Source organism: Simochromis diagramma, unplaced genomic scaffold, assembly GCF_900408965.1.
Source record: "Simochromis diagramma unplaced genomic scaffold, fSimDia1.1 OVJJ01000317.1, whole genome shotgun sequence".
In the NCBI taxonomy this organism is placed as follows: domain Eukaryota; kingdom Metazoa; phylum Chordata; class Actinopteri; order Cichliformes; family Cichlidae; genus Simochromis; species Simochromis diagramma.
In genome coordinates, this window is record NW_024386994.1 from 2,103,285 (window position 1) to 2,225,180 (window position 121,896).

At 39.4% G+C, this 121,896-nt stretch overlaps 15 protein-coding genes, 2 long non-coding RNA genes and 1 pseudogene across 28 annotated transcripts; 2 read left to right on the forward strand and 16 right to left on the reverse strand.

Moving 5' to 3' along the window:
- The first annotated feature begins 1,685 nt into the window (after positions 1–1,685).
- LOC120739051 lies at positions 1,686–2,768 on the forward strand. The gene is made up of 3 exons (XM_040040700.1): positions 1,686–1,750; positions 1,823–2,167; positions 2,258–2,768. Exons 1-3 carry the CDS (start codon positions 1,708–1,710, stop codon positions 2,623–2,625), a joined length of 756 nt encoding a protein of 251 aa, XP_039896634.1. The 5' UTR covers positions 1,686–1,707; the 3' UTR covers positions 2,626–2,768.
- Positions 2,769–2,975: 207 nt separating this feature from the next.
- Positions 2,976–3,597, forward strand: LOC120739084. The gene is made up of 3 exons (XR_005697120.1): positions 2,976–3,079; positions 3,179–3,210; positions 3,306–3,597. It is a non-coding gene; the product is annotated as an uncharacterized LOC120739084 (long non-coding RNA).
- A 701-nt stretch (positions 3,598–4,298) lies between these two features.
- LOC120739184 lies at positions 4,299–6,191 on the reverse strand. Its single transcript, XR_005697133.1, has 3 exons — positions 5,396–6,191; positions 5,280–5,302; positions 4,299–5,132 (listed from the first exon to the last, which is right to left on the reverse strand). It is a non-coding gene; the product is annotated as an uncharacterized LOC120739184 (long non-coding RNA).
- A 522-nt stretch (positions 6,192–6,713) lies between these two features.
- On the reverse strand, positions 6,714–7,928 carry LOC120739094. Its single transcript, XM_040040758.1, has 3 exons — positions 7,580–7,928; positions 7,163–7,507; positions 6,714–7,072 (listed from the first exon to the last, which is right to left on the reverse strand). Exons 1-3 carry the CDS (start codon positions 7,716–7,718, stop codon positions 6,714–6,716), a joined length of 843 nt encoding a protein of 280 aa, XP_039896692.1. The 5' UTR covers positions 7,719–7,928.
- An 8,783-nt stretch (positions 7,929–16,711) lies between these two features.
- LOC120739148 lies at positions 16,712–21,042 on the reverse strand. Its single transcript, XM_040040842.1, has 4 exons — positions 20,208–21,042; positions 19,390–20,088; positions 17,885–18,134; positions 16,712–17,768 (listed from the first exon to the last, which is right to left on the reverse strand). Exons 1-4 carry the CDS (start codon positions 20,260–20,262, stop codon positions 17,729–17,731), a joined length of 1,044 nt encoding a protein of 347 aa, XP_039896776.1. The 5' UTR covers positions 20,263–21,042; the 3' UTR covers positions 16,712–17,728.
- A 111-nt stretch (positions 21,043–21,153) lies between these two features.
- LOC120739146 (immunoglobulin kappa light chain-like) lies at positions 21,154–24,834 on the reverse strand. 2 transcript variants are annotated; one of them, XM_040040838.1, is made up of 5 exons: positions 24,484–24,833; positions 23,660–24,361; positions 23,422–23,538; positions 23,290–23,333; positions 21,154–23,180 (listed from the first exon to the last, which is right to left on the reverse strand). In XM_040040838.1, exons 1-5 carry the CDS (start codon positions 24,581–24,583, stop codon positions 23,064–23,066), a joined length of 1,080 nt encoding a protein of 359 aa, XP_039896772.1. In that variant the 5' UTR covers positions 24,584–24,833; the 3' UTR covers positions 21,154–23,063. The 2 variants fall into 2 exon arrangements, with proteins under 2 accessions (XP_039896772.1, XP_039896773.1); XM_040040839.1 differs by lacking the exon at positions 23,422–23,538 and having other exon boundaries at positions 24,484–24,834.
- A 5,679-nt stretch (positions 24,835–30,513) lies between these two features.
- LOC120739147 (immunoglobulin kappa light chain-like) lies at positions 30,514–32,476 on the reverse strand. The gene is made up of 5 exons (XM_040040841.1): positions 32,219–32,476; positions 31,397–32,098; positions 31,177–31,299; positions 31,040–31,083; positions 30,514–30,951 (listed from the first exon to the last, which is right to left on the reverse strand). The coding sequence occupies exons 1-5, from the start codon at positions 32,316–32,318 to the stop codon at positions 30,856–30,858; spliced, it is 1,065 nt and encodes a 354-aa protein (XP_039896775.1). The 5' UTR covers positions 32,319–32,476; the 3' UTR covers positions 30,514–30,855.
- A 7-nt stretch (positions 32,477–32,483) lies between these two features.
- On the reverse strand, positions 32,484–35,074 carry LOC120739095. Its single transcript, XM_040040759.1, has 4 exons — positions 34,203–35,074; positions 33,992–34,117; positions 33,865–33,905; positions 32,484–33,738 (listed from the first exon to the last, which is right to left on the reverse strand). Exons 1-4 carry the CDS (start codon positions 34,942–34,944, stop codon positions 33,619–33,621), a joined length of 1,029 nt encoding a protein of 342 aa, XP_039896693.1. The 5' UTR covers positions 34,945–35,074; the 3' UTR covers positions 32,484–33,618.
- Positions 35,075–44,073: 8,999 nt separating this feature from the next.
- Positions 44,074–45,337, reverse strand: LOC120739149 (immunoglobulin kappa light chain-like). Its single transcript, XM_040040843.1, has 2 exons — positions 44,956–45,337; positions 44,074–44,867 (listed from the first exon to the last, which is right to left on the reverse strand). The coding sequence occupies exons 1-2, from the start codon at positions 45,107–45,109 to the stop codon at positions 44,158–44,160; spliced, it is 864 nt and encodes a 287-aa protein (XP_039896777.1). The 5' UTR covers positions 45,110–45,337; the 3' UTR covers positions 44,074–44,157.
- Positions 45,338–51,071: 5,734 nt separating this feature from the next.
- LOC120739145 lies at positions 51,072–55,410 on the reverse strand. Of its 4 annotated transcripts, none has more exons than XM_040040837.1 (6): positions 55,241–55,410; positions 54,455–55,153; positions 54,248–54,373; positions 54,118–54,161; positions 51,797–54,015; positions 51,072–51,712 (listed from the first exon to the last, which is right to left on the reverse strand). In XM_040040837.1, the coding sequence occupies exons 1-5, from the start codon at positions 55,296–55,298 to the stop codon at positions 53,902–53,904; spliced, it is 1,041 nt and encodes a 346-aa protein (XP_039896771.1). In that variant the 5' UTR covers positions 55,299–55,410; the 3' UTR covers positions 51,072–51,712; positions 51,797–53,901. The 4 variants fall into 4 exon arrangements, with proteins under 4 accessions (XP_039896771.1, XP_039896769.1, XP_039896768.1 ...); XM_040040835.1 differs by having other exon boundaries at positions 51,072–51,354; positions 51,555–51,712; positions 54,455–55,410; XM_040040834.1 differs by having other exon boundaries at positions 54,455–55,410.
- A 3,748-nt stretch (positions 55,411–59,158) lies between these two features.
- On the reverse strand, positions 59,159–62,418 carry LOC120739020. Its single transcript, XM_040040629.1, has 5 exons — positions 62,024–62,418; positions 60,376–61,083; positions 60,153–60,278; positions 60,059–60,081; positions 59,159–59,963 (listed from the first exon to the last, which is right to left on the reverse strand). Exons 1-5 carry the CDS (start codon positions 62,175–62,177, stop codon positions 59,859–59,861), a joined length of 1,116 nt encoding a protein of 371 aa, XP_039896563.1. The 5' UTR covers positions 62,178–62,418; the 3' UTR covers positions 59,159–59,858.
- A 1,623-nt stretch (positions 62,419–64,041) lies between these two features.
- On the reverse strand, positions 64,042–67,719 carry LOC120739192 (immunoglobulin kappa light chain-like). Its single transcript, XM_040040895.1, has 5 exons — positions 67,296–67,719; positions 66,442–67,149; positions 66,231–66,353; positions 66,106–66,146; positions 64,042–66,006 (listed from the first exon to the last, which is right to left on the reverse strand). The coding sequence occupies exons 1-5, from the start codon at positions 67,444–67,446 to the stop codon at positions 65,887–65,889; spliced, it is 1,143 nt and encodes a 380-aa protein (XP_039896829.1). The 5' UTR covers positions 67,447–67,719; the 3' UTR covers positions 64,042–65,886.
- Positions 67,720–74,417: 6,698 nt separating this feature from the next.
- LOC120739022 lies at positions 74,418–77,349 on the reverse strand (annotated as a pseudogene).
- Positions 77,350–82,672: 5,323 nt separating this feature from the next.
- On the reverse strand, positions 82,673–84,670 carry LOC120739048 (immunoglobulin kappa light chain-like). Of its 2 annotated transcripts, none has more exons than XM_040040695.1 (5): positions 84,610–84,670; positions 83,796–84,509; positions 83,556–83,690; positions 83,442–83,473; positions 82,673–83,356 (listed from the first exon to the last, which is right to left on the reverse strand). In XM_040040695.1, exons 1-5 carry the CDS (start codon positions 84,662–84,664, stop codon positions 83,243–83,245), a joined length of 1,050 nt encoding a protein of 349 aa, XP_039896629.1. In that variant the 5' UTR covers positions 84,665–84,670; the 3' UTR covers positions 82,673–83,242. The 2 variants fall into 2 exon arrangements, with proteins under 2 accessions (XP_039896629.1, XP_039896628.1); XM_040040694.1 differs by having other exon boundaries at positions 83,442–83,476.
- Positions 84,671–90,282: 5,612 nt separating this feature from the next.
- On the reverse strand, positions 90,283–92,248 carry LOC120739049 (immunoglobulin kappa light chain-like). Of its 3 annotated transcripts, none has more exons than XM_040040698.1 (5): positions 92,130–92,247; positions 91,316–92,029; positions 91,076–91,210; positions 90,961–90,992; positions 90,283–90,875 (listed from the first exon to the last, which is right to left on the reverse strand). In XM_040040698.1, the coding sequence occupies exons 1-5, from the start codon at positions 92,182–92,184 to the stop codon at positions 90,747–90,749; spliced, it is 1,065 nt and encodes a 354-aa protein (XP_039896632.1). In that variant the 5' UTR covers positions 92,185–92,247; the 3' UTR covers positions 90,283–90,746. The 3 variants fall into 3 exon arrangements, with proteins under 3 accessions (XP_039896632.1, XP_039896630.1, XP_039896633.1); XM_040040696.1 differs by having other exon boundaries at positions 90,961–90,995; XM_040040699.1 differs by lacking the exon at positions 91,076–91,210 and having other exon boundaries at positions 92,130–92,248.
- A 7,810-nt stretch (positions 92,249–100,058) lies between these two features.
- On the reverse strand, positions 100,059–100,886 carry LOC120739178 (the record flags this gene model as incomplete). The annotated part of the gene is made up of 2 exons (XM_040040877.1): positions 100,059–100,204; positions 100,310–100,886. Coding segments are annotated over 2 exons (708 nt in total), but the record flags the coding sequence as incomplete, so codon positions are not given.
- A 3,526-nt stretch (positions 100,887–104,412) lies between these two features.
- On the reverse strand, positions 104,413–115,072 carry LOC120739191 (immunoglobulin kappa light chain-like). Of its 4 annotated transcripts, none has more exons than XM_040040892.1 (5): positions 107,251–107,404; positions 106,437–107,150; positions 106,204–106,338; positions 106,088–106,119; positions 104,413–106,002 (listed from the first exon to the last, which is right to left on the reverse strand). In XM_040040892.1, exons 1-5 carry the CDS (start codon positions 107,303–107,305, stop codon positions 105,889–105,891), a joined length of 1,050 nt encoding a protein of 349 aa, XP_039896826.1. In that variant the 5' UTR covers positions 107,306–107,404; the 3' UTR covers positions 104,413–105,888. The 4 variants fall into 4 exon arrangements, with proteins under 4 accessions (XP_039896826.1, XP_039896825.1, XP_039896827.1 ...); XM_040040891.1 differs by having other exon boundaries at positions 106,088–106,122; XM_040040893.1 differs by lacking the exons at positions 106,437–107,150; positions 107,251–107,404 and adding an exon at positions 114,202–114,985 and having other exon boundaries at positions 106,088–106,122.
- Positions 115,073–118,098: 3,026 nt separating this feature from the next.
- LOC120739190 (immunoglobulin kappa light chain-like) lies at positions 118,099–121,015 on the reverse strand. Of its 2 annotated transcripts, none has more exons than XM_040040888.1 (5): positions 120,899–121,015; positions 120,085–120,798; positions 119,854–119,979; positions 119,740–119,774; positions 118,099–119,654 (listed from the first exon to the last, which is right to left on the reverse strand). In XM_040040888.1, the coding sequence occupies exons 1-5, from the start codon at positions 120,951–120,953 to the stop codon at positions 119,541–119,543; spliced, it is 1,044 nt and encodes a 347-aa protein (XP_039896822.1). In that variant the 5' UTR covers positions 120,954–121,015; the 3' UTR covers positions 118,099–119,540. The 2 variants fall into 2 exon arrangements, with proteins under 2 accessions (XP_039896822.1, XP_039896823.1); XM_040040889.1 differs by having other exon boundaries at positions 119,740–119,771; positions 120,899–121,014.
- Between the last annotated feature and the right edge of the window lie 881 nt (positions 121,016–121,896).

Below are 121,896 nucleotides of genomic sequence, written 5' to 3' on the forward strand. Positions count from 1 at the left end.
AGAACATAAAACATTAAAAACTTCTTATTTAATTAACCCACTCCGCGCTAATGATGATTGTGTTCATATCTTTGAGGGAGAGAGAGGTTGGTGGTGATAGGGACTTCCAGCACTGAAGATGTGTTTGACTTTAATGCTCTGTGTTCATTGATATAATGGGAAAAGAAGGACTTCTTGATAGATCCCACAACTTCTCAAAGTTTTAATCCACAGGGAAGGCCTTGGAAGTCTAGAGAAGCTGCAATCCACCTGGAAATGATCCAAGCCACTGAATTGCTAAACTGACAGGCTGCTGGAGACCGACCCAGAACACCTCCAGGCATCCCAATTTATGCTGTCTATTCTTGTGTAAAGCAGAAGAGTGGACAGGCTTTTGGTCTCAGTGTAGAAACACAGGACCTTATGAGGATCTCTTTGAACCCCCAAAACCAAATTAAAATAATTTCAAATTTTCTGATGTTTGCGTGTTTAGCTCAGAACGTGAGTGGAGTGTGTATACAGTGGTTTGAAAAAGTGCCCGCCCCCTTCCCTTACACAGCACTGTAAAAGACTGATTGCCAGCGAACGCTCGACTGCAGTTGTTGTTGTTGTTAAGGGCGGCCCAACCAGTTACTAGGTTCATTAGGTTATATGGGGCAAAGACGTTTTCACAAAGGACCATGTAGGTTTTCTGTTCTTATAAATAAACACCTTCATTTGGAAAAGGCATTTTTTGAAGTTTGTGTTATCTAAAGTTTTTGATGATCTGAAACATTTAAGTGTGACAAACATAAAAAAAACCCATAAAAAATAAAAGAAACCACAGATGGAGTATGTAATTAGCTAAAAGTACTCAAGATATGCCTGGATTTGCTTTGTGTTATGAATGACTGGATTACTGACATAACAGCAAGTCCAGATTGTGGGCAGTCTCCTGCCTCTGAGCATCTCTGCTGAACTTCTGAACTGTCTAAACTGTTAACCTCTTAACATCGACAGTTCTGTTACATTTGAACATTCAGTCATATGTGAATAAGCTTTGCTTTATATTTCATTCATTTTAGATTTCATTAGAGCATTCACCTTAGCATATTCCTTTAATCCAAATACTTTTTCTCTTTAAAATTGTGTTTGCCAATCAGAGCTTACTCAATACAATCTCCTTTTTAACGAAATCATGAACTTGAAATGTCAGATATTCAGAGATCAGAATATACTGTGTGCACTCTCATGTAGTCTCTCTCTCCCCTTTCTTCATATTCATATTCAGCACATGAATAAAAAAGATTAATTATGGCTCATGTCTACACAGAAAACTCTAAACATTAGACATTTGCACTACTTAAACTGCATTTCTCTGCATGATCACTTACGTTTTTAATTTATTGTTGATTAAAAAGAAAGATGATTGCCATACTAGTAGATCAGGAAAGGCTCTTTTTTAGCACTCTGAACTTTAAAAAAAAAAACGTTTTGTACACATAAGGCTGAATGTCAAGTCCTTTTACCCCCTCAGCTTTGATGGCAGGGGGGGGGGCAGGGGGACCTAAATCTCTCTCGCTACGCCACGTTACTCGAGAGAGCCAATCATGTTGTGAATTGTGATGGTGATGAACCAATCAGACCTGTCAGATGTGGCAAAATGTAGGACAAGCTGGCTTTTTTAAATCTGAGAAGTATACTGCTGCTTTATTAGGTGTGGACTGCTGTACTGAAGAAGGAGACAAGATGAAGATGTTCTTTGTGAATGTTTTCCTGATCTGCTCTTTATGTAAGTAAAACAAATTTACTTGTGTAAACTTTTGATCTTCATTTGTGTGAAACTGAGTCTGAATTATTTCAGGTGCAGCACAGTTAAGTGACGTCTCTCAGCCTGAATCTTTGAAAACAGTGAAGATTGGCGACTCAGCTACTATTAAATGCTTCATAAAGAGCGCATCAAAGAAAACCGTGTGGTACAAGGTGACTACAGGGAGGAAACTACAGCTGGTAGTAAAAACAAATTCTCAGTATAATGTGAGAGAGTTCAGTGATGAATTTGTTAACTGTTCTTCAGTTAAATTTGACATGACTAACAATCATCTGACCATAAATAAAACATCATGGGAAGATGTTGGAACATACTTCTGTGGAGTCTTACACATAAGTGAGGTTCAGTTTGGGTCAGGAACATTTCTGATGTTGACAGGTATGTTTGGACATGTTTGCATTTCAAATAATTTCAACTGAATATGAACACAGTGCTAACAATCACAGTCCAAATGGTTTGTTTTCCAAGGTGCAAAGACAATCAGCGACTCTGTCGTCCAGCAGCCAGAATCAAAGTCAGTGAGGTCCGGAGACTCTGTGACTCTCAGCTGTTCTCTTCACTCTGCTCAATGCACAGCAGAACTCACTAGTTTCATGTGGCTGAAAAACTCGGATCGTTCTGCTCCAGAGATGATTTATTGCTCTGACAATAAGAACAACATCTCCCAGAGAACTGACAGAGGACGAATTACCTGCGAGTACAACTTTGTCGTCAGGAGCCGGGATGACGCTGGGGTCTACTACTGTGCTGTCAATGCATGTGGACAAATACTGCTTGGAAATGGGACAAGAATCAATAATGGTAAGACACTTGCAGTACATTTTTCAACTTTTTAAGGCTTCCACTTTAAGGTTCAATGGTTTTTAAATGTGTTTCTTTAAAGTGTCGTTTCCAGTCGATTAGATCCAAAGACAACAAGTTTGTGAAACTTTGCCAGATTTGTCCTTTTTATCAGAATGTCAGATCTAATTAAACCCTCTAAAAATACCAGCCCCCAAATACAAATTCTGCTTGGAAATGGGACCAAGATTGGTTGTAAGTGTAAGTAACTTTGCAGTAGAAAATCATGCGTTTAAAATTTCCAAAATGCACGTATGATGATTAACTTTTTAAGATCTGTTTTGCTTTTTATTTTATACATTAGAAGTTGCTTTGAACTGAACTTCTTATGCCTCCTTCTGTCTGCATTTGCAGACAGCATCAATTATCATGAGACACCAATACCATGCATCATCATCATCATCATCATCATCATGGGTGTTTATCTGGTTTTCGCTGTGTTCATGATCAGTAAGAGAAACCGCTACCACTGTACAGTAACCGATGCTGTTGATCTCTATACTGTGTGTTCCACTGAGCATAACACCAATCACTTTGCCTGCTTTTCAGAGTTTAGCTCAGGACTTTCACCTCTGTCCAAGGTATGTGCTGTTTAGTTGAATATTTATATAATCATTACACCATCCTTAGTGGCTCATAACTTTGATTTCATTCACATTATTGTACTTTTTCTCAGGTTCGAGGTGAAGAAAACCTCGAAATCAAGAGATCAAATGAACAGAGAGATGGTATCTGGAGTGAATGTGTGTACTCCAGGGTGAAGCTACACTGAACTGAAGCCGTTACGACTTTGATGCCAAATGTCTAGACATGAACTTATTACTGTAGCTTTGAAATGTTTAGGCTGTCCTCTAGCTCTTCCTAACATTATCCTGCTCGATCGGTTTAAAGCCTGCTCTTTTTTTCTTTGTTTTGTTCTAAATAAAATTTTTATTATCTATTCTGTAAGACAGAGGCGTGTGAGATGAAAGCTGACATGTTGATGTAATCTCTTGCTCACTTTCTTTCTCTTTCTGTTATTTTTATATGACAGACCAGTTTCTTTATCATTAATAAACCCAAATCTTGACTTAAAGTAAAGCATTTTAATCTTTTCATGCATCGTATCTCAATTTTTTACTGTTAGCACCGAGGGGGTAAATTGGGTGTTTTTAAACTGTTGGTCTGCATCTCTGGCCTTGTGAAGTCTTTCTTCTCTTTGGGGTTGTCTTTTGATCAATTATTAATTAATTCATGTTTAAACTTAAGTTTGAGTTTTCATATGGGAATATTTTCAGTTTTGTTAACTAAAATTTTCAAGCTTTTTTCTTCCAAAACATTGATCAGCAATAACTGCAGGCTGTATCTTTCTTCTTGCTCAACCTGAACTACTTCCAGTTGATATTTTCTGCAGGCAAGTACGTACAGAATGTTTTACAGAAAGGTTCAAAATTATGATTCCCTGACAATTACAGAAGCCCTGAGCAAATTTAAAGTGCATGACAGCAGGTAGTAAACAAATGAGCTTCTTTTATGGCTGGTCTCCTGGTGGAAACACACGTTTTCCTATATCCTGCTTAAGGGTATACCTCTCATGGCTGTACACACTACATCACTGGATCTCATTACTGTCAAAAACCAGCCAAGGACTGGTCAGGGATACAAACACAGTCCTATCACTGCCATCTTAACTTTCTGTATCTGTTCATGACTCTGTTTAACTTAAAATATTATATTGATTATAGAAGAAGGGTGTTATCGTTGGTGAGTGTAGGGTTTTTCCAAACATGAACATTTTTATTGTAAAACATTTTACATAAAAGATGCTCACTTAAAACATTCATATTAATCTGAAGAAAAAAGAAGGGAGGAATCTACATTTTAATATATTGTCATGTATGATATAAGTCACAACACATTTCTCTGAATTAAAAGATTTTTTTTGTTACACTAGTCAGTGTAATTTCGTAACCAATAGCCTTGCTGCCAAATACAAACCTACAGCAAACATCACATAGCAAAGTGTTCTGCAGGACAATTTGTGAAATGGAAAGTATTTCAGTCCAAACATATCAAAGTATATCAAAACAGTACATTTGGTTTTCACAGTGCAAGGCAGAGTAAATAACTGAAGACTTATACATTCCATTAGTGAGAAGCTGGTTGTTAAATGTGACAGTCCATGAAAAGCATGCTGGTTTTAAAATCCGAAGGATACAAAAATATGAATTTAGCCTACAAAGAGGTGAAGTTGAGGAAATGTTCTAAACTTCTTTGATTATAGTTTGAATGCTTCTATGCACCACTGAACAGAGATATACTACCTATGAGGGTTGCAAGACATCCCTAAGCCATTATTTGTCATAGCTTGGTCGTATTCCCCTGATGAAACTTTGATGTTCTGTTGTCAGGGTTTGAGTGTAGAGTAAATTACAGCATCTTTGTTGGCTTTTACTGTAGGTTGTCTGGGCCTGATACTACTGTGAGCCAAACACACAGATGTATAGACGACTGTATCACCAGTCTGTGAAAAAAGGAAATACCAATAAATAAATATATAATAAATATAGTCATGTCCTGACAAACAAATTAAAATATGTGAAATAATCTATTGCTGTTTGATGACTGGGATAGGCTGCCATGAGGTGGATGGACTAAGACAAACTCTCACCTGACCGCCTTCATCGGCCGCTTCTGTGGAAAAACAAGCATTAAAAGATACCTATAGTTAGTAGTTACTGCAGAATAACAGAATGTGGATCTCATCCTGCATAAAGTTTTACACACCTGCAGATTTCTTCATTCTTGTCTTGCAAAATGTCACTACAAGGAGGAGCGTCACAGTTCCAAGAACCATGTTTGACAGCATCAGTGCAATAACGGTCGGACTCAGTGATATGCTTTCAGTGTCTGCTGTCAACATGATACACGATTTAACATTTAATAAACACACATTTACTGATTTAGACAACACTAATTGCGATTAACTGGATTTAATGTAGAATTTGGCTACTTACTGTTACCACAAGCATTTTGTTTTCTACACAAATGGGTCAACAAAGTCAGACAGCAGTGAAACAGATAAAGATAAATGAAGTATATGGTATATTTAGATTTTTGTTTTTTTTACCACTTGCTGTGATAACCTGGTGCAAAGTGAAAACCTTTTCTCATCTCTGATCTCTTCAAAGCTACCACATTTTCTTGACAAACACTTACATGAAGAAGATGATCTGCCACTTGACTTGGATGGGTGGTTTGTGGGTTTTTTATTTTTAATGCGTTTAATTAGATCTGATTTTTGTGGATACCGTACGTGTCACGGCGAGTGAGAAGAGCCGTGTGGAAGAAATGAAGGAGGATCCAAGCGCAGGCAGTCGTGAAGGTGGTTTATTGAATAAATGGCAAACAAAGACAAACTAAACTACACTGGAAAACAACCGAACTACAACGCAGAAACCAGAACACGAACATGAAGGAGGGCGAGCAGAGGCAGACGATGGTAGACAGCAGGGAGAACACACAGGTGCGACATGGTGGATACACAGACGGACCAGCAACTACAATGACAGAGGACACGACTTAAATACACAGAGAAACACAGGGGAATTACACACAGGTGGTGGACACAGCTGGGAATAATCAACAAGACGAGACAGAGGTAAAACTGAACACACTCACATGAGACGCAGACCTTCACAATAAAACAGGAACAAGAAACCATCACACTAAGACGCAGACTCGACACTGAGAGACAGACAGAAAATGACACATGGAACTTGAACTACAACCTGCAAAAACATGACAACTCAAAATACTGGGTCAAACTGACCCAGAACCGTGACAGTACGTACTTCACATTGCCTCAGTTAAAAATAAAAAAAATTTAAAAACTGAACTGATCGGTTTTTCACCCTCCCATTTATATATGTTAAGGTAAATACTTTAAAAATATTTTTTTACAAATAATCAGGTGGCAAAATAGTTTTTGAAAATTTGGACTTTCTGTTTCAGTGAAGGTTTTCTAACTTTTTAACAATTTGTCAACTGCACTTTGAAGAAAAATATTTCAATACCTTTGAACTTTAAAGTGAAAGTAAAAACTTTAAAAATGCACTGCTAGTGTCTTACCATTATTGATTCTTATCCCATTTCCAAGCAGTATTTGTCCACATGCATTGACAGCACAGTAGTAGACCCCAGCGTCATCCCAGCTCCTGACGACAAAGTTGTACTCGCAGGTAATTCGTCCTCTGTCAGTTCTCTGGGAGATGTTGTTCTTATTGTCAGAGCAATAAATCATCTCTGGAGCAGAACGATCCGAGTTTTTCAGCCACATGAAACTAGTGAGTTCTGCTGTGCATTGAGCAGAGTGAAGAGAACAGCTGAGAGTCACAGAGTCTCCGGACCTCACTGACTTTGATTCTGGCTGCTGGACGACAGAGTCGCTGATTGTCTTTGCACCTTGGAAAACAAACCATTTGGACTGTGATTGTTAGCACTGTGTTCACATTCAGTTGAAATTATTTGAAATGCAAACATGTCCAAACATACCTGTCAACATCAGAAATGTTCCTGACCCAAACTGAACCTCACTTATGTGTAAGACTCCACAGAAGTATGTTCCAACATCTTCCCATGATGTTTTATTTATGGTCAGATGATTGTTAGTCATGTCAGATTTAACTGAAGAACGGTTAACAAATTCAACACTGAACTCTCTCACATTATAGTAAGAATCAGCTTTAACCACCAGCTGTAGTTTCCTCCCTGTAGTCACCTTGTACCACACAGTTTTGGTTGATGCGCTCTTTATGAGGCATTTAATAGTAGCTGAGTCGCCAATCTTCACTGTTTTCAAAGATTCAGGCTGAGAGACGTCACTTAACTGTGCTGCACCTGAAATAATTCAGACTCAGTTTCACACAAATGAAGATCAAAAGTTTACACAAGTAAATTTGTTTTACTTACATAAAGAGCAGAGCAGGAAAACATTCACAAAGAACATCTTCATCTTGTCTCCTTCTTCAGTACAGCAGTCCACACCTAATGAAGCAGCAGTATACTTCTCAGATTTAAAAACGCCAGCTTGTCCTACATTTTGCCACATCTGACAGGTCTGATTGGTTCATCACCATCACACTGCAGAACATGATTGGCTCTCTCGAGTAACATGGCGTGGTGAGAGATTGAAGTCCTCCTGGCCGCCCCCTGCCATCAAAACTGAGAGGTGTAAAAGGACTCGACATTCAGCCTTATGTGTGAAAATAGAATAGACTAAACCTTTATTATCCCATCAAATTTGTTGAAAAATGTGTTGTGTAAACATCAGAGAGCTACAACAGAGCTTTTTCCTCCAGTTTGTTGATCATCTTTATTCTTAGTTAAAGACAAATAAAAAATGTAAGTTATCGGTATGCAGAGAAATGCAATTCAAGTTTTGGAAATGTCTGTTCTAATGTTTAGAGTTTTGTGTGTAGATATGAGCCATAATCAGTCTTTTGTATTCATGTGCTGGACTGAGAAGATAAGGACTGTGTTGCCAATCTGTCATTATACTTGTGAACAGGGTTAAACACAGAATGATGGTTGTGTTCAATAGTAATCAGAAAATATTTGGTTAAAGATAATTATGTTTAAGTTGACAATTTTACATTGTGAAAAAATAATTATTATTTTAAGGACAGGCTGTGCTGAAAGCCTGTGTACAAAATGCCTCCAGACATGTTTGTGTGTGTGTGTGTGTGTGTGTGAGAGAGAGAGAGAGAGAGAGAGACTAAATGAGAGTGCACACAGGACATTCTGATCTCTGAATGTCTCACCTTTAAAGTGTATGATTTAGTAAAAAGGGGGATTATATTGAGTAAATTGTCACTGAGAAACAGTTTTCAAGAGAAAACGTATTTGGATTGAAAAGGATTACGATAAAGTGAATGTGAAGAATGAAAAGTGAAGCTTATTCAGATATGATTGAATGTTCAAAAGTAACTGAACTGTCCATATTATAAGACATAATAATAATAAAAATAATAATAAATTTTATTTAACAAAGCATCTTTCAAAAAACTCAAGGACACTGTACACAAGCAATAACAAATAGATAAACAAATAAATAGGGAATATGGAAATAGAGAGAGAATGATAAGGTGTGGCTGAAGATCAGTTGAACTGATTGGTTGACTAGATATTAGAGAGAGAGAGGTGGGGCGAGTGGGCACTTGACAAAGTCTGCCCATGACGATCCTAAACTGATGGCCTGGAAAGTGGCCAGCGACGGTGAGGTGCAGGCCGTTCATGTGCAGGCTGTTCTGGGTGAGGACGTGGTCATGGCCGTGGACTCATGGACAGCTTGGCTAACAGCTGGTATGCAGGACCAGACGAGACGGGACCAGAAGAGGCAGGACCAGACGGTAGCATGGTGTTTGCAGGTGGTAGCACGGAAGCCGTGTATGGTGGCGCTCACAGTGGTGCTGATGGCTGGATGGGCTCGCCTGAGCTCCCAGCAGGAACAGAAAACAACTGGGTGGACTCTCCAGAGCCCCCAGTCAACACTGATGGTGGCGTAGAAGTCACAGATGGCTGAACCGACTCCTCGGAGTCCCCAGCAGAGACAGACAGCTGGCGCGGCTCTCCAGAGCCTCCAGCCGGAACAAATGGTTGGACAGACTCTTTGGAATCCACAGCAGAGACAGACGGCTGGTGAGGCTCACCTGAGCCCCCAGCGGGAACAGAAACAGAGCCAGCAGACACAGAGCTAGCAGGTGCGGAGACCCCTGGCTAAGACAAAGCAAGGTCACCAGGTGCAGAGACCACTGGCTGAGACGAAGCTGGCTGGAGCTGTGCAGGGCATTTGCTTTGCTCAGGCAGAGACAGCAAAATGAAGTCCTCAGCTGGCTGAATAAGCTCAGCAGAGCTTCCAGCAGAGGATGGAGGTGGCTGGAGTGGCTCACCAGAGCCATCAGCGAACACAAGGAGGTGCTGGACTGACTCTCCTGAGCCTCCAGTGAGAACAGGCAGTGGGCCACAAAGTGCAGAGGCCCCTGCCTGAGGCGAAGCAGAGCCAGCAGGTGTGGAGAACCCTCCCTTAGCTGGCGGCTTAGGAGGTGGATGAGCAGAAGACTGAGCTAGCAACTGAACTGATGACTCAGGTTGTAACAGAGTACAGGGTGGGCCATTTATATGGATACACCGTAATAACATGGGAATGGTTGGTGATATTAAAGTCCTGTTTGTGGCACATTAGTATATGTGAGGGGACAAACTCCTCAAGATGGGTGGTGACCATGGTGGCCATTTAGAAGTCGGCCATCTTGGATACAACTTTTGTTTTTTCAATAGGAAGAGGGCCATGTGACACATCAAACTTATTGGTAATGTCACAAGAACAGCAATGGTGTGCTTGGTTTCAACGTAACTTTATTCTTTCATGAGTTATTTGCAAGTTTCTGACCACTTATAAAATGTGTTCAGTGTGCTGCCCATTGTGTTGGATTGTCAATGCAACCCTCTTCTCCCACTCTTCACACACTGATAGCAACACTGCAGGAGAAATGCCAGCACAGGCATCCAGTATTGTAGTTTCAGGTGCTGCACATCTCGTATCTTCACACCATAGACAATTGCCTTCAGATGACCACAAAGATAAAAGTCTAAGGGGTCCAATCGGGAGACCTTGGGGGCCATTCAACTGGCCCACGACGACCAATCCACTTTCCAGGAAACTGTTCATCTAGGAATGCTCGGACCTGGCAGCCATAATGTGGTGGTGCACCATCTTGCTGGAAAAACTCAGGGAACGTGCCACCATGGTCACCACCCATCTTGAGGAGTTTGCCCCCTCACATATACTAATGTGCCACAAACAGGAACAGAGGCAAGGACTTGATACTGAACAGAAGGAACACGGAGTACAGGGAGAGGAGTGACATGAGACACGACAAGTAAATGTGTTTTACTTACATAAAGAGCAGAGCAGGAACAAGTTTACAAAGAACACCATCATCCTGTCTTCTTCTTCAGTACAGCAGTGCTGCCTTTCTGAACTGCAGCAGCTGACTTCTCAGATTCAACAACGCTAACTTGTCCTACATTTTGCCACATCTGACAGTTCTGATTGGTTCATCACCAGCCTCTTACAGAAAGTGATTTGTTGATTTGCACTGAAAGGAAAAATCCCTTGTGGCCTATTTTGAATTTTACATCATGAAACTGTCAGTTTTGCTTCATACTTTCCAGAACAGCAGAAGACCTAATTTTTATGCATTACACAAATGCCCCCAAAGCTGATAAAGTATGGAGAATAGATTGAGTATAAAAAATACTCACTTGACTGGACCAGTTAGTGATAAGCAATTAATTTATTGAAACAGAGCATTTGTGCCTATATAGCCACTCCACTTAGCCCTTAGTTTGTATCATTAATGATACAACAGTAAATGTGATTCAGAACAAATGTAATATTTTACAGAGTTGAACAGCATCATTATCACATCATAAACTATCTAAAAACATTTTGTGTTATTTACAGATGTGTCCATAACATAGACAACATAGGCACAGGGTTATTTTGTTGGCTTCAGTCTTTTTTTCTGGTGTAAGACTTAAAGTGGTGTTTAAAAGTAAAAGTAAATACTGGATAAATACTTATATTTAAGTTTTTATTGTTTCACAAAAGGTTAGAAATGGAATGTCCACAGTTTAGAGTTTATTTGCAGATGTTTTTCTTTTTTAATAAGCTTGGCAGAGGCAAATAAAAAGCAAAAAAATAAAAAGACTAAAGAAAAGAATAATGAAATCACGTCAATTCTATTTAATTAACCCACTCTGAGCTAATGATGAGTTTGCAGTGAGGTGGAACACATCTTCAGTGCTGGAAGTCCCTATCTCACCACCAACCTCTCTCACTCCAAAAATAGGAACATAGTGCAGATCAATTAAATGCATCACGCTTATATCAGAATATATCAGTTCTCCCTGAGCTGCATCTTCTTAATCTATATTGCGATGCTGTTGTAGAAACCTACAGTGTATCCAGAAAGTATACAGCGCTTCACTTGTTCCACATTTTGTCATTACAGCCTTATTCCAAAATTGATTAAATAAAATTTTCACCTCAAATTTCTACACACCTTACCTCATAAGGACTTGTTGGTGAGGAAGTCTCCCCCCCTCACAATGACCAGACTCTGTGTCTGACCTCAGCTGATGTGAGGAAAACTCTTCACAGAGTTAACCCAGGGAAAGCTGCTGGTCCAAATAACATCCCTTGGAGAGTACTCCGAGAACGCGCAGACCAGCTGACAGATATCTTCACTGACATCTTCTACCTCTCCCTGAGCACTGCTGTCGTCCCAACGTGCCTCAAGGCCACCATCATCGTTCCTGTGTCAAAGAAGTCTTCGGTGTCCTGCCTCAATGACTACCTTTCAGTTGCACTCACACCCATCATGATGAAATGCTTCAAGAGTCTCCTCATGAGTCACATTAAGACCACGCTGCCACCCACACTGGACCCACTGCAGTTCACGTGTCGCCCCAACCGGTCAACAGACGACACCATCGCCACCACCCTACATCTTGCCCTCACCCACCTGGACAATAAAGACACATATGTACGAATTCTGTTCATAGACTTCAGTTCCGCATTCAACACAATCATTCCTCAGCACCTGATTGGAAAACTGAGCCTGCTGGGCTTGAACACCTCCCTCTGCAACTGGATCCTGGACTTTCTGATGGAGAGACCTCAGACAGTCTGGATCGGTAACAGCATCTCCAACACAGCCACACTGAGCACTGGAGCCTCTCAGGGCTGTGTGCTCAGCCCACTGCTGTTCACTTTGCTGACTCACCACTGCGTAGCAGTGCACAGTTTGAACCACATCATCAATTTTGCTAATGACACGACTGTGGTGGGTCTCATCAGCAAGAACGAGTCAGCATACAGAGACGAGGTGAAACCGCTAACAGACTGGTGTAGAGTCAACAACCTGTCTGTAAATGTGGACAAAACAAAGGAGATGACACTCTTCACCCTGCGCTGTCTTCTGGAAAGAGGCACCAGAGCATTCATGCCCTCACTGCCAGACTGTGAAACAGCTTCTTCCCCCAGGCTACACACACACGTATCGTTCTGTTCTGTCTGATGTTGCACTTTTTTTTGTTTTTTGCAATTTTTGCACCTTGCACATTATGTAGTCATGTGTTTATTGTCTGTTATATGCCATTTGTAGCGCCATGGTCTTGGAGGAACGTTGTCTCGTTTCACGGTGTACTTTACCACTGCACATGGTTGGAATGACAACAAAACCACTTCACTTCACTTGACTTGATCACTACCAGCAGCCGTGACTGTCGACATGAGGCAAGTTGGATCCATGCATGCAATGCTGAAAGACAGTCAACTTTAACAAAAATAAATGAACAGTTAACAGTCTTTAAATTGTTAGATTTTATTGTCTTATCAACTTTTTTTATTAACTTTTTTAGTATTTCCGCAACGATTTATAATGTTTCACAACATTTTTTGGCACATGGCTGTGTATTGTAGAACATGAATAACACTACAACAGCAAGACAGTGCGTTTTTAAAATTATCATTATTGTTTTAGCTTTAGACAGTTCCTTACCTTATCTGATTATAAAACCTGCTTTGAAATATTGTTTTTAAAGGGATATTTATTCTGTTGACAAAATGCAATTCCCCCCCCCCCCCCCCCCACGCACACACACACACACACTTTATTTCTATGTGTACCTGAGGCAACCTTCTTTAATCAGAAATGAAAAAAGCAAAAGTCACATCCTCCAGGATTCCATTGAATAATTTAATTTTTTATAACAGTGAGTAAGTGTGATTGTGACAAATGGGACTATTGCTGTGAACCAACAACACGAGGCCCAGAGATCTCAAAGTAAGTAACTGTCAGAACAACAGTTTATTATAACAGTGACACTAATGGATCATTTCTGGATCATCTCTTCTGTGATGAAGAGAAGCCCCTTTACATCAGCCATTGAAATGAAGAAAACTCTGCACAAAACAACCACAAAGAGTATCATTGAGTATAGATTATTATCTATAGGGTCTAACTTACAATATAAAGCGCCTTCAGGCAATGGTTGCTGTGATTTGGCGCTGTATAAATGGAATCGAATTGAACTGAAAGAGAAGACTTCACAAGGTCACATACGCAAACCAACAGTTTAAAAACACACAATTTATAAACTCAGTGCTTACAGTAAAACAGTGAGATACGCTGCATGAAAAGCTGAAAATGCTTTTTGTAAAGGCATAATATGTGTTAATGATAAAAAAAACCTATCATATACAAATGATAGAAAGCGAGCGAGAAATTTGATCAGCATGTCAGCTTTCTCACATGCCTCTGTCTTACAGAAAAGATGCTAAAATATAAGTAAAGTCAGTTAACAAGAAACTTTACACTTAGAACAAAAAAAACAGAAAAAAAAGAAAGAGCAGGCTTTAAACCGATCGAGCAGGATAATGTTAGGAAGAGCTAGAGGACAGCCTAAACATTTCAAAGCTGCAGTAATAAGTTCATGTCTAGACATTTGGCATCAAAGTCGTAACGGCTTCAGTTCAGTGTAGCTTCACCCTGGAGTACACACATTCACTCCAAATACCATCTCTCTGTTCATTTGATCTCTTGATTTCGAGGTTTTCTTCACCTCGAACCTGAGAAACAGTACAATAATGTGAATGAAATCAAAGTTATGAGCCACTAAGGATGGTGTAATGATTATATAAATATTCAACTAAACAGCACACACCTTGGACAGAGGTGAAAGTCCTGAGCTAAACTCTGAAAAGCAGGCAAAGTGATTGGTGTTATGCTCAGTGGAACACACAGTATAGAGATCAACAGCATCGGTTACTGTACAGTGGTAGCGGTTTCTCTTACTGATCATGAACACAGCGAAAACCAGATAAACACCCATGATGATGATGATGATGATGATGCATGACAGGGTTCTCTCACGGACACAAAAACTCTCGTGATCATTGATGTCGTCTGGCAATACAGACAGGAGACATTAAAATTTCATTTCAAACCAACTTCTAATGTATGAATTGAAAAAGCAAGAAAGAGGTTATAAAAAGATAAAAAGATTTTCTACTGCAAAAAAATCTTAAGTAAATTGTACTCCAAAGTTACTTATACCAATCTTGGTCCCATTTCCAAGCAGTATTTGTCCACATGCATTGACAGCACAGTAGTAGACTCCAGCATCATCCCGGCTCCTGACGACAAAGTTGTACTCGCAGGTAGTTCGTCCTCTGTCAGTTCTCTGGGAGATGTTGTTCTTATTGTCAGAGCAATAAATCATCTCTGGAGCAGAACGATCCGAGTTTTTCAGCCACATGAAACTAGTGAGTTCTGCTGTGCATTGAGCAGAGTGAAGAGAACAGCTGAGAGTCACAGAGTCTCCGGACCTCACTGACTTTGATTCTGGCTGCTGGACGACAGAGTCACTGATTGTCTTTGCACCTTGGAAAACAAACCATTTGGACTGTGATTGTTAGCACTGTGTTCACATTCAGTTGAAATTATTTGCAATGCAAACATCTTGAAACATACCTGTCAACATCAGAAATGTTCCTGACCCAAACTGAACCTCACTTATGTGTAAGACTCCACAGAAGTATGTTCCAGCATCTTCCCATGATGTTTTATTTATGGTCAGATGATTGTTAGTCATGTCAGATTTAACTGAAGAACGGTTAACAAATTCATCACTGAACTCTCTCACATTATAGTAAGAATCAGCTTTAACCACCAGCTGTAGTTTCCTCCCTGTAGTCACCTTGTACCACACAGTTTTGGTTGATGCGCTCTTTATGAGGCATTTAATAGTAGCTGAGTCGCCAATCTTCACTGTTTTCAAAGATTCAGGCTGAGAGACGTCACTTAACTGTGCTGCACCTGAAATAATTAAGACAGACTCAGTTTCACACAAATGAAGATCAAAAGTTTACACAAGTCAATTTGTTTTACTTACATAAAGAGCAGATCAGGAAAACATTCACAAAGAACATCTTCATCTTGTCTCCTTCTTCAGTACAGCAGTCCACACCTAATGAAGCAGCAGTATACTTCTCAGATTTAAAAATGCCAGCTTGTCCTACATTTTGCCACATCTGACAGGTCTGATTGGTTCATCACCATCACACTGCAGAACATGATTGGCTCTGTCGAGTAACGTGGCGTAGCGAGAGAGATTTAGGTCCCCCTGGCCGCCCCCTGCCATCAAAGCTGAGGGGGTAAAAGGACTCGACATTCAGCCTTATGTGTTAAAACTTGTTAATAAAATTTAGAGTGGTAAAACAGATCATCATCTTCATTTGTAATCAAAGACAAATAAAAAATGTAAGTGATCGTTATGCAGAGAAATGCAGTTTAAATTGTGGAAATGTCTGTTCTAATGTTTAGAGTTTTGTGTGTAGACATGAGCCATAATCAACCTTTTGTTCGTTGGACTGAGAAGATAAGGACTGTGTCACTAACCAGTCAATATACTTTTGAACAACAAAAACAATGTTAAATGTTGTAAACGTCAAACACTGAATGATGGTTCATTGTCATTGTGCTGACAGTTAAATGTGCTCAATACTAATCAGAAAATAATCAGTTAACCTTAATTATGTTTAAGTTTACAATTTTAATATTGTGAAAAAAAAAATGACTTTAAAGACAGGTTTAATCCAGGCTGCGCTGAAAACCTATGTAGAAAATGCCTTGAAAGAGATGAGTGTGCGTATGTGTGTGTGTGTGTGTGTGTGTGAGAGAGAGAGAGAGAGAGAGAGAGAGAGAAACAAAATGAGAGTGCACACAGGACACTCTGATCTCTGAATGTCTCACAGTTAAAGTGCATGACTTAGTAAAAAGGGGGATCGTATTGAGTAAATTGTGACGGTTTGCAAGAGAAAAAGTATTCGGATTAAAAGGGTTCATGCTAAAGTGAATGTGAAGAATGAAAAGTGAAGCTTATTCAGATATGATTGAATGTTCAAATGTAACAGAACTGTCTTTGATAAAAGAGAGAAATAGAGAGAGAATGATAACGTGTGGCCGAGGATCAGTTGACCTGGTTGATTGAGTAGATATTAGAGAGAGAGAGAGAGATGGGGCGAGTGGGCACTTGACAAAGTCTAAACTGGGATGTATGGAGGTGTTGTCGGTCTGTTCCCAGCGGTCCTGTAAGATTAACAATTTAGATCATTGGATCTCAGAATTCCAGCAGAGATGCATAGAGGGAGAGAGGACTGCCCATATTCTGGACTTGCTGCGATGTCAATAGGCCAGTCATCCATAAAAACAAAGCAAATCCAGGCATATTTTGAATATTCTTCCTGAGCTAATGACTAGTACAGCTGTAGTTTGTGGCTACATGCATTCAGTGGTGTGATAAAGCATTTTAGACCATCAAACACATTTAAATATTAGACAAAGATAACACATATAAACAAACAAGGGAGTTTCCAAATGAAGGTGTTTACTATTAAGAAGAAAAACCCTACATGGCCCTGTGTGAAAAAGTGTTCACCCCGTAAAACCTAATAACTGGTTGAGCCACGCTTAGCAACAACAACAACTGCAGCGTTTGAGGGCAATGAGTCTTTTACAGTGCGGTGGAAGGGAAGGGGGCGGGCACTTCAAACCACTGTATTCACGCTCCACTCATACTCACGTCTGATCTCAACACACAAACGTCAGAATATTCAAAATATTTTTATTATTTTGGTTGAGAGGGGGGAGGGACTAAAATTCACGATGCAAAAAAAAAGTGATCATTATTATCATGATATTAAAATACAAATACACATAATTCTTTTATATACATAACAGACACTTTTAATAGTCTGAAACACAAATGTCATTATTGTCCATGTTAAATTGTGGTGTGAGGAAATGAATGAAATAATAACTTATAAATGTCTTTTATAAGGGAAGTCATGCTTCAAAGAGAACCTCACAAGGTCCTGTGTTTATACACAGAGACCAAAAGCCTGTCCACTTTACTGCTTTACACTAGAATAGACACATTTACTCCAGGTGTTGTCCATCTGCATTTCTGATCTGTTCATCTTCATGTCCCTCAAAGGTTTGAAATAGAGGTAGCCTCCTTCTTGGTCACCCTGGGGATGAGAAACAGTACAACAGCTGAGTCACTTTCACATTTATTAAAAAAAAACTAACAAACATGGATGGAACGTAAAACTGTGCTTCTTCTTTAAAAAGAAAATGCACTTACATTTGCTTTGAAAAAGGGGGAGTTTTTTGCTGGATAATCTGGAAAACAGAAAACTGTGTCAATATAATGTCAAATTCACCGGAGGATAAAAAACAAACATAAGGAATACTAAACCACTTGCCTGTGTATGTGCTCCTGTTTTTCTTTCTTGTCATGCACATTAAGGAAGCCAGTAAAACACTCAGGACGCTGGTGAAAGCTGAAACCCCCCTCCAGAAATACAACAAGAGAAGAGTGTCCCCTTCATCTACTGAGATAGTAACCCAACAAATAAAGTTAACACAGATGTTGTCTTGTCAGCAAAACTGGCTTGGTTGGTAAAATGCTAAATGGCCTGTATTTGTATAGCGCTTTACTAGTCCCTAAGGACCCCAAAGCACTTTACACAACCAGTCATCCACACATTCACACACTGGTGATGGCAAGCTACATTGTAGCCACAACCACCCTGGGGCGCACTGACAGAGGCGAGGCTGCCGGACACTGGCACCACCAGGCCCTCTAACCACCACCAGTAGGCAACGGGTGAAGTGTCTTGCCCAAGGATGCAAAGACCGAGACTGTCCAAGCCGGGGCTTGAACCGGCAACCTTCCGATTACAAGGCAAACTCCCAACTCTTGAGCCACGATTGCCCACTAAACAGACTGATTCTTATAGAGCACTTTTGTACTCTCCAGGAGCACTCTATACAACATGCCTCATACAGACAAGCACGTTTTTTCTGTTTAAGTGTTTTCGAATTTCTGTAACACACTCACACATTGACGCATCAGAGAGCAGTTTGGGGTTAGTGTGTTACATGCAGACTGAAGCAGCCGGGGATTGAACCACTCATACACCCACCTCATACAACACAAACTGTGCCATAGACAAACAGATGTCGACCATGTCTGGTAATACTGATGACACTATTTTTTTTATTATGGGTCAATGTCTGCTGCAAGTAGCGGACAGAGATTAACAATACTGCATGGACATTTTTAAATGTATTTATTGTTAAACAATTCTACCTAATAACATGCGACCATTTAAATTTACCATTTTAAAGCGTGCTGGATAATAAGCGTATTTGTCTGTACTGTTAGAAAGGCTGTCTCCCTCCTTATGTCAGCATTATAACAGCGTTGTCTAGCCTTATTTGTGTCTTAATCAGTTAAGTTATAAAGCAAAAGGTCATTAAGCTAGGCACCTAATACGTATTTACTTGTAAATGTCTGAACAATATGTTTAAAGGTTTTCCCATGATTATTTTTATGTTGGCTGGAAAGAAAATATTTTTATTTTCCGCTGTAAGTGCAGCTTAGTGCAAGTTACTACAACTTCTGCATGAATGTCCATTTCATGCTTTGGAGAGGCAAAGTGGGAAATGCTTTACAAAGCAAAAGGTCATTAAGATAAGCAGTTAATATGTATTTACATGGTGGACTGGCCTGCCTTTACACACTTTGACATGATAGTGAGTTGTTGTTGTTCAGATAATAAAACCTTTCCCAAAATTACTTACCCTCAACATTCAGCTTGGTCCCATTACCAAACAGTAAGCGTCCACATAAAGCAACAGCGCAGTAGTAGGACCCAACATGAGAGACATTCAAGTTCTTCATTGGCAGGCTGTACACACAGGTGTGTGCTTGTGCCTCTGATTTCTTCTTACACTCATCATTCCTGCCTCCATGGGTGTATATGAGCCCTGGATGAGATTCTTCGGAGTCTTTGAACCAGTAAACCTTGTGGTCTTCATCACAGGTCCCAGTGCGGACTGTACAGTTCAGAGTCACAGAGCCTCCTGGCTGGATGGTCTCAGATAGTGATTGTAGGACAAAAGTCTGGATGTCCAAACTGGAACCTTTTACATTGAGATATGTTTCTTTGGTAAACTCTAAAATAAAAGTAAAGCTTGTTGCGCAGTAGTAAGTAGCTGAATCTGAGACACGCAGATCTGTTATTTTCAAGTGATTCTTACTGATGCCAGTAACTAACGTAAAGCGTGGATTACTTTTGAATTCATTATAAAATATGCCATTTCCCTCATATCTGTAGTAGGTAGAGATGAGCCTTGGTTTTTGTCCCAGAGTTTGTTTGTACCAGTAAAGTCTTGCAGCTTCACCTTCGTAAGAACAGTGCAGAGTTACTTCGTCACCAATATCAGCAGAAACAAAATCAGTCTCTTGATGAAGAGATGAGTGCGGTTCAGCTGGCTGAGCTGAAACAAGATACAAGACAACGCACACACATTTCTTTCATTGCATATATATTTAGTGCAGTGGACATCTGAAACCTAATTGAGAAATGACATCTCAAAACAGCAAAATTAGAACTCACCTATTATTCCTACGCACACACGTATCAGATAAACTACAAATATTAAATGTGTCATTATGGTAAAATAATTTTTCTGCTCTTCAAAGAGGAAATTTCATGTGACCGGCCAACCACAGATTATGTGTAATGTCCCGTAAAGGAAACATGCTCATCGCTGTCATGTTTAGCGCTTGAAAAATGAAAAACCACAGACATCCTTGGTTGTGCAACGTTGTGGACGTAAAATGGGTCGTGCTTTCTTTGAAGATTTGCTTCAGTTTCCATTTAGAGAAAGAAAACTACGACGCTCATCTGGTTTGCTTTGTTTCAGATGTGACACTGTGTGGCATTAACATTAAAGTGGTCCTGTCATTACTAATTTCAAACTCAACTCTATCTATCTTCTATTCTTTGACTCGCATAAAATAGTTGGTTATTTTGACCACCTGAGATTAGTTTAAAAAAGTTGTGGCGCTGCCGTGGTTTAAACTCGGCCTCCCTATTGGTCTTTCTTCCTGTGCCTAACTCATACTTTGCCTTCTGCAGCAGGCTTCTCCCTGTAATGATAAGAGCATTAAAATAACACAAACACACCAGAATTTATAGACATGTTTTCCTCTAGGTTATCCTCACACCTTAAAGTTTCTGTGCCTTGCTGCGTCAGGACACCATCACCCCATATTTGTGGTGATGGTGGGCAGGCTGTGAGACAAAGCTGTGTGAAAGGTACAGCCACGTTGCTCGGGTGATAGCATAATAGCCTGTTTTAGCTAGCTGAAATGTATTGTTTGGGGGCAAATACGATAGTGTTAAAAAATGCTTATATATGAATATTCAGTCCAATACACCTAAAACTATGTTGAGATCGTGAAATGTTGGCATAGAACTATGGCGCTACTCGAAGCCTGAAAACGTCCCACAAAAACTGAGCAAACAGGTTTTTTTTAACCTTTTTTTTAAACTGTGCTGCAATTAATTACTGCACAACTAATTTTGACTGCATCTCCACACAGGATATGCTTACGAAGATGGAATATGGGGGCGAGCAGAAGTTCCACAAAGTGATGAATGGAGGACATGCATATTGTATTGAAGAAAAGAGTAATGAACATGCTGTCATTTGCATTGTCCAGCACACCTATGTCAGACCCTTTGATAAACAATATTCCAATGAGAGCGTGTACACTGTTCCATGTTTTAGAAAATGATTGAAAATTGCGGTTCACAGTTCAAAATAAATGTTTTTCAGAAAAACATTGGCTCTTTTTAATAAATGTGTATTTCCCAAGGAATTTCTGAAAGTTCAGAAGAGTAAAATTTAAACCTTTTAGAATTAATTAGAAGAAAACTCTTATGTAGTTAAAATAAAATACTCTGTGAGACTTAATATCTTAACTCTTAACACCTAGTTAGCATTAATAAGTGTTAAATTATCAACTCCAGACAGATTTGGTATTTAACACTAAATCTGAGTTAAGATACCAACTCTCCAAAAAGAGTTAAATTCACACTCTTTGGTGTGGACCCATATAGACACTTTAATAGTGTTGAAATCAAATCTGACAGTGTTAATTTGTGTATACTGGATTTGCTGTGTACCAGGTACTTTTTTAGTACATGCTCGCCCGGGGTTTCCAAGAGTCTGACTAAAAGCCACAGACTGAGCAGCATTTATATTGTTGCCTCAACGGTTACCTTTGTGGTAGTGTTCCCATCACATATTAATTACGACGCCGGACTTGGTAATCTAGAGCAGAATGATCAAAATTTGACAGTTTCAGGCCTGAGCAGAAGAGCCGAGGAGGTGAAGCTGTCGACTGAGGCAGAACAGCGTGCATTGCAGAGGAGAAGCTGCCGGGTTAATAGTCAGGCAGATGTGGATGAGATGATAAACCCTGACTGTCGTCATTTTATAATAATCATTTAACATTTTAAAACCAGCTGTAAGGTCAGTTTTAAAATAAAGCCATTCAGATAGTTGCAAATAAAATAAAGATGGTATAAAAACAGAACATTTATTGTGAAACAAATTCCACACATTATTCAAAATCAATTTTGAACTTTTCATAATGTTCTTCTGCAAAAATAACATCTTCAGATGTGTTAGCTGTGGTGTTTGTATACCGTTTATTTATTCTATTCTAATTTTAATTTTACGATCTATAATAGAATGATCAAAATTAGTGATAAAACTAACAAAACCTCCAAATACTTAAGTACTTTTTTGTCAAATATTATTATACTCATACTTATACAAATATTATCATTATTATTATAAATAAGTATAAAACTTGTGGAAATCAACAACTTAATGTTGGTTGCTCAGATCGATACTTTAATAGAAACTGTTTGTCTTTGACATGAACTGTAATGATATTCTGTACAACTTGATACAACTCTAACTGAACACTCAAAGCACTTTACACAACTTGCCTTATTCACACATTTACACAATGTAAATGATTTCTATTTAACATTCACACACATTCATACTTCAGTGAATGCATTGGGGAGCAACTTGGCATTAGTATCTTGCCCAAGATTATTTGTTACATATATTTATGTATGTAGCAAATACTGGATATTGACATAACAAATTTCATATTAAAATGATACCGTTTTAGTATGTCAATAATTTATCAGCCAAATAGACTCTGTGAATAAAGAAAGAAAACAAGCATTTAATGTTCGGACATTCAGCAAATATGCGATGTTATAATCAACTTTTCAGTTGTAATTTATATTAGCAATAAATGAGAAAAAGAAGAGAAATACAGCAACCAATGTACTTTTAAACTAGTCATATCTGAGAGAAAATTACACATGACACTGCTACGCTTAAGCCCTATTACACAGAAGTAAACATGTAAAGTTTTATTATTTGATACTAGAATATAGACATTTATCCTCTGGATTCTCTCTTTTTCTTGTAGATCTGCTGGTCTTTTTTACCCTCAAAGCAGCATAATGAAGGGTTTCTTCAGGTTCACAATTCTGATAATGAAATAAATCCACAAATCACAATATGGCACATGTTATAAAATTTTAAAAATGACAGATATTTGTCATAATAACAAAATGATTTAGAATTGTATTATTCTACCTCTGTGTTTGTTATAGAGGAAGCTGAAAATCTTGCATTAGACCCTGAAACAAACACACAGACACACGAATCATATTTCAACCATACTGGATGGTAATTTTATATAAACAATATATGAACAGCAACATTTACCTGTACACTGCCGTCTGCTTATACCATAAATTAAGAAAGCCAGTATAAAGATCAGGATTGTGGTGAATGCCAAGGCAGCAATTAAGAAATACACAGAGAGAAGAAAAGTCTCCTGAGCTGCAGTAACAAATATGACAATAAGATATTATGTTAGCAGCTTTTCCAATTTGTAATAACATTTTAATTGTAAACAGAACTATTCATCAGTAAAAGAAATGTGTGTTAAGCTTCTACTCACACCCAAAATCCAGCTCGGTCCCGTTTCCAAAAAGCATGTATCCACACGAGGCAACAGCACAGTAGTAGATCCCAGCATGAGAAACATCCAGGTTCTTCATTGGCAGGCTGTACACACAGGTGTTTGTGTGTGTCTTTGGTTTCCTCTCACACTCATCATTCCTGCCTCCATGGCTGTAAATGAGTCCTGAATGAGACTCTTCTGAGTTTCTGAACCAGTAAACACTGTGTTCTTCATCACAGGTCCCAGTGTGTACTGTACAGTTCAGAGTCACAGAGCCTCCTGGTTGGATGGTCTTAGATGCAGACTGCTGAATTAAAGGCCGGCTGTTCGAACCTGAACCTTTAACACTCACAGTGATTCCTTCTGCAAATTCAAAACTTACCGAAAAGCTACTCGCGCAGAAATAGGTAGCTGAGTCCGAAACCTGCACATCTGTGATCGTCAAATGGTTTTGAGCTTTTTCAGTAGACAGTGTGAAGCGTGGATTGTTCTCACATTCATCATAGAAAGTGCCATTTTTATCATACGAATAGAAGCTAGAAATGAGCCTTGGCTTCTCTCCCAGTGTTTGCTTATACCAGTAAAACCTTGCTACCACTTCACCTTCATAGAAACACTGCAAAGTTACACTCTCCCCGACATTAGTGGATATAAAAACTCTGTCTTGACGAACAGACGAGAGTTGATGACTCTTCTGAGCTGAAATGATAGAAGGAAAAAAACAAAACAAAGAAAACTGATTTAAAAAAAGTAGAACTCATGTCACTGAGTGACCTTAATCTCTAAAAGATAAAAGTTACTGTGGAAAAAACACAACTCACTCATTTCCCCAAAGAACAACAGCATCAAATAGAAAACAGATGGTGGAGATATCATCATGTTCAAATCCGTGACTTGAATGGAAAGAATCTTTCTGTTCATAGTGTCTTCAGGGGCAAGACTGTATTTGATTGGCTGATTTAAAGTCACACTGTATGCAAGGAAGCAGCTTCACATTCACAGCAAAGTGTCAAAACGTGATGAGAGATTCACATGGACAACAAAGTGGCTCTTGAACTTTCCACTGAACTTCAAGTTATTGAAATTTAAGTGACCACTCAGTCTTACTCGGATTGCACTTCACGGATCTCACGGATCAAAATATTATTTTTTAATATCTAGTCTAGTACAGGAAAATGTAGCAACTTCAACTTAGTGTAAGTGTTGTTTGTACAACAAATAGCTCAGTGGTGAAGGACACTGCTGGCAGTACCAATTTCCTTCGCCACTGCCTAAACTTATAATCTTTACCCTTTTCTGTGTGCATGTTCTTACATGTTGTTATTGACATTTTTTTGTAACTAGTTCAAATCAAGAGAGGAGGTTCATTGGGGGAAAAAAATGCATATTAAACAAAAAACACCTTGGATCAAATAAGAGCATAAGGAAACTTTCAGATAAGCATGTCTGAAGTGACTTTGGATTTGCACTAGTGGCTAATAATAATGTATTTCTATCACCATCTTTACTATATAAGAAAGTGATCAATTCGCCACTCTTACATGTAACCTACATATCAAGGAAGTGTACAGTTTCTTTATTCTATTCATAAGTAAACTGAAGGTTATTTTTAAATGCATTTAAGAGATTTAGAATTTTTTTCAGTTCTTCATTTCCTTGAAAAATGCAAAATATTTCACGCTTTAACCTGCAATATTTTGTGTATCTTAAAACCAGCTTATTTTTTAACAGGGTTAAAAATAAATCCATACTGGTTCCAGCAAGATAAATCATATTTATCCACAGTTATACATGATGACCAATTTTATCAATGTTTTTTTTCCGATCTTTGATGCATTTGTCAAATATTATATTAATTGACATTACTCTAAAACAGTGAGTATAGTACTGCTAGATGTTAGGAGACGAGTCAAAGAAAGAAATTAGAACGAGGAACTGAAGAAGTGCCATTTGGGAAATGTCACTGTATGATCCTGTGGTTTTTTTCTTTGTGCTATTTACTACACTGTAAAAAAATATATATAATATAAAAATATAAAAGTATTTTACTGTGTATTTTACAGTTTTGTACTGTTTTTTTTTAGAATATCATTAAAATTACATAAAGAAACTGTGATTTTACATTTCAAATGTAAATTAACATAAAATCAAAAAACAATTTTCTTGTTTTTTAAACGTATTTGTCTGTACATATGCATATTTAGATTGTTAAAATACATTCACGAATGTATAATAATTTCACAAATATTTGTCCGTTATTTCAAAGATTGAAGTGTTAAATTCAAATGAAATGCTATGGAAAAATATATAACATGATTCTAACTGATGATTAAATGATTGTAACTTTTTTTTACATCAAATAATAATTATTATTATTGTTATTTAGGGCGATCGTGGCTCAAGAGTTGGCAGTTCATCTTGTAATCAGAAGGTTACTGGTTCGAGCCCCGGCTCGGACCCTCTCGGTCGTTGCGTCCTTGGTCAAGACACTTCACCTACCGCCTACTAGTGATGGCCAGAGGGGCCGATGGTGCAATATGGCAACCTCGCCTCTGTCAGTCTGTCCCAGGGCAAGCAATCCATTATTATTTAAACCAACTGTTAACTGTATATTTCTGTACATTTAAGTATTATTATTCATATTGCCGCATTCATTGACCTTGTTTATAGGTAATTTCATTGTTTAATCACATTAAAATGTTCCTAATTTAATGTTTAAAAGAACGTGAAAAAGGCAAAATCCCATGTAAAATTAGGGCAACAAACTGTATTGTCATTACTGAAAATAACCGTATTTTTATGAGAAAGTTATTTTCTGTTATTTTAAGGTATTATTTTGGCGCCCCAGCTGCCAGAATATTACTGTTTTTTTAGGATTTTTTTTTTACAGTGTAGTGTAGATCTGCAGAACCAGCACCCCAATGCAACATGCCTGTGTCGGCTCTCTGTTTAAAGCATCCCATCCTCTGACCCTATGAGTACTAGCCAAGGCAATGCAGAGTTCAGATCGAACTGGTGTGGGTGAGAGGACTCGCCCAGTTCTCACTGCCTAGAAGTCCAGGTGTGTCTTCCCCGTTTCATCTGATAAACCACACCCATTAGCAGGAACTCCCCTCTCAGTCGTGGTCCTTGGAATTTCTGGGCTGATTTTAGAGGCCTGGATTTGTATGGCCATGGGACTGTTATTTTTAAAGGGCTGGTGTAGGATTCATAAGATTCACATTTTTACTTTTACTTGGAGCAAGCTTGGAGGAGAGAGCACTAGAGATGTATTTTATCTCATCGTTCAATGTTAAACAAAATAATCTAACAGGAAAGCAGGACTTTGTGGATATTCAGCCCTTCAGGAATACAGTGGGATCCCAAATCTTCACATAGTTGGGAAAGGCTGCGAGAAGCTTGGGAAGCTGCAATCCACCATGTAAGCAATGAAAGTACAAATTCTTCTCAGAAATACAATCCAAAACACCAATGATGATGATGAGCAGAGCCAAAGTCCAATTTGGAAATTCACCATCTGGGCAGCGAATGATCCCACTGGCATCTCTGCTGGAATTTCCAACTGCTCATCTTACAGAAGGCGCACGGAACCGTTCAAGAATGTCTATGGGTGCTTTAATGTATGCTCTGTCAAGAGCCCACACACCTCTCCCCCTTATCTAGACAGACAATCACGTTGTTTACATGAAATCTTTCAGCGTCCAGCCAAACCCTATCATTCTCTCTCTCTCTATTTCCCCACATACATGTTTTAAAACAAAGTTTAAACTTGAAAATCGTTTCATCCCTTTTTTCATCACTACTTCAATTAGATTTGTCTTTATATCTGAGATGACAGCATAGCTACAGTCTTTCAGTTGTGGTGAGAATGTTAATGGAAGCCAACATCTGGAGTTTACTTCCCAGCCAAATGCCATTCTGTTTATAGGTACTGGCTATAGCTATTATTAATGGACTACACTTAATTGTGAACAACAACAACAATGATAATAATAGTAATAATGATGTGGGAAGTATTTGCAAATCCCAAACACAGATTTCCCACAGCTGTTTTAAATGCACAGACTAGATAACAATAAGCAAACATTTTGTTTTCTCTAACTAATGTTGAACTAGTGATGGTAAATTTGATTCTTTTTACTGAATCGAGTTTTAATGAGTCACTCACCAAAGTGAATCGGATTTTTGAGTCATTTGATTCACTGAAAATCATTCATCTTAGCAGTGGGATTTACAGAGAGTGCAAAAAATTTACATTTTCACTCAAACTTAATTTGTTTCTCTTTTCATGTAAATCCCACTGCTAAGATGAATGATTCTAAAAAGAAACAACTATTTTATAGAGCAAAAAAGAGCAAAAACATTTCTAAAATTAAGCAATTTCTTATCAAAATTGCTTAATAAACATTTATTTTGTTTATTTTTATTTTATTAGTATTTTCCTTAAATGTGTTAAATATATATTTTCTCATCTAAATGTCCACTGAGCTGTGAGCCAGGGGGCGGTAATGCGCCTTAACCTTGGTTGCCAACCAAGAAGAAGAAGAAGCTGTGAGCCAGGAGGGAGGGGGTGAGTGAGTGAGTGATTTGTTCGTTCGCTCTATGATTCAGCACAGGAGGGAGGGGGTGAGCGAGTCCTGAGTGATTTGCTTACGCTTACGATTCAACACAGGAAGGGAGGGGGTTGTCACTACCCGATCCGTACCGGAAACCTGATCGGTACCCCGCATGCGCGAAAGGTGTCTACTTCCGGTCGTAGCATTTTACGATAGTTATGGGTCAGAGTATCTGTTAAGATGTTAAGAATAATAAGTATATCTTAAAATGTTTGCAATAATGAAGCATTTCAGTACAATGTAGACAAAAACGAAAAATAAAAAGATACTTAAGGATCGGGACTCCCCGATCCTCACTGCGCATGTGCAAAGTCGGACCGTACAAATCGGGTTTACCCAATCCGTACCGTGCATGTGCAGATGTTTTCTTCTTCTTCTGTTCGTTTAATGGCAGTTTACTCCCCAGTGTACGAGGATACTGCCACCTGCTGACCGAGCGAATGAACCCTATTGTAAACTGAATTGGCGTCATTACAAACGTGTGTTAAATTTGATTTAGTGATAGTCGAGTGTGTTTATGCTTGTCTGTGTGGAGACGATTGACTGGAATAGTGATGATGATGTCCGCTATCACTGTCAATTGTCAGTAAACACTTAATCCGGCTGATGAATCTTCACGTGACACATTGCTAAGTCAATATTATTAAGTCTGTAATTAGGCGCCATTCTTCTTATTTTACGGCGCTGTTGTTCAATCGGGGGACGCTCTCTGTTGAGGAGAAAAGCATGAATTTGTTTGTATACGGAGGTGTCCATTGTTTAAATATCCCGGGCAGTCGAAAAGGAGGCAGAGCTGTTGAGAAATGCTAGGAGCTAACTGGGCGCTAACCGTATCATTCAAATATATTGAATGTCGCAATGCTGGCAAAGAGAGGAAGTGACATAAGATTTGCGCATGCGGGGTACCGATCGGGTTTCCGGTACGGATCGGGTAGTGACAACGGTGAGTAGCTCAAATGTGCTGTTAGCATGTTAGCAGAGCGATGCTACTGTGAACCGAGGAGCTATTTTCTTGATGTGAGCTTCTACTCAGGGTTTTTTCTTCCAGTTCAGAGCAGAAATGCTTTTGTTAAGAAACTGGCTGTTGTTCCCCCCCCCACAATTTTAATTATAAGCTAGATATATTTCTACTAAGCGAATTCGTTTGCTAACCGAAACAGGGATGAGTCAGTGAGTCAGTTGGGCTTGTGAATCATGATTCACGAGTCAGTAAAGTGATTCTCGAGTATTGAACGATTCGTTCACGAATCGAACATCACTATGTTGAACTGATATTGGTTATTATAGATGGTAGTTAAAAAGGTTTTGTTTAATAAATCACAGCATGTCTTGAATGTTCTCTCCAACTTTAGGTAAAATATAATTAAACCATTATGGTTGTTATGTTTTTATATCTTATGAAAAAACAGAACATGAAATTGTTTGAACATAAATTTTTTTCTCTAAAAATGGGCATAAATTAAAAGTACCAAAGAAAATCAGTCTTTCACCTTTCACCTTTCATCTCAGGCAGTGCTGTCATACAGCTCCTCTCCTGTCAATCTTTTACATTTCTACCATCATTTGTCCATAGTCAGATTTGTTGATGAAATCTCCGCTATATTCATAGTGATACATTCAAAATTGACTGTAATGACTGAGGTCAGCAGCTTTTTTCTTGTGGTTTGTGCATGTTCATTGTGCAAAAACCGCTTGTCATTCAAGGTAAACTGATGGGACACCAGCATGCTAGGCAAGCTGGGAATGGCTCTGTTTCCAGTGTTTTTCGATCCATGATCTGTGCTTTGTGTTGCATTAGCATTAGCAACTGAGGCATCATCATAACAGATGAGTTTCTTCTTGCCAATCACCTTGGCCAACATGTCTGATGTAAAGAAGCTGGAGGGTAAAAAAGTTGTTAGTACCTCCTTTAGTATGTTTGCAAAGGAAGCTGAGCGTGATGGAGAGCGGATGGCTGGTCTGGCTGTGTCCAGTTTAATAAAACAGACACGTTAGATTAGCATCTATGAGAATGTCTGAATGTAAAGTGTTTAACAAGCTTAATTTTTTATTTTGTCCCCTGTAGATTTTATCCATCACACACTGTTCAAACCATTTCATTCAGCTGATTTTGTTGTTATGTATATATTTTAATAAACTCAAAATCCAGGTCTGTGTTTCTGAGCTCATGAAAGCAGTCAGTGGTGGTCCGCCTGTAATCATCATGCTTAGCTTTCTGTAATAGTCACCACACACTAGCATTAATCATACATTTATTCATGTCAGACAGGGTATTTATACATTTTAATTGATCTGTACCTCAAAATCTGTTGTATACATTTATGAGTCTTGTGAAGGCCTAGAATATAAACAGCATGTAAGGCAGCTCTGAAGGCAAAAAGTTGTCTCCAACTGACAAGTGAGTGAATATCAGAAATCCACTTGTGTTCATTTTTTTTTTTGAAAGGTTTGTTTAATAATTTTTTGACGCAAAACTCTACAGTCATCACAGATGTTTGAAAACTTTACCATGATATACTTTAAAATGAGAAAGCATGATCTCTTGTTCTGTTAAATACAGATGAAACATTAGTTTTACTAATTTACACTGAAGTAAACACATTCACTCCAGGTGTCATCCCCCTGTCTTCCTGTGTTGTTGATCTTGTTCGCCCTTAAAACACTTTCGTAGCCCTGGTTAAGAAAAGATGAAAATCACAAATGTGGTTAGTGGGAAAAACAAAACAAAACACAATTTCCCATCAATCCAAGAAGACATTACCGTTTCATTTGTCATGGTGAGATCTGAAAATCTTCTGTGAGATTCTGGAAAGCCAAAGAATAGATTTGATATCAAAGTAACATGAAATTCAGTGTATATGCATCTTGTATATATGCATACATTACAGCACAAGTTACCTGTGCAGAGACAGTGTTTTATCTTCTTCAAACTCATTGAGGAAATTAGAAATACAATCAGGATTGTATTGAATGCGACTGCTCCATGTAAGACATACGCCAAGAGAAGAGAGTCCAGCTTGTCTACATATTCAAACAGCAGGAGACATTACGGAGTTTTCAACTTTGTTAAAATATTGACTTCAAAGTGGGAGTAAAAACTTTTCTTAACTGTACTTACCCTTAAAGTCCAGCTTGGTCCCGTTTCCAAAAAGCATGTATCCACACGAGGCAACAGCACAGTAGTAGATCCCAGCATGAGAAACATCCAGGTTCTTCATTGGCAGGCTGTACACACAGGTGTTTGTGTGTGTCTTTGGTTTCCTCTCACACTCATCATTCCTGCCTCCATGGCTGTAAATGAGTCCTGAATGAGACTCTGAAGAGTCTCTGAACCAGTAAACACTGTGTTCTTCATCACAGGTCCCAGTGTGTACTGTACAGTTCAGAGTCACAGAGCCTCCTGGTTGGATGGTCTTAGATGCAGACTGCTGAATTAAAGGCCGGCTGTTCAAACCTGAACCTTTAACACTCACAGTGATTCCTTCTGCAAATTCAAAACTTACCGAAAAGCTACTCGCGCAGAAATAGGTAGCTGAGTCCGAAACCTGCACATCTGTGATCGTCAAATGGTTTTGAGCTTTTTCAGTAGACAGTGTGAAGCGTGGATTGTTCTCACATTCATCATAGAAAGTGCCATTTTTATCATACGAATAGAAGCTAGAAATGAGCCTTGGCTTCTCTCCCAGTGTTTGCTTATACCAGTAAAACCTTGCTACCACTTCACCTTCATAGAAACACTGCAAAGTTACACTCTCCCCGACATTAGTGGATATAAACCCTCTGTTTTGATGAACAGACGAGAGTTGATGACTCTTCTGAGCTGAAATGATAGAAGGAAAAAAGCAACGACAGCTGATTTAGAAACACGTAGAACTCACATCACTGACAGTGACCTTGATCTCTAAAAGATAAACGCTACTGAGGAAAAAACACAACTCACCCATTTCCCCAAAGAACAACAGCATCAAATAGAAAACAGATGGTGGAGATATCATCATGTTCAAATCCGTGACTTGAATGGAAAGAATCTTTCTGTTCATAGTGTCTTCAGGGGCAAGACTGTATTTGATTGGCTGATTTAAAGTCACACTGTATGCAAAGAAAGAGCTTCACATTCACAGCATAGTGTCAAAATGTGATGAGAGATTCACATTGAGAACAAAGTGTGTGACCTGAGCGGCGCATAGTGCATGAAGGTTGCTAATGCTCTACATAATCAAGAAGAGTTTCAATCCTCGTCTAGCATTAATGCTGACAGAACAAATGCGTACTGGGAGTTTTGTGGCATGTATTTCCATGGATGAGCAGCTCCTGAAGCAATGTTTAGTTGGCCCCATATTTGAATCCATATAGTGCATATAAAGCAATATCAATTCCTAAATCTGAATGTTAATGTGGTAAAAGTAATGAGAAAGATTGTAGAAGATTACAGTTCTAAAACACAATGTCAAAAATTTATTACATTCATGCTCTCAAACATTGTGTTTAGCAGCTTTATGAAAACAGTGTTAAATGGAAATATTTTTTTGTTAACTGTATTTTTACATTTCTTTTAATAATTCCACTTTTGAAATGTAAAGAAAAACATCAAACAAGCAAAAAGAGAGCAGAACAAAACTGCTCACCAGGCTTAATAGAATAAAATGCACATGTTCAATAGCTGATCACATACGACATACACCAACGCCAGTATAATCAGTGCCCAATGTAACCATGTAAAAAAAAAAAAATCCTAAATTTGGGAAGGTTCTATTTTCATCTATGTAAAAATACAGGTCATGTATAACAGTAATACCTTCAACTCGTCCATGAACTTTTCGTAGTGAAAAATTATCATCCTTTTTAAATATATTTTCCAATGCAAATGGATTTAAGTCATGACTATGAAACACTGCCCGATGCAGATTCTCTGCACACATAACAGTAATTTATATTAGATTTTCTTAGTGTACAGACTGCGATCAGTCGATCTGGGCTCCTGCTGCTCTGACATTTACTGCTCTTTGTGAATACACATAACTGAATTTGTATCCTCTACACTGACACTTTTTATGCTGTATTTTTCTAGATAGTATAAAGTTGGTATAAGGGTGGAATTAAGTGAATGAATCTAAGCATCATCAGTTAAAAGTCATATTAACCTTCGCTACACTTGATGTGATCTAACTCTGACCTCCAGTCCAGCTTCAAAACTCTTACCTATGTTAAAAGCAAAAACTGTTTTGTATTTGGTAGAGACTGATACAGAGCTGGACTGCTCATCTTATGAACAGACAAACAAACAACAAAATGTTTTAAAGACATCTAAAGTATTGATATAGATAAGAAACACGTCCACTTCTATTGCTTTATGCTTGAGTAGACACATTCAGCCTTGCTGTTGTTTCTCAGTCTTCTTGGTCTGTCAGCCTTGTGGTGCCTCAAAGCGGCATAATGGATGTTTTCTTCATTTTGAGCAACCTGATTATAAAATATCAAATGCAAAATTATTTAAAATTGCTCAGAATAAATAAAAATGAAAACAAACTGAGTCCAAAATGTTCCAGTTATGTTAATATTTTAATGTTAACCTCCCAAAAAAATTACCTGTGCGACTGCTAAAGAAACAGGAATTCTTGAACGAGACTCTGAAGAAAAACAAATAAAATGTTCTTACTGTAAAGCTGTGTCAGTACTGAGTAGTTAATGTCAATAACAATAAAAGTTGCAGTACCTGTGTTTTTGAAGTTGCTTCTCTTGTGGGTCACATACAATAATAAAGCCAATAAAACACTCAGAAGTGTGGTGAATGCCAACGCTCCACTCAAGAAATACACAAAGACACAACAGTTCCTCTCATCTGTGGACAGACACCAGGAAAAATTATAGATCCTGTAGCTTGCTGCTATGTAAGATTGTAATATATAAACAAAACAGTTACTCACACTCCAGCTTGGTCCCGTTTCCAAACAGTATGTGTCCACATGAGGCGACAGCACAGTAGTAGGTCCCAGCATGAGACATATTCAGGCTCTTCATTGGCAGGTTGTAGACACAGGTGTGTGTCTGTGTGTTGGGTTTCCTCTCACACTCATCATTCCTGCCTCCATGGGTGTAAATGATTCTTGGGAAAGAATCTTCAGAGTCTCTGAACCAGTAAACACTGTGTTCTTCATCACAGGTCCCAGTGTGTACTGTACAGTTCAGAGTCACAGAGCCTCCTGGTTGGATGGTCTCAGATGCTGACTGCTGCACTAAAGTTGGGATGTTCGACCCTGAACCTTTTACATCAATGACAGTACCCTCTGCAAATGCAAACATGTACCCATAGCTGCTTGCACAATAGTAAGTAGCGGAGTCTGAAATGTCCAGATTTGTTATCTTTAAGTCAATGTTGCCTTTTTCAGTATTCACTGTGAACCGTGGATCACTCTTGAATTCATCATTAAAAATGGCTTGATTGTCCACTGTGATAGTGCAAATGAGCTTTGACTCCTTTCCCAAATGTAACTTATACCAGTAAAACCTTGCCACATCGTTACCTTCATAGAAACAGCGCAGAGTCACATCGTCCCCAGTATTAGCTGATACAAAATGTCTTTCTTGATGAAGAGACAAGGAGAATTTGAGGTCATTTGTGTGAGCTGAAATAAAATGAAAGAACGTAAATGAACACTTGAGACACATGAAAGGATGGTAAAAGTTTTATACTGCAGTTTTAAAAAACTCACCCATTTCCCCCAAGAACAAACATGTCAGATAGAAGACAAACTGTGCTGATGCCATCGTGTTCACACTCTGGTGCTGAATGAAAAGATTCTTCAGCCTCACTTTGCTGTTCAAAGAAGACTGTGTTTGATTGGCCAACCACAAACAACACAGAATGTTCTATTTAGGGAGTTTGATCACGTGTCAACTGACGTCTATATGTTAAGCTCAGTGTCTGGACTGTTAGTAAACAACATAAATGATCGCAAAAGACTAGTTTGGTAAAGGAAGACCAATCTAGTCTTCCCTGGCAATCTAAAACCCATGTTCTAGTTGACCTTTGTTTCCATTATACCACCCTATTCCATGTTTTTTGCAGCATACTTTAGGAAAGTGTCATTTCCTGTTTGAAATATGGTGTTCAATACCGGCTGGTTTTCATAGTATGAACTTTTACCATATGACAAACAGCAGTTCCATGGTTTTTCGTTCAAAGACAATTTTTGTAGTTTACCTCTATAGTCCAACACAGTCGATTTTTAATGAAACAATTAAGATGTCATTGAAGTTCAGGATTACAACTTCAGCGTTTAAATGAAGAGTTTTTAAGGGTTTGTCGCATTAGCTGTAAAGGAATTAAATATATTTTTATAATATACAAATTCCCTATTTTCAGAGGGTCAAAAATAATGGATTAATTGACTAACAAGCAGTTTCATGTCTGTCCCCTTGTTATATAATTCTAAATTAAGCAGCAAATTAAGCAAGCAAATGTTTGTATATGGCAAGCATCAAAGTAAACACTGAACATGGTAGCTCTCCCAGAGCTAAAGCAGAGATACAGTTACAACCAAAGCACACTTAAGCTGCCAATATACCCTCACGTCACTCACTGCTGCACTGTCATTACACACATGCAGCCATTTATCCCCACCATCAAGGTGCAAGAAGCCACTTGCAGTTCATTAAATTTTTTATTTATACAGCACCAAATCACAGCAACAGTCGACTCAAGGTGCTTTATATTGTAAGGTAAATCACACAATAATACATACACAGAAAATCCCAACAATTATATGACTCTCTCTGAGCAAGCACTTTGGCAGCACTGGGAAGGAAAAACTCCTTTTTAACGAAAAGAAACCTAATCTTACAAGTAGAGATAGTGTATGTGTATGTTTCCTGAATCCAAACTGGAAGCTGATTCCATGAAAGAGTGGCCTGAAAACTGAAGGCTCTGCCTCCTATTCTACCTTAAAATACTCTACACTGTTAAAAAAAAAAAATCCTAGAAAAACAGTAATATTCCGGCAGCTGGGGCGCCAAAATAATACCAGAAAATAACAGAAAATAACTTTCTCATAAAAATACGGTTATTTTCAGTAATGACAATACAGTTTGTTGCCCTAATTTTACATGGGATTTTGCCTTTTTCAAGTGCTTTTAAACATTAAATTAGGTACATTTTAACGTGATCAAACAATGAAATTACCTATAAACAAGGTCAATGAATGTGGCAATATGAATAATAATACTTAAATGTACAGAAATATACAGTTAACAGTTGGTTTAAATAATAATGGATTACATGCCCTGGGACAGACTGACAGAGGCGAGGCTGCCATATCGCACCATCAGCCCCTCTGGCCATCACCAGTAGGTGAAGTGTCTTGACCAAGGACACAACGACCGAGAGTGTCTCAGCCGGGGCTCGAACCGGCAACTTTCTGATTACAAGGCGAACTGCTAACTCTTGAGCCACAATCGCCTAAATAGCAATAATAGTAATAAATATTTGATGTCAACAAAGTGTATAGGAATCATGTTATATATTTTTCCATAGCATAACATTTGAATTTAACAGTTCAATCCTTCACATAACGGACAAATATTTGTGCAATCATGATACATTTGTGAATGTATTTTAACAATCTAAATATGCACATGTACAGACAGATACATTTAAAAAACAAGGAAATTATGTTTTATTACATTACAGTGATTTTACGTTAATTTACATTTGAAATGTGAAATCACAGTCTATATATGTAAATTTAATGATAATCTAGAAGAACAGAACAAAACTGTAAAATACACAGTAAAATACTTTTATATTAGGACTTTTTCTCACAGTGTAGGAACAACAAGTAAGCCTGCAGTGCGAGTGTGAAGTTCTCTAATAGTGTATTATGGTACTATGAGGTCATTAAGATAAGATGGGGCCTGATTATTTAAGACCTTGTATGTGAGGAGCAGGATTTTTAATTCAATTGTGGATTTAACAGGAAGCCAATGAAGGGAAGCAAATATAAGAGAAATATGCTCTCATGATAGCTTTTATATTTTGCAACATTTTTTGTTGCATTTTTTTATGTTGCCTGAAATGCAATGGGGTTTTTTGAGCACCTATGAAAGTAAAAACCTTACGTCCTGTAAAACCACAATACTTGCCACACCTGAAAGAAAAAGAACAATGTATAGGGGGTCAGCAGATCTCAGAGTGATGAACAAATCTGCATATTGCCAAAATTGCCATATCTGCAAATGAGCTACAGTATATCAACAGAACTACAGAACAGAACAGAACTTTTCAGAGACATAACAGTCACAAAGCCTGAACAACATTTACAACACAATATCAACAAAGAAAGATGTTAAAAACAGAATTTAAGGTAAAAAAATAAATAAATAAATAAAATAAAGGAATATCAGCAGAAGGCCTGATTGACCAGGAAAGTTTTTAACTTTTTTTAAAAGACTCCACATCTAAACTGAGCTGGAGTGGTAAACTAAAAAGTGACATGGTTCACATTGTATGTTTCATGCATTTCATGCCTTTTTGTAATATTATGTTCTAGTTTGTATAATTTGGCTTTTGTTAGTTCTGTCGGAGTTCTCTGTTTTCTTATTTAGTTCTTGTCTGTCTAGGTTCCTCCCATGTCTTTGTCTTCCCTAGTATGTTGGTTATGGTGTCTTCAGTATGCGAGTCTGTCAAGTCCCCTGTGTTTTTGATCAAGTCCAATTTTTTTGTCTGCTTGTTCACACCACAAATAAAATGCGACAGCAAACGTGCTCTAGTGTGAACCCTCAAAGCGGCCCGCATGCGCAAAAGAAGACATCACACACAACGCTCTCTGTTTAGACCCAGAGCAAACAGTATTGTTTGACTGATGTCTCTTAATATAAAGACTTGTTTCGGACTTTATGTTTCCCAATTTTTCTTTAAGTTATAAAGTTATTTTGTTATTTACATATGGCCTAATAATTATCCTTATTACTGTTTTAGAGAGGAGCGGTGCTTCAAAGGATAGTTGCAGATTTCTGTCAGAATCTGCAGATTTATACAGTACAAATGTTCACGATCGGATTTGAAAATATCGGATTTTTGCTGTTCACACTGTCATACCATGATCGGGTATGGGTTGCATAGGGTCAGAAAAGTCAGATTTGGTGTGCTTTCACCTGCAGTGTGAACGTAGCCTAAGTCTCCCTCCCTTTGTGTCTCTCTCGTCTCCCCGCTCCCTTTCTCTCCCTCTGTGTCTCGTCTCCTCCTCTAGTTTACATGTGGGAAACATGTAAACCAGTGTCCTATTGTGTGTTCTCCCTAACCATCGTGCCCTCTGTATTTATTGCTTAGTTATGTCTGTGTCTCATGTCCACTTTCTATTTCCCTATCATCATGTCAAGTCCATGCGTCTTCGTCTGTGCGTTTCCTGTTGCACTTTCACAGACTTGTTTTATGTTCAATGTGTTCAGTTTGCTTCCTCCTGTCTTGTCATTATGTTTATTCGTCCTAGCTGTGTTTTCCGTGTGTTTCCTGTTCCCTTGTCACCCACATGTGTATTTATTAGGGGTGGGTTAGTGTATCGAATTAATTAGATACATTAAAAAATGTATCAAATTAATTAGATACTTTGTAATTAATTAATCTTGATTAACCACACAAAAAATTTGCCCCAAAGCACAAATGTTTTTTTTTTTTTAATTTAAAAGGGTTTTGGTCGGCGACAGAATCAAATAATTTACATGGACATGAATATTGTAAAATCCAGCTCTTTTAATATCTGAAAAAAAAGCATTTAAACTGCATTTTGATTCGAAACAGAGAAACAGTGAGAGAGAGAGAGTATGAGTGAGAGTATACAAAAGGATAACAAACGTAAACAGAAGTTTTCCCAACCCTACTAATGAATGCTATTGTCATGGTCCTGAGTCTGTCGACTCAGTGTTTTGTGTTTCTTTATGCTATTGTTTATTCTGATTAGGTATTCCATTATGATTCGCCATTTGTTAGGTTTCTGCTCTGTGCCTGCCCTGGTCCTAACTTCCGTGTTTCCCCTGTCTGTCCATGTTGTCATTATGTCTGCTTATGAGTCTGCGTCTGTTAAGTTCTGTGTCTCATCTAGGTCTCTTTGTCTGTCGTGTGCTTCCTGTTTTATTTTGTAGGCCTGTGTCTTATGTCAGTGCGTTCAGCTTTGTGCTCTCCCTGTCTTGTCATCTGTGTCAGCCGTGTCTCCCAGCTGCTTCCTCTTCGCTCCGTTCACCTCTTGTATTTAGTGTCTGCATCTCCCCCTACTCATTGTCGCGTCGTACCCTCACCTTAACTGTGTGTTCCGTCTGCTCGCCTGCCTGTTTAGTTCATTTCTGTATTCCCAATTATAATTTATTTCTACTCAGATTTTACATTTTTTGTCAGAATTTAGATCAATTGTACTAATATAGTATGTCTAAATGAAAAAAATGGTAAATGGCCTGTATTTATATAGCGCTTTACTCATCCCTAAGGACCCCAAAGAGCTTTACACATTCAGTCATCCACTCATTCATTCACTGGTGATGGTAAGCTACATTGTAGCCGCCCTGGGGCGCACTGACAGAGGAGAGGCTGCCAGACACTGGCACCACCGGGCCCCCTGAACACCACCGGTAGGCAACGGGTGAAGTGTCTTGCCCAAGGACACAATGACGAGACGTTCCGAGCTGGGGCTCAAACCGGCAACCTTCCGATTACAAGACGAACCGCCAACTCTTGAGCCACGATCGTCCATAAAAGAAATTCTATTTTAGATATTTGAGGTTGTGCCAGCTGTTTATCTTGCCAAACAAGGCAAGATAAACAGCTGGCAGCACCTATGGTTGGTACTTGGACTGCTAGCGCTAACAGTTCCCACAGTTTCTGTGTTCACTGCAGCATGTTTTGCATTTAGATGGTACCGTAGGTTGAAGTGCTTCAGTGCTATGGAAACTCCTTTTTGCACAGTTTGCACAAACCCATGCTTTTATCAAGGCTTCTGTCGAGTAGTCTTTTGAAATTAAATTTGCCTCCGATTAGTCCTAGCAACGCGCTTTCTTCTGATTCTCTGATGTAGTTCTAATGTGTGCGTCAGTTTAATTGTTATACCAGGAAATTGTGCACTGACAAAAGTTCCCCTTTGCTTGGAATGCAAGGTGAGATAAAATGCGTTATTTTTTAAAAATTAATTAATCGCAATTATCATGTTAAACTCCCACCCCTAGTGTTTATGTGTTTAGCTGTCATGCATTCATTGTCTTAGTTTACCTTGTTTAGGTTGTTGTTCAGTTTCTCCTTGGTTCGCCTTTGCCATTTTTGTTTTATCTATGCATCCGCTGACTGTGACAAAAAACTGCAAGATGCACAGGACATCTTTGGCAGTATTATCAGATAAATCATCAACATGAATGCTGAAGTCTCTGGCAATGATGATCGCGGACAGTATAACAGGCAGAATTTGGTGAGTGAATTTTATCAGCTTCATTATATTAAATATGTATTGATGTCTGCTATGCTTGATGTAACCTCACAGCGACCATCAACACCACCCTGTTCTGTACAAGCTGAGTATAGTGCATGTCTGTAAACCTCACTACAGTACAGTAATTTAAACTTGCCTGCATAGCTGTCAACCTTTGAACAACACCAAATTAGTGTACTACAGGTTGCTTCAGAAGTTATCTGCAAACGTGTTTCTTCCTAACAGGCAAGACAGACAACAGCTCATGGCCCAAGGCCAGTGTGTGGACCTGAGGACTGACAAACTTAACCAGCAAGAAAATATAATGTGTTCAACTCAGCTAGCTGCGGTGCAAAAGACTGTGTTGTGCAATAGAAGTGGCGATGCAATGAAACAAGAAGAATGTGCAAGAAGACAATCCTCTGAGACAGGACTGCATCGGATAATATTAACCTGAATAAGAAATCGGACTGGAGCCTCAACAATGATGCTCTTTACAGGAAGGGTCAGAGCAGACCTGCTGAGGCGCCTGAGGTCATTTGGAGTCCAGGGAGTGCTTTTAAAGACCTTCCAAGACTCTGTGGTGCCATCTGTCATTTTTTACAGTGTTGTATGTTGGAGCAGCAGTTTATTGGCAGCTGAGAGGAAGAGGTTGGATAAACTCATCAGGAAGGCCAGCTCTGTTCTGGGATGCACCCTGGACCCAGTACAGGTGGTGGGAGACAGAAGGACTCTGGCCAAAATAACATCTCTGATGAACAGTCTCCCACCCCATGCATGCACATGTTGCTGAACTGCAGAGCTCCTTCAGTGACAGACTGCTGCATCCTAGATGCATGAAGGAGCATTTCCGCAGGTCCTTCCTCCCTGCAGCTGTCAGACTGTACAATCTGAACTGCTCCCAACAAACATAGAGGTTTACATCAGCGCTGTATATTGCACTATTTTATCAACTGATTCACACTACAACCTGGATTTGCTTCTTCTCTGTATTTAATTTTATTTAATTTAATAACTGTACTGTACTCTCTGTATATAGTAACCATTGCCCTTGATGTAAATATGTAAAAAACGTGTATATTTCTGTTCTGTGTCTTGTGTACTGTTTGTTTGTATATGTGTCTTTCTGGCTGCTGTTACATCCAAATTTCCCCTTGTGGGACAATTAAAGGATTATTCTATTCTATCTGGGGTCTTAGTCAAGGAGGTGACCAAGAACCCAGTGGTCACTCTGACAGAGATCCAGCATTGCTCTGTGGAGAAAGGAGAACCTTCCAGAAAAACAACCATTTCTTTCAGTTCATTGCTTAGACTATGCTGTAATTATATAATATGAAGTTTTCATAATTTCACAGAAATTAAAAAAAGAAGACTTTCATAGCCGGAGGTGGAAAAACAAAATGTTATGATTATTAATTATTAATTATTGTGGTATTTTGAAAATGTCTATGGGGGATCTTCTAAGAAAAACCTAGGTTTTTTGCCCCTTAAGCACGATTATATAACAGAATAATTAATCTATTTTCTTTCAAGAACATACCAAAAAAAAATTGCTCCCAAAGTAAATACTGTTTTGTCACTGTGTATGTGATAAAATCCTCCATATAAATATAAAGCTGAGCTGTATTAGAGGTCAGTAAGCCTGGAAAAACTAAAAAAAATAAGTAAATAAATAACCCTTAAATCAAGTGAAAGCAGTGTCAATTGTAAAGGATTGAAGCATTCTGCTTGGCTGGATGGTAAGACATATATACAAATATATACAAAATTACACTTCTAAAGCATAATGTAAAAAACAACAAAACAGTTTTCTTTTTCTAAATTCACACTCTCAAATTTAGGAAGCATCTTTGCTTAAAATTTGTGGTTAGCAGCTTTATGAAAAGAGTTTGAAAGGAATTTTTTTCCTTAACTGTATTTTTAAATTTTTTTATTTGAATTTTTTATAATTTCACTTTGAAAAAGTAAACAAAGACAAAAGACAAGGAAAAAACAGAGCAGAACAAAACAGCTCATTGGGTTTAATACTGCCTATATGCAAATTATACATTACTATGTGATCAGCTATTGAACGTCTCATTAAAGAGACAACCCAGAAACCAGCAGATAGTCACGTAGAGAAAATCTACAGTCATTTGTAATACTCACACATCTAATTTCAAACTAGTCCAAAAGGGTCCATCCACTCCACAGATGAAGCAATTGCTCCCAATGCCATTTGTGAACACATACAAATCCAGTATAATCAGTGTCCGATGCCCAATGTTACCATGGGGAAAACCCCCTAAACTTTATTATATAAATATAATAAAGTGTGTCATCTATTTTCCAGACTGGTAGAAATACGAGTCGTGTATAGCAGCCATTTTGGAAAAGCCTGTGTTACAAAGTAATACCTGTATTTATTAGCTTTTGTAGTGACAAATTATGAGCCTTTTCAAATATTGTCATGGAACTGAAGTCATGAATATGAGACAGCCCAATGCAGATTCTCTGCACAGCATAGTTAACATTGTGTCATGTACTTTCCCTGTTTTACGTCTGAGAGAATAAACAGTTTAAATCACTCATCACTACTTCACAACTGCTACAGTAAAAATAAGTTTTCATTAAAAAATGGATTTAAAGGTAAATATGGCTTCACTTCTGTGTATTCAACTTAAAAATGCACTGCAAATCTTTGATACCTGCCCAGATTCGAAACTCTTACCTATGATAAAAGCAAAAACTGTTTTGTATTTGGTAAAAATTTAACTAAGGTTAATACAGAGCTTGCCTGCTCATAATATGTACAGACAAACAGAAAGGAAATGTTTTCAAGACATCTAAAGTATTGATATAGATAAGAAACACGTCCACTTCTACTGCTTTATGCTTGAGTAGACACATTCAGCCTTGCTGTTGTTTCTCAGTCTTCTTGGTCTGTCAGCCTTGTGGTGCCTCAAAGCGGCATAATGGATGTTTTCTTCATTTTGAGCGACCTGATTATAAAATATCAAATGCAAAATTATTTAAAATTGCTCAGAATAAATAAAACTGAAAACAAACTGAGTCCAAAATGTTCTGGTTATGTTAACATTTTAATGTTAACCCCCCCAAAAAAAATTACCTGTGTAACTGCTGAAGAAACAGGAATTCTTGAACGAGACTCTGAAGAAAAACAAATAAAATGTTCTTACTGTAAAGCTGTGTCAGTACTGATTAGATAATGTCAATAACAATAAAGGTTGCAGTACCTGCGTGTTTAGTGCTGTTTCTCTTGTGGGTCACATACAATATGAAAGCCATTAAAACATTTAGAAGTGTGGTGAATGCCAACGCTCCACTCAAGAAATACACAAAGACACAACAGTTTCTCTCATCTGTGGACAGACACCAGGAAAAATTATAGATCCTGTAGCTTGCTGCTATGTAAGATTGTAGTATATAAACAAAACAGTTACTCACACTCCAGCTTGGTCCCGTTTCCAAACAGTATGTGTCCACATGAGGCGACAGCACAGTAGTAGGTCCCAGCATGAGACATATTCAGGCTCTTCATTGGCAGGTTGTAGACACAGGTGTGTGTCTGTGTGTTGGGTTTCCTCTCACACTGATCATTCCTGCCTCCATGGGTGTAAATGATTCTTGGGAAAGACGCTTCAGAGTCTCTGAACCAGTAAACACTGTGTTCTTCATCACAGGTCCCAGTGTGTACTGTACAGTTCAGAGTCACAGAGCCTCCTGGTTGGATGATCTCAGATGCTGACTGCTGAACTAAAGTTGGGATGTTTGACCCTGAACCTTTTACATCAATGACAGTACCCTCTGCAAATGTAAACCTGTACCCATAGCTGCTTGCACAATAGTAAGTAGCCGAGTCTGAAATTTGCAGATCACTTATCTGTAAGTCAATCTTTCCTTTTTCAGTATTCACTGTGAATCGTGGGTCAGTGTTGAATTCATCATGAAACATGGCTTGATTGTCCACTGTGTTGACAGTACAAATGAGCTTTGACTCCTTTCCCGAATGTAACTTATACCAGTAAAGCCTTGCCACATCATTACCTTCATACAAACAACGCAGAGTCACATCGTCCCCAGTATTAGCTGATACAAAATGTCTTTGTTGATGAACAGACAAGGAGAATTTGAGGTCATTTGTGTGAGCTGAAATAAAATGAAAGAACGCAAATGAACATTTTAGACACAAGGAAGGACGGTAAAAGTTTTATACTGCAGTTTAAAAAAAACTCACCTGTTTCCCCCAAGAACAAACACGTCAGATAGAAGACAAACTGCGCAGATGCCATCGTGTTCAGACTCTGGTGCTGAATGAAAAGATTCTTGAACCTGTCTTTGCTTTTCAAAGAAGACTGTGTTTGATTGGCCAACCACAAATGACACAGCATGTTCTATTTAGGGAATTTGATCACGTGTCAACTGACGTCTATATGTTAAGCTCAGTGTCTGGACTGTTAGGAAACAACATAAATGATGGTAAAAGAAGGTATATAGCTCAGTAAGGGACAGCAGGTTACTGCATTTTCGAGGACCTGTGTTTCTTGTTAACCATTTCATTCCATATTTTTTTGCAGCATACTTTTACTAAGCTTCATTTTCTTTTTTAGATATGATGTTCAGTATTGGCTGTTTTTATATAAGAACCTTTAAATTAAACAATCAACGTGTCATTAAAGTTTAGACTTTCAACAGGTGCAAGGCCAGGTGCATCTTCTGATGGGCTAACTCTGGCTAACCCTCTGTCTTGTTTTGTCACAATCAGTGTTGGTCAAGTTACTTGAAAAAAGTAATCAGTAACTAATTACTGATTACTCCCCCCAAATGTAATCCTGTTACTTTACTGATTACTTATTTTTAAAAGGAATTAATTACTTAGTTACTTTTTAAAAACATGATTTACAACCTGAATAGGTGATAAAGCGATAGATCTTTCAGCCCAATTCTACTTTTTCTGCACAATTCATCACATAAAATGTAATCAAATGGAAAAAAGTCTCTTTTTAAAACTTGTTTTATTAGTTTTAATCTTTTAACTTCATGCATCAAGCAATAATTTAATTATATGCAACATTCTCTGACTGGAAGAAATTTGTTTAATATTTAAACCTATTTTCTGCATATTCCTGCACATAACATAAAATAGGTTTTTGTGTTTGCACTTTTTCAAATAAATGCAAGTAAAACACAGCAGAAAATAAATAAAATCAAAGACTCAGCGGTCCTGTTGCTCTATTTTCACCGGCGGAGTATATTAGGCGGAGGTTTGCCCTGGTGCAGGTGTGCCGCAGTGGTCAGTGGAAGAATCCGCAAGTTTGTCTGTGAATTTCCCATTCCGTGGTAGCGTACTTGCTTGGAAGTTACGGGGTTTTTCGCTGTAAAAAGAAGTTTTCTTCCCTCGCAGTGAACAGCTGACGCTATGTTTTTGTCACTTTTTACGCAATCAAACTCAGTACTTCCACGCTTTAAAAGTTGCACTCTCATACTCTCTCCCACACTCGATATATTGTCCATTGTTGATCTGCACACAGCTGTTGCCACGAACGTCGCACTCGCTTACATCATTGTCATGAGACACTCTCACAAGAAAATCACGGTATTAGTAACACAGTAACGCAGCGTGCTTACGGGAAAGTAACGGTAATCCAATTATCTTTTCTAATCCCTTAATATCCTCGTTACTTGAAAAAAGTAATCAGATTACAGTAACATGTTACTGTACTCTGCCCATCTCTTGTCACAATAAGCAATAACATAATTAAAGGTTACATATTAATAATCCTAATCATTAAATCTCAAAACAAGCGGTATGCATCAACAAGTGCTCATACAACAAGTGGTACAAACTTCTGATCTAAAAGTTTATGTGTTACATAAAATTTGAATGTATGGGTTAAATGCAGTATAACCACTTCACACCTTCTCAAAGAATACGTTACTGTGTTAAGTGTACGCATCTTGTCAGTCTGTGTGTTTCCTGTTTTTATTTTGATAGTCTTTGTCCTCTGTCAGTAGAGTCTGCTTTGCTTCCTGTGTCTCTTTACATCTGATTAGTCCCCGCCATGTTTCCACCTGTTCCCCATCCTCTCGTTATCCTGCCTGTGTAGTTTAGTCCTCAGTCTGTTGTCGCGTCGTACACTCTGTCCGTGCTGTGTTTTCCCCCCTCGTGTTCCAGGAAATATCCTTGCTCTCACTTCGGGTTTGTTTTTCTCAGGTTTCCCTGATTACTCTGTGGTGTATTTCAGTCCTCCGTCATTCATAGCCTGTTCTCACGTCATTAATCTTCATACCCTCTTTTTGTGCTGTGTTTCAAGTCTGTGCGTCCTTGTGTCTAGTTTCCAGTGCCAGTTTAGTTTATGTTTCACACTTGAGGTTTTGGTTTATTTTTTTAAGTGTTTATTTCCATGAAGATCATCATCTGGCAATAAAGCTGCACCCTAAGTTCTATCCTTTGTTACAGAGTCCTGTATTTGGGTCCAATCTCCTGCCTGCCACACAACACACCCTGACAACAGCCAAGAAGAAACATATCAGAAGGCAAATCGTGCAGATGTCATTTTACTTAAACTGCTGTGCTATATGAAGAAATCCTTAATACTTTTTTCGCTTTAAAACTAAGACTGACTGGATAACTAGAATTGACACGATATGCTTTTTATAAAAAAAAACTTGACGATGCCCTTCTGATACTGTTAAGCTCAGACAGACAGGCATAATTCTGTTTGGATATTTGAGCGCTCACACATAATATAGTTTATTTACATTGGTTAGTATCCATGCACCTTTTTTTCAAGCCTTTTTGTCATAGTCCTCAAATGTTTGAGGTTGAGGACAAGAGCTGTATAAACTATGACCACAACTGTGTGTTTGTGTGTGTGTAAGTCATAGCTAGTGCTGTCAAAATTAATGCGTTAACACAGATTAAGCCGTCATCATGAAAAATGTTAACACTATTAACGCATTTAGAGTGCAGAATGACTCGAAATCCCTCAAGTGTTTATGTCAACGCGTTTTGGACAGTTTGTCCAAGTAGAGTTACCTATGCACATGCGCAAATGGGCAGCTGATCTGGTAAATGGTAAATGGCCTGTATTTGTATAGCACTTTACTAGTCGCTAAGGACCCCAAAGCACTTTACACATCCAGTCATCCACCCATTCACACACTGGTGATGGCAAGCTACATTGTAGCCACAGCCACCCTGGGGCGCACTGACAGAGGAGAGGCTGCCGGTCACTAATGCCACCGGGCCCCCTGAACACCACCGGTAAGCAACGGGTGAAGGATCTTACCCAAGGAGACAACGACCGAGACTGTCCAAGCCGGGGCTCGAACCGGCAACCTTCCGATTACAAGGCGAACTCCCAACTCTTGAGCCACGATAGTAGTGGTAGTGACGGGCAGGTGAACCAATCAACTCAATATGGAAGATGATAAATGCACATTGGCCCTCTTGATGGGAAATTTGAGTATTAAAAAACAAGACTGAACGGTCGACCGGTATAAAGTATTACGCACATTGTGTAAGAAGGAATTTTCTTTTCACCAAAGCACTTCCAGCTTAAAATATCCCATTGATGCGAAGCATACTTTCGGCGGGCATGCTGCTAGGACTTTGGCTAAGGCGTCACCCAGCTTGCAACAAACCACTCACGGAGCATTGGGGGCTCAATAAGTACCTCAGACATGTTGACTGACACAATTGCCAAGTGGATTGCGACAAACTGCAGCCATGTTAATTTTTTTGAGAACACGCGCTTTACATATCTTTGGTTCCACGTTTCTAGGACTTTTCTAGGATGCTTTCTAGGACTAGAAGTGCCTCCAAGAGTGACAGAGAGAGAGGATAAATGTTTACAGAGTTTTTTGTTAATATGAATGTTCAAGATGTTCAATAAACATGTTAAGTGCGTATATTTTCCCTTTTTTCTTGAGTCTGTTTGCTCATGTAAAATGAAATGTGATTAATATAGAATAAAAATTAAATGATATTTAATCGTGATTAATCAAAATTAATCCACAGTAACCCAGTGATGAAGCTGTTAAAAAATTGTAATTGTTTGACAGCACTAATATATCTTATGCCTATTACCTATTAGTATATAAGTTTTTTTTTAAAGTTGTATTTCACAGGAGATAACCTGTGTTAAAAGATTAAAGAAAATTATTCAAATTCTCTTTGACTTTAAGCATACATTCTTTGTGTTTATTCTCCATGTACTGCATTATACAATGGCTTGCAAAAGTATTCGCCCCCCTTGAACTTTTTCACGTTTGGAATCATGTATGATTTTCGTTCCACTTCTCACGTGTACACCACTTTGTGTTGGTCTTTCACGTGGAATTCCAATAAAATTGATTCATGTTTGTGGCTGTAATGTGACAAAATGTGGAAAAGTTCAGAAGTTCCAAATACTTTTGCAAGCCACTGTATTGCATGAATGTCAGTTACAAGCTTAAGTATAAAGTTGAAAAAGTGTAATTGCAGCCAGGCTATTGATCAAGTAATTGAAATTAATTGCGATTAATGATAGAAAATTGTGAAATTCATTAGTTTTTTTTTTTAATTTATTGTCAGCACTAGTCATAACATAACTTACCTATATTGCCAAAGATAAAACATTTCAGATTTATGCCTGGCAATGTCACTGTGTTGCTGTGTTGAAAGAAAATAAATTTTACTGCCATTAAATCTTTACACAAGATAGTTAGCTAATCGTGCGCCCATATAGAAAATGTCACGAGTTTACTCACACCTCCAGTGAAGCCCCCCACATCTGCCACACTAACAGAAGAAAACAAAAGAATGTTAAGGGGGTTAGCAGGTCTCAGTGAAACAAGACGATGTTTCTCCAACACCATGATGCTACATATGACATATAACAGACAATCAACACAGGACTACATAAAGTGCAATCTGCAAAAATCGCAAAAAAACCAAAACAAAGACAGTGCAAAACCACGTGATACAGACACAACAGTGCAGTAGAAATGTGCAAAAGACTGAGTATTGTGCAAAAAGTCTTGCTTTGCGGATGCAGCCGGTGCAATAAGTGTCTGTGATGGAAGGTAGAGAGGCTCCAATGAGCTTCTCAGTGTTCTCACTTTCCATTGTAAGATATTGCGATCAGGAACTGAATTCTTTGAAAGTCTAAAATTTGTATGAATGGACATGCATAGTAACAGCAAGATGACCACTTCACATTTGGCAAACATCAAGTAGTCTTTTTCTGGCAGCTTTCTGTGCATTCAAGGTAAAACACACAGTGGAGGCTTGTTCTTAAAAGTTACTGTATATATTGTTAGCTTAGCAGTCCATGCAACAGATAATCCATTTTTTCCAATCCGCACATTTTCCATGCTCCAACAGTAATGATCCTGCCTAGTTTAATAGTGGAACATAAAGGTTCTTGAAAATCTGAGAGAAAAGAGGTAGCAGACCCAGATGGACAATATTAAAACACTTTACAAAAGCTCATTGCTTCCAGTTTTAGTCATTATCATCCCAAAATTGATATAAGAGCTTCTGAGAACAGTGTGGCATAAAAATGTCTTTTTAAAAATAACAGCAGTTCTGCCTCAAAATGAAGCGTCTCCAGGACACAGTCCTAAAAGATGTGCAACTTCATTCTCACGCTGCCACATCTTAGAGATAAAAATAAAATCCAACTTCTCACGACAGAACAAGTCATTTAAAAGAAAGGACTTGTTAGCAATACAGCATTAGTCATTTTAGCAGAGAAGTACAGTGAAGAAGCTGGAGCGAGGTAAGGTGGCACAAAAGCGAAGCTCCCGTGAATCTGTATTTTCATAAACCCACTGAAACCAACAAAGTAGGACAAGAAAGCCGGCTTGCTTGCTCAGCTTTTCTGTCGACGTTTCTGAAGTGAAGTCGGGATCCTGACTTTTAGCAACAGAGGTACACTGAGGTCTGCCGCATGCTCTAACCACAGTGGAAAAACAAACTTGTTTTGATGAGTCTGGAAACTACCCATGGCAAATGTGATTGCTATTAGTGAATGGTACTCATATGTCTAATGATTTGAAGAGGCAACCTTTTCATATCAGTGACTTTAGTCTCTGACACAGTTTTGTTCTATCAAATCAAATCAGGAGTTTTTAAGAAGCTGATGGTCTTGTCTGCATGTGGTCTTTAATTTGAAATATTCTCTAAGACTTTCCTGTGTCCTTCTTTCTGCCCTCCTCACCTGTTTTGTGTAGTTTGGCCCCCGACACTATTTTGTGAAGCAGAGATTTTTTTCTGAAACATTTCTAGTTCTGCAGTGGAGCTGGTAGAGCTGCAAACACTTTCTTGAGTAATACAGTTGCACCCAGTTTATTTCAGAAGTTTTTATTTTTTCTGTCAGTATCAGAAATCCTGAGGTAAATATAAACTGCAAACACACTTGTATGAATTGTTTAAGAGTTTTATTGAAAAGCAGCAATCTAAAGTCATCACATTTAGCTGAAATCTTAAAAAATAAAACTTTAGAAAAGTCATGATAAACTTTAAAAAGTGAAAATATTAGGTTCTGCTCTGTTATAAAGAAACAAAGATGAAACATTTTCAGTTTTACTGCTTGAAGCTGAAGTACACACATTCACTCCAGAAGTCACCAGTCTTGCTCTTGTTCTCCTGGTAACAACAAAGTACAAAGATTGAATTACACATTCGATGGTAAATGCAGCTCAGAGCGCTTTTTATACAACATGCCTCACTTACCCATTCACACAAGCACCTTTTTTCGATGTTCAAGTGTTATAGTTTCTAACATTCACATATTCATAATCTGTTGTGACTTATGAAACAAAGTTGTTTTTTAACCCAAGAGTTACCTCTTTGTGTTTCATGGAGAAATTTGAAAAGCCTGGATGACATTCTGGGCAGCAGCAGCCGTTTATCTTGATGATCACACACAAAGTGGAAATCAGTGATATAGTCAGAACGGTCATGAATGCAACAGCTCCTTTCAAGACAAAGGAGTCCATGTTATCTGCAGATAAAGGAGGAGAAATACAATTGTGTTCAGCTGTAGGAATTTAGAGTGGGAGTAGATGTTCTTCTTGAATGTACTTACTTTCAAAGTCCAGCTTGGTCCCGTTTCCAAACACTATGTGTCCACATGAGTCAACAGCACAGTAGTAGGTCCCAGCATGAGACAGATTCAGATCCTTCATTGGCAGGTTGTAGACACAAACGTCTGCTTGTGGGTTAATTTTCGTCCTACAATGATCATTTTTGCCTCCATAAGTGTAAATCAGTCCTGGACGAGATGCTTCTGTTTCTTTGAACCAGTAAACACTGTGTTCTTCATCACAGGTCCCAGTGTGTACCGTGCAGTTCAAAGTCACAGAGCCTCCTGGCTGGATGGTCACAACACAGTGAAGGACACTTTCCACCCCTCACATGGACTGTTTCCCTCCTTCCATCTGGCAGACGGTTTCGCAGCATCAAAACCGTAACGACCAGACACTGCAAGAACTTTCCGCCCCCAAGCACTCAGAGCCCTCAACTCACTACCACCAAAGGACCGAAAAACACAAACAGTTTTACAAACACGTCATAAAACTCACCAAAAGACTCAAAAACAACACAAAATTCCACAAATTTACTACAAACTGGACGTGGGAACAATATGCTTATCTGCACACCTCAGTCACATAGTTACTGTCGTTGTGTATTGTACATAGATATAGTTAGTAATAGTACCTTTTTAGCTCTTATTTTATTATAGTTTTATATCTCTTGGAGATAATTTGTTTTATATTCTCATAAATGCACCATGCGGGGCTTGGGGTGAAACGGCATTTCGGTACGCTGTATACTGTGTATATTTTTGTACTGACCATAAAGACCTTAAATCTTGAATCTTAAATTAATGACTGAGATTAATGAATGCTTCCTTTGTCCATCCAGTAACCATGGACATGACCAGTGTCCAGCACCAGTCTGCCCAGCTGGTTAATCCCTCTGTTGTCCCTGCTAGAATTTCCAGCAGTGAAATTCTGGGATCCAATCTTCTGAACTGCTCATCTCGCAGAAGACGAAGGGAACAGCAGAGTGTCTCCGGACGTTTCAGTTTATACTTTGTCAAGTGCCCACCTTTCTACCTTAAATATCCAGTCACTGATCTTCAACAACACTTTATAATTTTCTCTCTTTTAACATGGAAAATTTCATTACATTAGAACATTCAGTCATATATGATTAAGCTTCACATGACGATTTATCCAGTTTAGATTCCATTAGCACATTCACTTTAGCATAATCCTTTTAATCCACATACTTTTTCTCTTTAAAACTGTTTGTCAATCACAATTTGAGACTGAATTAAGCCTGTCTTTAAAATCATTCGTAACTTTTCGCATTATTATATTGCTCAACTTAAACATAAATCAGAGTTAAACCATTGCAACATTTAAAACTATTCTTTTTGTTCAAAAGTATGGGTGATGCTAGGGTTGGCGACACAGTCCTTCTCAGTCCCAGACATGAATAAAAAGTTAAACTGTGGATCATGTCTACACACCTAAAATCTAGAAATTACAGAAATCATTTCCACTACTCAATCTGCATTTCTTTGATAACATATTGAGCAGACATATATTTTTGATTTATCTTTGATTTAAAAAAAAGATAATCTACATAGTAGCAGATAGAAAAGCTTTGTTTTAGCACTCATTTTCATTTTTAACACGTAAGGCTGGGTGTCAAGTCGTTTTACCACCTCAGCTGTGATGGCAGGGGGCGGCCACGGAGATTTCAATCTCTCACCCACTCAGCTGTCCAAAAAATCTGGTTAATCATAGTTAATATGTTTGTATTGTATTGTAATTTGTTGTATTTACTTAAAAAAAAAATCTTTGACTAATGTTAAAAGACTAACGCTAAAAGAAATGAAATCAGGAAAGTGGCAATTATTTTTTATGACACTGTTTATAAGCATTTAAATCAAATGCAGAGCTGAGTCCAGGATCTACTACATATAAACACTGTGAATTTCAGATTCCAGCACACAGGCTAAAAACTGTTTTGTTTGGAACAAAATCAAACTCATCTTAATATAAAGTTGCAAAACTCATATCAGGAAGTTCACAGACAACAAATGTCTTTGGGTCTTTAAATGCTGAAGCCTGTTAAAAATAACAAAAACACAAAAACAGATAAGAAACTCATCCAGTTCTACTGCCTCATACTAGAGTAGACACATTCAGCCTTGCTGTTGTTACTCTTTCTTCTTGGTCTGCCAGCTCTCGGATCCCTTAAAGCCGCATAATGGATGTCTCCTTCATTGTGCTGATAATAAAATATAAAATATATACAGTTGCATAAAATTACTTAAAAGACTGAAAATAAATTGAGTCAGTTGTTAACATTTGAATGTCGACACAAAATTACCTCTGTGTCTGCTGAGGAAAGAGGTGACGTTCTTGGATGAGACTCTAAAAAAAACAACGGATGAAGTTCTCTAACTATGATGCTGGGTTGATTGAGTTTATATTGATAGTAACAATAGCAGTTGCAGTACCTGTGCACGTGGTGCTGTTTCTCTTGTGGGTTACACACAATAAAAAAGCCATTAAAACACTCAGAAGTGTGGTGAATGCCAACGCTCCACTCAAGAAATACACAGAGACACAACAGTTCCCCTCATCTGTGGACAGACACCAGGAAACATTAAAGATCCTTGACTATACTATTATGTACTTTATAATAATATTACCTAGTTACTCACCCTTAAAGTCCAGCTTGGTCCTGTTTCCAAACAGTATGTGTCCACATGAGGCAACAGCACAGTAGTAGGTCCCAGCATGAGCCGTATTCAGGCTCTTCACTGGCAGGTTGTAGACACAGGTGTGTGTCTGTGTGTTGGGTTTCCTCTCACACTCATCATTCCTGCCTCCATGGGTGTAAATGATTCTTGGGAAAGACTCTTCAGAGTCTTTGAACCAGTAAACACTGTGTTCTTCATCACAGGTCCCAGTGTGTACTGTACAGTTCAGAGTCACAGAGCCTCCTGGTTGGATGGTCTCAGATACTGACTCAGGCACTAAAGTTGGGATGTTCGACCCTGAACCCTTTACATCAACAAAAGTACCCTCTCCAAACTCAAACATGTAGCCATAAGCTCCACAGTAGTAAATAGCAGAGTCTGAAATTTGCACTTTTGTTATCTTTAAGTAGATTTTTCTTTCCTCAGTAGCTGCTGTGAATCGTGATTCATTCTTGAATTCATCATGAAACGTAGCATTGGTGCCGTACTTGTACAAAGTAGAAATGAGCTTTGGTTTCTGTCCCAAGTTCAGCTTGTACCAGAAAAACTTTGCCACATCGTTACCGTTATAAAAACAATTCAAAGTCACACTTTGCCCAGTGTTAACTGATATAAAACGTCTTTCTTGATCAACAGACAATTTCAAATCATTTGTGTGAGCTGAAATAAAATGAGAACCAAGTAAGTACACAGGACACATGAAGGCATGGCAAAAAGGTTCAGACGGTAGTTTAAAGAGAAACTTACCCATTTGCCCCAGAAACAAACATGTGAGATAAAAGGCAAACTGTGTCGATGTCATCATGTTGTGGTGAATGGAAAGAGTCTCAATCCTGTCTTCACTTTTAAGAGAGAAGAATGCATTTTATTGGCCAACCAGAGATGACTCAGCATGTGCTATTTAGGGAGCTTGATCACATGTCGACTGAGACCTATAGTGTTAAGCTTTCATTCTGGATTGATGAGAAACAAAGTTAACGCTTTTTCATTTGAACATCAAATATTTTATTTACAACTCCAACTCCTGTAGTGTGATTTCTTTATACAGAATCACACACTAAGACATGCAAAAAGAAGATAATAGTATTTTAAATGAAACACAGGAAGATGTATAGTTATGTAAAGCTGGACAGATTTTATATTTTTACGTGACCACTTTTTAAAAAAAAATTTAAAAAAAGGCTTTAAATAAATGTTATCTTTACTCTTAATTTGTTGTTCAAAATATTGGTTTTGAATAAAATATTTTGAATCTTCACTTAAAATTCACATCTTTTTGCAGCATTATTCATTTTGAATTATTTTACATGAAATACATATGTTTCACATATGTGCGAACTAGAGGACTAATATGGGTGCAGACTACAACTTCATGAGGTGATGGGTGCATACAAATTTGTCTACAGTCAGGACACAGCCATCAGTATGTGGGACACGCCCTACCAGGTGAGTATGCTTGGTGAGGGATTCTTGATGACAATCCTGCAATACCCCCAATTTTACAGGTATTTTTTCAGTCTGTTCTAAAATTTTGAGTTCAATGACACAGTGTACCAGAAGAAGAGACAATTGTTTTCCTGAATTATCCATTATTCTTTACTTCTTTTCAGAATTTTCATTTGCAAGCACAATTCAATTCAATTTTATTTATATAGCGCCAAATCGCAACAAAAGTCGCCTCAAGGCGCTTCATAGGTACAGAGAAAAACCCAACAATCATATGACCCCCTATGAACAAGCACTTTGGCGACAGTGGGAAGGAAAAACCTCTGGCAGAACCAGGCTCATGGAGGGGCGGGGCCATCTGCTGCGGCCGGTTGGGGTAAGAGAAGGAACACAAGGACAGTTGAACTGTCATGAGCAACAATTGTGATGTGGTTATGAAAGCATGCTGATGTCAGCATATGTCCATCCATAAGCCAATTCAAGGTCATGGTGTCGCAGGCTGGCTCTCTCAGGGGATGGACCCAAAGGCAGGAGCTCCAGAGAGAAAGCAAGAACTCTGATGATAACTTTCAGTAATGGGATGTACAGTGGCGAAGCTTTGGAGTGTGTTAAATCCAGGAAGTCTTTAATGAAACATGTATTGACGTCGCAAACAGGTGAGCTTGATTGCTTCAGGTGCGTCCAGGAGGAGGATGGAGATCCCAGAAGGATTCCACCACACATCCATACAGACAGAGAGAGAGGCAGGAGGACTAGAGGACCATGACAGTTGGTGTGATTTATGAACATATATATATTCCTTCAAATTTTGTGTGAAAAATGCTGACACGTGAAAGGACATTTACCGTTCCAGGACCTGAAGCTCAGTAAAGCACTCCTTCGACAGCCACACCCATCTGTTCTCTGATTGGATTGTTAAAATTGGGATTGACATTACATTGACCAATCACCAGCAAGGAAGAAAAACTGGGTCAAAATTCATACTTGCAAGTAGTGATGGAATTTCCGGCTCTTTTTAGAGAACCGGCTCTTTCAGCTCAGCTCATTAAAAAGAGCTCTTCAGGTTGTTTTGTTGCTTTAATTAATTAATTATTAACAACAATATAAAAATATGCACAAAAGGAATTACTAATGTAAACAAGAAATCATATGTAGCCAACCTGAGTCTGCCGGGCAGACACGGGGAGCATGACAAAATCATATAATACAAAAACCAACTATTCACTAGGGGTGCAACTATACTCGTATCGATATTGAACCGTTCGATACAGTGCTTTTGCATCGAACAATACAACATTTTTAATGTATTTTATCAACTTTCCTTCTGACGATGCTGTCTGTGTTGAGCGCTCAGTGGATCTGCGCTCGACAGTGCCGCCTAGGCGGAGTAGTCGAACGCAGATTCACTGAGCGCAGGGCAAGCTTGCAAGACAGAAGCTAAGCTCTCTGTTGCAACATGGCAAATTGAACCTCCCCCACCCTCATTCAGATCTGGCGTTTGGAACTATTTTGGTTTTCATGTGACGTATGACCCTGAAGGTAAGCGCGTCACAGAAAAAAGTAAAACAGTATGTTGGATGTGCCACGCAATGCTCAATTACATTGGTGGGAACTAGTGTGTTAGCGCAGTTAGCTCGTTAACGTGTTGGCCGTCCAGCCCCACGCACAGGGCGATCCATGGTAGCTCGTTAACGGAGATTTGCCGTGTTGTGGCGTTAACGTCATTTCAGATTAACGCTGACAGCACTAGTGGGAACAAAATGAATATGACTGCACATTTACCCCGACATCATCCTAGTGCAAAGACAAGTGGAAGCAGACAAAAACAACAAGCATGCATGCTACAAACTTTACCCGAGTCATTTAGACAGCCGTTAGCACATGATTCTCCTTATGAGGACCTGATCTGTTTAATATGCTGCTGAGAATATAGCCCAGAAGAAGCGGATAGTATAGCTTTTATTTTGGAAAGAGACATTTCTCTGTAATAAACTCTCTTTTCCAAAGATGAGTGATTCCTCAATCAGATAGATTAATTTTTTTATTATTTTGTTTCAGCAACATTAAATTTAAAAACTGTACTTTTGAGTTAAAATACATATTTATAATTTTAATAAATGATAAATTAAAAAGGCATGAACATTTTTTTAGTATCGAAAAAATATCGAACTGTGACACCAAAGTATCGAACCAAACTGAACCGTGAATTTTGTGTATCGTTGCACCCCTACTATTCACATTTCAACTTTTAATTATTTAAATTTTCAGCTCTTTCCTTTGAAACAAATTTAAAGTGAAACAACACAAAACACTGCAAACCACAACACAATTAAATATAAATGAAAATATGAAAACAAAAAGAAGATGCACATTCTCTGTCATATAGGCCCGCATGAATAAACTTTCTGAATCCTTTATCATCTGCAACTGAAAATAGTTGTGGATGATTACTATACCTTTCTAATGTGACGTTGTTGTCCCTGGCTCTCTTTCTCTCTCTCTCCCTCCCGCTCTGCTCCTGTGCTACTGCGAGTGTAACTACCGCCCCTCCCCCCTCTGCCCAGTGCAAAGCACAAGGCTCGTGTGCGGAGTGAAGCGGAAAAAAGTGTGAGATAGAGGGTGAGAGAAAGAAAACAAAACCCCACGAGTCGGCTCACATCGTTCAGTTCAAAGACCCGGCTCTAGGGCTGTTTTGTTCGTGACCGACACATCACTACTTGCAAGTTGGAAGTCACACACAGCCAGGGAACTAGAGTGTGGAGTTTTACACATAGTTTTTTGCTATGCATCTGTAACCAGACCTTAACAAAAATAATTTGTAACTTGTGTAAATATTTTTTGCGAACACACACACACACACAAAGAAGACATACAAACAGGATGTATGTAGATGCACAAACATAACACTTTCAGTTTACATGGTTACAAAACTCAGTTCACGACTACGCATTTGATTTACAAGTACAAAATATTTATGACCACAGTTTGAGCCCATAGAGCGGCACCCCAAGGCAGATCAGCAAATATACTCCATAAACACTCATGAACGATGGATCCCAGACTAAATCTGTCCTACAACATCTTTCAATCTGAAGAGCACATGATGACCAAAACCCCCCTCTCTTTCCTGTTCAGGGTGATGTTGTGATGCACAAAAACAATTTAAATAAACAGGTTGGAAAGTTCGGGCTCATTATAAACATGTCATTATCAGGAGAACTAAAAAGACAGCAGCGGTGTACTCTTTACAGTCCTTTATTTTTATGATATACTGGAACAAGAGGCTTTCATTGACAGCTGATGCAAAGAATTGGAGGTAAAATTTTACTCTCCAGTACTGTTAAAAATATGATTGTTCTTACAGCCTGATATCACAGTTGCTCATTACATTATGGAAAAGTCAAATCATGGATCATCAACTTCATGAAAACATTTAAAGCGTGAAGGCTGATCTTTGTTATCCCGTAATTATTATTTTTTATTTTAATTTAATGTTGATGAATGACTACACAGGTATGATGGGTCACATGGAGATAGTTCTTAAAATCTGCAAAACCTCACAAAAAACGATCAAGCTTCAGCTTTTGACACTGAAACAAAGAATGATCCTAACAGCTCTATGTCGTTTGACAGTGTGCCATGCTTAATATTTAAAGTAAGTAGTTGTTTGCCAGTGAATAACAGTATTTGTGTTCATTTTTTTCTGTCTATAAAACAGTACCAGAATAGCTGGGATGGGTATAAACTGGAAAAGCACTTGCATGTTTGTTTTTAAAAAGCTTCTTCAGTAGATTTATTGGAAAGAACATCTCTACAGTTACCACGTTTAGGTGAAATCATAAAACCAAAACTATAGATAAAGGAATTCTGTACTTTGTCTCTGTATATCACAGCGTTTTAAAACAAAGATGAAACATTTTCAGCTCTTCTGCTTTACAGTAAAGTAGATGCATTCACTCCAGGTATCATCCCGCTGTCTTCTTGATCTGTTTGTTTTGTTCTCCCCTAAAATGTTCTGGTGATCCTAGTAAAGGGCAAAAAGTAAATCACAAATGTGCTTCTTTGAAGGATAAAAAATGCTGAACCAAAACAGAACAGAATCTTCATTTTTTTAGTTACCTCTGAAAAGCTTCCATGAGACTCTGAAAAAAAGAAGAAAATCTTTTTAGCACATGACATTCAATGCATGAATAAACTTTACAACAACACTTACCTGTGAAGTGGATGCTTTTCTTTTTTGTCATTACAACCAATACGGACATCAAACACAAACTAAGGACACAAGTGAATGCAACAATTCCATTCAGGACATGCACCAAGTAAAGAAATCCCACCTCATCTGCAAATTGAAAGAGAAGAAGAACATGCAGAATCTTCAGCTGTGTTATAGGAATGAGCTGAGAATGGAATTGAATATATTTTTGAATGTGGCTCACCTTCTAACTTCAGCTTGGTCCCGTTTCCAAACAGTATGTGTCCACATGAGGCCACAGCACAGTAGTAGGTCCCAGCATGAGTCGTATTCAGGCTCTGCATTGGCAGGTTGTAGACACAGGTGTGTGTCTGTGTGTTGGGTTTCCTATCACACTGATCATTCCTGCCTCCATGTGTGTAAATGATTCTTGGGAAAGACTCTTCAGAGTCTCTGAACCAGTAAACACTGTGTTGTTCATCACAGGTCCCAGTGTGTACTGTACAGTTCAGAGTCACAGAGCCTCCTGGTTGGATGGTCTCAGATACTGACTGCTGCACTAAAGTTGGGATGTTCAACCCTGAACCTTTTACATCAATGACAGTACCTTCTGCAAATGCAAACCTGTACCCATAGCTGCTTGCACAATAGTAAGTAGCAGAGTCTGAAATTTGCAGATCACTTATCTTTAAGTCAATCTTTCCTTTTTCAAAATTCACAGTGAACCGTGGATCACTCTTCAATTCATCATGAAACATGGCTTGATTGTCCACTGTGTTGACAGTACAAAGAAGCTTTGACTCCTTTCCCAAATGTAACTTATACCAGTAAAGCCTTGCCACATCGTTACCTTCATAGAAACAGTGCAGAGTCACATCGTCCCCAGTATTAGCTGATACAAAATGTCTTTCTTGATGAACAGACAAGGAGAATTTGAGGTCATTTGTGTGAGCTGAAATAAAATGAAAGAACGTAAATGAACATTTCATTTCATTCATTTCATTTATTTGTTCATTTCCAGGCACAACAAATACCTATATTGAACATAAAATGCACAAAACAAAAAACAAAAATTGCCTGAAAAAGGAGTGGGACGAAGAAAACTTATTAAATCCCACCCCTATACTCACTCATCAACAAAAAAACAAAACAATATACTTCCCGCAGCTACGCCCATTATTGCATACAGTCCCATCAACAGCCCCGGGCGCATACAAGCATCTAAACTGCAGCTCGCAAACAACAATTAGAGCCTTCATAACTGACTACAGAATATATAAATTATAAATTACATTACCACAGGTAACAGGCAGTAATAACTACAAGTAACAAACACACACATACACACATACATATACATACATATATATCTACACACACATGTACATATATGTACATACATACGCACAGTCTTTTTTTTTTTTTTTTTTTTTTTTTTTTGAATCCATACCAGCAATGGTAAGAGAACAGACATTACAGAGCACACTAAAAAACCATCATTGAGTATACTGTGACCAGACCAACTGTTTGTAGAGAAATTTAAATCTATGAATATTTTTGCATTGTTTCAGTTGTAAACTCAGACTGTTCCAGATTTTCACACCACATACAGACACACAAAAACCTTTACGGGTTGTTCGAGTTCTGGGTAATTTGAATTCTCCAAATCCTCTAACATTATAAACCTTTTCTCGAATTTCAAATCTAGTTTGTAAATTTGCCGGTAAAAGTTTAGTATAAGCTTTATACAAAATTATGGATGTATTGTAATTAACCAGATCCTGGAATTTAAGTAACTTTGCCTGAAGAAAGAATTTGTGAGTATGATCTGATCATTTGAGACACATGGAAGAACGGTAAACGTTGCATACTGCAGTTTTAAAAAAACTCACCTGTTTCCCCCAAGAACAAACATGTCAGATAGAAGACAAACTGCGCAGATGCCATCGTGTTCAGACTCTGGTGCTGAATGAAAAGATTCTTGAACCTGTCTTTGCTTTTCAAAGAAGACTGTGTTTGACTGGCCAACCACAAATGACACAGCATGTCCTATTTAGGGAGCTTGATCACGTGTCGGCTGACACATATATCTTAAGCTCAGTGTCTGGACTGTTAGGAAACAACATAAATGATGGTAAAAGACGGCTATTACATTATAACCTGTTTCTTTTGCAGCACACTTTTAGTAAACGTGAAATATAATGTTCATTATTGTCTGTTTTCATAGTAAGAACTTCTTTGGACGAATACAATTGTTTTGTACTTTTGCCTCTGAATTTTAAATTAATCCTTTAAGACGTACCATAGAACCAAGTCCACGAGAGCTTATATTGTATTTTTTACATGCTGTAGTGCCATTTTTGGGAGTATTTCAAGTTGCTATACATCAATACAACCATTATAGCCCGAATTTTAATAATATGTATTGCATTAAGTGCATAGTAATTACATAAATTGCAAAAAAAGACAATAAACTACAAAAAACTTGAAAATCGTTTTGGTTTTTTTAACATATATTTCTAGTTATAAGAGGTTATAAGAAATCTAAGAGCTTTATCCCTCAAAACTGTAAATACAAAAAAGTTGCACAAAATAGTTTTTATAGTTTTATTTTTAAAATACACCAAATTTTACATACTGCAGGAAAACTTAAAACAACTATTATAATGCAAATTTGCAAAAACAAAACAGCATGTGCAACAAAATAAACTATTTCCAGCAGTGCAATTTGAGTTCTAAGGATCCCAGAAACAAAAACAAAGTCATAAATTCAAACATAACTTTTAAAAACACCAGTACAGGCTTATAGGATCCTGAAGGTAAAAAACTACATTTCCGCGAAAATGACATAACGTCCGGTTTCGGGCAGGTAATAGCGGATATGCGATAGTTCTCGCTGACATCTATTCCAACATAGGAAGTGTTATGAACAGCTAATCGGATCAGCAAAGCGTGTTTCTGTAATATTATGTTTTTGTTACTGCAAGTACTTTTAATAAAATTTTTGCAAAGCTATATGTGGAAGGAAACCGTGACCTAGGAAAAGCTGATTGCATAAGATGTAAGTACAGCTCCTCCGGTTTCATATGCAAAAAAAAATTATTGCGCTAGCTTACGTGGTTGCAGTTCTACCAGGATTTTAAAATAGTTACACAAAACGGAGCGTGCCCGCTCCGACCGGCTTTAAAGGGTTAAACTTCAGTCAGGGTTTGCATTAACTGTTTAGGAATTAAACACATTTTTCTGTTCACTGTGTTCAGTGTTGAGTGAGTGGAAAAGTACAAGTTGTCACCGAGTGGGAGATGGAAGCATGTAAAAATAATAACTAATGCAGCCAAAAAGAGTGCCTGACGAGCGCAGTTGTAAGTAAGCTATTAAGACTCGACTGTACACTGTGTTCGTGTGTTCAATTCAATTTATTAACTTACCTCTGAGATGAAGTGCAGCTGTGAAGAACGCTACAGCAGGCAATGTGGTGCTCTTAATGTGTCTATGTTAATTTGAACTCCCTGAAACCGCAACAAGCAGGTATTTATGTTTCTACAATTTTATTTGCTGGGTTTAATTTCATAACAGCGTTATTGCAAACGATGTTGCATGATGGTTTAAGTTGATTACTTTCACTGAAGATGTAAGAAAAGCTAAAGTAGCATTATATTTTTATGTTTAAGATACAGTGACGTTCCTAAATGTAACTTCCTTTATTTTAATTTTTTCTCACAATGACGATGCTGAGCAATCCTGTTGGGGAACTTGGATTCCGGTCTTTTAGTCTGACGTGATTTGCCGTTTCCAGGCGTATGTACCTTAATCGAGCCATGTAATAACAACATGTGCTGGAACATAATAGAGTAAAAGAAACATGTTTATTCAGACAGTGAATGGACTGATTCTTATATAGCGCGCTTCTATTCTCCCAGTTTACTCAAAATGCTTTATACAACATGGCACATTCACCAAGTCACACACACTATCTCTAAACTCAGTGCTTCTTAAATACGTTCACGCTCTTGACACACAGACTGGAGGAGCCAGGGATCGACCCACCAACCTTCCGATCAGTAGGTGACCTGCTCTACCTCCTGAGCTACAGCCACCTAGTGGTAAACATGAGTAAACCCTCACTAGGTTTTGGATAAAGTGTACACTCAAACCTGTCAAAACTGCATTTGTAAGTTGGCTATCATAGCAGTATAGTATTTCAACATGGCATTTAGATCTTCTAACTAAAATAGGAACATAAACAGTGCCATAATTGCCAGCTTGATGCCAGAATCGACCCAGACCTGTTTTCTATAAGCCTGGGCCACATAAACCAAACCACAATCGGGCCAGATATGGCATGCAGTGCCATCAACACCAGGCCTGGCTCCTATCTGGATTACATACTACTTACCATGCCAGAAGTCAGCCAGTAGTGCCTGCTTGACACCAGATCCGGGCCACACCTGTCTGGTATGTGGGAAGTCTGTCATGTCTTAGGGTAGAGGCCTGACAAAGTGCAACCCAATTACATGACAAAAACAGTTATCCAGAGCACCTCACCCAATCCCCACCCCTTACCTGCCTGGATTGCCTCTATGTGCCCCCTTTACATTTCTGTCTGCCCCCTCATATATGCCTGTCTAGAACCAGCCCAGACCAACATGCAGGTAATGTCAGATGAAAAGCTTCTTTCATGTCAACAAATATCAGAAAACACCAAAACTGTGTGCAGTTTGTCGCATAGTATGTTGCTAGTTAAGGTCCAGCTGCTGTATTTCAGAGGGAAAGAAAATAAAGAGAGCCAACTTCACTCAGAGATAGAGAAAGATAATAAAGACAGAACAATAGAGGAAGAAGACAGGTTAGATTTAAAGGTAAGGACTGCACTGCAGCTGCCACACAGTGACGTGTGGGCAAGGCCTCAAGTAAACATACACTAAAGCTACAAGAAATGGATGTTGTTCAGATAAATGGAAGAAAGGGTCTACTGGGTACATAGTAATTGCCAGGGAACTCAATGTGTGTGTGTGTGTGTGTGTGTGTGTGTGTGTGTGCGCACACAGATGCATGAATCTTTTCTTGTGTGCATATGGCAGTTTGACAAATGAGGATGTGCCTGAATTCATTTATTTTACGCCAATTGTTTCCTTCCCCACTCATTTCTCATTGTTTTTTTTTTTTTTTTCAGCTAATGCCAAATTGTACAGATTTTGGCTAAAATCAGTGGCATCTTGATGTCATTGCTGTAGTGGATTGTAATTCCATCCATTTTCTTAGTAAAGTAGTTGTAAGCAGCAGTTATAAGGAGGTTTTGAACAGGAAACTGTTAGGTTAGGAACCAATACTTGTACTTAGTGACAAGATATGACCTGTTTGAAATAAGTGATAGAATTGGTTATTCTTTATGGTTAGTCTGTAGAAACAGTAGAGAAACTGATTCGTTTTTTTGTATTAAAAAAGTAAAAGGTCTGCTCATTATTTGTCCTAATTTATTGTCACTGTAAAAGTATTGTGTTATAGAAAGATAAAACACTCAAGAAAGCAACAACTTCCAACAGATACCATCTCATACAAATGCTTCAAAGGTTTAATCCCAGCACACACAGTAAAAAGTGTTTTATTTGGCGAAAAAACTAAACATGAAGTTACAGAACTGCAATGCTTATATCGTGTCAGTGTCTTATTCTTTAGCATTTAAAGGCTTTGAAGAAATATACTAAGTATAAAAACTACCAAGATAACTATAATACACAAAAACACACACTGATTTCTACTGCTTTATACTTGAGTAGACACATTCAGCCTTGCTGTTGTTTCTCTGTCTTCTTGGTCTGTCAGCCTTGTGGTGCCTTAAAGCTGCATAATGGAGGTTTTCTTCATTTTGCTTGACCTAATAATAAAATATAATTGCAAAATAACAATATACAACTTAAAACAGGCTAATAATGTTTTACAATGATAGTGTGCAAAAGTCAACACCAAAATTTACCTCTGCATTTGTTGAAGGCGGGGATATTCTTGAATGAGACTCTGAAAAGAAAATGATAAAGTGTTCTTACTATTATGCTATGATGGTTGACTAGATGTTGACAATAACAATAGCAGTTGCAGTACCTGGGCATTGGTGCTTGGTGCAGTTTCTTTTGTGGGCCATATACAATAAGAAAGCCATTAAAACATTTAGAAGTGTGCTGAATGCCAAAGCTCCACTGAAGAAGTACACAGCATTCCCATCATCTGTGGACATTAAGACACCAGCAAACATTATATATCTTCCAGCTAGCTCCTATGAAATATTATAATATAAGCCATCCGAGTTACTCACCCTTAAAGTCCAGCTTGGTCCTGTTTCCAAACAGTATGTGTCCACATGAGGCCACAGCACAGTAGTAGGTCCCAGCATGAGTCGTATTCAGGCTCTTCATTGGTAGGTTGTAGACACATGTGTGTGTCTGTGTGTTGAGTTTCTTCTCACACTGATCATTCCTGCCTCCATGGGTGTAAATGATTCTTGGGAAAGACGCTTCAGAGTCTCTGAACCAGTAAACACTGTGTTCTTCATCACAGGTCCCAGTGTGTACTGTACAGTTCAGAGTCACAGAGCCTCCTGGTTGGATGGTCTCAGAAGCTGACTGCTGCACTAAAGTTGGGATATCCAACTCTGAACCTCTTATGTTGATGATAGTGCCCTCTCCAAATTCAAACTTAAATGAATAGCTACTTGCACAATAGTAAGTAGCAGAGTCTGAAATGTCCAGATTTGTTATCTTTAAGTAGATTTTTCCTTTTTCAGCATCAGCTGTGAATCGTGGATCACTCTTGAATTCATCACTAAAGGTGGCGTTGGTGTCAAACTTGTAAAGAGTAGAAATGAGCTTTGGTTTCTGTCCCAATGTCAGCTTGTACCAGTAAAACCTCGCAGCAACATCTCCTTCATAGAAACAAGTCAAAGTCACGCTGTCCCCTCTGTTAGATGTTATGAAACGTCTTTCTTGATGAACAGAAAAAGAGAATTTGAGGTCTTTTGTCAGAGCTGAAGTGAAATGAAAGACAAAGTAAACACAATTATGGTCTCATGAAATCATCGTCATTCATTTTAAAAGATTCAAACTGCATTTTATAAAACACACATACACGCACAAACACACACACACACAAAAACACAAAAAAAAAACTTACCCATTTTCCCTAAGCACAAACATGTCAAATAGAAGGCAAACTGTGCAGATGTCATTGTGCTCATATCGTTCTGCTCATTGTAAAGAGTATTGACCCTTTCTCCTCTTTTAAGAGAGAAGAGTGAGTCTGATTGGCCAAGCAGAAGTGACATGGTATGTCCTGTTAAGGAAACTTGATCACATGTCACCTGCTACCTATAGTGTTGAGCTCAGTGTCTCAGAAATATTGCATGGTGAGAGCTATATAAAATGTAATCTCTTGACATATATACATATCTTACAGTCAGTCACTTTGCTAGCGATGCTATACCTGTGGATTTCAACTGAATGCCAGGTAAGCAACAACGAAGAATCTGATGTTGGTTTAAAGAAATAAATCAACCAGTTTCTTTGTTGATTTAAAGTCAATAAATATTCATCTCTGCATACATGTGCTAATGAAAAGGAACACACTGAAAGTAAATATTGTAATTATGTATTAATTTATGTATTTATTTATTACTTTATTATTTAAACAATAAAGACAAAAAACATACCTGATTTAAATTTGGCCAATCTCATTCAAGGATGAGTTTCTATACTGTCAGACTCTCACATTAAATCTAATATCTACTTGCATATATAAATCTTCAGTGCATGCTAGAGCTCCTCAAGTGCAGCATAAATTATATAGGTCTGAAAACCCTCAGCGAGAACTGGCTACAGATACAGACTACGGAATGGAGCAGCTGTCAGCCACCTCCTGCATACAGCTTGATGTCATCAAGCTGTATGCCAAGAGCGAATGAGACATTGATTCACTGATCCACACCAGCAGGATATACATCGGAATATCATTCGGACTGAAGAAGTATAGTTGGATAATAACAAAGAGAGGGAAGGTAGTCAAAGCTGAGGAGATCGAACTACCAGAAGGCAACATTGCAGATATCGAGGACAGCTACAAGTACCTGCAGATCCCACAGCCAAATGGGAACCATGACGAGAATGATATGCAAGCTGCAACCACTGAGTACCTGCAGAGGGTTAGGCAAGTCCTGAGGAGTCAGCTGAACGGTAAGAACAAGATCCGAGCTATAAACACCTACGCCCTGCCCGTGATCAGGTACCCTGCTGGGATAATAAGCTGGCCAAAGGAGGAGATGGAAGCCACTGACACCAAGACCAGGAAGCTCCTGATCATGAATGGAGGGTTTCACCCCAAGTCCAGTGCCCTGAGGGTGTATGCTAACTGGAAGGAAGGAGGCCGGGGACTGGTGAGAGTCAGCACCACAGTCCAGGATGAGACAGTTTACATCCACGAATACATCAGGAAGATGGCCCCAACTGACCGCGTGCTCAGTGAATACCTCAGGCAGCAGAAACCCTAGAAAGAGGAGGAAGAGGAGGAACCGTATGTACCACAGGCAAACAGAGGAGATGGCTTTTTTTAAACATCAGGGACACATATTATTCCAAGCTAATCTCTTACAGCTATTTATTGTAGCATGTTTTTATTTCAGTACTTACTTCAGATACACCATATTTATTAATGTAAATTTGAACATATAGGATTCTGTAGTTTTAAGGATGCAGGGATTTTCCATTGTTTAAACATCAACACAAAGACCTAAGCCTGGACGTAATTTGCTTTCCAAAATTCAGCAACAGTGCTGCATGTCGCCAACAGCTCCACATTTTCTCCCTCTGTACCTGGATGGTGCCTCTCTGCAGCACCAAAGGACTCCACTAGCAAAATGCTTTTTATGTTGTTTTTGCCAAGCCATATGTGGAAAGAAACCCTGACTTAGGACAAGCTGATGGCATAAGATGTAAGTACAACTCCTCCGGTTTCATGTGCAAAAAAGATTATTGCGCTCGCTTACGTGGTTCCGGTTCTACAGGGATTTAAAAATAGTTATGCAAAACAGAGCGTGCCGCTCCGACCAGTTTTAAAGGGTTAAAAATGTCTCACTTCTACTATTACTGGATGTCGTCACAAGAGCTGGCTATTCTATGAGGTACCCTGTGTTTATGTGTTTATGGAGTGACTGTTTAGTTTCGCCAATGTAGAGGTCTGAGCACTCCTCGCTGCACTGCACAGCATACACTATGTTACTTTTAGTTTGCTCAGAAGTAAAGCACCACATAAAGCAACCATCATTGAACAGAGGGGGTGGTTTACGACACCAACTGTTCGCCACCTACAATTTAGTCTTGAGATCCTGTCCCAGGTATCTAAACCCCCACTCATATCTTTTGTCCGGTGACCTCAATGGGTCACATGATAGGGTGATGCAAAGTCTCACAATGGTTTCACCCAAGACCTATGGTGATAATGATCCACATCTTTTTTCACACCTTGGCTCATGTGACAACCCCCACTGGAACACTCCCCCATTTGGTTTTACAACCAAAGAAGCCTGTTGGATGAGAGGTGAAATGTCTTCATGAAACTTAAAGAAGTCCAGTCGCTTTCTATCCAAGCTCTTTAGACTTCCATTAGTACCTGCTTCAATCAGCTCAGCACAGCTCCACACGGTTTTTAGGATTTTCCATTAGGCGATAATACCTGATACCAGGTACCACAGATTAAGCAGCAGGTATAAAATCACCGTGACATCTGTCACGGTGCTGCGTCTTTGATGAAGCATTTTGAGTTTATTTTTTCATATTTATGATTCTAGGTTTGAGGAAGATTATATAGGTTTAAGTTTGGTTTTATTTAGTCTTCAGTTTAGTTCTTGCTATGTCTCTGAGTTTATTTGTACTCTGGTTTATGGGTTTTTGTTAGCTAGGCTGCTTTTTGCCTTTGTCTCATTCCCATCTGTTTTTCATGTTTGTGTTGGTGTCCTGTGTCCCGACCCCCCCCCCCCACATGTTCCATCTTCATGTATCCCCATCTGGGTGTCAAGCTTGTGTGTTTTTGAGTCTCTGTGTTCGTGCTACTTCCTGTTTTATTTTGACAGTGTCTCGCCCTGTATTCAGTATTCAGTGCATTCAGTTTTGCTTCCCCTGTCTCGTTATTTGTCCCTCCTGTGCTCCCATGTGCCTCCACTCTCCCTAATCACCCTTTTGTGTATATATTGTGTGGGTTTCCTTGTTGTTCCTTGTCAGGTCATCTGTTCTCATCCCCCTGTGTCTCTATTCCTTTGTGTTTCCCAGTTTCGATTAGTTATTAGTTGGGTTGTCTGATTTGTACTTTTACATTCAACCTAATAAACGGCACGTCTTTGGTTAAAACTAGTTCCTGTTCTCTTGTGTTATTGCACCTTGGTCCTCTCTCTGCTTCACACAATCTGCAGCTGCAGATCATGACAACGCCCACCTTTGTTGTAGCGTTCGTGTCACATACAAGTGACGTTGTGGGACCTTTGGGCACGTAGCTATAACGACCTTCTGTGCACATTAGATGGTACTTGGTTGTAATGAAAAACAAGTCATGTCGAGGCGATCTCAGTAGGTACTCATGGAAAAAATTTGAGATGCAGATCAAAATGTGATCACGTTTTTGTCACAAAAAATTGTGGCTAAAATCTGAAATGAAAAAACAAAGTAAATAAAATAAACATTAAAAGTGCTGTGTACAGAAATTTTATTGATTGTTATTTTAATTGCAATGTATGCTACACAAACGAAACATACCTGTCAAAGTCAAGTCAAAGTCAAAGTCAACTTTATTGTCAATTCTGCCACATGTACAGGACATACAGAGAATAGAAACTTCGTTACTCTCAATCCCTAGATAAAATAGAAAATGAACATTTAAATATAAGAGTGATTAAAAATGCAAGTAAAATATTTTAAAGTAAAAAAAATTAAATAAAATTAAATAATATAATACAATTTTACATATAACAAGAAAGCTATACAATATACAATATAAGGGTAAATGACATTGAGTGCAAACCAGGCAGAGTAGTGCAAATAGGCAAATAGTGCAAATGGAGATATAGTAATGTACGGTAAGAGATAGTGTAACAACAAAGTCTTATGAGGTAATGGCAGTCCAATGCTCCACAAAGTGACTGGTAACTGGTGCAGGCCAGTGAGTGAGTCAGAGAGTGTGTGTGTGTGAGTGTGTGTGACAGAGTTCAGTGAGACCGTGGAGGAGAGAGGGGAGAGGGGGCAGAATCGGGAGGGAGTTAAGCTTCCTGACAGCCTGATGGATGAAGCTGTCCTTCAGCCTGCTGGTCCTGGCCTGGAGACTCCGCAGTCTCCTCCCCGACGGCAGCAGCTTGAAGAAGCTTTGCATTGGGTGCGTGGGATCAGCCGCTATGCAAAGGGCTTTTTTAGTGAGACGGGTGCTGTAAATGTCCTGGAGGGAGGGGAGAGAGACACCAATGATCCTCTCTGCAGCTCTCACTATGCGTTGGAGGGTTCTATGACAGGACGCATTGCAGGCTCCAAACCACACAGTGATGCAGCTCGACAGGATGCTCTCGATGGTGCCTCTGTAGAAAGTGTGCATGATGGGGGCTGGTGCTCCTGCTCTTCTTAGTTTGCGGAGAAAGAAGAGACGCTGCTGTGATTTCTTGGCCAGTGCTGTGGTGTTGTACGTCCAGGAGAGATCCTCTGTGATGTGCACACCCAAGAACTTGGTGCTGCTCACTCTCTCCACAGACGCTCCGTCAATGGTCAGAGGAGCATGTTGGGTGTGCATTCTCCTGAAGTCCACAACAATCTCCTTTGTCTTCTCCACATTCAGAGAGAGATTGTTGTCAGCACACCACGTGGCCAGGCGTCTCACCTCACTTCTGTAGTCGGTCTCATCCCTGTTGCTAATGAGACCCACCACCGTTGTGTCGTCCGCAAACTTGATGAAGAGGTTGGAGCTGTATGATGGAGTGCAGTCATGGGTCAGCAGAGTGAAGAGGAGGGGGCTCAGCACACATCCCTGCGGGGCCCCCGTGTTTAAAATGATGGTGCTGGATGTGTTACTGCCGACCCGTACTGCTTGAGGTCTTCCGGTGAGGAAATCCAACAGCCAGTTGCACAGTGAGGTGTTGAGCCCCAGCTGGACCAGTTTTTGGGTGAGCTGTTGGGGGATTATAGTGTTGAATGCTGAACTGAAATCTATGAACAGCATTCGAACATATGAGTCTTTATTGTCCAGGTGTGTGAGTGCTGAGTGGAGTGCAGTGGAGATGGCATCATCGGTTGAGCGGTTGGGCCGATACGCAAACTGGAAGGGATCCAGGGAGGGGGGCAGGACAGTCTTGATGTGTTGCATGACTAGTCGTTCGAAGCACTTCATCAGGATGGGAGTAAGTGCAACTGGACGGTAGTCATTAAAGCAGGAGGGAGATGACTTTTTTGGAACCGGAATGATTGTGGTGGCTTTAAAACATGTGGGGACGACAGCCTGGATGAGTGATATGTTGAAGATGTCTGTGAAGACATCAGTGAGTTCCACTGCACAGTCTCTCAGTACACGACCAGGAATGTTGTCAGGACCCGGAGCTTTACGTGCATTGATCCTGCTGAGGGATCTCCTCACGCTGTCCGGGGACAGGGTCATCACCTGGTCACCAGGAGGGGGTGGGGTCTTCTGTGCAGTGGTGCTGTTTTGGACTTCAAAGCGAGCAAAGAAAGTGTTCAGCTCGTTCAGCAGGGGGATAGTGCTATCACAGGTCTGTGGTGGGGGCTTGTAATCTGTGATGGTCTGAATGCCCCGCCACAGGCTCCGTGAGTCTCTGCTGTCTTTGAAGTGATGCGATATTTTCCTGGAGTACTGTCTCTTAGCCTCTCTGATGCCACGGGAAAGGTTGGCCCTAGCTGTCCTCAGGCTTGCCTCGTCTCCATCTCTGAAGGCAACATTCCGAGCTTTCAGCAGCCTGTAGACCTCTCCTGTCATCCATGGTTTTTGATTGGCCCGGACAGTTATGGTTTTCGTGACTGTTACATCCTCAATACACTTGTTGATGTAGGCAGTAACAGTCTCTGCGTACTCCTGGAGGTCAGTGGTGTTGTTATAGGTGGCAGCCTGCTTAAACATGTTCCAGTCTGTGGTGTTGAAGCAGTCCTGTAAAGCCTCTGAAGACCCTTCTGGCCACACTTTTATCTGCTTACGAACCGGTTTGGTGACTTTAACGAGCGGTCTGTAGGCAGGCATTAGCATGACAGTGATATGGTCTGAGGCGCCGAGGTGGGGGAGGGGAAAAGCTTTGTAAGCTCCTCTCTGGGTGGTGTAAACAAAGTCCAGTGTGTTATTTCCCCTTGTTGGAAAGTCAATGTGTTGTTGTATTTTTAGAAACACGCACTTTAAGTCTGCATGATTGAAATCCCCAGCCAGGATGAGAAAAGCATCAGGATGGGCTGTCTGCTGCTCACTGATGTGCTGGTACAGTTCATTCAGTGCCTCATTCCTGTTGTTGACATTGGAGGAGGGAGGGATGTACACAGCGCACAGTAGTATGGCTGTATATTCCCTCGGTAGATAGAATGGCCGGCACTTAATAACCATTAACTCCAGCACTGGTGAGCAGTGTTTGCAGACCGCAACAGCATCGCGACACCAGGCATCATTGATGTAAACACAAAGTCCTCCCCCGCGGGTCTTACCTCCCGCGACGATGACTCTGTCAGCACGGTAGCATGTTAGCTGGTCGAGCTGAATGGCGCGGTCCGGGACACTGTCGCTGAGCCATGTTTCCGTGAACACAAAAGCACAGCAGTCCTTTACATTCCTTTGAGATGAACGTAGCAGTCGGATGTCGTCCAGTTTATTTTCTAGCGAGCGTACGTTGGCCAGAACGATAGAGGGGATGGCGGGTTTGTGTGGGCTAGCCGCTAGCCTAGCTCGGATGCCACCGCGCTTACCCCTCTTCTGCTTCCTCTCACACCGCTTGAGGCGCATCCATTGTGGGCGAAGTGCGGGAGTGGGGGTCGGTGATTTAGTAGGCCTTCGGAGCAGACCCAGATCTTTCAGCTTCTCGGTGTCCACAGAGTTTAACTTAAAAAGTTTGTTTCTGCCGATGTCGAGAAGAAGTGTTCGGGCATATCCTCGCTTGCACACAGATAGACGCGACAAAGTCTTACAAAAACTTACAGGACGAAAAACACGAAAAAGTAGTTTGTTTGGGAGAGAGAGAAGCCGCTGCGTGTGCACGCGCCGCCATCTTGGAAAGGAAAAAACAGAAGGAATAGAAAGTCTTGCTTGTTGATGGACTGAATGTAAAATACAAAAACAGCAGTCTCACTTAAAAGTCCAAATCAGTGAATAAAAACTGTCAAATGCAGCACTTTTTTCCAGTACCTGATTTGAAGTGGTTTCTTTTGCTCATCTTGTAGAAAAGAAAAGCCAGTAAAACAACCAGGGTGGAGGTAAAAGTCAATGCTCCACTCAAGACGTACACCAAGACAAGAGATTTTGCCTCATCTGTAAAGAACAAGGCATCCTGAACATAGACTTCTCTTTATTTTATGTTTTCTTTTAAGTTTGATGGTATAATATCAGTGACTGATTTGGGTTCTATACTATTACTTACCCCCAAACACCAGCGTGATTCCTTCTCCAAACAGTACAGGGAGTGCAGAATTATTAGGCAAGTTGTATTTTTGAGGAATAATTGTATTATTGAACAACAACCATGTTCTCAATGAACCCAAAAAACTCATTAATATCAAAGCTGAATGTTTTTGGAAGTAGTTTTTAGTTTGTTTTTAGTTTTAGCTATTTTAGGGGGATATCTGTGTGTGCAGGTGACTATTACTGTGCATAATTATTAGGCAACTTAACAAAAAACAAATATATACCCATTTCAATTATTTATTTTTACCAGTGAAACCAATATAACATCTCCACATTCACAAATATACATTTCTGACATTCAAAAACAAAACAAAAACAAATCAGCGACCAATATAGCCACCTTTCTTTGCAAGGACACTCAAAAGCCTGCCATCCATGGATTCTGTCAGTGTTTTGATCTGTTCACCATCAACATTGTGTGCAGCAGCAACCACAGCCTCCCAGACACTGTTCAGAGAGGTGTACTGTTTTCCCTCCTTGTAAATCTCACATTTGATGATGGACCACAGGTTCTCAATGGGGTTCAGATCAGGTGAACAAGGAGGCCATGTCATTAGTTTTTCTTCTTTTATACCCTTTCTTGCCAGCCACGCTGTGGAGTACTTGGACGCGTGTGATGGAGCATTGTCCTGCATGAAAATCATGTTTTTCTTGAAGGATGCAGACTTCTTCCTGTACCACTGCTTGAAGAAGGTGTCTTCCAGAAACTGGCAGTAGGACTGGGAGTTGAGCTTGACTCCATCCTCAACCCGAAAAGGCCCCACAAGCTCATCTTTGATGATACCAGCCCAAACCAGTACTCCACCTCCACCTTGCTGGCGTCTGAGTCGGACTGGAGCTCTCTGCCCTTTACCAATCCAGCCACGGGCTCATCCATCTGGCCCATCAAGACTCACTCTCATTTCATCAGTCCATAAAACCTTAGAAAAACCAGTCTTGAGATATTTCTTGGCCCAGTCTTGACGTTTCAGCTTGTGTGTCTTGTTCAGTGGTGGTCGTCTTTCAGCCTTTCTTACCTTGGCCATGTCTCTGAGTATTGCACACCTTGTGCTCTTGGGCACTCCAGTGATGTTGCAGCTCTGAAATATGGCCAAACTGGTGGCAAGTGGCATCTTGGCAGCTGCACGCTTGACTTTTCTCAGTTCATGGGCAGTTATTTTGCGCCTTGGTTTTTCCACACGCTTCTTGCGACCCTGTTGACTATTTTGAATGAAACACTTGATTGTTCGATGATCACGCTTCAGAAGCTTTGCAGTTTTGAGACTGCTGCATCCCTCTGCAAGATATCTCACTATTTTTGACTTTTCTGAGCCTGTCAAGTCCTTCTTTTGACCCATTTTGCCAAAGGAAAGGACGTTGCCTAATAATTATGCACACCTGATATAGGGTGTTGATGTCATTAGACCACACCCCTTCTCATTACAGAGTTGCACATCACCTAATATGCTTAATTGGTAGTAGGCTTTCGAGCCTATACAGCTTGGAGTAGGACAACATGCATGAAGAGGATGATGTGGACAAAATACTCATTTGCCTAATAATTCTGCACTCCCTGTATGTGTCCACATGAGTCAAAAGCACAGTAGTAAATCCCAGCATGAGACACATTCAGGCTGGTGATTGTCAAGTTAGAGACACAGGTGTGTGTTCTTCTGTTGGCTTTCCTCCCACACTGATCATTCCTGCCACCATGGGTGTAAATGAGTCCTGGATGAGATTCTTCAGAGTCTTTGAACCAGTAAACACTGTGTTCTCCATCACAAGTCCCAGTGTATACTGTACAGTTCAGAGTCACAGAGCTTCCTGGCTGGATGGTCTCAGAAGCTGATTGTTGGACCACAGCCTTGATGTTCAAGTCTGAATCTTTAACAGCAACAGTAATGCTCTCTGAAAATGTTGATGTGTACAAATAAGAACATATACAGTAGTACCTTCCTGAGTCAGAAGTCTGAGATTATTAAGTTGTTTTGACCTGTTTGAGTATCCAGGGTGAAGCGGGGATCACTCTTGAATGTATCATAAAATGTGGGATTGTTTTCATATACATAGAAGGTAGAAATGAGTCTTGGTTTCTCTCCCAAAGTTTGCTTATACCAGTAAAACCGTGGAGCTCCATCACCTTTACTGTAACAATGCAAAGTCATGCTGTCCCCAGTTTTAACTGATATGAAACGTCTTTCTTGAGGAACAGAAGAAGAGGTATTCAGGTTGTTTGTCTGAGCTGAAGTGAAATAAAAGAATGCAGGTTATGGAATCCTGAAAGCATGAAAATGTATTAAAACTTTCAAAATCAAACTCACCTATTCCCCCCAAGAATAAACATGAGAGATGGATGACAAGCTTCCCAGATGTCATCTTCTTGAAATAATCGTGCTGAATGAAAAGAATCTCAAACCTTTCTTCACTCTTCTTACAGAAGACTGTTCCTGATTGGCCAAGCAGAAGTGACACAGCATGTCTTTTTAAGGAAACATGATCACATGTTCACAGTCAGCTATAGTGGGGAAAAAAACCCTCACAATGTGCACAGTGAATGACATAAACAGAAAAAACAAGACTGAATTTTGTAATATCATTTGACCGTGTTATTACATTTGTTACTTGTTGGTTTTATAACTGACAGCACAGCTGCCAGGAGCCAATAGAGAGTAGCTGAGACACTGACCTCCGTACATAGACAGAAGTTTCCTCCTTCTCTGGTGAATGAATATGGTTTATTTTGTAAGGTTGGCTGATCTAAGTATTTCAGAAACTGCTTATCTGGAAGGTCTTTCCAGCACAATCATCTCTAGTGTTGCCAGAGGTCAAGGAGCTGATAGAAAACAGTAGCTGTATTTGAACATGCTGAAGAGCATCTCTGAACAATGTGGATGAACTATAGCAAATGTTAAAATTAGACAAAGATAAACCAAATAAATACAAAATTATGTTTTTACAGTTATAAGGAGATTCAAGATGAATATGACACATAATATGAATATGACTCTAATCCAAATTGGCCAAATGTAGCAGGGAAAATGTTCTTTACTTAGAAAGACAGTCTTCCAGCCAGCAGAGAAAATTAAGCAGTTGTGTTTACATCATCCTCACTAAGAGAGATATCTAATGGGACCCCCCTTCACACTAAGATCTTGAAGAGTATGAAGATGGAGATACTATGTGTACAAATATTTCATAAAAAGACTCAAAAATGCATTTCTAAAACATAGGTACTTTTGGAGAGCCAAAATATATGAAGCAGTTTGACTGTAGATCCATCTATGTGGATTTGTGATAACCTCTCCATGGACCCATGAAGATCGTTTACAACCTTAAACTGTATTACATCACACAGAAGATATACTAAGTTTGGAAGTGATATGCCAGTCTTTATTTGGGGTAACTGTAAGGCACTTTTAGATATCATTGTCTGCCTTTTATTCCATTTGAAGCTTGATATCTGAGAATTAAGAAAGAATTAAGAAAGACAGAGGCAGACCAGACCTCATTAGCAACATTAATTACGTCCGACAATCACAACAAAACCATTTCCTTTTTCACATTCCCCTCCCCTGACACTCCGCTCATCATTGGGTTCCCTTGGTTACAAAAGCACAACCCACACATTGACTAGGCCAGGAAAACGATTGCTAGCTGGAGTCTTTTTTTTGTCTCGCTAACCGCACTAAGATCAGCTGTTCCCATAAACACAGGGTTCTCCTTCCCACAGATCTCACAGCCACCTGATCTTTCCCGGGTACCCTCTGAGTATCATGATTTACAGGAAGCATTCAGTGAGGATAAAATGCTCTAACTCCCACCTCACCGTCCATATGATTGTGCTATTGACCTATTACCCAGAGGTCTGCTGCTGTCTGGCTGACTTTACAACCTGTCTCAGATCCATGGAGAAGTACATTCAGGAGTCGCTGCCAGCAGAAATGATCAGACTGTCCACTTCACCGGAAGGTGCTGGCTTCTTCTTTGTGCCTAAAAGGGATGGGTTTCTCCAGCCATGTGTTGATTATAGAGGGCTGAATGACATTACAATAAATAATAAATACCCACTCCCACTCATTAACTCAGCTTTTGAGTCTATCCAGGGAGCCACAGCTGAAGACATGTCTAAACAAACAAGCTTTTAATTAATTTTCTCATTGTTTTATATTATTATTTATATTTCTGGTTTTATTGTGAAGCAATTGTTAATTTTTATCTGTGAAAAGTCCTATATAAATAAATTTTACTTACTTACTTACTTTTCACATCGCTTCTCCCCAACCTTGCCAACACATATGGTGCAAGGTGTATCAAGCCCTTCTCAGGACCAGGGAGTGTCACCAGCTTTTCCCCAACTGCCGCCGAGGTGTCCCGGCCCCCAAGTACCGCCAGGAGGCGACCCCTGAGGGGGGTACTGTCATGGTTCGTGGGAGCAGTTGTGGGGAGTTGTCATCAGGATGTTTCACCAACTACTCTCTTGGGCAGAGCTGCCTGCCTCACACCTGAGCCGTATTTCACTGTTAATCACAAGGGACTATCTAAGCCAGTACGACTGCCTATTCATCGCCAGTTTGTTCAGTCACCTACTGTGGTCTCTGTGCCATCCTGTTCTGGATTCACTGCTCACTTCCTCCGTTGCCATTTTCTATTAAGGATTCCTATCCTATCCATCAGTCCCTTTGCCTGGCCTGCCTGTCCTCATGCCAATCACGTCATCTTAGAACAGCCTCCCCCATAAGCTGTTCCCAGTTCCTCCGGCTCCTGCGTTATCCCTGTGTTTCCACGTATTTTTGCCCGATCTCCTCTGTAATTAAATATTGTATATAGTTTGCAACCAGTGTACTGAGTTTGCTTTTGGGTCCCGCCTCTGTGCAGACTCTGGTTCATGACAATATCCCTTCTTTTATTCTTTTAATTCTGTATATCAGTATCCAACACAGATTTGCGGCAAAACAAAACAAAAATTTATTTTGTGCTGCCTTAATTCTTCAAAACATCGATTCAACAAGGTGTTGAAAACCTTGCTCAGACATGTTGGTCCATACTGATATGATATCATCTGCTGCACATTTGGCATCTGCACATCCCCAATGTGAATCTCCCATTCCACCACATCCCAAAGATGCTCTATGAGACTGGAATCTGGTGACTGTGGAGGCCATTTGAGTACAGTTTTATGTTTCTTTTATGTTACTTTAACAAAACAGTGTATTTGCCCTTCACGTGTTTGATGCCAAACGTGTCACAGTTTGAAGAATTAGTGATGCAAGTGTAGGACTGAAGGCAGGCATAAAGATCATCTTTTATTAGGTTGCAAACAGAATTACAAAATAGAAAAAAAAAAACTGAAATCCAAAAATCATTTTAAAGATCCTGAGAGAGATGGAGATATACAGCCAGAGAGACAAAGAACAAAGGGAAGACAAGGCTATAAATATTAACTGGAAATGAACCTGTAACATTTAAACAGGCAGTGGTCGAGCCTCTGCCGAAATGCCCTGGCCTGGATGCCTCTTTGTTGTGTAATTTCAGACCTATTTCAAAGCTTCCTTTTGTTTCTAAAGTTTGGAAACATTGTGTCTTCACAGCTGCAGGCTTTTTAAAACAGTCAAAGCATTTTTGAGGTATTTCAATCAGGTTTTAAAGCACTTCACAGCAGAGTCTGCGCTTTTGAGAGTTTTTAATGATATCTTACTAACTGCTGACTCTGGGAATTCCGTCTTACTTCTGCTTTTGGGTCTCACAGCAGCTTTTGATGCAGTAGATAACAACATTTTAATTTCTCGCCTAGAACATCATGTTGGAATTAGAGACACTACCTGGGAGTGAATAAAGTCATACCTGTCTCACAGAAGTTTCTTTGTCTCACTTGGGAAACTTTATTCATCCTCTGCCCCCTCCCATGTGGTGTACTTCAAGGATCCATCCTCGGGCCCCTTCTTTTTAGCATTTATTTACTTCCCCTTGGCCATATTATTAAAAAACATTTCATTTTTATGCAGACGACTATCAGATTTATCTAACCCTGAAACACAATGACCCTAACCCCCTCAGACCTATTTTAGAATGTCTTAAGGATATCAGAGCATGGCTGGCTCTGAATCTTTCAATGTTAATGAAAAGAAGACTGAGGTCATTATATTTGGGCCGAATGGACCTGGTGTTCCACCACCTGACTTGGGTCCTCTCACATCCTGTGTCATACCAATTGTCACCAACCTTGGAATAAAAATTGACATAGCTATTAACCCTTTACAGCCGATCGGAGCGGGCACGCTCTGTTTTGCGTAACTATTTTTAAATCCCAGTAGCACTGCAACCACGTAAGCTAGCGCAAAATTTTTTTTTGCATATGAAACCGGAGGAGTTGTACTTACATCTTATGCCATCAGCTTGTCCTAGGTCACGGTTTCCTTCCACATAAAGCTTTGCAAAAACTGCATAAAAAGCGCTTGCAGGAACAAAAACATAATATTCCAGAAACACGCTGTGCCGATCCGATCAGCTGTTCATAACACTTCCTACGTTGGAATAGATGTCAGCGCGAACTTTTGCATTTCCGCCATTACCTGCCCGAAACCGGAAGTGACGTCATTTTCGCGGAAATGTAGTCTTTTTTACTATCAGGGCCTCAGAGCCTATACTCGTCTTTTTAAAAGTTATCTTTGACTTTATGACTTTCTGTGTCGTTTCTGGGATGCTTAGGACTCATATTGCACTGCTGGAAATAGTTTATTTTGATGCATATGCTGCTTTTTTGCAAATTTGCAGTATAATATTTATTTTCGTTTTTCCTGCAGTGTATAAAAATTGGTGTATTTCAAAAATAAAACTATGAAGACACTCAAAATAAATTTCCTGTGGTGGGAAACTATTTTGTGCAACTTTTTTGTATTTACAGTTTTGAGGGATAAGCCTCTTAAATTTCTCTAACTACAAATATATGTTAAAAAAGCAAAAACGATTTTCAATTTTTTTTGTAGTTTATTGCACTTTTTTGCAATTTATGTAATTACTATGCACTTAATGAATACATATTATTAAAATCTGGGCTATAATGGTTGTATTGATGTATAGCAACTTGAAATGCTCCCAAAAATGGCTCCACAGCAGGTAAAAATATAATATAAGCTCTGGCGGACTTGGTTCTATGGTAGGTCTTAAAGGGTTAAAATGGACAAACAGATAATTACAGTTGTGAAAAATAGCTTTTGTAAGGTGAGGCAGCTCTCTAAAGTCAAACCTTTTATTTCCTTTTGTGACTTAGAGAGAGTTTTAGATGCATTTGTGACCACTCGCCTTGATCATTCAAATGCACATTATATTGGTTTATATTATATCAGGCCTCACTATCACAGTAGCGAATGGTCCAGAATGCTGCTGTTCGCCTGCTGACAGGGACACGCAAACATGAGCACATTACCCCTGTTCTTGCTGTTCTTACACTGGTTGCCTGTCGATTTTAGAATTCATTTTAAAATATTATTTTTTGTTGTCAGACCTTCTACACCTGTACACTTCACAACTGACCAGTCACTCCTTGCTGTCCCCATGTTGCGACTGAAACAACGAGGGTACCGAGCTTTTGTGGCCCGCAAATTATGGAATAAGCTGCCCCTCCATATTAGGCTGGCCCCAACACTTGAAATCTTCAAATCACTTTTAAAAACACACATTGTTTTCAAGGCTTTTTAGCAGTAGTGCCAGAGTCAGTTTGTAGTCAGTTTTAGTCTGTTTTTGGTCACTCTTAATCTTTTTATTTTGTTAATTTTATTTTTTGTACAATTTGTCTATTTTACTCATGTTTTAATATTTAATATACTGATTTATTTTTATCGTCTTTTTTCATTTATGTATTTATTTTATTGTTAATTATGTTCATTTATTTGTCTGTTTAATGTATTGTTTTTAACTTTTGTCTCTGTTTTTTGCTGTAAAGCACTTTGGTAAACAATTTTGTTTTAAATTGCTCTATAAATAATGTTGGATTGGAATTTTGAACAGATGAGAAATAACATGCAGGTGAAAGTCATTATCAACAGGAACACTACTCCTCACAACAATATTATACATTTTTACACAAAAACTAAGCCTCATCATTTGAATATAGTAAATACCACCACAAAAACCTAATCATATCACAAGCATACAAATAAAACAAGTATCCAATACTGAACCCACCAAAATAAAGTATCAACATTTCAACTGATAAAAAAATCTCAACCCCAACAATAAATGCAAACAGACAGATAACAATTATAGAACTTCAGAAATACATTAAACCCAAAATCCAAAACAAATGATCGACTGGAATTACATTTACAGGAATTTCAAAAATATGCAAGTGATGAAATGATGCTAGCAGTTAAATCATTTTTCTTTCAGACCAAAGAGAAGATGCCAAAATCATCACTACAGCAGAAAGGTAATACTAAATGTAATTTTTTCTACTATGTTTACTTTATACCGGAGTAAACACATGTATCCTCTGTGTTGCTCGTTTGTCTTCTTGCTTCTTTCGTCCTAATTTTTCTCAAAGCAGCATAATGAAGGTTGTCCTCTTGGGTGCTCTGGATACCAAAAGAATCAAAATAACAATTCAACAAGAAATGTCATTTCCTAAAAACACATGAACTTCCACACTTTAAAACTCACCTTTAAATTTACAGAATCATTTGCGTTTGAGTCTGCTGAGAAAAAAGCAAATGATTTAAACTTAAATGCCACTATTTTTAAACACAACAGTAAAATATGAATGAAAATTCTAACCTCTGGATTGGCAGTTGTTCCTCTTTTTCATCTTATACACTAAAAAAGTTGATGAGACGCTGATGATGGTGGTGAGTGTTAAAGCTGCGCTTAAGAAATACATCAGGGCAGCAGAATCTCGCCGAATTGTAAATCCTAGAAATGACAGAGCTTTTTAGCTTTTCTTCCTGAGTTCATCAAATATGATCTGCTCCTATTTATAATACCATGTGAGTCACCTCTGCTGGAAAAGTGACTTACCCCCAAAGTCCAGCTTGGTCCCGTTTCCAAACAGTATGTGTCCACATGAGGCAACAGCACAGTAGTAGATCCCAGTGTGAGACACATTCAGGCTCTCCATTGTCAAGTTATAGACACAGGTGTGTGTTCTTTTGTTGTCTTTCCTCTCACACTGATCATTCCTGACTCCATGGGTGTAAATGAGTCCTGGTTGAGAATCTTCAGAGTCTTTGAACCAGTAAACACTGTGTTCTCCATCACAGCTCAGCATAGTGTGCACCATACAGTGCAGACTTACAGAGCCTCCTGGCTGGATGGTCTCAGATGCTGACTGATGAACTAAAGCTCGTACTTTTAAATCTGAATCATTGACACTGACAATAATGGTCTCTAAGAATGTTGATGTGTAGAAATAGGAACGTATACAGTAGTAAGTTGCTGAGTCTGAAACACTTAAGTCTGAGATAATCAAATGTTTTTTTCCTTTTTCATTATCTAGTCTGAAGCGTGCACTATTGTTGAATGGATGATGAAATTTTACAAAATTGGTTTCTGACTTATAGAAGGTAGAAATGAGTTTTGGTTTCTCTCCTAAAGTTTGTTTATACCAGTAAAAACGTGCAGCAACTTTCTGTTCATAGTAACAATGTAAAGTCACTCTGTCTCCAGATTTAGCTGATATAAAACGTGCTTCTTCATGAACAGAGGAGGATAAATGCAGGTTGTTCTTCTGAGCTGTGGTGAAATGAAAGACAAAGCAAATACACATTGTGGAACATGGCAGCCGAGAAAAAAGACCTTAAAAGAATTAGACTGTGGTTAAACACAAACTTACCAATTACACCCAAGAACAAAGATATCAGGTAGAAGACAATGTGTGCAGATGCCATTGTTCCAAACAGTCGTACTGAATAAAAGAATGGGGACTCTTCACTTTTAAGAGTGAAGATTAGATTTTACTGGCCAATCAGAAGTTACACAGTACATGGAAAACTAGGTCACATGATCAATGACATCTGTAGTGTTAAACTTAGTAGCTGAGAAAAAAAACAGAAGAACATCATGATTTAGATCAGAGGTGAGATATATTAGATGTCAACTCGCTAAATATCCTGTACACAATGTGTTTGTGTGGGGCAGTGTGAGACCCATAGTTTATCACTTTGAAATATTTTATATATTTTAAAAAACATGAAAAAAAATACATAACCACGCAAAGTATGCTCGTAGCTTTTTTAATGGTTTTCATGTTAAATAAATGTTTGGAATTTTTGAAGTTTGTGTTTAGGATTTTCTGTCATGTGAAGTTGTGACTCCTGTTTGTGCCAGGTTCTGTTTTGGATATCTGTTTTTATTTCTTTGTTATTTTACTGTGACTTTCCATCCATCCATTTTCTTCCACTTATCCGGGACTGGGACGCATGGGCAGCAGCCTAAGTAGAGAAGCCCAGACCTTACTCTCCCTGGCCACCTCCTCCAGGTTGTCCTGGGAAATACCAAGGCGTTCTCAGCCGAGTGACGTAATCTCTCAAGCTTGTCCTGGTCTCCTCCCAGTGGGAGGTGCCCGGAACACCTCACCCGTAAACCAACCATAAATGAGGGTAGGGACGTAGAATGACCAGTAAATTGAGCCACAGCACCAATCCATCTGTCAATCTCCTGTTCCCTTCCCCCAGGATGTTGTCGAAGCTCTGCCAGAGTCTGGAGTTAAAGATCACACGGACGGGGCTTCTGCCATGCATTCTTCCCCCATCACCTGATCCAACTCATCACCAGCTGGTGATCAGTTGACAGCTGAGCACCTCTTTTCACCGTAGTGATAACTACAATACTATTAGGTCTTTCCCTTTCCTATATTTACTGTTTTCTAGCACTTAATTATCTCAGACCTAAGTGTTTCAGGCTGCACTCTGAACAGGTTGCCATTTTTCCGCTAAGTCAACACAGAGCTGTTTTTGGACAGTGAATGATGTCCTTCTCTGTGTGGCAGGCAAAGTAGGACGTAAATGAAGGACTCATTAAACATTAAGTGAACTCAAAAAGGAAGCTTTAATGCTGACCACTTTGTAAAAAACAGAAAAATACAAAACTCAGATAAAGCAGGAGCCACGAATTTACAGTCTAGGAACGAGGTGGGATACATAAGGCTGGAGATTTTAGTGGGGACCACGTGGACCGGTGGTAGTGCAGGTGAGCGGGTAGCCTGAGGCCCAGAAGAAATGAACTGAGGTAAAATGGAAAGGTAGGCAGGTTGATGCACAGAAAACTTCAGGCTTAGAATGGCTGGACAGTGAGCATCACAAACTGCCTGAAAACCGAAGGCGATCCATGAATGTCCTGCTAATCAAAGTAGTACATAAAAGATGGTTGGCCTGTTACCACTTGAGAATGAGACAATAATCCGACACCCAAGAGCTGTCACACTACTCCTTAAATAGCCTAGCAAATGATGCCTGATGCTCTGCAGGTGTATCAGGAAAACCCTGATGATCACAACCATGACCGCCTGCACTAAAAAAGGAAAAGACACACAAGACAATAGAACACATGCAGTCCCAAATCCTAACATAAACTGATGAAAATATGACGAAAGGCATGGGAAACACAGGAGAAGCATGATAACTAAGAAAAGTCTATAAAGTGTTGGGTTTTTTGTGTGTTTTTTTTGAGAGAAGACAAAGGTGCTCAAATGATAAGTTTTCACAATTTATTATTAAATGGTTAGAATGTCAAATTCGTTTTACATGGCATGGTGGACTGCCATCTCTCTGGCTTGAAGGCAAAAGCTGCCACACGCAAGCAGTAAACACTTTTATTGTGTGTGGTAAAAACAGAGCGTTAACATGATTCGTCAAAAGTTGGAGAAAATCCTTTATACCCCATGTCCTGCTTATGTTTCATCTCCTGCACCTTTCAGACATCTCCCTTTATGGAGATGACAGTTCTGCAGGCAACACTCCCATCACCATGGCAACCACCTCTTTTCCTTCCTGTAGAGTTAGAGAAGGGGGAAAAGAGCATTCCCTAATAACCAAAATGCATTGCCCTGTTTTCCTCTAGCAGAGTCAGCCTTAAAGTTTTATACCTTCTGGTGCCATCACCAGCCCTAGCAGACCCCTCACACATTCCTTAGAGACAGGACTAGACCAGGGGCGTGAACTCAAGGGAGGTAAGAATACACAGCGATTCAAATAATACAGTATAGACTGAAACTAAGAAAAGGCTAGATGTTAAAAAAACAAAAAACAAAATTGGGAATCTAAATATAACTGAGAAGAAGAACCAGGAAATGTCGAAATCAGGTAGACTCGAAACACCAAGTGTTAGAACCAGTGTTTGGAGGCGTGACATTGGTGTTTGACCTTTTTGTTTTTTAGATTAGATTAGATTAGATTAGAAGAAACTTTATTAATCTCTCGGGTTCCTCCTGGAAATTCAGTTTCCAGTAGCACAGCACCGACAGAAGTTGCATGTTACAGATACAATAAAGAGGAATGAGAGTAAGGATATGAGCATAAATATACCATATATACACATATATAAATACAGAATAAATAATAGCGATAAATAGGAATACCAGCGTATTGCACATTTGAGTGAGTCTATCGCACAGTGAAAAGGGCACTACAACTCAGTTGTTCCCGCCCTCCTTTGTCCTCCTGTTTCCCCTCCCTCTCTCCTCCAACGAGGAGTTAAACAGTTTGATGGCGTGTGGGACAAAGGAGTTTTTAAGTCTGTTGGTTCTTGACTTTGGGAGAAGCAACCAGTCGCTGAATAGGCTCCTCTGATTATTTATGGCCATGTGCAGAGGATGCCCAGCATTGTCCATAATGTCCAGCAGTTTCATTAGTGTCCTTTTCTCTGCCACTGTCACCAGAGTGTCCAGCTTCATGCCGACCACAGAGCCAGCCTTCCTGATTAGTTTTTCCAGCCTAAATGAGTCCTTCTTTGCTGTGCTGCTCCTCCAGCACACGACAGCATAGAAAAGTACTCCAGCAACCATCAACTGGTAAAACATCCTCAGGAGCTCCATGTAGATATTGAAAGACCTCAGCCTCCAGATAAAGTAGAGTCGGCTTTGTACTTTTTTATACAGGTGCTGCGTGTTGCATGACCAGTCCAGTTTGTTGTCCACCCACAGCCCGAGGTACTTGTACGTGTTGACCACCTCCACCTCCTCTCCCTCTATCTGAAATAGCACTGGACCTGGTCTGGACGTCCCACAACCAGTTCCTTGGTCTTTGAGGTGTGATTCAGGATGTCTTCCAGATGGCGCGCACTCCCCCCAGTTGCAGGTGCAGCTTTGTGTGAGACCGTGTGACAAAGTTCCTCACCAGACTCCTGTACTCCTCTTCCTGATCATCACAGATACACCCCATGATGGCTGTGTCGTCCGCAAACTTCTGAATATGGCATAATTCAGAGTTATAGCAGAAGTCAGAGGTGTACAGAGTGAAGAGAAGAGGGACAGCACGGTTCCCTGTGGTGCTCCTGTGGTGCTGACCACAGTGTCAGACGTGATGTCCTTCAGCCTGACGTTCTGTGGTCTGTCAGTGAGGTAGTCGGAGATCTAGTTTTTTCAGAAGCAGACTGGGCCGGATTGTATTAAAGGCACTCAAAAAGTCCAGAAACGGGATCCTGACCGTGGCTTTCCCCTCGTCCAGGTGTGTGTGTGCTCTTTGTAGGAGCTATAGAATGGCATCCTCCACTCCGACATCCGCCTTTTAGGCGAACTGTACTGGGTCCTGGCATGTTGTACCTGTGGTCGGAGGAGGTTGAGGAGGAGCCGCTCCAGAGTTGTCATAAGATGTGACGTGAGTGCCACCGGTCATTCAGCTCATTGGGCTGGTTCTTTTTGGGGACTGGGATGATGTAGGATGTCTTCCAGATGGCGGGCACTCTCCCCAGTCACAGGTTGAGGTTGAAGACTTGTTGTAGCGGCTCCCCATCACCTTTAAGGTTCTTGTTTCACCAGGGAGTCAAACTACTGTGCTTTCTTTTTCAAATGAAAAGCAAATTTCCTAAAGCTTGTATTTAGATTTGTTATTTGAACTGGAGCTCAACCGCAAATCCCAAAGTGAGGAGAAATTACAGAGACTTTTTGCTTTTAGATATCTATTGCTGTCACAGTTTATCATACAACATCAGTTACCTCTACTGGAAGAAGAAAGCTTCATAATGGGGAAATCCACATGTTTTATCTCTTTTTGCAACATTTTTTTCTTTTTGCTGAGATTTTCTTAAAATGCAGTGCATTTGACCTGTCACAGTCACTGTAAATTGCACTGGTTTTCTTCATTCCCATCCAAAACTCAAGCAGAAGACCACAACCACACATTGTTTTCTTTTAAAGAGTCCAGAAGGTGACTATATACTACAAGATAACTACAGGCTTATTTAAAAAAGAAACAAAACCCCCAGCTCATATTACACACTGTTATACAATGAAAAATGCAGTAAACATTATTGTGTACACAATTTGGATGTCAACATCTAATGAATGTATGAATTTTTTTTTTTACTGGATTGGAAAAAATATAACCTGCTGCTTGACACTGGAGTAAAGACATTCATCTTGGTTGTTCCTCTGTCTCGTTGAACTGTTGGGCAGGTTAATGCTTAAAGCAGCGTAGTGGACGTTGTCTGCATCATGGTGTAACTGAAAGGGACTTGACACACTGTTCTTAAGATAGACAATTGGTACAGTTTTTTTTTCCACCTTTAAATTCAGAAAAGACCAAAGTTATTCTTATCATAAAAATCTCATACATATTTTGTCTAACCAGGTACTAACTCTAAATGGCATTACTAATACCTAACACAGGTCCTAGTTTGGATTTGGGCGACCTCTACTTTTAAGATTAGGCGACAAACTTTCCTTTTTGGTCAAGTTTAGAGTTATACACGGATCAGGTGACACCAAACCATCTCTTACTCATGCTTCTATTTTCATTCCCATGTGGTGATTCACCACTACAGCATGTCATAGTTTGTATGTTGACATTGTCTCTCTGTGCTCTTCCATTTTCTCTTCTCTAGCCCCTCTTTTCCAAAGCCTTCCTCAGCTTGGTTCTGCTGGAGAATCTTCATTTTAAAAGTGAGTATTGCTACTCATTGGGGATTATTGTTGGGATACTCTCTATTAAAGCTGGATCTTTACATTTTAAATATCCAATATCCATCCAGTATCCAACACTCATTTGTACAGATTTAATTCTTCAAAACATCGATTCAAAAAGGTGTTGAAAACTTTGCTCAGACATATTGGTTATACTGATATAATAGCATCTGCTGCAGATTTGGTATCTGCACATCCCCAATGTGAAACTCGCATCTCAAAGATGCTCTGTGGAACTGAAATCTGGTGACTGTGGAGGCCATGTGAGTACAGTGTGACGTTTCCATGATTTAAGTACTTTACAAATACAGTGTATTCGTCCTTCACATGATTGATGCCAAACCTGTCACAGTTTGAAGAATTAATGATGTGTAGGACTGAAGGCAGACAGAAAGCTAATCTTTTATTAGGTTGCAAACAGAATTACAAAATAGAAAAAAGCAGAAATCCAAAAATCATTTTAGAGATCCTCAGAAACCAGAGAGAGCAGAGGGTGGAGACATACAGCCACAGAGACAAAGAACAAAGGGAAGACAGGACTATAAATACTAACTAGGAATGTTAAACTGGTCAGAAATAACATGCAGGTGAAAGTCATTATAAACGGGAACACTTGGGAGACTACTACTCACAATAATACTATACATTATTACACAAAAACTAAAAATACATAAAAACTAAAAATACATCAAACCCAACAATCCAAAACAAAGTATCTACTGGAATTACATTTACAGGAATTTCAAAATTATACAAGTGATCAAATGCTGTTAGCAGTTAAATCATTTTTTAAATGTCTTTTCTTTCAGACTACAGCAGAAAGGTAATACTAAAAATCATCATTTCTACTATGTTTACTTTATACCGGAGTACACATATTCGGAGTACAGACATGTATCCTGGGTGTTGCTCGTCTGTCTTCTTGCTCCTTTTGTCCTAATTTTTCTCAAAGCAGCATAATGAAGGTTGTCCTCTTGGGTGCTCTGGATACCAAAAGAATCAAGATAACAATTCAACAAGAAATGTCATTTCCTAAAAACACATGAACTTCCACACTTTAAAACTCACCTCTAAATTTACAGAATCATTTGTGTTTGAGTCTGCTGAGAAAAAAAGCAAATGATTTAAACTTAAATGCCACTATTTTTAAACACAACAGTAAAATATGAACAAAAATTCTAACCTTTAAATTGGCAATTGTTACTTCTTTTCATCTTATACACTAAAAAAGTTGATAACACACTGATGATGGTGGTGAGTGTTAAAGCTGCGCTTAAGAAATACATCAGGGCAGCAGAATCTCGGCGAACTGTAAATCCTAGAAATGACAGAGCTTTTTAGCTTTTCTTCCTGAGTTCATCGAATATGATCTGCTCCTATTTATAATACCATGTGAGTCACCTCTGCTGGAAAAGTGACTTACCCCCAAAGTCCAGCTTGGTCCCGTTTCCAAACAGTATGTGTCCACATGAGGCAACAGCACAGTAGTAGATCCCAGTGTGAGACACATTCAGGCTCTCCATTCTCAAGTTATAGACACAGGTGTGTGTGCTTTTGTTGTCTTTCCTCTCACACTGATCATTCCTGACTCCATGGGTGTAAATGAGTCCTGGCTGAGAGTCTTCAGAGTCTTTGAACCAGTAAACACTGTGTTCTCCATCACAGCTCAGCATAGTGTGAACCATACAGTGCAGACTTACAGAGCCTCCTGGCTGGATGGTCTCAGATGCTGACTGATGAACTAAAGTTCGTATGTTTAAATCTGAATCATTGACACTGACAATAATGGTCTCTAAGAACATTAATGTGTACAAATAGGAACGTATACAGTAGTAAGTTGCTGAGTCTGAAACACTTAAGTCTGAGATAATCAAATGATTATTTCCTTTTCCATTATCTAGTCTGAAGTGTGTAGTATTGTTGAATGGATCATGAAAATGTACAAAATTATTTGTTGACTCAAAGAAGGTAGAAATGAGTTTTGGTTTCTCTCCTAAAGTTTGTTTATACCAGTAAAAAATTGCAGCAACTTTCTGTTCATAGTAACAATGTAAAGTCACGCTGTCTCCAGATTTAGCTGATATAAAACGTGCTTCTTCATGAACAGAGGAGGATAAATGCAGGTTGTTCTTCTGAGCTGTGGTGAAATGAAAGACAAAGCAAATACACATTGTGGAACATGGCAGCCAAGAAAAAAGAGCTCAAAAGAATTAGACTGTGGTTAAACACAAACTTACCAATTACACCCAAGAAGAAACATATCACATAGAAGACAATGTGTGCAGATGCCATTGTTCCAAACAGTCGTACTGAATAAAAGAACGGTGACTCTTCAATTTTAAGAGTGAAGAGTACATTTCCCTGGCCAATCAGAAGTTACACAGTACATGGAAAACTAGGTCACATGATCACTGACATCTGTAGTGTTAAATTTAGTAGCTGAGAAAAAAACCAGAAGAACATCATGATTTAGATCAGAGGTGAGATATATTAGATGTCAACTCGCTAAATATACTGTAGACAATGTGATTGTGTGGGGCAGTGTGAGACCCATAGTTTATCGTTTTGAAATATTTAATGTATTAAACCATGAAAAATAATACACAAGCACACAAAATATACCATTACCTTTTTAATGTTTGTTATGTTAGATACATTTTGGGAAGTTTTGATCTTTTTACATTTTTGAGTTTGTGTTTAGGATTTTCTGTCATGAAGTTTTGACTCCTGTTTGTGCCAGGTTCTGTTTTGGATATCTGTTTTTTATTTCTTTGTTATTTTACTGTGACTTTCCATTCATTTCCTTCCACTTTTCCGTGACTGGGTCACGGGGGCAGCAACCTAAGCAGAGAAGCCCAGACCTCTCTCTCCCTGGCCACCTCCTCCAGCTTGTCCTGGAAAATACCAAGGCATTCCTAGACCAGCGAAGAGAAATAATTGTTCAAGCATGTCTTGGCCTCCTCCCAGTGGGAGGTGCCCGGAACATCTCACCCATAAACCAACCATAAGTAAAGGTAGGGACGTAGAACGACCAGTAAATTGAGCTGTAGCACCAGTCTGTCTGTCGATCTCCCACTCGTTTCTCCCAGAATGTTGTCGAAGCTCTGCTGGAGTCAAGAGTTAAGGATCTCGCATATGGGACTTCTGCCATGCATTCCTCCCCTGCTACATGATCCATCTCACCACCAGTTAGTGATCAGTTGACAACTCAGCACCTCTCTTCACAGTAGTGATAACTACAATATTATTAGGTCTTTCCCTTTCGTATATTTACTGTTTTCTAGCAATGAGGCATAGTTTTTTTGCTTTCTTGTGTTTGGGTAGTTTGCACTTTACTTTGATTTGTATTGCACAAAGGATGAGAGCATGATGGTAAAGTTCATATGCATGCTTTAGCCTAGATATGGCACGATACCACTTTTTAATGTCCGATACTGATTCCGACATCATAAATTTGGATATCTGTCGATACCGATATGAATCCGATATAGCGTATTTGGTAATCAATAAAAACTGTTTTTTTAATAAATATCTTGCTGCATTTTGTATAAGTTCATACTCAAGTTTTAAAAAACAAGAGACTGGAGCTATTCTGTTATACCTGCATGCGAGAAATGTACTCCACCCAAAACATTTTATAGTTCAGCAACACTGATCAATCTAATAAATTTAAACCTACACCATCCTCCCTATGCTGGTATTTTAAAGAGTACTTACCTACCTAACTAAAAGGGTTACCAACTCCCAGCAAAAATATTAGGGAACCACCTCCGCCCTTAATTGGTGTAATCAACTTTAATTTAATGCAAGTGTAAAACAAATGTACAGAAATCAGTTATTTGTCTACAATAATTAAATAGATTCAGCATCTTTCTTCAAAAGAATTGCAGACTGCACAGATGGTATCTTCCCAAAGGAAAAAGTTCTATAGCTTACAAGGGTATATTAGACTTATTAGTTACTATATACAATAATGGATTTCTATACATTTAATCAGATGACCACTTTTGTTGTATGATTCAGATAATTATTTATTCAAAGTTTTTAAATGACATAACAAAGAAAAATATTTATTTGTGCCCCCCTTTCCCTGTTAATGCCCTACCTCGCTCCCCCCGACAAAACTTTGTTAGACCCGCCCCTGCACAGTTACCAGCCATCAGCTATGAAGAAAAGTATCCTGGTGTTATTTGTCAGAAACAGTTCATAACTTCCCTTCAACTCATTTGTGTCACCTAAAAGGTAAACCTGTTTCTCCATCACCTGCTCAGCTCCGATGATTCAGTAAGGACATCTCCTGGTTTCATCTTCATGTTTCCCTCTCACCAGATAACCAAACCGACATCATGACCAGCAGCTTTTACAGCCGTGGCTCCAGCAAACATCAGCTGATACTAGAAAGTAATATTAAATACATTCTAACAACAGCTTATCACGCTTAAACGTGCTGCTGTTGTTTATCCGCTGGTCTCCTCTTTCTAGCACAAAGTGGGCGATAAACAAACAAGAAAGACGGGACTTGCGGCAGAAAAGCCGATCAGCTGATCGTTGATCAGTTTCATGTTCGAAGTAATAACAGGAGAGGAAGGGGTAGAGAATGAAAGAAGTAGATGCAACTGCGCAGCAAAGACAGAATAACTCCAGCTTTGTGTCTATTTTTTAATTCTAGCTGAAGTACGGGACAAATCGCTTCCTTTTCACCTCAATATGGAACTCCGATGGCCAGTCCAGCTGTGGGTCAATATATCAGTTGTTAAGCTTAATGTGGAAATACTATGCAAACATTCAGGGATGAATTTACACACTTGCTTTACTTCTCTGGGATAGTTTTCGCCGAGATGAAATGCCGCGGTTAGGAAGCATGTAGCGAGGCTGCAAATGCTCCAACAGACCGCCAACAGGTCTCACAGACAACAGCCGCTCTATCACGTGACACATACTGCTCCGATGCGCCGAGCTGAGTTATGCCAAGTAGCGCATTTTGTGAGATGATTTTGTGATACTTCGGATCGGATTACATTTTTTATTTCTCTCCGATATCTGATCCAGTAATTTAGGTCAGTATCAGACCGATAAGTAATATCGGATCGGTCCATCTCTACTTTAGACTGTGCCACTATTTTCCCATGTTGGCCCCCAGGGTGAGGACAGCCACGACACAACCTGCTGCCGTGCCTGTAACCACTCCTTGGGTGGGAGCAGCTGGTGCTTGGCAGGGGCCTGCACCCGTTCTGGTTCCCCAGAGAAGGGTCACTAAGCAACCGCCAGACTTACCAACGTCTCACGCACCTCGCCAGCTGGAGGTGGAGAGAGGGTGGAGAGACCCCGGTCTCTAAGGACCAGGGAAGACCTGGGTCGCCGCCCTAGTGGAGCCTGCTCTGCCTGAGTGTAGACAATGCCCGGGGAGGAGTGGCTCAGCGTGAGCTGGCGGGACCTGCCAAGCTGGAGACGGAGGTGGATGTGCTGCCCGGTCTGGCCTCTCTTCCATCAGACACGCGGCGGCCACTTGAATGGACACTTTCCTGTCGCTGGGCCGGGGGGCCCTGACTGTCTGGGCAGGTTCACTCTCCCGCTCATGCGCAGGATGGGGGAGCTCAGTCGGGCGATGGGGGTATGTGGCACGGCGTGGTCTGCGGTGCTGCTGCAGGGGAGGCGGACGCACCTAAGTGGCATTCGCAATCACAAGTAGAAAAATAAAGAAGTGAAAAAGAGTGCAGTAGAGAATACATGCTAACTGTCATGAAACAGCTGTGCAGGCAGGCAGGAAAGGACCCAAATGCAAACTCACAGAAAATGGGATTTACACTCAAAATACAGCTTTATTAGCTGAAAGGGAAAAAAAGGCAATACAAAAATAAACTGGGACTCTATAAACATGAATACACGAGGAAACACAGGGAGAGACACACTGCCATGAGGGAGATTGCGACATGAGATTGAGGGAGACACTGACATAAAGAAACAGAAGGATAACGAGGAAATGAGAACACTCGAGCAACACAGCTGACATGAATAACCCTAACGAGACAGAGGAAGCAAAACTGAACAAAACATGGAAACACAAGACCTTTACAATAAAACAGGAAACAGAGGAACATGCAGGAGTGGATGAGAGGCAGACATGATAGAGCGAGGGAACACGAGAGAGTGTGAGGGAGGACGGGAGACAGACTTGACGCGAAGGGAGACAAAACATCATAACATGTCACATGGACTGGGAAGACACAACACTCGGGAAAACAAGAAAGTCTAAGGAGATAAACATAGATGGGAAACATGGAATGACACACACAAGGAAGGGAACATGGGCATGGTGTGTATGTGTTTAGGACTAACACACCCAAACACATACACACAGAAGGGGGCACAGAGGGCAAAGACATGAGGGGAGCCTAAATGTACAAAGGTCGACACAACATAGACACAACATAGACCACTAAGAATAATAAAGCATAACACACAAAGTCATAAAAACACAAGAAACACAAAATGATGAGTTGCAGAGAATATCCTGACTGCCAAAAGGTGAAAGGAGGGTTACACCCTAAAAAGGTTGCCATTTTTCCGCCAGGTTAACACAGAGCTGTTTTTGGACAGTGAATGATGCCCTTCTCTGAGTGGCAGGCAAACTAGGACGTAAATGAAGGACTAAGTGAACTCAAAAAGGCAGCTTTAATACTGAACTCTTTCCAGAAAACAGAACAACACAAAACTCACATAAAGCAAGAGCCACATATTCACAGTGTAGAAACGAGGTGATTTGGAGCAGAACAAAACAAGAAGTATGTTTTGTACTGGCTTATTTCTTCAAAACATTGATTCAGCCACGTAAATGGTAAAATGGTAAATGGCCTGTATTTGTATAGTGCTTTGGACAGCCTTCAGCGCGTTGCTGTGATGTAATCGGCCTACAAATGCGGCCTGAATGTGTAAAGCGCTTTGGGGTCCGCTTTACACATTCAGGCCGCATTTGTAGACCGATTACATCACAGCAACGCGCTGAAGGCTGTCCAAATTCGTAGACTCCTCCGAATGCAGCCAACAAATGCGTCCTCCTTTTCCCCGAATTTGAAGGATGGGTCTGGTGTGTCCTTCGTGGCCCACCCAGGATTCATAGCGCGGCCCAGCCAAACTCCAGTTTCCAACAATGGTGGCCGCTACTAAGTTTTAAAATTACTCTTATTAATCTTTCTGGGCTACAAAATAAACTTTTAACATATTTTCAGTGGGTGTGTAAACTTCAAATATCTGCTCGGTTTATCAAGATATTGCATATTTGCAAAAGTGCTTCGACGTTTTCGGAGACATCTGTTACCCACCAGCTCGATAGCTAGCTGAGAGCTTTAGGGTCACTGAAGCCGCCGAGAACGGCACAACTCCCGGCACATCATTTTCAGATCACCGCAGACTTTTGCTACTCAGGTTAAATGTAATATATAAGTCACTTAGACAACCTAAAAATGATATTGTTTGGCTTATTTCAGTGTTTTATTTGTTCGTGAGTAAATCGGTTTGGCTGAGATTAAAGTTATTAGATTAAATTAGATAAAATAAAACTTTATTTATCCCCAGGTTGGGTTCTCTTTCGATACAGTAGATCACAACATTTTAATTTCTCGCCTAGAACATCATGTTGGAATCACAGACACTGCCTTGGAGTGATTCAAGTCATACCTGTCTGACAGAAGTTTCTTTGTGTGACTTGGGAAATTTCATTCATCCTCCGCCCCCCTCCCATGTGGTGTACCTCAGGGGTCCATCCTCGGGCCCCTTCTTTTTAGCATTTATTTACTTCCCCTTGGCCATATTATTAAAAAACACAAATCCAATTTTTATGAAGACAACTGACAGATTCATCTATCCCTGAAAAACAATGACCTTAACCCCCCCAGGCCCTGGTGTCCCACCATCTGATTTGGGTCCTCTCACATCCTGTGTCAAACCAATTGTCATCAACCTTGGACTAAAAATTCCTCTTTATATTGTTTTATATTATATCAGACTTCACTATCACGCTTGCAAATGGTCCAGAATGCTGCTGCTTGGTAAACGCAAACATGAGCACATTACCCCTGTGTTAAGGAATATATTCTAAAACACTTCTTCAGTAAAGACTCAGAGAAGAGAAACACACAGAACTTCTTGCTAGCAAGGGCAGTCTCCAGAACTGAGAGACTCGCCTTGAGAAACTGCCCCGGTCTTTATTTATACTTCAGTGAGCGTTTGTTCTTTACATTGGAATGTGGAGGTGTAGGTGTGTGTGTGTGTGTGGGGGGGGGGGGTCAGAGTGTGGCCCCATAAACAACTTCCCTTAACCTGCTGGTCTGGAAAATCCAACAGTTCATCTATATGTAAAGAAGGCACTTAAACTAAAACAGACATAGCTACGTTAATCCTACCGTAAAACAATAAGACAAGGTACGACCTCTCTCATGCTCCCAGGATGTGGGTGTGCACGCCAAGCCTTTTGTAGCCTGCTAGAGATCACACATCCTGTCACTACACAATTGATTATATGCCTCTAAGTATACATGGTTGAATATTTCCTAATACAAATAACTACATGCAGTATTCTACCATATGCAAACTTATATCACTAAAAGATTATACTGACTACTAAGTACAATTTTCCATTGACACCCTGTTCTTGTCTCTTTACACTGGTTGCCTGTCCATTTTAGAATTCATTTTAAAATTTTATTGTTTGCTTTTAAAGTTTTAAATGGCCTGACTCCCACTACCTGGCAGACCATCTACACCGATACACTCCACAAAGGTCTCTTAGATCAACTGACCAGTCACTTCTTGCTGTCCCCATGCCGAGACTGAAACACCAGAGGGACCAAGCTTTTGCTGTTGTGGCCACCAAATTATGGAATAAGCTGCCCCTCAAGATGGGGGCGATTGTGGCTGAAGAGTTGGCAGTTCGTCTTGTAATCAGAAGGTTGCCGATTCGAGCCCCAGCTCCGACAGTCTCTGTCGTTGTGTCCTTGGGCAAGACGCTTCACCCGTTGCCTACTGGTGGTGGTCAGATGGCCCGGTGGCGCCAGTGTCCGACTGGATGTGTAAACACTTTGGGGTCCTTAGGGACTAGTAAAGCGCTATACAAATACAGGCCATTTACCATTTTACCATCCATATTAGGATGGCCCCAACACTTGAAATCTTATAATCACTTTCCAAGGCGTTTTAAGAGTACCACCAGAGTAAGCTTGAAGTCAGTTTTGATCTTCTTTTTTCATTCATGTATTTATTTTATTGTTATTGATATTTATTTATTTGTCTGTTTAATGTATGGCTTTTAACTTTTATCTGAGTTTTTTGCTGGAAAGCATTTGGTCAACGATGTTGTTTTAAATTCATCCATAAATAAAGTGGGATTGGATTGGAATGTTAAAAGACAACATGCAGGTGAAAGTCATCATCAACAGGAACACATGTGAGACTACTCCTCACAATAATATTAGACATTCTAACACAAAAACTAAGCCTAAACATTTTAAATACAGTAAATACCACCACAAAAACCTAATCATATCACGAACACAAAACCATAAAATAGGGAGTCAAAACAAATATCCAATACTGACCCCACCATATTAAAGAATGAAAACTTCAAATGATAAAAAAAAAACCTCAACCCCAACAACAAATGTAAACAGACAACTAAAAATGACTTCAAAACTTCAAAAATACATAAAACCCAAAATCAAATTTTCTACTGGAATTACATTTACAGGAATTTCAAAAATACGCAAGTGATCAAATGCTGTTAGCAGTTAAATCAATTTTTCTTTCAGACCAAAGAGAAGATGCCAAAATCATCACTATAGCAGAAAAGTAATACTATAAATCTTAATTTCTACTGTTTACTTTATACCGGAGTACACACATTCCTCCTGGGTGTTGCTCGTCTGTCTTCTTGCTTCTTTCGTCCTAATTTTTCTCAAAGCAGCATAATGAAGGTTGTCCTCTTGGGTGCTCTGGATACCAAAAGAATCAAAATAACAATTCAGCAACAAATGTCATTTCCTAAAAACACATGAACTTCCACACTTTAAAACTCACCTCTAAATTTACAGAATCATTGGCATTTGAGTCTGCTGAGAAAAAAGGAAATGATTTAAACTTAAATGCCACTGTTTTTAATAAACCACAAGAGTAAAATAAGAACAGAAATTCTAACCTCTGGATTGGCAGTTGTTCCTTTTTTTCATCTTATACACTAAAAAAGTTGATAACACACTGATGATGGTGGTGAGTGTTAAAGCTGCGCTTAAGAAATACATCAGGGCAGGAGAATCTGTAAATCCTAGAAATGACAGAGCTTTTTAGCTTTTCTTCCTGAGTTCATCAAATATGATCTGCTCCTATTTATAATACCATGTGAGTCACCTCTGCTGGAAAAGTGACTTACCCCCAAAGTCCAGCTTGGTCCCGTTTCCAAACAGTATGTGTCCACATAGGGCAACAGCACAGTAGTAGATCCCAGTGTGAGACACATTCAGGCTCTCCATTCTCAAGTTATAGACACAGGTGTGTGTGCTTTTGTTGTCTTTCCTCTCACACTGATCATTCCTGACTCCATGGGTGTAAATGAGTCCTGGCTGAGAGTCTTCAGAGTCTTTGAACCAGTAAACACTGTGTTTTCCATCACAGCTCAGCATATTGTGCACCATACAGTGCAGACTTACAGAGCCTCCTGGCTGGATGGTCTCAGATGCTGACTGATGAACTAAAGCTTGTACGTTTAAATCTGAATCATTGACACTGACAATAATGGTCTCTAAGAATGTTGATGTGTAGAAATAGGAACTTATACAGTAGTAAGTTGCTGAGTCTGAAACACTTAAGTCTGAGATAATCAAGTGGTTTTTTCCTTTTTCATTATCTAGTGTGAAACGTGTACTATTGTTGAATGGACCATGAAATTGAACAAAATTGGTTTCTGACTTATAGAAGGGAGAAATGAGTTTTGGTTTCTCTCCTAGAGTTTGTTTGTTTAATTGTTTAATAATTTAGGATCATTTTAGGACTTTTTGGGGTTTTTGGTCATTTGGATATGGTAAAACTGAAACTGTTATTTTTATCTTAAGGTTAAAGGATTAAAGTGAACTGAATCCTGTTTAGAAGATACAATGCCAGTGTTTTAAAGCTGTATACAAATCTTAGAGGGAAATTGTGGGACACGTTGACAAAAAGATATGCTTTGGGGAAAATTAGTGAGGGTTGAAGGAGTAGAACAGGTTTGATTTCTTTTTTGATTTCTAGAAGTAGTGGTTATAATGTAGGCTTACACATACAGATATTACATAGATTTATTTTTAGGATAAAGGGGAGAGCTTATAAATAGAAATGATTTTTATACATATTGCATTTTGTGCCTTTAAAGGAGTTGTGGCTCAATTCGTCTCTTGAGGGTCACAAGCCTTTGGCTAGCGCTATGATTAGCCAATCTACTGTGAGGATGATATGAGTTATTGAAGGATTGCACATGCTTACAGACACAGAGTCCAGAAACACACATGACAGTATTGATTCCAGGCAAAAGGCCTCAAATTCATTTAGCTTTTAACTGAACTTAAAGAAGGACCAAAGAGGAAGGAAAGCATATATTTGGGTTAAGTCTGATAAACTAGAATTAGAAGGTATTGTTACATTAAAATGAGCAAAATGAAATAAAAAGGCTATATTAATAAACAGGTTATAACATAGGAAATGTGAGGTTAAAATGAAGTTAGTGTTAACACGCAGGAGTTGTTTTTAGGCAGCGTTTAGCTATGATGAAATGTATGCAGGGGTAATTGCTTATATGCTTAAACTTAATTGATTACAGTGGTTGTTTTCTTTTGGATCTTTTAGTAGAATAGGCGCTTATAATGATTTTCTTGTTAAAAAGGTGACTTTAGATTAGAGTGGAGGAACTTGCAGCAGCGACAGTTTGTGTACAGGATGTTGATGATCAGATAAGGGAAAATAGAGCGAGCAACCGGACGTGAAAGCAGCGCTTTAAGAGTTTTAAAGTGATGAGTTACGCTGAAGAATATATATAAATACAAGTCTATAAGTCAAGAACATAATTAGGATCAGGCTTTTGATTAAAGAGTCCCAAATAGGATAAGTTAGGGAGGTGCAGGAAAAGGTGTTTTGTTTCCTTTGCAGAAGATCTCGGTGACCACAGGGGGTGAGGATCCTGGAGGCCCGAGACAAGAGAGGGACGCAGAAAAACCTAAGTTTACGCATGGAGTGTTCTCGAATGGGAGCTGGTGTTTATTACTGGACCAATTAGATGACATGAGGTTGTCTGATTTGCTGAGCCAGAGGACGGCTAGAGAGGGTCAGAGCGAGGACACAATGTATTGCGACCTCTGGTGTTCCAGAGGTCGAGAGAGGGAGTGTGGAGCAGGGAAATTATTTTACTGCTATTGTTAAATAATCATCATCATTACCATTGCATTAATAATAGAATCTGCAGCATTGATATTGTATTCAGAGGTTTAAACAGTGTGTGTGTCTTTCAGAAAGACTAAGTTGCAGGAGTTGACAGGAAGTTGCAGAGAGTTTGCAGAACTGAAACCGAAAGTTATTCTGAGGAGCAGGTTAGACGAGGCTATTTGAATTACTAGGTTATTCAAATTGTCTGTTATACTTTTATATTCTTTTATTAAGCTTTTAGTAGAAGTTCTTGATTAAAACATTTATTCAACATAGTACATGTAGTTTCAGTTAGGTTATTACACATAAGGATGAGCCTCTGGTCTGGTAAAAGGTCAGAAGTGCAACGGGTGAATTGAGAGAGCATTTGAGGACGACATACACACACACACACACTCAGTTAGAGAGAATCATTTATAGGTGGAAGTTTAATCATGTTTTGCTTGGGGTTGCAAAAGAGCAGTTTGTCGCAGAACTGCTGCTGAGGTGTCAAGATGACAAGCGAGCATCCGGCAGTGACAGGAAGTACCTGCCATGAAGACGAAGACAACGTTCTTTTAAACTGTGTTAAAAATCATTGTGGTTTTGATTTGACGTGTGTATATATTCTGTCTGTGACGTATGAAGGGGCGTCATTAATTCAAACCCTGATGCTATAAAAATCTGTGTATGCTTTGATTAAGTCGAAGATTAATTCCTGTCTGCGTACAGACTGGTCTTCCCACGCGTGTATTCATTAAAATCAGTTGTTTGACCAAGATCTTCTGGACCTGGTTGTTTGTACTCTCCTTCCTCAATTATGTGAACCTTAACAACGTGTTGACCACCTCCACCTCCTCTCCCTCTATCTGAAATAGCACTGGACCTGGTCTGGACCTCCCACAACCAGTTCCTTGGTCTTTGAGGTGTGATTCAGGATGTCTTCCAGATGGCGCGCACTCCCCCCAGTTGCAGGTGCAGCTTTGTGTGAGTCCGTGTGACAAAGTTCCTCACCAGACTCCTGTACTCCTCTTCCTGATCATCACAGATACACCCCGTGATGGCCGTGTCGTCCGCGAAATTCTGAATATGGCATAATTCAGAGTTATAGCAGAAGTCAGAGGTGTACAGAGTGAAGAGAAGAGGGACAGCACAGTTCCCTGTGGTGCTCCTGTGCTGCTGACCACAGTGTCAGACATGATGTCCTTCAGCCTGACGTTCTGTGGTCTGTCAGTGAGGTAGTCGGAGATCTAGTTTTTTCAGAAGCAGACCGGGCCGGATTGTATTAAAGGCACTCAAAAAGTCCAGAAACGGGATCCTGACCGTGGCTTTCCCCTTGTCCAGGTGTGTGTGCTCTTTGTAGGAGGTACAGAATGGCATCCCCCTCTCCGACATCCGCCTTGTAGGTGAACTGTAGTGGGTCCTGCGCACGTTGTACCTGTGGTTGGAGGAGGTTGAGGAGGAGCCGCTCTAGAGTTTTCATAAGATGTGACGTGAGTGCCACCGGTCATTCAGCTCTTTGGGCCGGTTCTTTTTGGGGACTGGGATGATGTAGGATGTCTTCCAGATGGCGGACACTCTCCCCAGTCACAGGTTGAGGTTGAAGACTTGTTGTAGCGGCTCCCCATCACCTTTAAGGTTCTTGTTTCACCAGGGAGTCAAACTACTGTGCTTTCTTTTTCAAATAAAAAGCAAATTTCCTAAAGCTTGTATTTAGATTTGTTATTTGAACTGGAGCTCAACTGCAAATCCCAAAGTGAGGAGAAATTACAGAGACTTTTTGCTTTTAGATATCTATTGCTGTCACAGTTTATCATACAACATCAGTTACCTCTACTGGAAGAAGAAAGCTTCATAATGGGGAAATCCACATGTTTTATCTCTTTTTGTAACATTTTTTCTTTTTGCTGAGATTTTCTTAAAATGCAGTGCATTTGACCTGTCACAGTCACTGTAAATTGCACTGGTTTTCTTCATTCCCATCCAAAACTCAAGCAGAAAACCACAACCACACATTGTTTTCTTTTAAAGAGTCCAGAAGGTGACTATATACTACAAGATAACTACAGGCTTATTTAAAAAAGAAACAAAACCCCCAGCTCATATTACACACTGTTATACAATGAAAAATGCAGTAAACATTATTGTGTACACAATTTGGATGTCAACATCTAATGAATGTGTGATTTTTTTTTTTCGCTGGATTGGAAAAAATATAACCTGCTGCTTGACACTGGAGTAAAGACATTCATCTCGGTTGTTCCTCTGTCTCGTTGAACTGTTGGGTAGGTTAACACTTAAAGCAGTGTAGTGGACGTTGTCTGCATCATGGTGTAACTGACCGGGACTTGACCCACTGTTCTTAAGATAGACAATTGGTACAGTTTTTTTTTTCCACCTTTAAATTCAGAAAAGACCAAAGTTATTCTTATCATAAAAATCTCATACATATTCTGTTTAACCAGGTACTAACTCTAAATGGCATTACTAATACCTAACACAGGTCCTAGTTTGGATTTGGGCGACCTCTACTTTTAAGATTAGGCTACACACTTTCCTTTTTGGTCAAGTTTAGAGTTATGAACGGATCAGGTGACACCAAACCATCTCTTACTTATGCTTCTATTTTCATTCCCATGTGGTGATTCACCACTACAGCATGTCATAGTTTGTATATTGACATCGTCTCTCTGTGCTCTTCCATTTTCTCTTCTATAGCCCCTCTTTTCCAAAGCCTTCCTCAGCTTGGTTCTGCTGGAGATCTCTTCCTTTTAAAAGTGAGTATTGCTGCTCATTGGGGATTATTGTTGGGATACTCTCGATTAAAGCTGGATCTTTACATTTTAAATAACCAATATCCATCCAGTATCCAACACTCATTTGTACAGATTTAATTCTTCAAAACATCGATTCAAAAAGGTGCTGAAAACCTTGCTCAGACATATTGGTTATACTGATATAATAGCATCTGCTGCAGATTTGGTATCTGCACACCCCCAATGTGAATCTCGCATCCCAAAGATGCTCTGTGGAACTGGAATCTGGTGACTGTGGAGGCCATGTGAGTACAGTGTGATGTTTACATGATTCAAGTACTTTACAGATACAGTGTATTCGTCCTTCACATGATTGATGCCAAACCTGTCAAAGTTTCAAGAATTAATGATGCAAGTGTAGGACTGAAGGCAGACAGAAAGCTAATCTTTTATTAGGTTGCAAACAGAATTACAAAATAGAAAAAAACAGAAATCCAAAGATCATAATTGAGATCCTCGGAAACCGGAGAGCAGAGGGTGGAGACATACAGCCACAGAGACAAAGAACAAAGGGAAGACAGGACTATAAATACTAACTGGGAATGTTAAACTGGTCAGAAATAACACGCAGGTGAAAGTCATTATAAACGGGAACACTTGGGAGACTAATACCCACAATAATACTATTACTATCTTCATTTGAATACAGTAAATACCGCCTTAAAAACCTAATCATATCTCAAGCATACAACAATAAAATAGGGAATCAAAACAAGTATCCAATAATGAACCGACCAAAATTAAAAAATCATCTTGTCTCTTATGTTTACTTTATACCGGAGTACACACATTCCTCTTGGGTGTTGCTCGTCTGTCTTCTTGCTCCTTTCGTCCTAATTTTTCTCAAAGCAGCATAATGAAGGTTGTCCTCTTGGGTGCTCTGGATACCAAAAGAATCAAGATAACAATTCAACAAGAAATCTAATTTCCTAAAAACACATGAACTTCCACACTTTAAAACTCACCTCTAAATTTACAGAATCATTTGTGTTTGAGTCTGCTGAGAAAAAAAAGGAAATGATTTAAACTTAAATGCCACTATTTTTAAACACAACAGTAAAATATGAAACCAGATTCTAACCTCTGGATTGGCAGTTGTTCCTCTTTTTCATCTTATACACTAAAAAAGTTGATAACACGCTGATGATGGTGGTGAGTGTTAAAGCTGTGTTTAAGAAATACATCAGGGCAGGAGAATCTTGCCGAACTGTTAATCCTAGAAATGACAGAGCTTTTTAGCTCTGAGTTCATCAAATATGATCTGCTCCTATTTATAATACCATGTGAGTCACTTCTGTTGGAAAAGTGACTTACCCCCAATGTTAAGCTTGGTCCCGTTTCCAAACAGTATGTGTCCACATGAGGCAACAGCACAGTAGTAGATCCCAGCGTGAGACACATTCAGGCTCTCCATTCTCAAGTTATAGACACAGGTGTGTGTGCTTTTGTTGTCTTTCCTCTCACACTGATCATTCCTGACTCCATGGGTGTAAATGAGTCCTGGCTGAGAGTCTTCAGAGTCTTTGAACCAGTAAACACTGTGTTTTCCATCACAGCTCAGCATAGTGTGAACCATACAGTGCAGACTTACAGAGCCTCCTGGCTGGATGGTCTCAGATGCTGACTGATGAACTAAAGCTTGTACGTTTAAATCTGAATCATTGACACTGACAATAATGGTCTCTAAGAATGTTGATGTGCGGAAATAGGAACATATACAATAGTAAGTTGCTGAGTCTGAAACATTTAAGTCTGAGATAATCAAGTGGGTTTTTTCATTTCCATTATCTAGTCTGAAACGTGCATTATTCTTGAATGGATCATGAAATTTTACAAAATTGGTTTCTGACTTATAGAAGGTAGAAATGAGTTTTGGTTTCTCTCCTAAAGTTTGTTTGTACCAGTAAAAACGTGCAGCAACTTTCTGTTCATAGTAACAATGTAAAGTCACACTGTCTCCAGATTTAGCTGATATAAAACGTGCTTCTTCATGAACAGAGGAGGATAAATGCAGGTTGTTCTTCTGAGCTGTGGTGAAATGAAAGACAAAGCAAATACACATTGTGGAACATGGCAGCTGAGAAAAAAGAGCTCAAAAGAATTAGACTGTGGTTAAACACAAACTTACCAATTACACCCAAGAAGAAACACATCACATAGAAGACAATGTGTGCAGATGCCATTGTTCCAAACAGTCGTACTGAATAAAAAAAATGGGGACTCTTCACTTTTAAGAGTGAAGATTAGATTTTACTGGCCAATCAGAAGCTACACAGTACATGGAAAACTAGGTCACATGATCAATGACATCTGTAGTGTTAAACTTAGTAGCTGAGATGATGTCAACTCACTAAATGTCCTGTAGACAATGTGTTTGTGTGGGGCAGTGTGAGACCCATAGCTAATAATTTTGAAATATTTCATATGTATATAAAAATGGTGAATAAACTACACAACCACACAAAATACGCCACTATCTTTTTTAATGGTATTAAAACACTGTAGGATTTTTTTGTTATCTTTTTGAATTTGTGTTTAGGATTTTCTGTCATTTGAAGTTGTGACTCTTGTTTGTGTCAGGTTGAGTTTTGGATATCCATTTTTATTCCTTTGTTATTTAATTGTAACTTTCCATCCATCCATTCATTTTCATCCGTTTATCTTTGACTGGGTCGTGGGGGCAGAAGCCTAAGAAGAGAAACCCAGACCTCACTCTCCCCGGCCACCTCCTCCAGCCTCAACCGGGAAATACCAAGGCGTTCTTAGCCTAGCCAAGAGACATAATATCTCAATCATGTCCTGGTCTCCTCCCAGTGGGAGGTGCTGGGAACACCTCACCCATAAACCAACCATAAGTGAGGGTAGGGAAATAGAACGACCAGTAAACTGAGCCACCATACCAATCCATCTGTCGATCTCCTGCTCCCTTCTCCCAGAATGCTGTCAAAGCTCTGTTGGATTCTGGAGTTGAAGATCTCTTGTGCAGAGGCTTCTGCCAGGCATTATACATTTCGGTGCACCAGGTCTGTCCAGCATCCTTTCCCGCCACCTGATCCAACTCACCACCAGTTGGTGATCAGTTGACAGCTCAGCACCTCTCCTGACCGTAATTATAACTACAATATTATTAGGTCTTTCCTTTTCCTATATTTACTGTTTTCTAGCAATGAGGCCTAGTTTTTTTTTTTTGTTATCTTGTGTTTGGGCAGTTTGCACTTTACCATCACGATCCCGTCCTTTAGTGCAACACAAATAAAAGTAAAGTTCATATCCATGCTGTACACTGCACCACAATTTTTCAGACAGACTAACAATTCCAAGAAATTGAAGTACTGAACGACATAATTTTAATGGAGTGGGTTTTTTTATTCATGGACACCAGCTGCATCAAAGCCTTACAGCATACATCTAAATGCACCGCGTCAGATGCAGTGGCGTAAGGCATGCCACCACTGGATGCCAGAGGAGTGGAGACGTCTTCTCTGCAGGGACAGATGACACTTCTCCGTCGGACAATCTGATGGTAAAGTCTGGACTTCCCAGTTGTGAGGAGAGCAGTACTTGCCTGACTGCCCTCTACCAAGTGTAAAGTTTAGTGGGGGGGGATTATGATGTGGGGTTGTTTTTCAGGATCTCAACACAGCCTCAGTGATAGAACTGTTAATGCTTCAGCACACCAAGACATGCTGGACAATTTCATGCTTCCAACTTTTTGGGAACAGTTTAGGATGGTGATCATTAATCACAGTACAGATTAGAGATGGACCGATCCAATATTACGTATCGGTATCAGTCCGATACTGACCTAAATTACTGGATCGGATATCGGAGAAAAATAAAAAATGTAATCCGATCCATTAAATATCACGAAAGCACCTCACAAAACTTGCAACACGCCGTAACTCACCTCAGAACGTTAGCACGTCGGAGCAGTATGCATCACGTGATAGAGCGGCTGTGGCATGCGGGACCTGTCGGTGGTCTGGATAGCATGTGGAGCTTCGCTAGCAACCCGGCATTTCATCTCCGACAAAGTTATCCCGAGAGAAGTAAAGCAAGTGTGTAAGTCCATCTCTGAATGTTTGTAAAGCATTCCTGCGTTAAGCTTAACAAACGATATATGGAGCGACTGCCTCTTCTTGCTGCTACTTCAATCATGAAACTGCTTAATGATCAGCTGATCGGCTTTTCTGTCGCGAGTCCGTGTCTCTTGTTTGCTTTTGGCCCACTTTTCACCAGAAAGAGGAAACCAGTGGATAAACAACAGCAGCACGTTTAAGCTTGATCAGCTGTTGTTAGAATGTATTTAATATTACTTTCTACACCAGGATCCTTTTCTACGCAGCTGACGGCTGGTAACTGTGCAGGGGCGGATCTAGCAAAGTATAGCCAGGGGGGCGATAGGGCATTAACAGGGAAAAGGGGGCACAAAGACATACTTTTCTTTCTTATTCTCATTTAAAATGTCGAGCTTTTAATAAATAATTATCTGACACTCAAAGTTTTAATTTGATGTAAAATGAATAGAAGTCAATTACTGTATATAGTAATTATTAAGTCTAATATACCCTAGTAAGCTATAGTACTTTTTCCTTTGGGAAGGTACCATCTGTGCAGTCTGCAATTTTGTTGAAGAAAGATGTTGAATCTATTTAATATTTCTTGAAAAATAATTGATTTCTGTGCATTTTTTTTTCACACTGCATCAAATTAAGGTTGATTACGTCGATTAAGCATCATGAGGTGGAGCGTGAGGGGTGGTTCCCTATTTTTTATTTATTTATTTTTGTTGTTGCTGGGAGTTGGAACCCTATTAGTTAGGTTGCTTAATATTTATGCTAAGTACTCTTTAAAATACCAGAATAGGGAGGTTTAAGTTTATTAGATTGATCAGTATTGCTGAACTATGAAATATTTTTTTTTGCATACAGGTATAACAGAATAGCTTTAGTGTAGTTGTTGTTTTAAACTTGAGTATGAACTTATACAAAATGCAGCAAGATATTTAAAAAAACAGTTTTGTTGATTAAAAAACACTATATCGGATTCATATCGGTATCGGCAGATATCCAAATTTATGATATCGGTATCGGTATCGGACATAAAAAAGTGGTATCGTGCCATCTCTAGTACAGATATGAGATTTTTTTTGGCTCATGGGATCTGTACACGTTTTAGTGGTTAATTTATCTCTCATAATAATTTATGCCATGTATACACCACAGAGCGCCTTGGTTCCCAACCAGCTTACTCTGCCAAAATCCCCCAAAATTACACAACGTAATCGGCCACACTCTTCTGCTCTTGTTGCAAACGGAACAAATAAGCTGTTGTCGCAGGCATAGTCTGCAGCACTGGGCTCATTTCCTCATCAAAGACACTTCTGAACTCACTGCTAAACTCAGCACAACACAAATCCTTGCTGTAGTTGAGAATGGCCTAAGCCCATCTGAGAGTCCTTCCTCTGAGGAGGTGAACAAGGTAAGAACTCTTTGATTCATCTGCTGAGTAAGTGAGACAAATGTGTCTAAATACTAGTGAGCACTGTGTGAGGAAACACACAGTGGTTTTTACACACTCACACTGATATATGAGAGAGGGAAAACGTGGAGGAGAGAGAAAGAAAATGGCATGTCAATCCTAGATATACAAGAATATAATTTTAGAGAAAAAAAACAAAACATACCATAATAAGACAACCACAGGACACAAACTATGGGAAAGAGTAGAAAAATACAGAAGTGGAAAGAGTGTAGTGGAGAAGACATGTTAAGTTCACTATGGGAAATCTCCCAGCAGCCTGAACCTATAGGAGTGTAACTGAGGGTTGGCTCTTGGTCTCTGGTTTCTACATTTCTTTCTTTTCCTTCACTTTCCAATTCATAGTTGCAGAGAATATCCCAACTGCCGTTGGCTGAAAGGAGGGTTACACCCTGAACAGGTTGCCATTTTTCCGCCAGGTTAACACAGAGCCATTTTGGACACTGAATAATTGTCACAGTCTCGCTGAAGCAGACTGTATAGAGTGAGGAGTGGACCTAAAATACAAACACAAATGAACATGAAACAAAACTTGATATAAACAAAAAGTGAGCTGTTTATTGAGGGCTGGCAAAAAAACTACAAACAAAGAGGGCAAGGGAAAAACTGAAACCTAAACTGGGAGAACTAAAGCACAACATAAAAGATCCTGATAAGAACACAGATAATCTTGGACATGAATACCTGAGCCGTGGAACATGGAAACCTTGAAGCATGGCATGGAAAACAACAGACGACCTGACAAAGACTGAATGAGAAAACACAGACTAAATACACACAGCAGGGTAATGAGGGAAGTGGGAACACAGTGGGGAAACAGCATAAACAAATGACCATAACGATGCCACAGGGGAAGTGTAAAACTAAACACAATGAACACAGGAACTCTTCAAAATAAAACAGGAAACGTAATGAAAAGCAGACATGACAACATGAACTTGATAACAAAAGACATACAGACATGAAACACATAAAGGACAATGGAGATGTAACACTGGGGTTGAAAACATAAAGGGAATCTAATAAACAAATAAACTTAGTGCACCTAAATAACTTAAACATCAACATCCAAATAAAGTAAAACATAAAACTCTGGGTCAACAGACCCAGGAACGTGACAATGATGTCCATCTCTGAGTGGCAGGCAACGTAGGACGTAAATGAAGGACTCATCAAGTGTCCGGCAGCCTCGCCTCTGTCAGTGCGCCCCAGGGCAGCTGTGGCTACAATGTAGCTTGCCATTGCCAGTGTGTGAATGTGTGTGTGAATGACTGAATGTAGTGTAAAGCGCTTTGGGGTTCTTAGGGACTGAGTAAAGCGCTATACAAATGCAGGCCATTTACCATTTACCATCAAGCATTAAGTGAACTCAAAAAGGCAGCTTTAATACTGAACACTTTCCAAAAAACAGAAAAATACAAAACTCAGATAAACCAGGAGGGAGTCACATATTCACAATATAGGAACGAGGTGGAATACATAAGGCTGGAGACTGAAGTGGGGACTACGTGGACTGGTGGTAGTGCAGGTGAGCGGGGAGGCTGAGGCCCAGAAGAAATGAACTGAGGTAAAATAGAAAGTTAGGCAGATTGATGCACAGAAAACTTCAGGCTGGGAATGGTTGGGCAGTGAGCGTCAAGAACTGGCAGGAAGCAGAAGAGAAGGCGATCCGTGAATGTCCTGCTAATCAAAGTAGCACAAAAACGATGGTTGATGTGTTACCACCTGAGACTGAGACAATAATCTGACACCCAAGAGCTGTCACACTACTACTTAAATAGAAGAGGTAAGAGAGAGGGAAGGACCTGTCCCGGCCAACTTAGTCTTTCTGTGCTCTTCCATTTTCTCCTCTATAGCTCCATTTTTCCAAAGCCTTCCTCAGCTTGGTTCTGCTGGAGATTTCTTCCTTTTAAAAGTGAGTATTGCTGCTCATTGGGGATTATTGTTGGGATACTCTCTATTAAAGCAGGATCTTTACATTTTAAAGCACCTTGAGTTGATTGTTGGATTGAATTGGCAATATTTACATAAAACTGAATTGACATTGAATTTAATTCTGTGTATCAGTATCCAACACTGATTTGAACTGCTTTAACTGTTCAAAACATCGATTCAACAAGGTGCTGAAAACCTTGCTCAGACATATTGGTCCATACTGATATGATAGCATCTGCTGTATATTTGGAATCTGCACATCCCCAATGTGAATCTCCCATTCCACCACATCCTAAAGATGCTCTTTGGGACTGGAATCTGATGACTGTGGAGGCTATTTGAGTACAGTTTTATGTTTACATGTGTCAAGTACTTTACAAATACAGTGTGTTTATCCTTCATGTGAATGATGCCAAGCTTGCTACAGTTTGAAGAATTAATGACGCAAGTGTAGGACTGAAGGCAGACAGAAAGCTAATCTTTTATTAGGTTGCAAACAGAATTACAAAATAGAAAAAAATCATTTTAGAGATCCTCAGAAACCAGAGGGAGCAGAGGGTGGAGATATACAACCACAGAGACAAAGAAGAAAGGGAAGACAGGACTATAAATACTAACTGGTAATGTTAAACTGGTCAGAAATAACATGCAGGAGAAAGTCATTATAAACGGGAACACTTGGGAGACTAATACCCACAATAATATTTTACATTTTTACACAAAAACTAAGCCTCATCATTTGAATACAGTAAATACCGCCACAAAAACCTAATCATATCACAAGCATACAACAATAAAATATGGAAGTAACCAATATTAAACTCACCAAAATTAAGAATCAAAACTTCAAATGATAAAAAACAGTCAACACAACAACAACTTCAAAGAGACAACTAAAAATTACAGAACCTCAAAAATACATCAAACCCGACAATCCAAAACAAATTTTCTACTGGAATTACATTTACAGGAATTTCAAACATATGCAAGTGATCAAATTCTGTTAGCAGTTAAATCAGTTAGAAAGGTAATACTAAGTATCATCATTTCTACTATGTTTACTTCATACTGGAGTACACACATTCCTCCTGGGTGTTGCTCGTCTGTCTTCTTGCTCCTTTCGTCCTAATTTTTCTCAAAGCAGCATAATGAAGGTTGTCCTCTTGGGTGCTCTGGATACCAAAAGAATCAAGATAACAATTCAACAACAAATCTCATTTCCTAAAAACACATGAACTTCCACACTTTAAAACTCACCTCTAAATTTACAGAATCATTTGTGTTTGAGTCTGCTGAGAAAAAAAGTAAATGATTTAAACTTAAATGCCACTATTTTTAAACACAAGAGTAAAAAATGAACGAAAATTCTAACCTTTAAATTGGCAATTGTTACTTCTTTTCATCTTATACACTAAAAAAGTTGATAACACGCTGATGATGGTGGTGAGTGTTAAAGCTGCGCTTAAGAAATACATCAGGGCAGCAGAATCTGTAAATCCTAGAAATGACAGAGCTTTTTAGCTTTTCTTCCTGAGTTCATTAAATGTGATCTGCTCCTATTTATAATACCATGTGAGTCACCTCTGCTGGAAAACCGACTTACCCCCAAAGTCCAGCTTGGTCCCATTTCCAAACAGTATGTGTCCACATAGGGCGACAGCACAGTAGTAGATCCCAGCGTGAGACACATTCAGGCTCTCCATTCTCAAGTTATAGACACAGGTGTGTGTGCTTTTGTTGTCTTTCCTCTCACACTGATCATTCCTGACTCCATGGGTGTAAATGAGTCCTGGTTGAGAGTCTTCAGAGTCTTTGAACCAGTAAACACTGTGTTTTCCATCACAGCTCAGCATAGTGTGCACCATACAGTGCAGACTTACAGAGCCTCCTGGCTGGATGGTCTCAGATGCTGACTGATGAACTAAAGTTCGTACGTTTAAATCTGAATCATTGACACTGACAATAATGGTCTCTAAGAATGTTGATGTGCGGAAATAGGAACATATACAGTAGTAAGTTGCTGAGTCTGAAACATTTAAGTCTGAGATAATCAAGTGTTTTTTTCCTTTTCCATTATCTAGTCTGAAACGTGCACTATTGTTGAATGGATGATGAAATTTTACAAAATTGGTTTCTGACTTATAGAAGGTAGAAATGAATTTTGGTTTCTCTCCTAAAGTTTGTTTGTACCAGTAAAAAATTGCAGCAACATTCTGTTCATAGTAACAATGTAAAGTCACTCTGTCTCCAGATTTAGCTGATATAAAATGTGCTTCTTCATGAACAGAGGAGGATAAATGCAGGTTGTTCTTCTGAGCTGTGGTGAAATGAAAGACAAAGCAAATACACATTGTGGAACATGGCAGCCGAGAAAAAAGACCTTAAAATAATTAGACTGTGGTTAAACACAAACTTACCAATTACACCCAAGAACAAAGATATCAGGTAGAAGACAATGTGTGCAGATGCCATTGTTCCAAACAGTCGTACTGAATAAAAGAATGGGGACTCTTCACTTTTAAGAGTGAAGATTATATTTTACTGGCCAATCAGAAGCTACACAGTACATGGAAAACTAGATCACATGATCAATGACATCTGTAGTGTTAAACTTAGTAGCTGAGCTGATGTCAACTCACTAAATGTCCTGTAGACAATGTGTTTGTGTGGGGCAGTGTGAGACACATAGTTAATAATTTTGAAATATTTCATGTATATAAAAATGGTGAAAAAATTACACAACCACACAAAATACGCCACTATCTTTTTTAATAGTTTTCATGTTAAAAACACTGTAGGATTTTTTTGTTATCTTTTTGAATTTGTGTTTAGGATTTTCTGTCATTTGAAGTTGTGACTCTTGTTTGTGTCAGGTTGAGTTTTGGATATCCATTTTTATTCCTTTGTTATTTAATTGTAACTTTCCATCCATCCATTCATTTTCATCCGTTTATCTTTGACTGGGTCGTGGGGGCAGAAGCCTAAGAAGAGAAACCCAGACCTCACTCTCCCCGGCCACCTCCTCCAGCCTGAACCGGGAAATACCAAGGCGTTCTTAGCCTAGCCAAGAGACATAATATCTCAAGCATGTCCTGGTCTCCTCCCAGTGGGAGGTGCTGGGAACACCTCACCCATAAACCAACCATAAGTGAGGGTAGGGACATAGTAAACTGAGCCTCCATCTGTCGATCTCCTGCTCCCTTCTCCCAGAATGCTGTCAAAGCTCTGTTGGATTCTGGAGTTGATGATCTCTTGTGCAGAGGCTTCTGCCAGGCATTATACATTTCGGTGCACCAGGTCTGTCCAGCATCCTTCCCCGCCACCTGATCCAACTCACCACCAGTTGGTGATCAGTTGACAGCTCAGCACCTCTCTTGACCGTAATTATAACTACAATATTATTAGGTCTTTCCTTTTCCTATATTTACTCTTTTCTAGCAATGAGGCCTAGTTTTTTTTTGTTATCTTGTGTTTGGGCAGTTTGCACTTTACCATCACAATCTCGTCCTTTAGTGCAACACAAATAAAAGTAAAGTTCATATCCATGCTGTACACTGCACCACAATTTTCCAGACAGACTAACAATTCCAAGAAATTGAAGTACTGAACGACATAATTTTAATGGAGTGGGTTTTTTTATTCATGGACACCAGCTGCATCAAACCCTTACATCATATATCTAAATGCACCGCGTCAGATGCAGTGGCGTAAGGCATGCCACCACTGGATGCCAGAGGAGTGGAGACGTCTTCTCTGCAGGGACAGATCACACTTCTCCGTCGGACAATCTGATGGTAAAGTCTGGACTTCGCAGGTGTGAGGAGAACAGTGCTTGCCTGACTGCCCTCTACCAAGTGTAAAGTTTAGTGGAGGGGGATTATGATGTGGGGTTGTTTTTCAGGATCTCAACACAGCCTCAGTGATAGAACTGTTAATGCTTCAGCACACCAAGACATGCTGGACAATTTCATGCTTCCACCTTTGTGGGAACAGTTTAGGATGGTGATCATTAATCACAGTGCAGATATGAGATTTTTTGCCTCATGGGATCTGTACACGTTTTAGTAGTTAATTTATCTCTCATAATAATTTATGCCATGTATACACCACAGAGAGCCTTGGTTCCCAACCAGCTTACTCTGCCAAAATCCCCCAAAATTACACAACGTAATCAGCCACACTCTTCTGCTCTTGTTGCAAATCTCCCAAAGTGTAACTGAGGGTTGGCTCTTGGTCTCTGGTTTCTACATTTCTTTCTTTTCCTTCACTTTCCAATTCATAGTTGCAGAGAATATCCCAACTGCCATTGGCTGAAAGGAGGGTTACACCCTGAACAGGTTGCCATTTTTCCGCCAGGTTAACACAGAGCCATTTTTGGACACTGAATAATTGTCACAGTCTCGCTGAGGCAGACTGTATGGAGTGAGGAGTGGACCTAAAATACAGACACAAATGAACATGAAACAAAACTTGATATAAACAAAAAGTGAGCTGTTTATTGAGGGCTGGCAAAAAAACTACAAACAAAGAGGGCAAGGGAAAAACTGAAACCTAAACTGGGAGAACTAAAGCACAACATAAAAGATCCTGATAAGAACACAGATAATCTTGGACATGAATACCTGAGCCGTGGAACATGGAAACCTTGAAGCATGGCATGGAAAACAACAGACGACCTGACAAAGACTGAATGAGAAAACACAGACTAAATACACACAGCAGGGTAATGAGGGAAGTGGGAACACAGTGGGGAAACAGCATAAACAAATGACCATAACGATGTCACAGGGGAAGTGTAAAACTAAACACAATGAACACAGGAACTCTTCAAAATAAAACAGGAAACGTAATGAAAAGCAGACATGACAACATGAACTTGATAACAAAAGACATACAGACATGAAACACATAAAGGACAATGGAGATGTAACACTGGGGTTGAAAACATAAAGGGAATCTAATAAACAAATGAACTTAGTGCACCTAAATAACTTAAACATCAACATCCAAATAAAGTAAAACATAAAACTCTGGGTCAACAGACCCAGGAACGTGACAATGATGTCCATCTCTGAGTGGCAGGCAACGTAGGACGTAAATGAAGGACTCATCAAGTGTCCGGCAGCCTCGCCTCTGTCAGTGCGCCCCAGGGCAGCTGTGGCTACAATGTAGCTTGCCATTGCCAGTGTGTGAATGTGTGTGTGAATGACTGGATGTAGTGTAAAGCGCTTTGGGGTCCTTAGGGACTGAGTAAAGCGCTATACAAATGCAGGCCATTTACCATTTACCATCAAGCATTAAGTGAACTCAAAAAGGCAGCTTTAATACTGAACACTTTCCAAAAAACAGAAAAATACAAAACTCAGATAAACCAGGAGGGAGTCACATATTCACAATATAGGAACGAGGTGGGATACATAAGGCTGGAGACTGAAGTGGGGACTATGTGGACTGGTGGTAGTGCAGGTGAGCGGGGAGGCTGAGGCCCAGAAGAAATGAACTGAGGTAAAATAGAAAGTTAGGCAGATTGATGCACAGAAAACTTCAGGCTGGGAATGGTTGGGCAGTGAGCGTCAAGAACTGGCAGGAAGCAGAAGAGAAGGCGATCCGTGAATGTCCTGCTAATCAAAGTAGCACAAAAACGATGGTTGATGTGTTACCACCTGAGACTGAGACAATAATCTGACACCCAAGAGCTGTCACACTACTACTTAAATAGAAGAGGTAAGAGAGAGGGAAGGACCTGTCCCGGCCAACTTAGTCTTTCTGTGCTCTTCCATTTTCTCTTCTATAGCTCCATTTTTCCAAAGCCTTCCCCAGCTTGGTTCTGCTGGAGATTTCTTCCTTTTAAAAGTGAGTATTGCTGCTCATTGGGGATTATTGTTGGGATACTCTCTATTAAAGCAGGATCTTTACATTTTAAAGCACCTTGAGTTGATTGTTGGATTGAATTGGCAATATTTACATAAAACTGAATTGACATTGAATTTAATTCTGTGTATCAGTATCCAACACTGATTTGAACTGCTTTAACTGTTCAAAACATCGATTCAACAAGGTGCTGAAGACCTTGCTCAGACATATTGGTCCATACTGATATTATAGCATCTGCTGTATATTTGGAATCTGCACATCCCCAATGTGAATCTCCCATTCCACCACATCCTAAAGATGCTCTTTGGGATTGGAATCTGATGACTGTGGAGGCCATTTGAGTACAGTTTTATGTTTCCATGTTTCAAGTACTTTACAAATACAGTGTGTTTATCCTTCATGTGAATGATGCCAAGCCTGCCACAGTTTGAAGAATTAATGATGAAAGTGTAGGACTGAAGGCAGAGAGAAAGCTAATCTTTTATTAGGTTGCAAACAGAATTACAAAATAGAAAAAAGCAGAAATCCAAAAATCATTTTAGAGATCCTCAGAAACCAGAGGGAGCAGAGGGTGGGGATATAAGGCCACGGAGACAAAGAACAAAGGGAAGACAGGATTATAAATACTAACTGGGAATGTTAAACTGGTCAGAAATAACACACAGGAGAAAGTCATTATAAACGGGAACACTTGGGATACTACTACTCACAATAATATTTTACATTTTTACACAAAAACTAAGCCTCATCATTTGAATACAGTAAATACCACCACAAAAACCTAATCATATCACAAGCATACAACAATAAAATATGGAAGTATCCAATATTAAACTCACCAAAATTAAGAATCAAAACTTCAAATGATAAAAAACAGTCAACACAACAACAACTTCAAAGAGACAACTAAAAATTACAGAACCTCAAAAATACATCAAACCCAAAATCCAAAACAAATTATCTACTGGAATTATATTTACAGGAATTTCAAACATATGCAAGTGATCAAATTCTGTTAGCAGTTAAATCAGTCAGAAAGGTAATACTAAGAATCATCATTTCTACTGTTTACTTCATACCGGAGTACACACATTCCTCCTGGGTGTTGCTCGTCTGTCTTCTTGCTCCTTTCGTCCTAATTTTTCTCAAAGCAGCATAATGAAGGTTGTCCTCTTGGGTGCTCTAGACACCAAAAGAATCAAGATAACAATTCAACAAGAAATCTAATTTTCTAAAAACACATGAACTTCCACACTTTAAAACTCACCTCTAAATTTACAGAATCATTTGTGTTTGAGTCTGCTGAGAAAAAAAGCAAATGATTTAAACTTAAATGCCACTATTTTTAAACCACAAGAGTAAAATAAGATAAGATTCTAACCTCTGGATTGGCAGTTGTTCCTCTTTTTCATCTTATACACTAAAAAAGTTGATAACACGCTGATGATGGTGGTGAGTGTTAAAGCTGCGCTTAAGAAATACATCAGGGCAGCAGAATCTGTAAATCCTAGAAATGACAGAGCTTTTTAGCTTTTCTTCCTGAGTTCATCAAATATGATCTGCTCCTATTTATAATACCATGTGAGTCACCTCTGCTGGAAAAGTGACTTACCCCCAAAGTCCAGCTTGGTCTCGTTTCCAAACAGTATGTGTCCACATAGGGCGACAGCACAGTAGTAGATCCCAGCGTGAGACACATTCAGGCTCTCCATTCTCAAGTTATAGACACAGGTGTGTGTTCCTTTGTTGTCTTTCCTCTCACACTGATCATTCCTGACTCCATGGGTGTAAATGAGTCCTGGCTGAGAGTCTTCAGAGTCTTTGAACCAGTAAACACTGTGTTCTCCATCACAGCTCAGCATATTGTGCACCATACAGTGCAGACTTACAGAGCCTCCTGGCTGGATGGTCTCAGATGCTGACTGATGAACTAAAGCTTGTACGTTTAAATCTGAATCATTGACACTGACAATAATGGTCTCTAAGAAGATTAATGTGAAGAAATAGGAACGTATACAGTAGTAAGTTGCTGAGTCTGAAACACTTAAGTCTGAGATAATCAAGTGTTTTTTTCCTTTTTCATTATCTAGTCTGAAACGTGCATTATTCTTGAATGGACCATGAAATTGAACAATATTGTCTTCTGACTTATCTAAAGTAGAAATGAGTTTTGGTTTCTCTCCTAAAGTTTGTTTGTACCAGTAAAAACGTGCAGCAACTTTCTGTTCATAGTAACAATGTAAAGTCACACTGTCTCCAGATTTAGCTGATATAAAACGTGCTTCTTCATGAACAGAGGAGGATAAATGCAGGTTGTTCTTCTGAGCTGTGGTGAAATGAAAGACAAAGCAAATACACATTGTGGAACATGGCAGCCGAGAAAAAAGACCTTAAAAGAATTAGACTGTGGTTAAACACAAACTTACCAATTACACCCAAGAAGAAACACATCAGGTAGAAGACAATGTGTGCAGATGCCATTGTTCCAAACAGTCGTACTGAAGAAAAAAAATGGGGACTCTTCACTTTTAAGAGTGAAGATTAGATTTTACTGGCCAATCAGAAGCTACACAGTACATGGAAAACTAGGTCACATGATCAATGACATCTGTAGTGTTAAACTTAGTAGCTGAGATGATGTCAACTCACTAAATGTCCTGTAGACAATGTGTTTGTGTGGGGCAGTGTGAGACCCATAGTTAATAATTTTGAAATATTTCATGTATATAAAAATGGTGAATTAACTACACAACCACACAAAATACGCCACTATCTTTTTTAATAGTTTTCATGTTAAAAACACTGTAGGATTTTTTTGTTATCTTTTTGAATTTGTGTTTAGGATTTTCTGTCATTTGAAGTTGTGACTCTTGTTTGTGTCAGGTTGAGTTTTGGATATCCATTTTTATTCCTTTGTTATTTAATTGTAACTTTCCATCCATCCATTCATTTTCATCCGTTTATCTTTGACTGGGTCGTGGGGGCAGAAGCCTAAGAAGAGAAACCCAGACCTCACTCTCCCCGGCCACCTCCTCCAGCCTGAACCGGGAAATACCAAGGCGTTCTTAGCCTAGCCAAGAGACATAATATCTCAAGCATGTCCTGGTCTCCTCCCAGTGGGAGGTGCTGGGAACACCTCACCCATAAACCAACCATAAGTGAGGGTAGGGAAATAGAACGACCAGTAAACTGAGCCACCATACCAATCCATCTGTCGATCTCCTGCTCCCTTCTCCCAGAATGCTGTCAAAGCTCTGTTGGATTCTGGAGTTGAAGATCTCTTGTGCAGAGGCTTCTGCCAGGCATTATACATTTCGGTGCACCAGGTCTGTCCAGCATCCTTTCCCGCCACCTGATCCAACTCACCACCAGTTGGTGATCAGTTGACAGCTCAGCACCTCTCCTGACCGTAATTATAACTACA

Excerpts from the sequence above, each read along its gene's own strand:
- LOC120739095 (XM_040040759.1), bottom strand. The coding sequence starts at position 34,944 with ATGTGTCTCAAGTGTTCATTTACGTTCTTTCATTTTATTTCAGCTCAC. Across the intron at positions 34,118-34,202 it reads AAACGGGACCAAGCTGGAGT|ATGAGAGGAACTGTTGTGTC; the intron begins GTGAGTAACTGT and ends GTCTGTCCACAG. Across the intron at positions 33,906-33,991 it reads AAGCAACTTCAAAAACACAG|AGTCTCGTTCAAGAATTCCT; the intron begins GTACTGCAACTT and ends GTTTTTCTTCAG.
- LOC120739190 (XM_040040888.1), bottom strand. The coding sequence starts at position 120,953 with ATGGCATCTGCACACATTGTCTTCTACCTGATGTGTTTCTTCTTGGGT. Across the intron at positions 119,775-119,853 it reads GAACAACTGCCAATCCAGAG|CAGACTCAAACACAAATGAT; the intron begins GTTAGAATCTTA and ends TTTTTTTCTCAG. Across the intron at positions 119,655-119,739 it reads ATGATTCTGTAAATTTAGAG|AGCACCCAAGAGGACAACCT; the intron begins GTGAGTTTTAAA and ends TTTGGTGTCTAG.
- LOC120739147 (XM_040040841.1), bottom strand. The coding sequence starts at position 32,318 with ATGAACAGAAAGATTCTTTCCATTCAAGTCACGGATTTGAACATGATG. Across the intron at positions 31,300-31,396 it reads GACCAAGCTGGACTTTAAGG|ACAAGCTGGACTCTCTTCTC; the intron begins GTAAGTACAGTT and ends TTGAATATGTAG. Across the intron at positions 30,952-31,039 it reads TCACCATGACAAATGAAACG|GGCTACGAAAGTGTTTTAAG; the intron begins GTAATGTCTTCT and ends TTTCTTAACCAG.
- LOC120739191 (XM_040040891.1), bottom strand. The coding sequence starts at position 107,305 with ATGGCATCTGCACACATTGTCTTCTATGTGATGTGTTTCTTCTTGGGT. Across the intron at positions 107,151-107,250 it reads TTTCTTCTTGGGTGTAATTG|CTCAGAAGAACAACCTGCAT; the intron begins GTAAGTTTGTGT and ends ATTTCACCACAG. Across the intron at positions 106,339-106,436 it reads GACCAAGCTTAACATTGGGG|GATTAACAGTTCGGCAAGAT; the intron begins GTAAGTCACTTT and ends TGTCATTTCTAG.
- LOC120739149 (XM_040040843.1), bottom strand. The coding sequence starts at position 45,109 with ATGCTGTGTCATTTGTGGTTGGCCAATCAAACACAGTCTTCTTTGAAA. Across the intron at positions 44,868-44,955 it reads TTTGTTCTTGGGGGAAACAG|CTCACACAAATGACCTCAAA; the intron begins GTGAGTTTTTTT and ends ATTTTATTTCAG.
- LOC120739094 (XM_040040758.1), bottom strand. The coding sequence starts at position 7,718 with ATGTGGCAAAATGTAGGACAAGCTGGCGTTTTTAAATCTGAGAAGTAT. Across the intron at positions 7,508-7,579 it reads TTTCCTGCTCTGCTCTTTAT|GTGCAGCACAGTTAAGTGAC; the intron begins GTAAGTAAAACA and ends GAATTATTTCAG. Across the intron at positions 7,073-7,162 it reads AACATTTCTGATGTTGACAG|GTGCAAAGACAATCAGCGAC; the intron begins GTATGTTTGGAC and ends TTGTTTTCCAAG.
- LOC120739049 (XM_040040696.1), bottom strand. The coding sequence starts at position 92,184 with ATGGCATCTGCACACATTGTCTTCTATGTGATATGTTTCTTCTTGGGT. Across the intron at positions 92,030-92,129 it reads TTTCTTCTTGGGTGTAATTG|CTCAGAAGAACAACCTGCAT; the intron begins GTAAGTTTGTGT and ends ATTTCACCACAG. Across the intron at positions 90,876-90,960 it reads ATGATTCTGTAAATTTAGAG|AGCACCCAAGAGGACAACCT; the intron begins GTGAGTTTTAAA and ends TTTGGTATCCAG.
- LOC120739192 (XM_040040895.1), bottom strand. The coding sequence starts at position 67,446 with ATGTCACTTCTGCTTGGCCAATCAGACTCACTCTTCTCTCTTAAAAGA. Across the intron at positions 67,150-67,295 it reads TTTGTGCTTAGGGAAAATGG|CTCTGACAAAAGACCTCAAA; the intron begins GTAAGTTTTTTT and ends ATTTCACTTCAG. Across the intron at positions 66,354-66,441 it reads GACCAAGCTGGACTTTAAGG|ATGATGGGAATGCTGTGTAC; the intron begins GTGAGTAACTCG and ends TAATGTCCACAG.
- LOC120739048 (XM_040040694.1), bottom strand. The coding sequence starts at position 84,664 with ATGGCATCTGCACACATTGTCTTCTACCTGATATCTTTGTTCTTGGGT. Across the intron at positions 83,691-83,795 it reads GACCAAGCTGGACTTTGGGG|GATTTACAATTCGGCGAGAT; the intron begins GTAAGTCACTTT and ends TGTCATTTCTAG. Across the intron at positions 83,357-83,441 it reads ATGATTCTGTAAATTTAAAG|AGCACCCAAGAGGACAACCT; the intron begins GTGAGTTTTAAA and ends TTTGGTATCCAG.
- LOC120739020 (XM_040040629.1), bottom strand. The coding sequence starts at position 62,177 with ATGCTGTGTCATTTGTGGTTGGCCAGTCAAACACAGTCTTCTTTGAAA. Across the intron at positions 61,084-62,023 it reads TTTGTTCTTGGGGGAAACAG|CTCACACAAATGACCTCAAA; the intron begins GTGAGTTTTTTT and ends ATTTTATTTCAG. Across the intron at positions 60,082-60,152 it reads GAAAAGCATCCACTTCACAG|AGTCTCATGGAAGCTTTTCA; the intron begins GTAAGTGTTGTT and ends TCTTTTTTTCAG.
- LOC120739146 (XM_040040838.1), bottom strand. The coding sequence starts at position 24,583 with ATGAACAGAAAGATTCTTTCCATTCAAGTCACGGATTTGAACATGATG. Across the intron at positions 23,539-23,659 it reads GACCGAGCTGGATTTTGGGT|CTCAGGAGACTTTTCTTCTC; the intron begins GTGAGTAGAAGC and ends TTGTTACTGCAG. Across the intron at positions 23,334-23,421 it reads AAGCAGACGGCAGTGTACAG|GGTCTAATGCAAGATTTTCA; the intron begins GTAAATGTTGCT and ends TGTTTGTTTCAG.
- LOC120739145 (XM_040040835.1), bottom strand. The coding sequence starts at position 55,298 with ATGATGACATCGACACAGTTTGCCTTTTATCTCACATGTTTGTTTCTG. Across the intron at positions 54,162-54,247 it reads AAACAGCACCACGTGCACAG|AGTCTCATCCAAGAACGTCA; the intron begins GTACTGCAACTG and ends TGTTTTTTTTAG. Across the intron at positions 54,016-54,117 it reads TTTCCTCAGCAGACACAGAG|CACAATGAAGGAGACATCCA; the intron begins GTAATTTTGTGT and ends TTTTATTATCAG.
- LOC120739051 (XM_040040700.1), top strand. The coding sequence starts at position 1,708 with ATGAAGATGTTCTTTGTGAATGTTTTCCTGATCTGCTCTTTAT. Across the intron at positions 1,751-1,822 it reads TTTCCTGATCTGCTCTTTAT|GTGCAGCACAGTTAAGTGAC; the intron begins GTAAGTAAAACA and ends GAATTATTTCAG. Across the intron at positions 2,168-2,257 it reads AACATTTCTGATGTTGACAG|GTGCAAAGACAATCAGCGAC; the intron begins GTATGTTTGGAC and ends TTGTTTTCCAAG.
- LOC120739148 (XM_040040842.1), bottom strand. The coding sequence starts at position 20,262 with ATGACACATTTAATATTTGTAGTTTATCTGATACGTGTGTGCGTAGGA. Across the intron at positions 20,089-20,207 it reads TGTGTGCGTAGGAATAATAG|CTCAGCCAGCTGAACCGCAC; the intron begins GTGAGTTCTAAT and ends ATCTTGTTTCAG. Across the intron at positions 18,135-19,389 it reads GACCAAGCTGAATGTTGAGG|TAGATGAAGGGGACACTCTT; the intron begins GTAAGTAATTTT and ends TTACTATCTCAG.